Here is a 144,179-nt window from a genome sequence, read left to right on the forward strand (position 1 = left end):
TACTGTGCCACTGGGGGCTCCAATATATGAGTCTACACTGACCATATATTGGAGTTTGAGACTGCATATATGGCAGTGCAGATGGGGCCAGAGAGAATTCTTTCCTCTAGCAGTGTCTGGTGGCAGCCGATACAGTTGCATACAGGCAGGGGCGGCTCCATGCTTGCAGTTCTCCTTAATATAGAGATTTTTTTCTGAGTAGCAATCTGTCTTGTTTGTATTATGTTTTTGTAATCTAAATTAATATTTAAATGAAATAATATGTTCAATTTCTAAGGATAAAATTTCCAACATGGATGATGGATTAAACAAAGAAGCCCCTGCTTATACCATACAAAATTCTTCAGAAGTACTACTTTCCATTCAGCGATTGGATTTTAAAACAAGTTTTCTGGAGGCAATAGAAGAACTGCGTATGAGAAGGGTAAGTGAATTTTTATTTCAAAATACAGTACAATGCATTCAGCAAAATAAATAATAATATAATATAGTATATTAGAGTGGATTAAATATGTTTATAGCTTTTGAAGGCCATTTTAAAGAGGATTTAACAGAACTCTAAGAAAATATTCAGGCTCTACTGAATTAGAATAGTTTCTAGTAAAAGGGAGTTCTACAGTTACTGTTGGGTTACTGTACTTTAGGTCCCAAGATTTAGGTGACTATGGAGAAAAAAGAGGTACTGCTTCCTAACACAATGCTTTAGAGAACTAGAAAAGGACATTTAATATACAATGTTTTTGGTCATTTTTCTTCTATAGAAAACATGAATATGAAATATAATTTATGAAATAAATTATAGAAATTAACACCATTGTAACACATTCATACAGTTTATTGTATTTATTCAGGCCTCCAGAATTGATGTCTGTTTCAACCATATTCATCATTCCATATACATGAATTAATGATTCAGTCTTGTTTTCTTGGGTCTATTGATTAACATAACAATTAAAGTGAACCATATTTCAGCAATGTTGTCTGTGTCCATGTCCTCATTCAGTTCTTTGGCTCCTTGTGTTGACTTTTCTGATAGAGCTATGTCCTGTATCCTTGCATAACATGAGGTGATGTTCAATGCATTTCCTGATTTCCACTGCCATGCTATTAACTATCTATTGTGGTGGTTCTCAAGCTTTGGTCCTCCAAGTGTACCAGAAATCCCAGCCAGTTTACCAGCTGTTATGAATTGTGGGAGATGAAGTTCAAAACATCCAAGGATCAAAGGTTTAAAATGTTCAATAGTGCTAAGTCTACAATAAATTGAAACAGTTGGCTAATAATGCTATGTATTTCTTGAAAAACATCTCTCCAGAATGTTAAGACCACGCATGCACGTAGTTTCCTTTTTCACGATTTCTCAAATAACCTAGATAGGCATTTTAACACCACAACCTCTAACAGTTTAAAAAGTGTGATTGGGGAATATGTTATGACCAATTCAGATCCTATTGTCTTGTTCCAGTCTTGTTAATTTCTTTTGCAAAAATGGGTGCCAGCATTTCAGTCATCTTAGTTGTCCACCTTCCATCTCCTTTGATATTCTGGGTTATATGGCTGTGTGGAAGCCCCCAAAGAGAGATATCCCTGCAACCTCCCTTCCTGCTTATCTTCTAGTCTCCAATGTACACCCCTCTATCAATTATCCCTCCTTCTAAGGTCATTCTTCAGTCTAAGGCAGTGGTTCTCAACCTGTGGGTCCCCAGATGTTTTGGCCTTCAGCTCCCAGAAATCCTAACAGATGGTAAACCAGCTGGTATTTCTGGGAGTTGTAGGCCAAAATTCCTGTTGAGAACTGGTCTAAGGAGACCTCACTTGCAAGTAAACCAAACATGAACTATTCATGTACAAAAACTGTCATGGATGATTTTTCTCAGGTTCAGGACTGGTGAACTGGTCTTTTCTACTCTGTATCATTTCATTTTTTTCCCTTTGGATTATTAGCGACCAGATTGTGGACAGGAATTCCCTTCCCCTGTGCAAACTTTAAACTTTAGAAATATTTCCTAAGTTTGAACAAGTTTTACTTGAATGCCTGGTTTATGTAGGGCATCCTAAACGATTATGAAGCAGTCTTGAAGTCCAAGAGTCATTGATTGAACAGCATGAAGGAAATTGGTCTTGCAATTTCGTAGGAGGTGGATTATGAGTTTGAAAAAGATAGTAAAAGTACTGAGTTTTGGCTGCTTGGATGTGAGCCAGTTATACTCTGTTCCTAAATCTGTTCAGGGTCAAAAATCAGGAGGGGCTTGACCAATGCACAGCCCATCTTGTAAAACTGAAGCCTGGAGCAAGCATTTTACAAAAGGCTTGACACTTTCTAAAGGTCATAACAAGTAAATAAACCATCAAATGACTCCTCGTTTATTGTTATGGTTGCAGGTGTTTTTTTTTTGTACAAACACTTAAATCCTTGTAGTCCTAAGGCTACTAATAAAATATAAACAGTTTTAAAGGTTTTGTGTCTTTTGCTGTTTTTTAAAGATTATATACAGCTTTTATTGAACAGAAAAAAAAATCTTTTTAGGAAGATGCAGGACAGTTTGAAAAACAGAGTTTGAACAACTTCATATTTTCCATTAAAGTAACAGCATAGTGCTGTTACTTTTTTGGTTTGGTATTTATTTTTTTAAATGGCCAGCTCTTTTTTGAAATTATGTTGCATAGCTGCCACTTTTCGTCCATCAAACTTTTAGATTATAGATTACACAGTTATCAAACACTTCGGAAAAAAAAATTCAAGAACATGAACCAGCCTCAGTTTATTTCAATCAAATATTTAGTTATTGATGCAGTTGCCCCTTCCCCCCAATATCTACAGATTCTGGATCCACAGATCCAACACTGAAAATATCTCCTCAACCACACACACACAAAACTTCTTGATTTGGCCGTTTTATATTCAGGATACCATTTTATTATGCAATCTAATATAATAGAACAAGCATCCACAGATTTTGTTATCCGTGAGAAGTCCTGAAACCAAACCCCAGCAGATACAAAGGGTGTACTGTATAACCTTTTAATTTATATAGCTCTGTCTGCTCATCAATTGAATATGTGAGGTAGGATATGAACAGATATACATGACTTCCTTGTTTTCTAGCTCTCTTGTTAATGTTTATATTTTTACAATGCCAGAAATAACGCAGCATTGCAATGGTGAAAATGGTACGGTCCTCTCGATGTTGTTGGAATAGTCAGCATGAGACATGATGGCAGTGACAGTCAAACAATATGGGCAAAGCTGAGTGGTTCCCACCTCTATTATATTTAAAATTAAAACTATATACAAGGCCATTCACAATTTCTTTCCTTCACTACCAACACCCAAAACCTGTTGTGTTTACAGTTTATGCAGTTGTCTTTAATGCTCTCTTTTTTTTTTCCAAATGAAAACTGCCTCTGAAGTCATGAGTGCAAAAACAAAAGTGAAAAAGCAAAAGCTTAACCTTTTCCTATTTGCCCATTTTTCTCCACCAAATCACCCTCGGCTTCCTTTTCTTCATGTGGGAGAAAAGATATGAGAACACTTTACTGATTGTTTTCTACAGGAGTTTCATTCATAATGTATCATGTTTCTACTTTTCATTAATGTGTGTTCTGCTGGTAGCACATTTTAACGGCATTTGTAAATAAATTGTTTAAAAGTGTACTCCCCCTTCTGTGAAAAGTCATAGGGTAATCAAAATAATTGGCCTTTGTCCCTGATGGGGGAGTAATAGGAGATGTATCTAGAGTCACTGTTTATAGACAATTATAAGAAACTATTTTGTTGTAGTTACAGAATATTATTCACCTAGGGAGTGTAGAAAGATATTTATTGAGCTTTTACATTTTGCTGTTTATCTATTTTACTTTTATGTCATATAACATTTGTACTATTCTGCAAACAATACTATAATATCATAAACAATTGCTCTTGCATTTTTGTGACAATATGGAAAAGCAAAGGTTCAGGCAAGACTGTCTAGAACCTTAGAGACCCACTACTAGTGATTATAGAGGATATTGAACTCAAAGTACTCTTCCTGATAAAAATCTGAACATCAAGGACTAACTTTAAATCTATCAGATTTGGGAACAACTGTCTTGATTTTTGAGTCCAGTTTGAAAATTATGATTCTTTTCCATTCTGGATAAGAGTAGCTAGCTAAGTTGAAAGTTATGAACGACATCTCCTGGAAGCAGAGGTGCCCCTAGGTAATTTTCAACGGTAAGCAAACAGTATTTTGGCGCCCCCCCCCCCCCAACCAATCACTGATATATTTTTTCTGTTCGTCGTGGGAGTTCTGTGTGCCATATTTGGTTCAATTCCATCATTGGTGGAGTTCAGAATGCTCTTTGATTGTAGGTGAACTATACATCCCAGTAACTACAACTCGCATATGTCAAGGTCTATTTTCCCTCAAGAGCACCCCTGGGCAAAATAAACTATACTGCAAATGCTTACTTTGCGTAATGGGTTGAGCCGCCCCTGCCTGGAAGCCCCATACATTTTGGCAGCAGGAGGATCTACACTGAAGAATTAATACAGCTTGACACTACTTTAACTGTCATAGACCAATGCTATGGAATCACAGGAGTTGTAGTTTGACAAGGTCTTTAGCCTTCTCTATCAAAATATGCAGGTGTATCAACAAACTACAAATCCCAGGGCACAACATCCCTTTTTCTTGCTGTGGCCCCATGCTCCATGAAATTCTGCTCTGGAAGGATGAGTAGAGATAAGGCGACAGCGGGAAGAAGGTGCTACTGTTACTTTTATTTCAGATGTATATATTTGCTACAATAGGATTTTTTTAGTGTTTTAAATTGTTGAATAAGAGTTTTATATTCAGTAAAGAAATAGATGTTGATGACAAATTGTCATTTATGAGACAGAATAAGAATATGATGAAAGAATAAGCATGACAGAATTAAGATTTGTGTAATCTAAAAGTATAGTTATTCATTGGTGAATTGTTATTAATCAGGCAGTTTCTATTTTAGTCATCTTCTGAAATATTTTAGTAAGAAATATACTTGTTCATATACTTTATCTGTCTAACCCATTTAACAACTAAATGATGCACCTTTCTTTTATCCAATGGACGTGTTGTATGTATATTGATTTGTATTTGAAAAAAGAAAGAGTTGCCTAATCTTGTTCATTAGTTATTCTTAATTTTATAAAATAAAATAGTGAATAATTTCTGTTTATTTTTGAAATCAGGATGCAGAGATTCATTATGGGGAACAAATTAGCAAGTTTGTGGTTGAAAAACAGGAACTTGAATGGCAAAAGGTTGGTAGCTTTTTAAAAGATACTGATAATTAGGTAGTATCTTTTTGTAATTTAACTGTTTGAACTAATACTAATAGTAAAAAAATGATTTTTTACATTTCTGGTCAGATTTACATATTGAAATTCATAGAATCATAGAATCAAAGAGTTGGAAGAGACCTCATGGGCCATCCAGTCCAACCCCCTGCCAAGAAGCAGGAATATTGCATTCAAATCACCCCTGACAAATGGCCATCCAGCCTCTGCTTAAAAGCTTCCAAAGAAGGAGCCTCCACCACACTCCGGGGCAGAGAGTTCCACTGCTGAACGGCTCTCACAGTCAGGAAGTTCTTCCTAATGTTCAGATGGAATCTCCTCTCTTGTAGTTTGAAGCCATTGTTCCGCGTCCTAGTCTCCAAGGAAGCAGAAAACAAGCTTGCTCCCTCCTCCCTGTGGCTTCCTCTCACATATTTATACATGGTTATCATATCTCCTCTCAGCCTTCTCTTCTTCAGGCTAAACATGCCCAGTTCCCTAAGCCGCTCCTCATAGGGCTTGTTCTCCAGACCCTTGATCATTTTAGTCGCCCTCCTCTGGACACATTCCAGCTTGTCAATATCTCTCTTGAATTGTGGTGCCCAGAATTGGACACAATACTCCAGATGTGGTCTAACCAAAGCAGAATAGAGGGGTAGCATTACTTCCTTAGATCTAGACACTATGCTCCTATTGATGCAGGCCAAAATCCCATTGGCGTTTTTTGCCGCCACATCACATTGTTGGCTCATGTTTAACTTGTTGTCCACGAGGACTCCAAGATCTTTTTCACACGTACTGCTCTCGAGCCAGGCGTCCCCCATTCTGTATCTTTGCATTTCATTTTTTCTGCCAAAGTGGAGTATCTTGCATTTGTCACTGTTGAACTTCATTTTGTTAGTTTTGGCCCATCTCTCTAATCTGTCAAGATCGTTTTGAATTCTGCTCCTGTCCTCTGGACTATTGGCTATCCCTCCCAATTTGGTGTCGTCTGCAAACTTGATGATCATGCCTTCTAGCCCTTCATCTAAGTCATTAATAAAGATGTTGAACAGGACCGGGCCCAGGACGGAACCCTGCGGCACTCCACTTGTCACTTCTTTCCAAGATGAAGAGGAAGCATTAGTGAGCACTCTCTGTGTTCGTCCACTTAACCAATTACAGATCCACCTCACCGTAGTTTTGCCTAGCCCACATTGGACTAGTTTCCTTGCCAGAAGGTCATGGGGGACCTTGTCGAAGGCCTTACTGAAATCCAGGTACGCCACATCCACGGCATTCCCCGCATCTACCCAGCTTGTAGCTCTATCGAAGAAAGAGATCAGATTAGTCTGGCATGACTTGTTTTTGATAAATCCATGTTGACTATTAGCGATGACTGCATTTGTTTCTAAGTGTTTGCAGACCGCTTCCTTAACAATCTTTTCCAGAATCTTGCCCGGTATCGACGTGAGGCTGACCGGACGGTAGTTGTTTGGGTCGTCCTTTTTTCCCTTCTTGAAGATTGGGACCACATTGGCCCTCCTCCAATCTGCTGGAACTTCTCCCGTTCTCCAAGAACTCTCAAAGATGGTTGCCAATGGTTCCGAAATGACTTCCGCTAGTTCCTTCAATACTCTGGGGTGTAGTTGATCTGGCCCTGGGGACTTGAACTCATTAAGAGCGGCCAGGTATTCCTGGACGACTTCTTTCCCAATTTGGGGTTGGATGTCCTCCAATCCCTCATCCACTCCATCTTGCTGAGGTTGAAGACTCTCTTTTTGTGAGAAGACCGAGGCAAAGAAGGCATTAAGTAGTTCTGCCTTTTCCCTGTCCCCTGTCAGCATTGCCCCATCTTCTCCTCGAAGAGGTCCTATCGCCTCCTTGTTTTTCCTTTTTCTACTGACATAAGAATAGAAGCCCTTTTTATTGTTTTTAATGTCCCTGGCAAGTCTGAGCTCGTTTTTTGCTTTAGCTTTGCGGACCTTTTCCCTACAGGTGTTGGCAGGCCCGTAGCCAGGATTTTGTTTCGGGGGGGGGGGGGGGGGGGCTAAAAAATTTTTCAGGGGGGGTTTCGGGGGGGGGCTGAGTTTTGGGGGGGGGGCTGAATCTGAGTGAAAGAGGGTCTAGCCTAGCAAACCTTTTGTATCATTACCCCAATACCCCCATGCATATGGGATATATTGAGTATGGTGATCAGATCATGATATGAATAAACATAACAGTTTAAATAATGCACCAATAAGGCCTTTTCGCGAACCACCATGAAAATTTCGGGGGGGGGGGGGGGCTGAAGCCCCCCGAGCCCCCCCCCCTGGCTACATGCCTGGGTGTTGGCTATTTGTTTGAATTCTTCTTTGGTGATTTCTCCCTTTTTCCACTTCTTGTGCATGTCTCTTTTGTGTCTTAGCACAGTTAGAAGTTCTTTGGACATCCATTCTGGCTTCTTTGCACTTGTCCTATTTTTTCTTTTTGTTGGCACGGTTTGCAATTGCGCCTTGAGTATTTCACTCTTGAGAAATTCCCATCCATCCGTAGCTCCCTTGTCTTTTAGTATCTGTGTCCACTGAATGCTGCTCAGTGTTTCCTTCATTTTTTGGAAGTCAGCTCTCCTAAAGTCCAAAATGCGGGTTTGACGTGTCTTAGTTTCGGCCTTCCTTTGTACCTCAAATTGCAGGAGCACATGGTCACTTGCCCCTAAGGATCCTACCACTTCGACCGCATCGATCAGGTCCTCCGCATTTGTTAGGATGAGATCAAGAGTAGCCAATCCCCTTGTTGCCTCTTCTACCTTTTGGACCATGAAATTGTCTGCAAGGCAAGCGAGGAATTTGTTGGACCTTGTACTCTTGGCCGAGTTTGTTTTCCAGCAAATATCGGGATAGTTGAAATCGCCCATGACTACTACATCTCTTTTCTGTGCCTGTTTGGTCAACTGTTGGCAGAAGACTTCATCAAGATCTTCCTCCTGGCTTGGGGGTCTGTAGTAGATGCCTACAGCGACATCTTTTTGAGTCCCAGTTCCCTTGATTCTTATCCAGATGATTTCAAGCTGGTTTCCCAGATTGCTGTCTTGAATTTCTTCTGCCGCATAAGAGTTTTTGACATATAAGGCTACTCCGCCTCCTCTCCCCTTTGTTCGGTTTCTGTGAAAGAGGTTATACCCCTCGATATCTACATTCCAGCGATAGGAGTCATCCCACCAGGTTTCAGTGATGGCTATGATATCATATTTGTGGTGTAGTGCTAGAAGTTGGAGTTCATCTTGTTTATTTCCCATGCTCTGTGCATTAGTGTAAAGACATGTGAGCCCCTGGGATCTTCCCTTGAGCTGTTTAATTGGGATTATTGTGCTTTTGGTACTTGGTCCTTGTTGTGTTTGTGCAGCCCTCCGTTTAGCCTTCTGGCGATTCCCAGACATTATGGGTAAAGTAGTGTTCGCAAGGCTGTTGTCCCCCTCCCCCGGTGGACCTAGTTTAAAGTGCGTCTAATGAGGTTTGCGAGTCTGTGAGCAAAAAGGTGTTTTCCTACTTGTGTGAGATGCACCCCATCCCTTGCCAGTAGGCCATCCTCCTGGAATAGCAGGCCATGGTCGAGGAAGCCAAAGCGTTCCTCCTGACACCATTTTCTAAGCCAGTCATTGACCTGTACTATTTTTCTGGCTCTTGTGGGTCCGTGTCTTACAACAGGGAGGAGGGATGAAAAGACCACCTGTACATTACATTCTTTTAGCATTGCTCCTAGAGCTCGAAAATCATTTGTGATCTTTTGAAACGTATGCCTTGCAGTATCATTGGTTCCTACATGAATCAAATTGCTAACATGAATCAAGTTCCTAAATTGCATAGTTATGGTTTTACAGAAAACCATATACTACTCTTTGCACTAATAATCTAGTGCATATGTTCTTTTATTTCAAGATACTGCTATTATTATCTTGTCTGTAATTATTAGTTATAAATTAGGGGTTAAAGAGCTTTAAACTGAAATATTTTCTTAATGTATCAATGAAAAACTATGCTTGGCAGTGCAGTGAAAAACGTCACATGTAGGAATTAGTTTTGACATAGCTTAATGTGAATTATTGTTGACAAATAGGAAGCTCTTCAACAACAGAAAGAAGCATTAAACAAACAGCACACAGAAGCCATGACAGCTATTAAAAAACAGGTAGTATGACATTTTTATCAGCAGTATAATCAATGTGCAGGTACATTTTTGAGAAGGCAATATTCTCATTCAAACTCAGAAGCATCCCCCCCCCCCCCTCTAGCTTTAGGCTGCAATCTTGTACTAAATTACTTGACAGAAAATTACTTTGAGTTTGTTTTGGGATTTAACTCTGCAAAAATATGAATTGAATGTAATTTTCAGGTCCAGATAACCCTGCTGTAGGGACTGGCATTTTTGCTCTTTTTAAAATAAGGTGATGAATATGCCCATACTGGAGAGGAAGCGGATCCAGACGCTCACATTAAACAATAAGATATTAACATTGACACAATGTCACATCGGTTGCATTGTTGGTATGTATGTGTGTGTATGGTATACCAATGAACTACCTCTGAAGAAAATAACTTTTTAAAAAGTTCATGGACACACATATGAAAGGAGGAGTGTCATGTCTTCATTTATAGCCAACAGGTATGTGTGACTTTTGAATACCATTAATCACTTTATGCAAACAGATCTGGAGAAAAGAGGTAGAGAAGTAAGAGTTTTACGCAATGCTTCATATCTGTAAGAAAAGTTATCTAGATTTCTTAGTACAATTCTAATGTACAATTACTCTGAAGTTACTCTGATGGTTTCCCCCCAATAAATATTATTCAGATAGGTTTAACAGATTTTGTTTCCAAGTGTATTTTTACACTGTAGACATAGTGACATGTCATTTCATTTGAAATATTTATTGCCTCTATTTGACAAGATGTTTTAGATAGAAAATGGAAAAATGTGTTCTATTGAGGGCATTTCTCAAGTACTTCGCTAAATTTAAGCTGATAGAGGATTCTAGTCATTATTTATATCCCTCCTTTTTTCCAAACTAGGACATAATAAAGAATACAATTATGAAGGCATAAGTGTAAATTAATGGAAATAATAATACAAAAATATATAAATTAGAAAAAAATATTTTAAAAATGTTGCATTTAGGAGGACTATATTCAAGTTTCTTATGTGAAAATGGACAAAGCACACGTGTGCATTAAACGTGTTTGTGCTGGAGAAACTGAATCTATCCCTCTGAACAATGCCTCCCATTTCTATTCTGATTGCCTATAAGCCAAATGGAAGTTTTATTTTCCCTTCTCTTCCATAATAACAGGGAGAGGAAGGGCAAAACTAATAGTTTTAAGCCACAGTATTTCCTTTCTCCTGCAGCTGTTTTAGAAAGCAGAGGAGGAACCAGTTTCTATTTTGGAGAGGAATTTCCTTTATAGTTAGTTCAACCCAATGCATTGTGCAAGTGCCTTGACATTTGGTTTATAATAATTACATTCTGTGTTGTTTTAATTATTTGATCATGATGTTTACATTTATTTCTTTCATGTGGTATTAAAGATTCAGGTGAGAATGCTTGCTATGGAAGAAGAAAAGGTAAAGAATAAATTATGTGTGATTAATTCATTCAGTAAATGCGTACTCAACCAGTAATGGAGATATGGGGTGCTTTGTGTAGAGTCTGATGTCATTTCAAGTGTGTGTGTGGTTATTCCTTTAAGGCAGTGGTTCTCAACCTGTGGGTCCCCCAATTGTTTTGGCCCTCAACTCCCAGAAATCCTAACAGCTGGTAAACTGACTGGGATTTCTGGGAATTCTGGGCCAAATCATCTGGGGACCCACAGGTTGAGAACCATTGCTTTAAGGTAACAATTGAACAAATAATATAAAGGCCTCACCAAACTTTGAAATTTGACTGAGGCATTATAACTTCTTTGCTCATATGCAAGAGTTCTAGATTCTAGCCAGGAAAAGGATTAATACTGATTAAAACATTGATTAAAAGATGATGCAATGGGAGAAATATAAGTTGCTTATCTGAAAAGGCCAAATATGTAAAACTAAATCTCACAAAATATATATTTTGATCTTGCAACCTGTTGGCTGAGAAGCAAAGGCACAAGTTGTCTCATGTCAGGAGTACATTTCTATCTCATGTTACACTGAAGACACTCTAACAGTATTTTAATTGTGTGGGAAAAAAGGTTTATATTCGGTTTTCTGCTCTGTAGGACAGTAAGTTGAAAAACTATGAGGGTGACTCAAAATTATCTGCTTTCTTGCTGTATAATTTAATCAACTTTCAAGAAAAAACAAATACATCATTTTTGACATAATCTCCCTGCTTTTCAATACACTTCTGTCCATCTGTCGACAAGCTTTTGTATTCCCTTATTTAAAATGTTTTAGACAGAGCTGTGAGCCACGAATGCACCATTGACTTTACCTCTTCATCAAACATAAATCTTCATCCTCATAGGCTTCTTTCAGGGGACCAAAAGGTGATGGTCCAATGAGACTAGATCAGGACTGTAGGGAGGATGCTTTTAACACTTCAGAACTAGGTTTTTGGAGAGAGTCAACAGTATAGGCAGTGGTGTGCAGACATGCATTGTCATGCAACAGCACAATACCCTTGGATAGCAGTCCTCTTCATTTTGTCTGAATTTTAGGCTTCAGTTCTTCAGTGAGCATCTCATTTTAATGACCACTGTTGAATGCAGTGTTTCTCAAATGGTGCCCCTCCAGTTATTTGGGACTTCAGCTCCCAGAAATTCCAGCTAACTTACCAGCTGTTAGGAACTGTGAGTGCAAAAGTCCAAAACATCTGGGAGAGCACAGTTTGAGAAACTCTGGTTGAATGAATCACTGCACACTGCTCTTTGTGGAGAGACAACCATTTTTTCTTCACTGTAGACTCAAATAAACTGAGTTAACACTTTCAAAGCTGTATAGCAGTGACTGGGGAGGCAGCAACCTCATACAGAAGCCACTGATAAGTCAGTGCAGCCAACAGAAGTTTTAATATAACCATGATTCTAGTTTAATAACCAGTTTTAATGGGAGTTTCCCTCCTGTGGAACTCTGGGATTTGGAGTTGAACAATGGTTTTCAAAATTCTCAGACAGACAGCTCTTCAGTCTCATCAAACTACAAACTCCAGGAGAGTATAGGACATAGCCAGGGCAATTACAGTGGAATCATAACATTTTAATGGTGAGATATTTATTGTTGGGAACATAATAATCTATAGAAAAATGTGACATATTTATTTTGCTGTGAGTAAACAAACTTAGAATGCAAGGTGAAAATGCTCACATCACTTTCTAAGTTTGTATATTCACAGCAAAATAAACGTGTCACACTTTTTGGAGATTATTATATTCCTAAAGATATCAAATGAGGATGTGTTGAGAAATGTTCTATTTCTTAATAAAGGATCTTGATTTTTTGTAGGGTAAACATCTGCTTGCTGAGGAGGCCAAAGAAAAAGAAATGGAAGGACTGAAGGAAACTTTAAAAAAATTACAGGTATTCAGTTTTTAAATGCATTCATATTTGGTGCATTTAGGCCCTGATCCAATAGAATGTATTGCAGGAAATTGAATGGTGGGTGCTCACCAAAAAAATAAACAGGATTCCTGCCTAATAGCAATTAGCTAGTGAAGGCACTGCTAGTACAATCCCTACTTTTTTTCCCCAAACAAGCGAGTGACAAAGTCAGCTTTACTTATGTGACATTGTTATTGTTGTTGTTACTGCCACATTAGACTCATAATGTCTTTGTCTGGTTTTTATTCTGGTCTTCTTCCTAAAAGTTCAAGCTATTTATTTCTGCACACATATAGAAAATCTTGTGAAATGGGCAGTTAAAAGCCCATGGTCACCCAGTGCATTTTTCAAGAGTCTAATGTCACTACAACTGCTATACTGTACCACTTACTGCATTTCAGTTGTTTAGTTTATTCCTCATTTGTGCTAATTGTACAGACAGAGAGGCTTATTTCTCTTAGCTTGTGTAAACCAATTTATTTAGTTCAGTGTGCTATCCCTCACCACCAGGACATGATGATATCCTTCTTGCATATTCAGAAATTGCTGTCAATCACAATGCAGAAAGCAAAAGTAGGGAATTTTCACTTTTGTTGGTGAGAAGAGACTAGTTCACTTCTGTTCATTAAGACATTCTATTTATTCTATTTGCTCTTCATAATTAATTCCAATAGTTAATAATTATAGTTTTTGGAATTTATGTGTACTGTAATTAGTTTATCTAAAGAAAATTCCAGACATCCCTAAAACAGTAGGAGACAGCTTATCAGAACGGTGCTGGAACAAGGTGAGCAGAAATGTTTCAGTCCCCTTAAGATTAAGCAAGGACGGGGGGGGGGGGGGGGGATAAATGCTCTAGAAATGATAGTTTGCAGATCAGTCTACTGATCATTTTGGTTACACTGTTTTTCCATCTCTACAACATGCTTTCTAAGTTCAGTGACCAAAACTGTACACAGTATTTAGTTATGGTTGTGTCTCATATACAAATCCATGATGTTACTTCTGTTTCTTTTTCTACTTATGCTCATCTTGGAATGTTCCTTTTAAAAATATAGTCTTCACACACTGGGTATCAGTTTCAAAGATATATCAACCATAATCCCTAGAGAACCTTTGGGCAGTCAATGCCAGCTCTGACCCTATCTGTGTATATCATATTTGGTTTTACTGAAATTTTATTTACCATTTTAAAGTCAATTTCACAAGTTTAGAGAAAGGTTTTTGGAGTGCTTTATAATCTTTTTCTCTTCCAACCACCTTAAATAATATGTGGCCATCAGTAAATGTGATAATCTCACTATATAGCCATAACTCCTTAGCCTGTGTACCTCAAGAATAGTAGATGTACATGTTTTGTGTTTTCTTTTGAAAACATTTTGTGTGCAATCCTGTCCTTCTAACATTTCTCCACAGCTCTTGGTTTCAAAATAATCTAGTAGAGCTGTGAATGTATTAGATGTTATAGATACCTTTGCATTCACTTAACTTGTCTTACATATTTTCCCATTGCTTGTTACATTGTCTTTATTCTTTCTTACTTATTTTTGAAACATTTCGTTTATTATTTTGCTATCCCTATGTAATGGTTCAGCTAGGACTGGGGTTAAAGAGCCTGTCGTCTGGAGAGCATATGCTAAACCAAGCAGGCCAGGACAGAGAAACACACTCACCAGGTTGAAAGTAACGTCAAAGAGGTTTAATACAATTCGGCCAAAAAGGATGCAAATAGAGGCAATTTGTTTCACAAGGGACAAGCATAAACATACAGAGAAATGCAAGACATGTTATACAGTTCTGACAGCCATTCAAACCTCCTGCTCCATTCCCTGATTGGTTAAGAAAAGGGCCAGCCAGGATCTGAGTTGGGATTGACTGAGGATTCCCACCTGCAGGTGGGGATTCCCTGGGCAGGAGAAAGGGCAGCTGCAGAGATGCCCCTGGGAGGGCTCAGTCTGTGAGGAAACAATGGCACAGATAGGGGTTTCTTAAATAAGGAGTGCTCAGAGATGGTTTTGCAGGTCTCTCCCTTGGAAATATAGCTTACAATACGTAACATTTTTTGGCAGTCCCCCATCCAAAGTACAAACTTCTTAGTTTCTAAAATCAAATGAGATCTGGTGCTTTTAGGATATTTAGATCTTTCCCTTATTAGCAAGAACAAAACTTCACATAATACTTTTTTTCTTGCTAAATCATTTACTTCAACATAATTTTATTAAATTCCATAGGGCTGCTTTTGTTGAAATTATTTCCTGGAGTTGTTTATTTATTTTTAAATAGGGCTAGTTTGCTAATATGATTATTTTAGAAAGGAAACCAAATAAAATATTAGAGCAGAATAGGGAAATACAATGATGAAACAATGTTCTTAAATTATATGAAATCATACTAAAATTTGTTCCATTATTAATCACTTAAGCGTATATTTGTAAATGTGTAACCTTAACCAGAATAATGAGCATTTTCCTTATGTTGTTTAGCTGTTCCTCAGGATACCCAAATTGTTTAACTGTGTTATTTATTTTCACACAGTAACAATAGGAAATGTTATCTGTCATTAATATTGTTCTTATTACTTTGTGCTCATTAACTTTATAAATAGCTTTGTTATTTTGATGTCATTCTCTGTTTAATAATCAAGTTAATGCTGTGATTATTGTAAAAGCAAATTTCTTCACATTGCTGACCTTCTGTGCAAAGGCTGAAAGGATTTGTTATGCCTTGCTCAGTTCATGACAACGCACAAGTGATATATAGTGTACTTCAGGGTTGGCTGAACATGATACATGGATGGAAAGTAATAAATGCTCCCTTGCTTTTCTTAACTAAGATAAACTTTGAGAAGAATCATCCATTGAAGGAATTTGATTTAAACTCAGAACAACAAAGGCACTCAGAGAGACAGTTCAGATATTTTAGTTAGCTTCCTTGTACTACTGGCAGTTGCACATTCTACACATGTATCTAACAGCAGGGCAGCAGCCTAATGTTAGGGGAAAAAACATGAGATTCTGGATCTGTCTACACAGACAACAGAACTCACAATCACCTGGTAGCTGCCTTTATCCTGACACCTGACTCACAACCTCTTTAACAGTAAAAATGCTTCTCTTAGGACCTTATCATATGGCCAGGGTAAAGTGGGGGACAGCAGGAAAAATTGTGGGGTAGCGGAGGGAACCATCACGTTCTGTTCCCGACTGTCGGGCTCCGTCCTCTCCCTTCCCACGTTTCCCTTCTGTCCTCCGCTTCCTGTTCATCCCCTCTGTCTTTTCTCCATGAAGAGTCAGTTGTACACCTGACTCCTTTGCACTCCACTGCTGGCACAGAGCCCCATGGAAATCCCGCCTGTAGTAACCTTGTGTCATGTGATGGGTGGGCAGAAGATACTTCTCTCACTGCATCTGATAAGGACCTTAGGCCTTAATGTGATATACAAGGATCACTTCTTCTTCTGGAGTTTCCAGGATAATCTGGTTTGTTGCTGTGTTTTGCTATGTGTGCACAATGTATGGCTCCAAGGAAAAGAAAGGTTTCTGGGTAATAAATATTGCCCATTTTTAATATGTCCACTGGTACTTGTTGGGTTGCATGCTTGTTGACATTAAAACACTCCTTATTTTTGTGCTGGGAAATGGTGGAGCAGAGTAGGGTCTCTGATCCTTCCTTTTTATTCAGGTCTGCTTCGTCCACTGCCTATCCGAACAAACAGCTTTTCAGCTGGGGAAATTGCTTGAACTCTGGACAAGTTGTCCAGAATCTATTGGACTATCTCCTTCTCATTGATGAGGGCAGACAAGGCTGGGTGCATCATTCTGACATCCAAGCAAACAATTTCTCCAGTGGGCCTCTTCTGGGAAGCTGTTTGTCCAGGAAGGCAGCAGCTGGCAATTCATCATGGAGAAAACGGAGAAAGAGAAGGGGAAAGAGGAAAAGAAGAAGGTGATTTCTAATTTGGGGTGGGACAGCAATACAATTTCAATTCCTTATGTTACAGGTAGGTGTGGTACTAATGGGATGAAACCCTGGGCAGCTGTTGGGCTGAGTAATTGGAATTACGGCTGGGTCCTTACAAGCCCTTTCTTCTGAACAGGCAGATCATAAATTGAATGGTTCTGACTCAAAGAAGAGCTGCACTTTTCTGTGCATTAATTCTTTTGATTGTACACTACACATATGGGTACAATAGATTACTGTTTGCAAGAAAAAATATTTGTAAACTAAACTATTGTAGATTTAGCTTCCTTTCATTATAATCTTCTCCACTGATTTGGGAGTTTCTCAGTATGCTTTGATTTTGGGAGTGGACCCTAATTTTTGCAGCATTGTTCACACATGTTAACACTGTATTTCCTTTAGTAATACATAAGTGCTAAAATATATATTGTTTTCAAAGTGGATGGTGATGAAGGGGGGCACACATAGTAGTGGGAGGTAGCACATTGTGTTGCTTCCTAAGAAAAGACAGGATAATCTTGCTCTTTCATACAGAGGCTGAGGCATATTTGTACAATGGTGCTCAGTAGACAATTTGTTAAAAAGTCATAAGGAGAAAGCAGCTTGTCATGCTGTGAAAGAGAGCTTACATTTCATAACAAGTTTCTGCTTGTACAACAACAGCTAACAATCCTTAGAACTGGGTGTCAATGACAATTTATCACATTTTAGTCTTAAAGCAGGTGTCCTCTCAGAGGTAGTTGGACTACAAAAATAATTTGTTATTATACGTGATAATTGGGGCCAGTGGAATTTAGAGTTCACAGTACCTGAAGGGATACAGGTTGACCACACTTGCCTTAATATTGTGGCTATCCAGTTGACAGTACTGAAGCAAGCAGTTCTTTATTGTAACAAACAATAAGCAGTGAATAGAAAAGTCTTATTTTTGAATGCAACCTTTCTGATAGGCCCATGTATTACACAAGGGATACATTCCAGGACTCTTCTTGCAATACAATTTTTGTATAATTTGGAGATCTATTTTTCCTGAGATGAATGATGTCTTGGGCTTCTTGCCAAAGCATATCATAGAATCGTGCTGGAGGAATAGAAAATACCTGGATAAATGTTCTTTCTAGGCCTCCAGTGTGTTTCTGTAGTCTACTTCTGCTACAATTACATTAGAAGTTTTCTACTGAAACTCTGGCAGATGTTGTCCATAGGATCGCACTATATACTCCAGAGCAATTTGATGGTATTTGAAGTTCTTTGTATGTAAATGAAACCACATTCAAGTAGCTCACATAATAAGCAGACCTACTGCCTTGGCTTTTAAGTTTGGCACTGCTAGTTTTATGTGTTCTTGCAGACATGCTGGTAAAGGCACAATAGGGGATTAATGAAGGGGTAAATTAATCTCTTACAATATAATACCACTTATATTGTCTTTTGGAGAAAAGAGAACAATGACAGTGGAAGGTAATACTGCACAGAAATAGACCAGAATCCTCTTCAGGTTTGGTCTCCCTTCCTTCATTTTTGGGCTCAGTGGCATGTTTAGTAACTCCCAGGAGCTGAAAATTAGATCTGGGCTTCTTATATACAAGAAATCCCTATTGTGTATCCCTATGCATACAGAACAGAACCGCAAGGAGTTTGGAGCATATTCTTTTTTTTAATCCCTCACTACAAATAATTAATCCTAGTGTGTGCAGGCAAAGGCAGGAAGGTAACACTTAATTTGTTTTAAAGGTATCTTGTAAATACTAAATGCTATCCTCTCATGGCTGAAACATTTCTATAATAAGATTGGTCTATTCCATTATAGCAAAATCACACCAGATTGTTAACTGATTTTACATCTGTTCATTGTTCCTTATAAGTTCATATAGAATATTGATTTTCCTTGTTTCAGGTTTCAAAATATACTTTACAGAAGAGGCTTAATGAAACGGTAAGAAACTGCTTTAAAAGCAAAATAGGTTTGGAACTTTTTTCTCTGTGAATGAAAGAGGCTTCTGCTAAATGAATGGAATATGGAAGGTTACACCCACATAAGAAATCTTCCTCAAACTCATATCTTCTGTTCATGCAGCAGAGCTTGAAGTTAAGCCAAATATCTTTGCATTTGACACTGTTGTAGAAATATGAACTGCAGCTATTATAGAGTATGAATAAATTATATATTCTGATGTCTGTTTTAGTAAATACTGAAAATGGCAGGTGTTTTGCCAAAATTACCTAAATATTTGATGTCTTTATTTAAAAGCTAGATGTCTTTTATTCAGCATGGTATCATTTCCCTTTCTTTGTTAGTATAACATATTTTTGCAAATAAGCTATATGCCTTGGGAGTGTCTAATTTTCTCTGTTTACAGTTGCTATAGTTACAGCCCTAATATGTGCCTGGGCAGACCCTCAGATCCGTAGAGAAGGCCTTCTCTTGTCCCTGCCTCTTTCAAAGGTGGAATACAAGAGAGGCCTTCTCAGTGGCTGCCCCTATGCTTCAGAGGCTAGAACAGCCCATTCCTTGCTGTCCTTCAGTTGGCAAGCATAACTTTTTTTTTATTCAGACAGGCTTTTAGAATTGATAACTCTTAAACCAAGGGCTGTAAGTTCAGTACTGATTTAAATGGCATTTGTTTTCAAAATCTTTTAGTGTGTGTTTTTAATACATTTCAAAGTTTAATTTGGTTTTAATGTTGCTTTTTAAAAAATCATAATCTTTCAATTACAGTATGTTACTATTTTAAATTCCACGTTTGGGGAAAGGGTGATATATAAGTAAAATTAATAATTAGGAGGAAGAGGAGGAGGAGGAAGATAATATTTTAAATGCATTGCATAGTTTTATAGATTTGACTTTACCTGGGTATTTTAATATTTTAATGTTTTTTTGAGAAAGTAATAAAGAGGGAAACAAGCACATTCCTTTTCTTGGATAGAAAATAAGAGGGCTGGTTCGGTTTTCTCACTTTAAACAAGAGTTGGAAATTAAAGAGAGCTGTTGAAACATTGCTAAGCTTGATTGACTAAAAGCTGTGAAAATTCTGCTGCTGCTCAACTGGAAAGAATAAAGATAATATTGTCAGACCATTATAAGCAATGATTTTAATTAAGAAGCTCAAAAACTAGAGTCCGGTTTAGCCTTAAGTACCATGACATTTGTACTGAAAGTCATCTTCAACGGTACAGTGATTTTACACAAAATATGTTGAAATTGAATAATGTGTCCTTTGACCTGGGAGATAAGGCTACAAGTTAACGATCAAAGGCAGCATAAAATCTGTTTTGCCTTATTTCACTTTTAACTGCAGAGTCCTCTGCAGTCTACTCAGATGTAAAGCTTATTGAATTTAATGCTATTTACCCCCTCTCAGTTTGTCTGGGATTGCAGCCTAAATTAAATTTTTAGCTTGTAATCTATATTATATATACAAATATTGCCATGATGATTATGCGGTGTTAACAGTGCTTCCCTTTGCCCTATAAGACATCGGTTATTCATGACAAGCAAGAGGAAAAATTAACTTGGGCACCAACTGCATGTGGTGAAGGAGGCCCATTTTGCCAACAATCGGAGCATAAATGAATTATGTTTCCATCTGGTTTGACAGAGTTGGGCCAGGAGACGTTATTTAGTTAAGTACATAGTTGAATATAAGCTGATGCAGAATTCCAGCCATATTTTAAATGGAAGTATAAAGTTTAGGAATGAATACTAATGATCAAAACACAGATTGAGCTACCATAATATTTAGCAATATTATGCCTTAACGTACCATTATAATGTGAGCCATCGTACAGACAAAGTAATAGATCACACATTCCCATTCCTAAGTAGGTAATGGTACCACAATTCAAGTATGACTTATGAGTTTAAATTTACTAATATCATTGGGTTAATTATTCAGTAAAGCTGTGGTCAGCATGACCTCAAAACTATTTCCTTGTATTTATTGTCCTGTTATTCCCTTGGCTCTCTGCTATTCCTACTTATCTTTTGTTCTTGTGCTTAGAAGTTCCTGTCCTTTGAAATAACTGGGCATGACACAAACAGGCCATGACATTTCTCTTTCTTAAAATTTTATAGAAATGTAAATACATACAGTTCTTCTCTGCAGAACAGTCATAGGAATGTTTTATGGCCCCTCTTGTTGAAAATTATTGAATTTACATTTTTCAAACAACATCTGTGAGAAATAGACTCTGGTTAGAATTGTGGTTTAGATTTACATATGCATTTTTGGGATGTTGAATAAGGACCTGTCCTGTACCTCGTTGTGAAGCACTTCTTGTTCTGGGTACCTAATGGCAACCAGAGTGTTTGTGGGCTTAGCTCCAACTTTTTAGACACTGATCCATTTCAAAGTGAACCTAGGCATGCTCCAGTTACCTCCATGCAGCCAGGGAAGATGGATCAGCTTTATGCTGGGGATGGAGACTGCTTCCTTTGCTCTTGCTGCACAAAGACATTGGAACATGCCTAAGTGCATCCCTGCATCCAACGACTAGCCAAAGGGACTATTGCTTATGCAAGCCCTCAGCTTCTGTTAAATATCCAAGAAAGAAATTAGGAAAAGGCACAGTCTTCACCCCCAAGTAATGATGGAAGAATCCTGGTGGAAACTTAAACTATGTCACACCTTCTAATGTCTTCTTGTATCACACACATATTTTAGTACCTTGAGACATGCTAGTATTTGGACTGGGGTAATAAAATGTCTTCCAAACAAATTACATTTTCTTTTACTGCTTGTGGTTTGACCTAATTTGTGGGTATTTTTTGATGTAAAATAGAGGTCTTGCAACCCATTTTAAAGGTTATTGCACTAGAATGCTTCCTAAAGCAGTATGTCACCTTTTTTTGCCAAAGAAAGACTGACTTGGGGTTTTGGAGGAGTCCAGGGCTACAGAAACACGATTGTGGGGTCTGCATGAAATGCCAGAGCCCCACTTCACTCATCCCCTGTTCTAGAGCAGTGGTTCTCAACCTTCGGGTCCTCAGATGTTTTGGCCTCCCAGAAATCCTAATAGCTGGTAAACTGGCTGAGATTTCTAGGAATTGTAGGCCAAAACACCTGGAGACCCACAGCTTGGGAACCACTATTCTAGAGGCATCTGGGCATCGGCTATTGAAGCAGGATGCTGGAATGATCTAGCAGGTCTTTTGTCCAGGTTTTATAGATGAACCTACTAAGTGACCCAGTTAATGGCCTCTTCAAGACAAACAATATGTGCTAATACTGATTGTTTGCATTTTTCAGTAACTTGATCCTGTTAACAATGAAATTGTTCTAGATCAAGGGAGTGGCATGGCAACATGTGTGTTGCACTCCTCTGCAGTGCCTTTTTCCCTACATTACTGTGAGGTTTGATCAATTGTTTTTGGGAGATTATTGCTATTCTCATTGGGACAGACACACAGTCCTATGTGTATTACTCCAAAGTAAGTATGCCTATAACCTTATATACACATATAAGTGACATTTTACATATTGTACTGTGCTCCAAACCTGTCACTTTGATTTGGTTTTCTTTAGGAACAAAAGCTGCAGTTGCACATGTTAGCAAAAGAAGACCATCAGAAGAGTCTGAATGAATTTGAAAAATGCCATGCAGTTATCACAGGTCAATTTGGAATAATAAAAAGCAATCATGAGAGATTAGAACAGAATGGTAATTATCTGATAAATATAGGAAATATTGCAATTTTTATTAATGGGTGATGGGAAATACAGCAGAACTCAAAGGACTGGAGAACATTAGAAGACAAATGGTGAAATCTCATCTTTCATTGATATTCTAGATTTGGCAACAGAAAAGGAAGTAACAGAGTAAACAAAAATGCAGTAGCATACTTGAAACTTGCAGCTCTTGGAATTACATAATCTAGGAGGCTGCTTTGGTTCTCCTCAACAAGAACATAATGTATTCTGTGTATTTACTGCATTAAACATTTATTGCAGAGGAAGTTCATTTTATACAGCAGTAACACTGATAATAACTAGGTTTATCACTTGTACATTCTGAACTGCCTCTGAAAAAGTCATTTGGAAGGTGACACACTGAACAAGAAAAGGCTTCCACTTTACAAACTTCTGATTTTAATTTTGTGATTACTCATGTCTGAATATTTCTTAGAGTTTTGATCTTTCCAAACAGTTTTTGTTCAGCATGACAATATCTGTGGCTAATTTTATGCTGAATATATAGAAAATATGTGGGATGGATGCCTATGCTTTCTAAAATCTGCCTATCGTATGTGAAATGCATGAACTGTTGTTCCACATTCTGTTGTGTTATGACATGGAACTGAAATTGATTTAATTGGCATTGTTACCATTTGATGTACCCAGAATCTCAATACTGTGCCACAACTGCTTATCCCAAGGCACTCTGTGACAAGGATTGTACTGCAACTATTGTTTACCAGCATTCTGATCTCCACTGCCTTGGAAATGCTTTAATCTAGGTGTTGCCAGGCTAGATCTAGACACTGCCAGGTAAGTTTCTGGGCCCATGTTCTGACTGAGGTGAACAACTGTACATGTGAATCCCCAGCAATTACAATATTTCAAATCCAGTGTATGCTGCCATATCTGCTAAACAGGATGTTAGACTAGAGCATCTGATCTGAGAAGATGTGGTACCAGAGATGCTCACAGGTGGATTTAATCCAACTACACATAGTTTCTGAAGGCAGTGGGTCAGTAGTTCTCAACCTGTGGGTCCTCAGATGTTTTGGCCTTCAAGTCCCAGAAATCCTACAAGCTGGTAAACTGGCTGAGATTTCTGTGAGTTGAAGGCCAAAACACCTGTGGACCCACAGGTTGAGATCCACTTATTAGCTCTTACTTACATGAGTCATAAAAAGGGGGTGAGTGCTCCAGCAATCAACAAGTATCAATATACTCATCTTTGGTGTCACAAAAATGACACCTCTATGGTGTTGAGTACCTTGTGTACTGTACATCACATGGTAACAATTCCAACTGAAGTGATTTCAGATCAAGTTATAATACAACAAACTCTGGAAAGTCAAAAAGAGTGAAAACTTCCACAAGGTACGTAGATAATAACTGAGTCATGTCATACTATCATATACTCAGTTCTTTAATGCATTCATTCATTTCTGCAAGGTTGCTGCTCCAGAGAGATTGTTTAGATCTGCTCTTGGATTCAATTTCAAGAACACCACCCAAACAAAAACAAAAAATTAAAATCAGACATATAGAACTGACAAGTTAACTTAATTGATGTGAATTGACACAGTCAGTTAATATTAGTTTTTTAAAACTTTTTTTATCAACCCAGTTACGGAAGCAAGTCAGTTCAATAAGAGATTAACAGCCATAAACAAAAGACAAGAGTCTGAGATAGATGATCTGAGAGAGGTAGGTGTGAAGAGCATTCAGCAGGATTTATTTATCTCAGTTTCTATCATGTATCTTCCCAAGGGTCAAGTTGCTTAATATGGTTTGCAACCCAAGGTTTCATTGCACTATGGAAAGATCCATTGTAAAAATAACGTGTTTACTGGGTTTGCACCACATTGCTTTCCAGTTCAGTTCGTATTGTATGGTTGCACAGCAGAGCTCAAATGTTTTCAGTGTTGTTTATGCCACTGTTGGTGCAATCCAGTGCAATTGTGGACACAAAATAAAATAAATATGATATGCTCAAGTATAGATATATTACAATAAAATCCTGAAATATAAAATTATCATATAATTGCTAAGTTCTAGCTAATAAAATCTGTTCTGTGTGATTAACATGTATTTTATAGAAATGTTTTGATTTGTATCTTTTATGGGACTGCATTTTAATATGTGTGTTTGTAAAAAAAAGTTTTTATAGTATTTGTGTATTTTGACTGTGTTATGACCCTCCTTCAGCCATGGGGAGAGGAGAGTAAAAAAATAGAATTATTATTATATTATTATAAATCCAGCCAATACATAGGAAAATCTTATGAGACTTCCAAAAGCCATATAAGCTTTAAAATGAACAGGGATGGCTTCTTGATATGCAAGGGATAGTAACATAGTGCTAGCCATCAAGAACATCTTTCTCCATGTCTTTTGCTGCTTTAAGTGTACATATGAATAATATAGGCAAGAAAGCCCATCTGGATAATGTTATAATAGAAAGATGTACGAGATAGATTTGTAGGGCTCAAACTATTGAAGAATTTGTAGTTGAAGCCAACCCAGCAGCTTGAATTTTAATAATAGGAACTAATGCAGGTACTAGGGTTCATATTTATTAATTTCTTTGGCAACTTCACTTTGGCAGTAAGTGGACTACATCACTTGGTATTCCAGTGCTGTGTAAAAAGGATAACTTCATTTTATCTGTGTACTATTGTTTGCATTTTAATAGAATATACAATTTAATAGAATGATTTTTTTAAAAAAATTGTGGAATCCTGTTAGAAATCCTCCATATGTAATTGCGCAAATAAAATAAAATTCAGACTAATAAAATAAATAATTTATTAAGAGCTGAAATTGAAAACAATTGTTGGAGACCACTACTTAAGGAAATTCTGAATGTGATTTATGAATGGGATCCTTTCTCTTAATTTCAGAGAGAGATCTAAAGCATTTTGGAATTTTCTTGGAGCTTCTTCACTCTCAGAGTAGAGCTGATGGAGGGAAACTGGCATTGGGGAATATACCTATGTTTTCACTTGGAGCTTTGTTCTTACTTTTTTACCCCTTAAAGCAAGAGACAAATCTTGTTCAAATCTACTCCTCTAGAGACAGTGGAATTCTCCTAAGCTATCATAAAAATGTATTCTTTCCCCTTGGATAGGAAAAAGAAATGCCAGGTGAGTAGGTCAGCCTGTATTGTTGGATACAAAAAACCCCTTGGCATCAGCAGCAGAGGAATTATGCAAACAGAAACATGTGTCCCTGTCCAGATTCCCTTTTTTTGGATAAAGACTATTGTTTGCTCAGAAAAGACTTTTCATTCAGTTGGTAGCTGTGTTTATATAACTTGGTATACATAAAGTTCAGCAGCTCAGATAATATTCTACTTTCTACTGCTATATGATTTTGTCCAGAACATTTAAACTATTGGGCTGTGATAAGAGGAATTCCACTTTTATAGAGAAAGGTTAAACAGAGCAAATTTAGTTGCTCATAGATAAAATTACCATTCTGAATTCTTGGTTCAGTGCTATGGCATCATGAAGAATTCTTGATACTATCTAGAGCATTCATAACCTTTGCTATTTGTCAGAGTAAACGTCAGAGCACTCAAGGAGAGAGAGATATTAAACAGGCTTCCCGTACAAAAAGGGGAGGGGTAGGGAAAAGGTACAATATTTATAACTCCATGGACTATATATTGCAATTTCATAGGATCAAAGCATGTACTGCTTATTTGCTGTATTAGGTGTTTAAAAGAAATTAGACAGAAGGACAACATATACAAAATGTATAATATTTAAAATAAATGATCTTAATGCTTTGTAATTAAAAAAATAGAGGCATCAGATATATTAAATTAATGCAATTCCTTAACTTTTATGAGATTAATCAATTAGAATATTTAGAAATTAGAGCTCTTCTCTTTATTTCTGTGATGGGTTACCCTCCTCACCTTCCAACTCTTTAATGCAGTACAGGCCCGTAGCCAGGATTTCGTTTCGGGGGGGGGGGGGCTAAAAAAATTTTCAGGGGGGGTTTCGGGGGGGGGGCTGAGTTTCGGGGGGGGCTGAGTCTGAGTGAAAGAGGGTCTAGCCTAGCAAACCTCTTGTATCATTACCCCAATACCCCCATGCATATGGGATATATTGAGTATGGTGATCAGATCATGATATGAATAAACATAACAGTTTAAATAATGCACCAGTAAGGCCTTTTCGCGAACCACCATGAGAATTTCGGGGGGGGGCTGAAGCCCCCCGAGCCCCCCCCCCTGGCTACATGCCTGATGCAGTAGCTATCTATGGAGGTCTGGCATGACAATAATCAATATTTAATGCCTCTAATATTTTCATTCACATTTTTATTAAAATGTGAATTAATTGGAGGAAGGTAAATAGTATTGACTTCATTATGTGCTTTCAAATCATTTTAAACTTGTGGTGATCCTATAGAGATCTTATTACTGTGGTTTGCTTGGGGTTAGATCATCCTTGCTGAACTATTCATGTGTGTTTCTTTACTAAGGAACTAAAGAAAGTTACTGCAGACTTGATAAAGTCCAATGTCACTTGTCAGCACAGAGTGGGAGAAGAAAATCTCAGTCTTACAGCCAAAGAACAGGAGTTGCAAGAGTTGTGGAAAAGAAATTCCATGGTATTGATGCATGTCTGCTAACATTACTTGTTGGTTTTTGAAAGAGTAGTACTGATATTTAAGAAGATGTCTTTGATATGATATTATTGCAGATATAATGGTCCTTTGAAGATTGCTGAACCCTCAGTTGGCACTCCTTGTTGTGCAGGTCAGGGCCTATGGGAGTTGCAGTCAAAAAACAAAAGGATGTCTGCTATGTTAATCTTAGCTTTAAATATTATATGTAGTAAATATGCAATGTAAATGACTGCTGAGTAATTCAGTGCAATAATGATGTCCGCTGTTAATCTTTCTATGTAGGTGTACCTCAGTTAACAAAACTTCTAAAAGTGAAGCTCCTTTTAACAAAGACTTTTACTCCCAAGCATCTCCTATCTTTTTTTCCTCATCTTTCCTCAAGCTGGAAGGTGTGTGTGTTTTTAAAAAAAGATATATCAGTATCAGCATAGTGAAGGAAGACTGGAGAAACAGACTTTCTCTGTTAATAAAACTTTATTTGTATACCCCCCCCCCCCCCATCTCCCTGAAGGGACTCGGGGTGATTTCCAACATATAAGGCAAACATTCAATTGCCAAAAGTACCATGCAGACAATTACATCAAAATAAACACATTTGACAATATAACACAACCTAATTTAACTTAACAAAATAACAATATCTAAAAGCATCATAAAATACCAAAATCCTGTTAAACACACTAAAAATAAAAATATTAAAAACCCATTTCATTGTAGCTCCATCAGTAGATGTTCGACAAACCAATGGCCAGGATTACAAAATGAATGTGGCCAACTCTAAAATGTCTGGGCAAGGGATAGTGTAAACAACATATGATAGTGCCAGGGAAATGGATGAAGTGCAGGACAGAGTGCTGTCTGGATATTTAGGGACTAAATTTTTTTGTTTACTTAGTGAAACATTTATTTGACCTGGCTGTTTCATTTTACATGCATATATTGTTCCTTTAGAATGAAAGGTTAGCCAAAACATATTGAACAGCACTTTTTTCCATGTTATTTTTGTACCAGTAATCAAATCTGTGAGAGAAGTAAGACTCGGGAATAAGTTGTCTTCTTTTTTTTACAACTGAGGTCTATTTTGCTATGTAAAATTGTTAGGATACTATTGAATTGTAAGCATTATTATTTGCATACACTAATTCTTAAAAGGCACAGTTCAGTTGGCTTTTGCGTTCTCCCTATTCCCTCTTATACATTGCCTTTAGGAGTTTCCTGTTGTCTGCCCCTGCCCCACTTAGGTATTTCTTTCCCATATGGGGAGATGTGCAGATGGGAGACCATAATGTGACAACTGAATTTGGCCCATGGCCTTTCTTTCATTTATAGGAGAAAGAGTTAAATACAACATTAATTGAAGAAAATACACATCTGAAGGAAGAGAAGCAGGTAATTAGTTAATGTGTATTGTGAATGTATGACACATTAACAATGATTACTAGAAATACATGCAATTATAAAGAGACTGCCAAAGAATAACACGCAAAATGTTACATAGAGTTTCTTTTTTAGCATCTTCATGTGTTTTTATCTACTTAGTAAATGATGTGCTTAAACTTGATCATCCACAGTTGTAGCAATCAGGTGTATTTTCCTGCCATAGTCATTAAGAACTGATGGTTGAGCTATCAGATAATATTGAAAAAACAGTATTCGGGAGCCTGCAAAAAATGTCCACCCGTTCTTGATAAGGCTTTCTCTAATTACCAAAACGTACTGCCAGAGATGCTCCTGGACCCCATCATCACTTCTGAACCTTTAGATTCTGGCAGTGGTTGACAGCAGATCTTTGCTTCTCTTAATAGCCTCATTGTATATATACTTAAAATGAAACAAGCTTAACTCAGTCCCAACTTCCAAGTACGTATATGTTACATCTGGTTCTGCTCAGAGATTGGAAAAATTTTAAAACAGTAATCGGTTGCTTGTTGTTCTTTGAAAGTGAAAGTTGGAAGTATTCATTATTTAAAATTTTAATATTTGTATTATTTAAAATGCAATCTTGAACCAAAAGGAACATTTTAGGAATGAAATAACTTGTTACACTTATAAAGTACAACATTACACTTACTAAAAATTGTTAGTACATGTAACATTACTAAGAACTATTTTTTAAAAAGGACTTTGTCATGCTCTCATTATTTCACCCAAATATGCATTAAAGATATTGTTGCCATCTGTAACTTGGGTCTACTTTGTATGATATGTTAATATATTAAAAAGAAAATTAGTAAAACATTCAAGTCAGGATTCAGTTTGTTGGGATTGTGCTCAGAGAACCATCAGTGGAAACAGGAGGAAGCTGGACCTTGCCCATGTTAGAACCTTCCACACACCCAAAAGTTGCTGTAAAGTGTTAGGAAACCTCACAGAGCCAGTTTTCAGGCAGCATAGGGGACTGCAGCGAGGAAAGAAGAAAATCCAACTTGGCTAGTGCCAAGCTAAGTGATGGCCCATGTGCAATAGGAAGGGCGGACAAAGACTTCTGTGCCTAATAGTAAAGCTTTTAAAAACAAGGAGTGGTTCACATATTCCTTAAAAAAAAAAACTATTGGTAACATGGTATTGTCTCAGAATACCTCTGGATAGAGAAGTAAGATGATACAGCCAGTTTTTTTTTACAGTATCTATCTGAGTTTCATATGTTTGGTTTACAAGAAATTACAAAGTTTTCAGTCACTCTCTGTGCCTGGTAAAAGGGATCAACTCAGCACAGGTGACCTTGCTTTTGATGAGCCTGCTAGCTGAAAGGTTAAGATTCAGGCACTTCAAACTGATTAATTATGCTTATAGGCAGTTCAGTTGGCCAGCTCCAAGTGAATTAAAATATGTACAAATGCACCTGGGAGCCAGCGTAGTGTAATGACTTAAACCAGGGATCCCCAAAGTAAGGCCCAGGGGCTGGATACGGCCCTCTAGGGTCATTTACCCAGCCCTTGCTCAGGGTCAACCTAAGTCTGAAATGACTTGAAAGCACACAACAACAACAACAACAACAACAACAACAACAACCCTATCTCATCAGCTAAAAGCAGGCCCACACTTCCATTAAAATAGTAATAAGTTTATATTTGTTAAAATTGTTCTTCATTTTAATTATTGTGTTGTTTTTAAGTGGTTTTTTGCACCACAAATAAGATATGTGCAGTGTGCATAGGAATTCATTCAATTAAAACATTATAATCCGGCCCTCCAACAGTTTGACATATTGTGACCTAGCCCTCTGTTTAAAAAGTTTGAGGACCCCTGGCTTAAACATCGGACTGTGACTCTGAAGACCAGAGTTCAATTTCCTGCTTGGTCATGGAAACCCACCATTTGAAAGTCTCACACTCTCAGCCCCTGAAAACCCCATTATTTGGTCACCTTAGGGTCACTATGAGCCCCAAAAGACTTTAATGCACACAATAACCAAATAACAATAATTTTATAGTCCCCCAAGAGGTTCTAAAGGTTGTGATCATGACATAGGGGTTAGTTTTGAGACTCCTACATGTCCATTAATAATAATGGGAGACTTTAATGCAAGAACAGATTATAATAACATGATAGCAACAGAAAACTGTGCTCTAAATCCAAATAATGGGAATGCAGGCAGGTGAGATCTTTGCTCTCTAAGAAGACAGCTGTATGATGGAACCATGAATCTCTTGTTAAAGGATCTGTCATTGAAGCAGTGAAAGGATCTGATAGGGGAAAAAAAAGCAAGCCTCTCATAAGAGCTTTGGGCAAATACAAAACAAACTTAAAATATACATCATTAATAAAATATTGGCAATTGGTGACTTGTAAAACTGAACAAAGCTAAATATGGCTTAGAATTTCATCCCATGAAAGTAGGAAAGCTGGGGGATTGTAGTTTTTCAGTGGCACTTTGCCCCCCCCCCCCCAAAAAAAATCTTTTCACTTTTGGAATGCAAGCTACATTTAGGATACCTTTCCTGTGAAAAAGGGAAATGAAAGAACAGCAAATTAGCATATTTGTGAGATTGCACAGTTGAGGAAATGGAAAGAATACAATAAATTACCGATCCTTCCTCCATAGTGCCCAAATGATAATAGTGAGAGAAAGGGAGCATTGCTGGGAATCTCTGCTCCACACAATATTGTTTTGATTGCAAGTGGACAAGTAGGATTCCCATCCCACTTGATATTTGCCAATTTTGTCCATCTCTACATGGGGAAACAAAATGAAGCTGCTTGACTTTTGAATCATTGGTTTAACGAACACTTAAAAACGGGGACTGACTTGAAACCTACGGAATGATCATGCATTGTCTGGTGGGTTCTGTGGGTGGCCCGTTTCTCAAATATTTAGGAACGCTGTGAAACTACATGTGATGAAGTCATTAGAGGCGGCCATTTTGTCCAAAAAAGCAAAACCATATTTTAGCAAGGCTTTAATTTGGATGTAGGAACAGATTCAGTCAGTGTCATAATTGTTCCTGTGTGTCTTCAAGTCATTTCCAACTTCTGGTGACCCTAAATGAACCCACCCAAGGGTTTTCTTGGCAAGAGTTGTTCAGAGGGGAGTGGCCTTTGCCTACCTCTGAGACTGGGAAAATGTGGCTCCTTGAAAGTCATCCAGTGGGAATTTGAACCCTAGTCTCCAGAGTATAAACCAGTGTTCCAAAAACTACACCACTCTGTCTCTTGCTATCATTACAACTGCCTAAAAATGCAGAAACTGATACTTGGCCAGATGTGACAGCTATTTAAGTGAAACAACTAATTTCAAACCTGCTTAAGTGGAAAGTACTGGGGAAGAAAAGCTTTGCCTAGAGTTACTTTTGGACAGCCCTTGGTAGTAGCCTCATACCAGGTGAGCATTTTACTTATATTAACTTAATTGAGAATTTCCCAGTAGTTGGATTTTTTTTTTTGTTGTGTCATGAGCAACTTGAGAAACTGCAAGCCGCTTCTGGTGTGAGAGAATTGGCCATCTGCAAGAACGTTGCCTAGGGGTCACCCGGATGTTTTGACATTTTACCATCCTTGTGAGAGGCTTCTCTCATGTCCCCGCATGGGGAGCTGAAGCTGACAGAGGAGCTCATCCGTGCTCTCCCCGGATTCGAACCTGCGACCTGTCGCTCTTCAGTCCTGCTGGCACAAGGGTTTAACCCACTGTACCACTGGGGGCTCCTAGAAGTTGGAATAAAAACATTGCTGTCTCTATTTTTAAGAAGGGAGATAGATGTTATCTTATTTCATCTGACTTTAACTTTCAGTAGAAAAGAGAAAATTTGTGGTACAGTGATATCTTGATATAAGAATTTAATTAGTTCCATGACCTTGTTCTTAAGTTAAAACATTCTAATCTCAAAGCGAAGTTTCACACTGAAATACATTAACATGTTATTAATCCATTCTAACCCCCCTCCAAAACCACACCAATTTTTGTTATGTGTTTTTGAATAAGATAATGTATTTTATAAATAACAAATAATATATAAAATGTTCAGAGATAGGCAGTGCTTGGTTCCATCCAGCCACTGTTGCAAGGAAGTACATTTGAGGCAACAAAATGTGTTGGCCAGTGTACAGCAAGGCAGTTCTTAATGTTGCTTAAGCAGTTTGATCACATAGGCTTACACAACAGTTAGTGTTAAATTAGCCAAAGTCTCTTAACATACCAGTAATTGACCATCTCTATATAAACATCTATAAACTACCACCTCATTGGTATGTATGTTCCCTTTAAATGTTGAGTTCCAGTGACATCAATTTGATGAAATTAGTGACTACCAGTCCGACTTCCATATTATTCTAACCCAGATGTCAATATATGCTCCTGATGAGCTAAATATGGAGCCCAGAGGTTCTGATGAAAGCACCCTACTGCAAAAGTACTGTATGATCAAACGTTTATTTTAGTATAACATTTGCTTGTGCTATGATGCTCACCTTTACAGAATGACTTTGTTATTTGACATGTAATTTCCTTCTTTCATCAAATAAGGAAATTATTGCTTCACTACAACATATGCAGCAACTTCTCAGCAGACAAATAGAAGTAAATGCAAAGATGGAGCTGGGGATGAATAAACTGAAAGAAAAATGCCAGGTCAGGTGTTCATTATAGATTCTACAGATACCTGCAAATACATTTTAAAAGATTTTGTTTGTGTTTGTAGGGTGCACTAAATCCTGTCACTTTTGATACATTTAAAAAATATATGCAATACATTAAAAATATCCTCATACAATAAGGATGGCAATGAGTTAACCCATAGTTCTTATGCCATTTAAATCCCTTCTTAGTGGACTTTCTGCCACAAAAGTGGTACTGCAAATATATCCTAAATAATATCAGCAATTGTGTACTGGCATTATTTAACAACCCTTTTTCCAGTTTTGTTTTTAAAAACCTGGAAATAAAAAAACTAAATACCACTACTAAAATTCTTACTACAGAACTCGAAGTCTGCACTACAGATTTTAATTAATCCTGCTTCTAAATTACATGGAATATTAATAAAGTAAATTAAGCTTTGATTACTATAATAAAAGCATGTTCTAGGCTGTACTGTAGTGTTTATCTTCACAAACAAAGGTTTAGAATGCGCTACACTTCATATTTCTTAGCTCTGCACTTTATATTACTTTTTCAGCACATTAAAACTTATGCAGTGAAACTGAATAATGGCAAGTATTTTTATACCCTTTTATAGCCATTTCTTTTTCATAACCTCCCCCTGCTTCGTGTTAGCTAAACTATAAGCACCTTTCTGTTAATTTATGAAAATTATTGTTGTGATAGCACATTATCACTGATCTGTATGGCACTTTCAGCATGTTAGCAGAAAAGGTCCAAGCAACATAAAACACATCAAAATTCATTAATGTGGTATTGATTATTTTTTGGATAATTAATTTTATTGCAGACCCTTGAAAGAGATAATGAGCTGCAAAGGGAGAAGGCAAAAGAAAATGAACAAAAGTTCCTTAATCTTCAGAATGAATATGGGAAAGGAAAAGCCACTTGGAAAGATGAGGTTGGTTTTTTTTTTTTAAGTGCATTAACAAGGCTTCCAAGCTGTACTCAAAACATTCCAAATAATTCCAGAAATCCAAGGAAGTATTACATAAATAAGAATATGATCAAATATTATTTGCCTCTGAACATTTCAAATTTATCAAAGTGATTTTTTTGGCAATATCCAACAATTCCATTGATGGAGTGACAGATTATTTCAGGGTCAGTTCAGTGTCCCTTCCTGTGCTTCCCCAGAAGTGATTCTGGCAGCTTGGGAAGCCTTCTGAAACTAGCTTTTGAAGGTCCCAGAGAGCTACAGGGGGAGGAGGGATGGAAGAAAATTCCAGGTAACCACCAGTCAAGTGTTGGGATTGCTCTTTAGCTAATTTCAAACTAGGATAAGCTTTGTTCACTATCTGAAAGCTGAGTATTTTAGTTGTCTCTGTAATAAATAATTTTTCTACAGCTGTGTTGGGAATTCAGTCATAATTAGTGGAAAGATATGCTCCATAATTGCCTTTTGTATTCATTTGAAATGTTCTCCCAGGGAAAATAATCCATAGGTTAAAACTGGTTATATGCATCTCCCCATTCAACCATAAAAACAGAATATATGTGTAGGAGCATAACACTTTTGTTCAATATGTGTGATGCACATGCATTCCTTCTGCTCTCTGAAGCCCTTTAGAAGACTTAAGATTCAGATTACCATTGTTCACCCAATCTAAAATGTAACCTCTGTTGTCAAATACTAAGTTTACTTAATGCTGATTACCTGGTACTGCAATACATATGGAACAGGTTGCGATACCTACTAGGGTCATTTGTTTGGGTGACAAAGTGGGCAGATGCCCCTCTTTGGAAACGTAGTCATCTGCGAATTCTCTTTTTTGATAAAATAAGCAAGTAGCTAGCCCTTTAGGAGCTGGAATATGAGGTTAAAATATGCAGTTACTGCACATTTGTTTTGTATTCTAAAAGGCTGTTCCCACCTTTTAATGTTTTTAGTCAATAAATAAAGTCATTGCTTGAAGAAAGAAATACTTATTTTTAAAGCCATTTTGATTTCCCATATAGGAAGTGCTTTTTATCTGACCATATCTCATATTTTATAATGAATAATGGTCTATAATTTTCTAACTAACATTTTAATGCTTAGAAATTTATAATGTTAATGTAGCTATGATCAGACACAAGTGTGTTTATTCTAAAGCAAACATTAGCACAATGGTTCTCAACCTGGGGATCCCCAAGCGTTTTGGCCTACAACTCCCAAAAATCCCAGCCAGTTTACCAGCTGTTTGGATTTCTGGGAGTTGAAGGCCAAAACACCTGGGGACCCACAGGTTGAGAATCACTGCATTAGCAGAAAAGGTAGGAATAGATCATTTTTCAGCACCAACCCCCAGACTCTGACATGACTGAATTCAACACCTACGTTGCAACCTAAAACTGGTTCTCGCTATAGGGCCCACAATTCATACTAATAACAGTAGACCTGAATTTCAAGGGGAAATATTTAAATGTCAAGGTGGATTTCAAACTTCACCCCTCCATTCATTCATTTATTAAATGTCTATGCCCCCTAATAGTCAAAAGCCTCTTCATATCAGCTGAAGAGAATCAAAATCTCAGTTACATGTTACACTTGTGCACCTAAAAGAGATAGTACATTCTGTGCTGCATTGTCACAGGGTTTGAATTTCAACATAACATAAACACTGTCAAAGGCTACAGAACCAAGATGGGGAGAATCACTTTATTTTATGTTTTTTAATTCAAAACCATTTCAGGGACTGTTTCCTTTATCCACTTCCTCATTTGGTCTTCCCCATTGACAATAGTGGAGTGCAGAGGAACAGCTGCCATTCTGTGTGCATCCAAATATCGATGCATGTCACTCATCATTCTATGGGATGCAGATATGGATGCATGTCACCACTGTGTTTAAGAGGAATTCATGTTGTTTTTTTCAATAGAAATATCTTCTCTGGTCACATGATATTAGCCTGTTTATAAACATAGCCTTTTGCAAAAAAGTGTTGAAAAGACACAGTGGGTTAAAGTGTTTCTGAAACACCCCTCTCTCTAATTCATCTTAATTATAATGGAAATATATCTTATTTTTACTCCAGGCTGAAAAAGTGTGTAGAGAAAATCAAATACATACAATCCATAAAGAAAACAAATCTACCCAAACAATATTAGGTGGTTGTGATAACCTTGCAGAAGAAGAAAATGGAGTAACAAACATTCAGCCTTCTTCTTTTGGTTCTGGTGAAATGCAAACAGAACAAAACAAAGGTGATACAAACAGAGCAGATGAGAATTCAGTTTGCACAAACAGAGCAGATGAAAATTCAGTTTGCAGTGAAGGTAAGCAGTCAACAGTTACAATGAAACCTGTCTAAAATTATGAATAAAATTAATTGTTTTCTCTTTAAAAAATAATTATTTTGCTTTGCTAACCAAAATCTTAAAATTGAGTTAAATATGTAGTGTAATGTTACACGGACTTCCATTGGTATTTTTGCCAGATGTTCATTTTAAAGTTGCAGCCTAAAATGTATTACAAATGCACGTGAAAGTATGACTACCCCCTCCTTTACTACATATATTTGTGGGAGGGAAATGGGATGCACTGTTTTCTAACTCCCAATGAGATAGTATGAAGTGAAGCTGCTAAACTAGAGGAGGAACCTCCTTCCTTTCTCTGCTACTTGCTAGATGTTTATATGCAAAATGTACCATATACATAAGCTTTCGTTTTGTGTGTTAAACCAATGATATTTCAGTCAATGACGGACAAGGATTTCCACAGTATGAAATGGAAGAAGTGTATGAATAGAGTAATTTTGTTTACATTCTGCTGTTTCTATTCCTTTCCATTCTATTCCATATGCCCATTTTGTTTAATAGGAAGAAATAGTCATATAATAACTTTATTTTTGTACAGAGCCTCCTTCTCCCCAAGGAGACTCAGGGTGGCTTACATGGGGACGAACCCAAGTAAGCCCATGGTGATGAAAGAGGTTATCAAAGGAATAGATTGTTCTGTTTGCCATACTCTTTCTGATTTATGACTTTAATACTTGGGAGAGAAGCAAGTTAGAATGTTGGATCTTATCGTCCTATATCTAAGTGCAACTAACTGGCTTGTACAGCTGGCTTGCCTGTGCCAAAGTTAGCAAATAACAAAGGGAGAAAAAGACATTACACCTGCTATTAATTTCCACTTTTTTGCCACTGTGGAGATTTACTGTGTTGCTTCCAAAAGACAGAAATACTTACTATTCTGCAGCCACAGCATGATCAAATGTTTCAGGGTTTTTTCTTGATCTGAATACATTGTTGTTGTCATTTAGAAAATTATTTTGAATTGTATTTTCAAAGCATGATTAATCATATTTTCTCATTCTACTATATTTAGGTTATCTCGAGCATTGTGTAAATGAAGATAATAAAGTTTGTCCTTTGAAGCCAAAACAAAAGGAGCTTTCTGTAAGCATCACCTTGTATACTGTCAGTGTCAATACTCCAGAACCAGCAGATAGGTCATGTGTTGCTGAAGGTGAAGAAACTACAACTGAAAGAAAAGCAGATGAAAAGAAATTTGATAAAACAGAAGTCAGGAGAGACAACTCAGAAAATTACTGTTCCTCAGCAGAATTCCCAGTGGAAGATTGTAAGATGCCCTTAGAAAGTGCTGAAGATTTAGATAATTCTAATCAAGATACATATCATTCAACAAAACCAAACAAACATCTAGATGGAAGTATTGCAAATAAATTTGCATCTGAAAAGACTAATATTATCAACTGTGCAATCCATGAGGAAGCTTCCTCTGCAAGTGAAGATCATGACAAAAAGGACAGTGAGCATAATATAAATGCCCACGTGAACACTAAAAGTTATTCTGTGCCATCACAAATGATCGTGAGTCATACAAACTTCCATCCTGATAGCTTAGATGAATGCAGTGAAATTTGTAACACAAAGCAAATATCACCAAGTCACAAAAATGCTGAGTGCCGTGAGCAAATCAGTTCATTCTACCCACAAGAGGATACACCACCTTTGCATGCTTCTTTCAACAACCAATTAGGAGGAAATTCTCATATTAACAATGAAGAAAACTTCAACAACTCGCTTATAGTGAGGAACCCCAATTTAAATGCTGAAAACTCATTTAAAGACGTAAATGAAATGCCAAAAAAAGATTTTGACAAAGATGGTTCCAAACTGAAAGAAGAGAGTACAAACAAGATTTTCCTCCTAAACAGTGAAAATGTACATGAATCTCAGACTGTAGATGTGAGCACTCAGCAAGTTAACAGAGATGAAGAAAGGGAATTCCATACAATAGATGACCGATTTATGATATGTGGTGATGCAGATAATATATTATTAAAAGAAAGGCAAGAGTCATTAGAAGGTAAACTTGCAGAAGAAATTATTTCAGAAGGAAATAGCATAGACAGAACATGTTCTTTACCCATAAAAACAACTGAACATTCAGTACAGAGAAATGCAATAGCTGCCCTTGACTTTGCAATTATAAATAAAATAACCAAGAAAACAGTGTGTCAAGATGATATTGAAAGAGTATGTTCTTCAATTTCCAAACCAGCTTTCCCAATTAAAGTAAAGCCACTTTTACAAGAATTCAAAAATAGCCAGAATTCAAGGGAAATTGGTCAAATTATGAACATACATGCTTTTCTAAAAGAAGAACCGTTAGGTAAGAAATTAATGTTAATAGATATTTCAAAGCATAGAATTGCTGTGATGGCTAACAAAAATGACTTAACTCAAATATTGTCGGAGTGTCCGGCTACAATCCTAGGCTCAATTACTGAACTCATTTTACTCTTACTAGAATTTGAATCTGAGACAGTTGAAAATGTAGTTTTATTAAACTAAATCCAATTGCTTGCCTCAAGTTTGTCTCATTGAAACACTTGCTAAGTCAACACTTACGTAAATGCCATTGATCCAGTAGCTCTGCTGTCAGAGCTATTAACAATAGGTTTTAGAAATTTGTTTGATTTTCCTCTGGCTTTTTATAGTAGGGTTGTCACCTTGCACTACCTTGTGTTCAAAGACAACTGGTCTTGCTTTATCACACATAACGACAAAGTGTCTGAAAATTATGTTTACAATTTCAATTCTATACACAATTAAAATTCTAAAGATAATTTTTAAACACCCTGTACAATCTGAAGACTTTTACTAGAACAATAGGTTATCTGTACTTCTGCTCAGGACTTGCCTTGGTTTGTAAACTCTGGGCTTGTATTATGTGTTCATGCTTGCTGCTCCTTGTCTACTTGCATTCAACTGTTTCTTTCATTTAACAGCATCTGCTTTCATGTTTGTTCTATCCTTGGGTTGATTGCTTTGGGTGTATACTATTGAGCACTGTTTAGGTAGTAAAAAGAACTACCTGAAGAGTGGAAAGGAAATTCAGCATAAATATAGATTTAAGTCTTATTCTAACGAGGGCCTACATCCCCTCTGATCTTGGAAGCTGAGCAGGATCAGCCCTGATTAGTACTTGGATGGGAGACAGCCAGTGAATACCAGGTGTAGTAGGCTGTATTTCAGGGGATAGAACTGGCAAAACTACTTTAGAATACTCCTTACTTAAGAAAACCAATTGAAATTCATAAGATTGCCAAAAGTTAATAGATCACATGAAAGTGCATATGCACACACATGCAACCAAACATACTTTCTTTTACATCTTATTGCTATGAACCATTTCTCTCAACTGGGTATTCTACAAATGTATTGGAATACAGCTCCCATTATTTCAGTCTGCATGGCCAATTGAGATTTTGCCTTATGAAATTCAAGGGTTACTATAGGTTGCTATAGGCAACTTGAACAACAAACACACTTACTCTAATTCTCTTAACCAGTGATTCTATGATGTGACTAAGGTGAAATAATTCATTGAGATCGCAACTGTAATGCACTTAAGAATGACAAAGATATAGCAGCCATTATCTTGTGTTGGAGAGATGTAGCATAAATGTTTTGTGTATGGAACCATGATATGTGCCCTGTCTTAACCCTTCCATAACTAGTCTCTTAGCTGGAGAATTCCCCCTCCAACTACTCTTTAATGACCAATAGAAAACAGGGTATCTAGCCATGCCTCTATATGCAGACACAGAAGACCCCCCAATGGTCTCAGAGTATGATGTCTTTCTTGTGCATCTTGCTATTGGGACATAACTATGTGCTTCTCTGATGCGCCCTGCGCTTCACTAAAAGGCAGTAGGACTCCTGCAATTAAAATGTTTCTTTTGTGTGGGTTGGGAAATTTGCCATTGATTAAGGTTGTTAGAGGGTTCTGGCCTCTGCAAGAACAAAAAAGGGCATACATTTGACCTATTCCATTATAAATCATAAACAGGATGCCCCCCTCCCCCAATTCAGTTAACTACAATAGAGGTAAATGTTCATTACAGATAATTATAAAAAAAACCCATGAAACAAATGTTAATGACCTGCATAATTTGGGAAGTTTGTCATAGTAAGTCATCTATAGCATCAATATTTGAAATAAAGTAAAATACCTCACATTTGTCATATATGCTGCTTTAAATCTTTAGGAAAAAGTTAGGAAACAATATTATTTGATAATTTTCTTTTCAAAATGAAATGTTAAAATATAAACACAATTGTGTCCAAGTATCCAGTTTAATACAGGCAATTTACTCTGGTCAGAGATAAACCAAGACTTTGAGAAAGTACAAAATTAGAACCTGAAAAATAATACTACAGTTGTAATTTCCTCTTTGTTAGAATCTACCTACAGTAACAGAGTTGCTGACACTTTGAATACCGGAAGTATCAATCTAGGTCCCAAGAGAAATCACAGCGAAGAATGGAATGCAACAGCAAAGACTTTTTATGATCCTTCTTTTCCCAGAGAACACGTAAGTCAATTAAAAATATTGCAGAGCAGACCTTAGTGAGCTAACTCCAGAGATATGTGTAGAATTGTATGCATCTGGATGCTTTAAGACTTGCTTGATCTCCAAAATAATATTAAGAGGGCAGATGTGGCAACATTTTTCACAATTAAAGTTGATGGAAAACAGCAGGAAAAAGTCACAGTGTATAAATCAAATGGATCTTAGCCAGTCTGTTTGAATTCAAGACTAGGTCTTAACAAAAATGTACGAAGTGAACATGCAAGTGTATTTCATTACTTCTGTTTACTTTCCACCCATTGTTACACACAGAAAATGTGCAGGTCTAAACAGAATACAGTGCAATTCATAGCATTTACTTAATGACTGTGGTTTAAAGTAAATGCTGTGAGTTTCACTATAATCAAAATTGTATTGACTGTGTACATGCATGCCTGCGTTATATTTTTGTAATTGTTTTCAGTCACTAATAAAAAAGTGATATCTAATGTTATGCAAGGAAGTGTCTGCTTTTGCAGCAGAACTATTGTTTTCCCACTTCCTATATCCCCTGAATCTGGCCAGGAATAGTAGACAGATGTGAAAGGGTATATTCCCCATAGATCTGTTAGAATACATGCAGTTCTGATAGTCCATAGTTCCCATAATTCCCTGCATTTCGGCAAACAAAATGGACTAAGGACATCTCTCTTAATCACCTTTCTGGTGTAGCTGCTTCAAGTACTTGAGAAAACACCTCTCCGGCACTTCTAAGTCTTCCAGAACAACTTTATGGCCAACCTCTGGAGGAATCATATCTTCGAACAGGGCTTCTTGAACTTTTCCACTCATAAAATGTTGGGGATGATTGGCAGGGAAGCAGCTTTTTAATCCTTGCCTCGGGATTCTACTCTCCTCACATTTCCTATTGAATTCCAGAAACTTGAGGATAATGATAGATAATTAATTTATAGTGAGTAAGCCATATTCCATATTTCCACCGCAAACAAAAGACTGGATTATTTATCTACACAGTGTGAAGTGAATTGCCATGTATAAGTCAGACCTTTGTGACAAAAGAACTCACCCCCAAAACCTGCATTGATTTATACACAGGTTGATGCTACAGTAGGGATGCAGAATGAAGGCAGTGATAACAGGTTGATGGGCATTTTACTAGGATCTTACTGTAAGCCCGTTAAAAATGGCTGTCAGTCTCTCTGCAGATGTTTTGCAAAAAGCCCTTATTAAAAATTGCTGCCACCGCTCTGCTCCAAAGGGATTCCCCCATATTGCTGAAAAACATGTGGGAAGGAGTAAAAGCTGCTTTTTCATGGTTTGGGTGAGGGAGAGATTTGTAGAAGCTTCTCATCTCTGCCTCTTGTCACCATCTTTAGGCTGGGTCCCTAATAGAAGCAGGTTGCTTTCCTCACTCTTCCCCTTCCTTTTTTCAGGCTGCACTCAATCTTTTTCCTCACTTATATTCCTTTCCTTATTTGTATCTGTATCGATGTGAACAGATCCTCCTCTTTAGTAATTTCTAAGTATGTTACTTTATGCATTTTTTAAAGAAGAGGAAAATACTTCTTTGCTATATGCTCCAAAGCATATATGCTATATGCTTTGCTATATGCTCCTAGAGAAGACAATTATGATGGGGAAAGTGGAAGGCAAAAGGAAGAGGGGCCGACCAAAGACAAGATGGATGGATGGCATCCTTGAAGTGACTGGACTGACCTTGAAGGAGCTGGGGGTGGTGACGGCCGACAGGGAACTCTGGCGTGGGCTGGTCCATGAGGTCACGAAGAGTCGGAGACGACTGAACGAATGAACAACAAATATGCTCCAAAATTTAACTCAATTTATTCCTGGGTTAAAGTAAAATCCATAATTTTGGCCACAAAGTCTGCTTTTGACTTACACACAAGGACAATTTATAGTCACAGTTTTAGCATTCTATAGGATGGTGATGATCAGAAACCCTTTTATGAGTCTTTCCCCCTTTTTATGCAAGGCTAAGATGATGGGTAGTCCATTTGAAAAAGCTTTGGAGAGGAAGGCATTTCTTTAAATGACCAATAGTGCATTTTCAGAGTGTTATAGAAAAACATCTCAAAAGGGTGCATTAATAATCACATCTACATACTTTACGAACATCAATAACAAAACACATTGCACCTACCGAATTAGTGTTAAGATTTTCTTGGCAAGAATTGTTCTGAATGGAGCTACCTGCGTCTTCCTGATACTGAGACTATAATTTGGCCAAAGTCACTCAGTAGATTTCCATGGTTGAGCAGGAATTCAAACCCTGGTCTCCAGAGTTGTAGTCAAATTCTTGAACCACAACACCATGCTGGCTCTTCAGTACATTATGGAAAATTGTTTTTGTGGTGCCTCCTTTTGGCTTTTTTTTTGGAAGCCAAGCTTTTTAGATAGAATTTTAACCCAGTTGCTTGTTTTGTGCTACTCTTGAGATCCTTTAAGTCTCTTACATCTTTGCATATTACTTGTGCTTTTCTTATAGTATTTAAATATATTTTATTATTGTATTTCAAAGAGTTTAATTTTTTAAAAATCTCAGACACCTCACATTGCCAGTTATGGCAACAGCTTGAAAACGTGGTTGTTCCAGTGTGCCTTTCCAGAATAAGGAAACTCCTAGCATTATGTCCCAACGCACTTTATTAGAGATCCAGGATATCTGCATGCCCATCCCCCTCCAAACACCCCTTGTCATGCCCAGCATTTTTAATTTTAATTATTACATCTGGCCCGGCCATTATTTTAATTGCATCATTGGATGTTGTTAATGTATTGCTATTCTTTGCTATTGCTTTGTTTTTTTGAGTTATTGTGTTGTTGTTGTTGTTTTATTGTTGTATTTGGGCTCGGCCTCTTGTAAGCTGCACCGAGTCCTTCGGGAGATGGTAGCGGGGTACAAATAAAGGTTTATTATTATATTATTATTAATATTGTGTGTCTCCAGTGCCATAACCGAAAAGATTTCCAAAGTGCTGCAGATTGGGGGTCACAGCTGCAAGTCACACACACTATGACATGCAGCTGGAGTGCCATCTTTGGATTTCTGTCATTGGTGCTCTAGGGCCCCTTTCACACAGTTGTATAAAATCCACATTGAACTGGATTATCTGACAGTGTGCACTCAGATATTCCAGTTCAAAGCACATATTCTGGTTTATATGTCTGTGTGGAAGAGCCCTAAATGATCAAGAGGGTGATGGAAATGCTTTGGATGGGGTGCTGCTTGGCTTAAGAGGTAGGTGTTTGTGGTCACATTTGGTTATTAACCATAATCATTAACCTCAAAAGTTGTAAGATTGCAAGTCTGGTTTACAATCTTGTAAACACTGAGGAAAATGCCAGCCTACAGGTTTACATTTTCTTTTTTCTCTCTTGAAAATCACCTGGGAAATAAACAACAATTTTGTTTTGTAAACTATGGATAATGTTCAATGTACAATTGCTTTGAACATATTTAGAGAAGGAGCAAGCAACTGGTCCTTGCAGGGCCTCAGAGGATTGCCACTCCTGCACTACATTCCCTGAAAATGTTAATGTTACTTTTAAAAACGCAAACCCCATGCTTGCAAGAGATATTTGTCCTATCTACCTGTTTTCATCCCAGAAGAAGTCTTTTTCAAACCAGGAAGTTAAATTCCAATTTAGACTTTGGGCCTAAAAGAGCCCAAGGGATGATTTAAAATGGCAAAATAACATATGCTTGTGATGCTGGGAACTCAAAATGATATTGGTGCACATGGGCTACACTTAACTCTTGATCAGTTGAACTAAAAGTATGAGTTCCTGGACTGATGCCAATGTGTGAACTATTCATTTTCCAGGCAACCGTTGTAATCAATAATCACGGTGGTGGGTGTGTGCGCCAGTTCCTTACATAAAATAGCTGAAGAAGCACTGATCTTTAGGAATACTAATTCAGTTACTTCTTCTCAATTTTATTGAGAAGATTAAAAAAAACCCTGAAATCCTAAGAACAGTTACACATTTAATATTCCATGTGCATATTTTAGGCTTCCACTGAATGCCTATCTGGTCCAAAAGACAAGTCTTCTGAACTGCCCTCTGAAGTCAAAGGCTCTGTTTTGAGTGAAAACTCACTGGGTGCTGAAGAAAAAGGCTGGAATTTACAGAATGTCTTCATAAAAACACAAATCAACAACATTGAAAGGTTTCTAAATTCAGAAACGCTCTGCAAGCCAAAAAAGAGAAAGTATGCAGAAGATCCAGAAAAGGCAACAACAGCAGATAAAGCTGAAGTGTGATAGTTTCTAAATGTGTTCTGAAATGTATGCAACCCAGTCATGCAAACAGAAGATAGTATAAGGTGGTGTCTCTGTGGTTCTTCTGTGCACTTCATTTTTTTTAAAAAAGAGCAGCTTAGAAAATTTTGTTTGAAAGTTAACTGTTGAGGTAGAGGCCATTGAACAGTTTTACAGATTTTAGGATTAACAGCTTTTAATCCTATTTCTTCTTCTTTTTCCCAAATTAATTAGCATACAATATCCATGATTATAAAAATGGAACTAAATCAATATTTATTCCAATTTCAACTTTATTTCTTTCCCCTTTTCATTCAAATTATTAAATTTGATATTTTGAGGACATATTTTAAAAAGCTGAAAATTTTACTATAGCTGTGTTTCCATCTTCGACAAGCCAGGAAATAGATAAAAGAATCAAGTGTCTGACAAACTAAGGAGACTGTTTTTCACTTGATTCAAATTTTGCTTCCAGAAATTAAGTGTGTCATACAGCTGCTGCCATTGCTGTTTTCCAAAGGTCCGATGTGTGCTGCAACTAAAATTTAAAACAAAAAGGATGAGGATATAAATATGGCAATTCCATCAAAGGTTTGCTTTCAAAAATTATTATATTTTGTGTATTTACCTATTTAGAATTAAGAAAAACGTAGCACACAATTTACATGCAAAGAAATATCTTTACTCCACATAAAAGCTGGGCTGGTATTTTCCAGCCTTTATCAGCACTTAAAAACATCCGGCAATACTCATTAGTATTCTTGCCACTGTTTGGCCATTAAATGAAATGTGCTGGAAAATATGACTCTTTCATTAAATAAGCTAATCACATTCAGTCTGAGCTTTAATAAAATTATGATAAATAGCAACTATTTAACTACAGGCAACTGATAGGAATATCATACTTCTAGTTAAAATATTAAACAGATGTATAAGTGTTATAATTAGTGCTGCACTACATTGCTCCACAGAAAAAGATTTAAAGCTCACCTGACAACTACTTTTCTCTGTGTTTGGTCAATTTTGCAATGCACCATCTTTGTTTTTACAGCTGCAAAACAAAATAATAGTTTACAGAAAGTAAGTTAGTGCATGTATAACTTTTCTGTTATCATAAAGTTTGTTATCTAGAAAGTATAAAAGCGGTTACAAGGAAATTATTAATGTGCCTTAGGTAGTGCCATCTACTGTAAAACAGAATAAATGCTTTGTATAAGTATATGGAAATTGCAGGTTATTAAAAATATGTATACCTAACATTTCACAAAGCTGTCCAAAAAGACAATTGAGAACGTCTGTCTGATTTTCTGGATAACTGCACAATCTGTTTAAAATATAGTTACAGTAAAGTACTTGTAAATGTTTAAATCCAAAGCAATGTGGTGGTATTTTAATACAGTAAAACAATTCACAAAAACCTGCTTATAAGATCAGAAACCAAACTGTCCTACCATCAATAACAAATGCTTCCACATCATCAGCTCCAATCTGAAGCTCCTGCTGCATGGTGTCAAAGGAGATTTCCTTGCTTTCTACAGCCATTCCCATAAAGGTGAGCAGCCTCATTTTGGCCATGTTCTGTTCATGCAACAGCCCTGCATTCAGGAATACTGATATTTAAGTTCCTAATAATAATTTATTTTATAAAATGTTATTCAGTTATTCATGTTATTCAATGTTATTCAAACTTATTACAGTATAATTTTTTGAAACAGATGCTGCCACTGGGATCAAGAAACTGCACATCACTGTCTCTGCAATCTTAAATACAAGCACTACTCTAACATCAGTGTAATGCTCTTAGAACATTGAATTTCCCTAACGTTCCAGTTGCTTAAGTTGCCTAAACAGCAAAACAACAGCAAGGCTTCAAGAAATCCAATAATTTTTAAGGATCAGGAATATGAAATTTTTTAATAGGACTGTAGGTTTATTTACACTAGCCCTATACTCCAGATTCAAACAGAAGTCACTCTTGGACATCCAGGGACTTAAGAGTTAGGAATGCAGTTTGAAACCAGTTAATCATTTATTTAATTTGTTTTTATTAAATCTTTCTCCAGAAATAGGGGCTTAAAGCAGCGAAAAATAAATACAAAAATATCAATTAAACATGAATACATATAAAAATGAAACAATTAAGAACCACTGTTCTAGAAAGTATGGACAACTGGAAGAACATATGCCAATGTTCTGTTTTCCCTGTGGTCTATGACACAGGGGAAATGGTTGACATATGGGGGTTAAGCTCAATCGAAGTGCGTTACTCCTCCATGTCATCCTGAGGATATGTCTCTCCCTGTCACTCTTTTTCCAATTTATTGTAGCCATCTTGTCATAACCAGCCTATTTGCCAGGCAAATTCCCTCAGCATATGATATGCTGTTTAAAGTGAAAGGACAGCATGTTTGTGCCAAACTCAACAATATACATTGCACATAAAAAAGCAACTGACTGAACCTTAGATGGGGACAGAGCTAAAGAATAATCAAAGAGAGACACAAAAGACAGGGCTAAGAGGAGACGGTGCCAGTTTTTCAACTCTTCACAACTGCTTAAAGGACAGTTTCAAATGGGAACATTACTATGCAATAATGCTAACACTGTGTCATGGAAAGCTTTACCTGCTGATGTTTATTGTTCAAGGCTAATATTAAATTGCTCTGAAACAGGCCAGTCTGGTTTTTCCCCTTGAGCTAGTAATGTTATTGAAGAAAAAAGTGGATGATGGATGTGAGGAAGAGAGAAGGAGAGAATGGAGCTGAAGCAGCATACATGGGTTGGGTAATGAAATACTAACAATGTAAAAAAAGGATGCAGAGGTGCATATGGGATACAAGGGGGGAGTATCAGAATCCAAATTACATGAAGACTTACTGGTTGGGGCCTTAGAAAAGTGGATTAAATGTGTATGTGTGAAAGAACTGCAAGTGTGGAAGGAAAAATAAGCACCCCCCCCCATAAGAAAGCCAGGCACAGAACAGAAACAAACAACTTCAGTGCAGAGGTGGAATTACATAGTCCTATGAATTTTTTTGTATTGCAACTCCCAGCATTCTTTTATACTACTTCCTGTGCTGATGCTAATTGCAATCCAGCAACATCTGATGGGTCATGCAATTCACACCTGTGCTCTGAAGATGTACGTCATGCATCATGGAGCATGAGCATCATCATCATCATCATTATTTAATAACTTATTAATCGCCCTCCATCCGAGAATGCTCCAGGCGATTTACAGCTAAATTACAAAAGATAAAATACATACATACAAAAATTAAAAATCAACAGAGATCGAATGCTCTAGTAAAAAGCCAGGTCTTTGCGTCCTCCGATGCTGGGAGAAGGAGAGGCGGTCCCTAAGGTACGATGGACCCTGGCCGTAAAGAGTTTTAAAAGGTCAGAACTAGCATCTTATACAGGCCACGGTACTCAGTTGGAAGCCAATGTAAATGTTGCAGCACTGCTGTTATATGGCATTTCATGGGCGTTCTTGTGAGTAACCTGGCTGCCGCATTCTGAACAATACGAGCACTGTTGGAAGAAAACAAATACGCCAAAATACAACATCTAGTTCCAAACAGGTTATACTCCATGAATCAATGGTTCTCACACAAGTGCTGACTTGCCAGGTTTTTCAATGGGTATATTTAAAGTCGGACTGATAACATTTAGGCCAGGAAGGAATACTGTCAACCTTTACTTATCCTAAATTTTACATGGAAGAGGGAATTAAAAACGCCATCATATTAGATTCTACAATTTCAAGTATGTAGTGCACTTCAGTAGAGAGTTAGACAAATTTCAGTAGAGATTATGCTATGTATCAGTGCTATGCAAGTGTAGCTAGGTTCCATCCACTGTTGTGCAAGCAGACCTCTTTCATGCTGACTTTCCTTTTTTCTCTCTTCGCCCCTGAACCCCCAAATGTACACCAAGTCACATGAACGGATTTACATGGGGTGCTGCAGGGAAAGGGGGAATCTGTTACAGTTGAGTATATTCTTACATACTTTAATTTTTACATTTTGGCTTGCAAGTTCTTTGAACAAAGTCAGAATAAAACAAGACATGTATTATGGATGCTGGGAAAAGGAATGTGCATTGTATACTTTGAATGCCCAAATATTTACACATAGAATTAAAACATTGTTACATTAATAGAAGAGCAAGGAAGCACATTATTAGCAGGCATAATGTTGTGTTAATTAGCAGTAATTGTGAAGCGGGCTATTTATCTGGCACAGATTCAACAAAAATGCGATCACCATAACTCAAGCGAATAGTGAGCTCCAGAACTGTATCTAACTGGGTTTAATGGAAATCTACAAGCACCAAAAATCAATTAGTGTACATAAACTCTAATTAACAAATGCAAATGAACTGTTAATTACCCTTTTAAAGTAAAAAGGTTGCCCATACTACGCAATATAAATGTGAACATGGCAGGGCAATTCACAGTTGACAGATGATACAACAGTTGGCCTAACTTGTCAGCATTAATGAAAACCAGATTGTAACAAACTGATATCACCTGTAGAAGGCGAAGCCTTTAGAGAGAGGACTCAATAGCTTATTGGATTTTCTTATTAATTATTTAACAAAAACAAGACTAGTAGGGACATGGAAATAGATTAATTTCTCTAGAATATAAAATAACTAATTTTTTGAATTAAAAATACTCATCTATTTATTTAGCGCCATAATTGTCAACGGCAATTTATAAGTAAAGGAACCACAAAACAGTTCAATGTTCTCAGATGTACAATCTTATTGAAGAGTGATGCAAAAGGAAAAGGAGATGGCCATGTGGAAGGGGGGTCAAGCCCATCAGACATTACCTCTTCTTCTCTCTCTAAGGTCAGGATAGTGGCAACTGGGATGGAGGGAGGGCCTTTATTTAATGGTAGTATTAATCATATATCATGGGTGTCCTTACATAAAAGTTAAAAATCCTAGTCTGGCTAAAATTGGATTCAGACAGGTGATCAAACAATGTTGTGGGGAAAATGAAATAACCTTACTTGACTGCACTTAACAGGACACAATTTAATATACACAAATCAATTAGAAAACTCTTCACTACTGAGTATTTTAAAAGTACCTGGACAGTTAACAGGTGTAACAATAATGGCTATGATGTTCTAAATTTTTAAGTAAACCTTTTTCAACTAAAGAGTGATACCATAAACAGTTTTTTAAAAAAGAAACAACAACAGAGAAATTCACTTTTTTCCAGTTTATCATGCTAACACAATCATTGGATTCAGACATGCCTTTTTTCAAACAGAAACTTCCTGTTTGAAAAAGCAGTATTCTGTTTATTCCTTCAAATTGTAGCACCATCTCTCACAATTCTTGGCCACCTTATGTCTCTTTTACAAGAGAAAAAGTGGGATAAAATATAATGATGATGATGATGATGATGATGATGATGATGATGATGAGTGGAAGGCACACACCAGGTTTTCAGGTGGAATTGGGACTATGGCAAGAAAGATGAACACATGAAAATCACTGTTCTGCTTCTTTTCTTTATTACCAGTGGAACATTACTGTGGAGCCGGTCTATGCATAACCTATCATATTTACCTGAAACAGTAAATTTTAATTTTCAAGATTCTATTTCCAGCAGTTCACAAATAAGAGGTATTAGTTGAGGGTCTTAATTATTTTTGTTTAACAAACTATTGTTCTAATGTCTTAAGTCAGTCTGTATTGTTATCGCTTTGAAAGAAATCTTTTATGGAAACACTTATTCATTACCATTATATCTAAATCTTAATGTAGTAATATAAAAGCCTGCATCATTGAACAATTTTTGCATTGTCACTGACCCTTGTCCTAAAATGCTGCAATACAGAAAAAGTAATTTTCATGCATGCAATAGCTTATGAACCAGTGCTCCTTTGAAACAGTCAATTACACATCAATGGGGGAGTGCCTAAGTGTTAATTACTACTCCTTTTTTCCACAGTGTGTAAATAAAGAGGGCGCTGACATTAACATTCCATCACAAAGCTTCACCCTATGAAACATATTAACTGGGAGAGAATGTAGTCTGCTAGGTGGAAAAAAAGATTAAGCTTGCACAAAACATTTACAACCACACAGTCTTATTGCATTCATCCTTGTTAGAAAGATTCTGTTAATTTACACCCTAGTTCTACTTGAAACTTTAAGTCATGAAACAGCATCTTGTCCTCAAGTCTGTAACCAATACTAAGATCCAAGGCTATACATATATAAAAGTGGTAATAGATGCAGGTTTTTATATTACTACATTAACTACAGTACTATCCATGGATCCAGTACTATAATTTCATTAACACATATCTGAAAAAAATATGTTCCCTCTAGAGTATTTTCTAGGTATTCCAAATTGATTATATGGTATACTTCTTCCAGAAATAGTTTGTTTCAAGATGGGTTGCTATTCTTGTTGTAGGTTTTCCGAGCTGTATGGCCATGTTCCAGAAGCATTCTCTCCTGATGTTTTGCCTCCATCTACGGCAGGCATCCTCAGAGGTTGTGAGGTCCATGGTTTGTTTTTGTTTTTTTCACACTAAGTCCAGAAATGTGTCCCCCATGGATATGGGAGTTGTGCTATATTTGGAAAATAATACCACACTCATCCCACCCAACATGGATTATTTAGAGTATGTCATTTGAATTTCTTCAACATTCTTGAATTCTCACCAAAGCATTTTGAGTCTACAATTGCAGCAACATTACAGAATTTACTGTTCTGTGTATTAATACAAATTCGTCAAGGCCTTGCATCATGTGAGATCACAGTTCAAAGACATTAGGTAGGGAATTTCATAACTTGAAAGCAAAACAAAAGCGCTCACCTAATTAAAAGTAAAGAGTTGTGGGAGCAGATTAAAGTTAATTTGAGTTTGTCACAGCTTTACACATTCTGTACCAAACCCTAAATGTATCTGTTCAACTGGGGTATTGTTCGCAGCAAAATCGACTGATGCTATACCAGTCTCTCTGCATGACACTGAGGTGGGATCTGGATTCATGTGGAAAAGGAGACAACTGAATCATACAGCAACCAGTCTATCTCCTGAACTGAAGGCATCTTGATGTTAAGGGAGAGCATAAAAGGTAACTAAGGGTGAAAGAACTAGAAGACTTATAATCGACAGGGTATTTAAAAAGTGGACAAAACCACACGGGTGGGGGATATGGATAAACACTGGATTGCCTAAATGACAGGGAGTAGCTGTTACATTGGACCATAGTGCAGAACCAATGGGAGGATTTTTTAACTCTTTTTTTCCTGACACGCTTGTGTGCTAGGTTGATATCTCACTCATATCCAAAGGTTGGACATAAGCTCAATTAAAAGAAAACTTACCAAGAGAGTCAATGAAGTCTTTGTTGTTCTGATAAAACCGAACATAGGATGCTAACTTGGCACTTACAAAAATTGTCAACAGCTATATATTAAAAAGAAAAAAATTACAGGTATAATATGAGAAGGAATTAAAACTTTTTAAATTCAATAGGCATCACACATTTTCAGTTACAGCTATATTGGACTTCAACATCCATTAGCCGCAGCTAGAATGACTAATAATCAGGATTTATGGGAGCTGTACTCCAATTGTACCTAGAGTAACATAGCATGTCTACCTTGAAACAGAAGAACGAATAATAGATGAGAAATAACAAAGCTACCTATTACAGTGAAATGATCCTCAGAATCATTGGTCACAGTTGAATGCTTGTGGTTCAAAATCAGAAGTGATTTTTCCCTGGTGCACGATGAATTTCCATCTTCTGAACCAAAACCCCAATCAGCCCTGACTAGTGGCCTAGCTGGCTGGGATTATGGCAGCTGAAGTCTTACATCTGGGGGACCAGAACTCCTCAATTCCTGGTTCTGATGACCATCTGAATTGGGTTATTCAGGTGTTCTATAAGAACTGTGAACTCATACGAAGGTTTACATTCCCATGCAGACACTATGAATATATGTTAAATAAAGGAATGAGGAGGTGAAATATCATCAAAATCTAAAGAGGATTTGTCTTAGAAGGGGAAGCTCCCTTATTGAGAGGCTTTCCATGTAATCAACAATAATCCATAAACTAAAACTGAAATCAAACTGGAATTCTGATGATCAGCTGGAAAATTGTGAAATATATAAACTTAAGGAAGGAAGTGATGTTGGGGCTGATGGGGACACAACTTTGCAAATGGTCTCTTTGGTTAGTTTTTTTAAAGAGCAATTTTACGACTGCCTGTGATGGTGGCAACAAAACTGAGCTTACCTTTTAATAGTAAAAAAAAAAAAGGGGGGGGGGCTGCTCTCATTCTCCAGTGAAGTAAGCACCATTCAAATCTACTTTAAACTATGTGCTAACATTGATTTAAAAATTCTTTGCAAGTTAACACACAGGTCAAAGGCACCCTGGCATAACCCAAGTGTTTCTGACACCGGAGCGTATTTTTAAAATCTTATTGGAAAAACACTAGCTGAATTCACATGCTGTGCCAAATCACAGTTCCTATGAACATGCCTTAGATAGTACACTCCTTCCTCTGCCAATGTTGGGACAAAGAATTCACAAACTTTAGTTTTTGACTAAACACAGCTTAAATTTGACTTGGAACTGGGGCCCAATTTCAACTAAGGTAAGTTTAAAGCAAGTCAGCTTTGACAGCTATAATATGGTGTTTGCATATTTGAAGCTTTACACTTTCACATATGTAGTTAATGGTTGATCTCACTGCATGCCAACTGACAGTGAAGCAGAAATGGACATTTCCAAAATCCTACTTGTAGGCATGTGAGGTGGGCACATGGGAATGTGCAAGCACAAGATTCATTGCAGCTTATTCCTGTGAGCTCACTGCTCAAATTATGGCTTAATACAATGTTCACACATGACTGTTACAAATGACACAATCCAGAACAGATAACATATGCTCAAAACTCAGTGGTGACTAAGCAACCATATAGTAACAGTGATCCATTCCCAAGTGTTCTGTTTTAAACTTTTAATGATACTTACATCATGAATAAGTTCTCCTTCCAAAAATTTGACTGGTTTTAAGGCCAAAAGATGATCAAAAAGAAAGGTAGTTGGATCCTTTAGTGCACGGACAATACACCTAGTTAAAGATAAGTGCATTCAACATATTGATTTCTAGATTATATAAAAAGTTTCTATTTAAAAACAAAGGTTTTTCCTTGTCTGTTCTACAAATTATATTTTTAAAAGTACCAAAAAGTCCTCCTTCTGGTTGAAACCTTTTTTTTTTAAATTACATCTCTAAAGTATTATGTACCAATTGCTCTAATTCTGTATTGCCATGGTAATGCAAACAGAAATTCTTACACTGAGAAAGCAGATTAATAGTTGAAAACAAATTTAAACTGCTTTGAATAACATGTAAAAAATTAATGGTTATAACCATGCACTAAGCTGGCATTTTCAAATCACTGAAATCCATATAGAATTGTTGCCATATCCTCATGTAGGCAATCTTGTTTTGTGCAGGCTGAGTATTAGAAAGATCTTTTTGACTGGAAGAGCAGTTCAGGAGTGGACCGCTCTGCCTCAGAGTGTGGTGGAAGCTCCTTCCTTGGAGGCTTTTAAACAGAGGCTGGATGGCCTCTGTTGGGGGTACTTTCTGTTTTTCCTGAATTGCAGGGGGTCAGACTAGATGGTCCATGTGGTCTTTCCAATTCTGTGATTCCAATTATACATACATTTAAAGATTTAGGTTTCTCTGTTATTTGTTTCATTGCATTGTAATTCTGAATATGGTCCTCAGTGACATTCACTCATTTTGGATTACCTGTGGGCATCAACTCTTGCCTGGGAGGCATTGTCCTCTGTGTAACTTCCCAGTAACTCCACCATTACTTTTGCTGCATTGTCACTGTGGGGAGAAAACACAGCACAGCAGATTTTCAGTTTACTGAAATTCTCAAGTAATCAGCAAAAAAAGTGTATTTATCCGGCACCTGCCACCGGTGTTGTTTAACTATGAGTATACTTTCCTTCAGAAAGATAATTAAAGGCATCAAGAAACTGTGATTCAAGTTGCCCTTGAGAACAGGAGGATAGTTCTGGCTGACACTGGTTTCATGAAGAATATGTAATTATTTAATCCGAGTTGGTGTATTAAAATGTGGACTTCCCTAATTCTTTTACTATTTTTAAGTGGATAAATTATCTGTCAGTTACATAAAGTTCTCTCTTACATTGACACACCTTTACACAATTTACTAGAAGACATCTGGACACACTCACTGACAAGCAAAGTAATGTTGAAGTTTGTTTCTAAATGAAGAAGCCAATGAAGGAGTGCTATATAATATCTGAATGGATTTCCAGTGAGCAGTCGTGATACTGCATTTTGTAGTATTTATAGTGTCCAAGTCTTCAAGGGCAGTCTTATGCAGAGTACATTCTAATAGTCCAACCAGGAAGATAACCAATCCATGGATTACTGTTGCTGAGTTGTCACTGTACAGGAAAGTTGCTGCTCCCAAGTCATCAAATCTATCTGGGCCTGACAAGGATGGATCTAGGACTATTCCCAGACTATGCACTCATTAATTCAGGGAGAGTACAACACCATCCAGGGCAGGTAACCTACCCAATTTCTAGATTCAGGAACCACCAATCCATAGTCTCTCCACTTATCAGGATTCAGTCTCAATTTAATTAATCTAGTCCATTATAGCATCCATGAAACCTCTCCAAGACTGATTCCATCAATACCACTCTCTGGAACCAACCATGCAGACAGAAACAAATGACTTGCAAAACAGTGGCTCCGTGTGCCATCTGCCAGAATGGATCCAAGATACATGGTATCAAAGCCCATTAAAGAGGTTCAAGAGGATAAACAGGGGAGTGCTCCCCAGTATTTCCATTAGAGTAGGTAGTGAGTCAGAGCAATCAAGACTGCTTTGGTACTGTACCCTGGCTTGAAGCCAGACTGAACTGGGGCCACATAATTATTTCCTAAAACAAAAATGCCCTGACAGGGTTTTGGTTTTTTGTTTTTTTTAAAGAATTCTCTACTGAAGAGCTGTACTCCAATCTCCTAAGGTACAAATCCAAGGATTCCTTAAGATTATACCCATGATCTAAAAACAACAGAAATGGTATAACTCCTATCACCAAGAGATAAACTATACTGTTAAGACAAACATTTTAAAAATGGAGAAAATGTTCACATGTGGCTCAGAGGCCACATATTTTCAGGCTGTTTGTGCACAAAAAATGCAAATAGTGCCCCAAACAGCTGTGAAATTCAGTGGTTTTGCTCCTTCTGTCCTGCCTAAAATTTTACAATCTCTTAAAAATGGCCAAACACAAGACTGGAAGAGTTGTCATGTCACTTCCATTTTCTGCATTGTGAAGTCAAGAAGGGGTGCAGGGTAGAGTGTAAAGTGACCCATGGAATAGTTCCTTACACCAACCAAAGTGGACCCTCTGAATTAATGGGAACTTAGTAAGATAACACTCGGTAAAAGATTCAGCAAGTCTACTACAGCTGGGAAGGGCAAATTTGGGGCCCTCCATTCACTTAAAGACCAATTATTCCACAATTACTTGTGACTGGAAAACCAGCCTATGCCCACCATCTAGGAGGAACTCAAAAATACATTATCTTTCCTCAGTCACTTCGATAATATGGGCAAGAGAACAGGCCAAGGGGAAATACTTTCCCTTTTTTCCTGCCTAATGTGAAGAATGTAGTTCTAAAGGGAATGTTATTTAGAAGTTCTGATTTGCCTTTCTGAAAACTCAGCAGCCTACTTTTTAACATTTATAAGGTATTTCATGGTTCTCTCCCACACTTACACCTAACCCAAACAAGTCAGACTGGGAGAGAGTGACTACTTAAACATTATTCAATGTGTTTCTCGGCTTAGTGGGAACTAGAATGTGGATTACTTAAGACCCAATCCAAGCTCTAACTAGTACATCACATTAGGAATTTTGCCATTAAATTGTTACTTCAACAATGTATTTTGATGGATATTTATGCCACTATCAGCAGACTAATGAATTAATAAGTAGGCTAAGTACATTGGACTCTTTTAATTTGGACCAAAGAATTATGAGTTTGTTAGTATACAAATCACACAATTCTGTAAGCTACAAAATTTATAAACCCACACAATTTTGTTGTCAACCTTCAAGTGATTACATAAGACTAAAAATACATGGAACTGATCAATAAATTCTTGATTATTATATCATGAAAATGCTTCCTTTTATCTTAAAAACAAAAAGGAAAAAAGTAGTCCAGTCAATCTGAAATTAATCATTTTAAATCTGAAAACATGGCAGAAAGATAAACATTATGCTGTCGTGTATACTATCTGAAAGATGAGATATAACTGTTAAAATAAAAATCATATTTTTTCATCGTATATTGCCCCATTTACCTTTTCTTGCAGTCCACTAACACATCATACAGAAGTCTAAGAAGAGTATGCTTTTTTTCAGTGGTAAGATTCCAATCTGAAATCCATTTTCGAACCTATACAAACAATGGAAACAAAGAGGTACATTTTAGCAATCAAGAGAGTTATCTTGCAAACATTTTAAAAACAGGTCACAACAATGTATGACTAGAAAACTGTTCTGTTAGGCTTTTGGCCAACAGTCTTTTTACAACTCTTTCACAATATTAAAGGAAAAATCCCATACACAAAGAAAAAAAAGCACAAAACAATAGAAGTTGACAATTAATTAACAATTCACTAAACAGTATAGGATTTTGGTAGTGTGTGTGTATCTGCCTTAAAGTCATATATTAACTATGATGACCCCATGGATTTTGTAGTTTTTTTAGACAAGGAATACTCAGTGGTGTTTCTGAAAGTTCCTTCCTCTGTAATTTCATTGATAGCACTTGGCATTCATTTGCAGTCTTCCATCCAAGTACTAACCAGAGCATACCCTGTTTAGCTTTCAAGATCAAACAGCATCTGTGTCTTTAAGGCAGTGGTTCTCAACCTGTGGATCATCAGGTGTTTTAGCCTTCAATTTCCAGAAATCCTAACAGCTGGTAAACTGGCTGGGATTTCTGGGAGTTGTAGTCCAAAACAACTGCAGAACCACAGGTTGAGAACCACTGCTTTAGGGTATTTCGGCACCAGATTTGTTCACATCAATGTTCAAAATACAAAATTTCTATTACATTGCACATGAAGTTAACTGAATATAATACTGCAGAGACTGGAATAAGGAAGGGAAGGTGAATACAACACCCTAATTAATGGATAGAAAATCTTAGTGGAGTTTTCTGTATCTACTTTAAGTTAAGAGAATACAAAAAGCTTACAATCCAGCATCCGAATTGTGGTGGAGGTGGGCTTGCTGACTGCTCTCAAGTCACAACAGGTTCATAAATCATTGACCTTCAGTCTGTGGTTTGTCTACCATGATATTTGAACTACGTAGGAATTGGTGCTATGACTTGCTTCTCTTCCAAAACATCAGAGAAACAACCTTTAGTTTCTTCTTGGGGGCTGTTTCTTTACTTGCTATGATCAACAACCATTCTTGCTGGATTCAAACATCAAACCAATTAAACTCACAGTGCATTTCTTCTAGCAGTTGGAGCCATTGCTAGTACACACCAGTTCTCTGGCTTTTTCATAGTAAAAATCGAAGGGAAATCTGTCTTAATGTGACACTCAGATATGCCCTGTGTTTTGGAATGCTGGTGAGCAAACCAAACAGATTTACATCCAATAGCAAAAGAATAGAGTGTGCCTTCTCTGAACAAGTAGTCTCCCTGGGATCCATCAGTATCATTTCACTGGAAGGATGGGGTGGGAGGGAGCTTTGCTGATTGCTTCTACTAGTAATCTCTAGCACATTACTCAAACTGTGCTGAATGTATCTCCTAGAAACCGTCTTCAGAGGATACAAGGGGCTTCAGGATTAACAGGCAAAACTAATTTCCTCACTTCCCTTCTGCAGAGCAGAAACGGATAATTTCCTGCTGGTTGAAGTAAAGTCTGAATGCCAGACATGTATTTTTTTTAAAAAAAGTTATAATTTGTGGGCCCTTTATACTGAACGGGGATTGTTGTTATCTTGCAAACTATCCAGCTGCTTACCTGCTCCAGTTCAGTTGGAATGTACTGTATCGCTCCGCAACTGGAGGCTACTTTGAGGAGGCTGCAGTACACTGTGTACCTTGCAGGGGTGTTCTTATCCATGCCATGGAAAAGATTGCTTAGCCTAAGCAGTAATGAAATCCATTAATTTTCATATCAGAGATATAGAAAGAACCATAAAGCAAAGTCCAACAAAATAAGTATAAGCATTTGAAAATGAAAATAGCACAGATTATGGCAGTATTAGAATCAAATCTGTATCGCTGAAACCTACTCTCAGACTTTTAATTGAGTTCCACAGTATTGATTTTATTATCACTTTACATATAACATACCACAAATGCTTGTGTTTAAATCGACCTCATGTATAAGTAATTAGCAGGTTTGTTATGTACCATATATAAGCTAAGGGTCAATCTGCAAAAAGGGGAAAGCACCAGCGGAGTCTCAGGGGACCAGCCACCCCTAACGCCGTTGCCGCCATTTTCCTGCCCAGGCATTCACAAAGACCAGAAGTGGCATCACAGCACAAATATTAAAATGAGGGGAAGAGGAGAGTGCCATTGTTTCTTTCATGTTCTACCAGAATGGAATAAGCTCTCACTTTTCATTATTCTACCCAGAGAGGACGGTTTTTAATAAGAGTTAAACTACAATACTACATTGGACCGTGAATAAGTTGATCCAGGTTTTTCAGGGTTGATTTCTTTTTTTTCCCTATGAGTTCAAGACTTATACATGAGTATATACAGGACACAGAAATACGAGTCAGTTGCACTATCAGATCTGAGCAGTTGCCAGGATCAGAATACCATACCAAATCACAGATCATCTTTCTCCAAGATAAAAATGACTGATACGAGACATTTATCTCACCCACGCAAGACACTTACAGCTGGAGCCTGAGAGATGGACGTTCACCTTCCCGAAATTTGACCAGTTTCTCACATAGACTTTCAATCAAAGCCTCTTGCTTGTCAGGTTCCAGAATAAGAAGCAAAGACACAACGCTGTTCATCACGCTTTCAACATCTATGTTGAAAAACAATGTTTTTTATTACCAAAATGAGTAATTTTATTTATTTATTTATTTACCATATTTATATTTCACTCTTCCGATCCCAAAGGGGACTCCAAGTAGTTCACATAAAGGCACAATTCAAAGCCATTCTGAATTGTTGTTGGCTAAGAGCACACTCAACACTATTTTACATCCTTATTCCAAAATATTTTATATCTTTACGCATCCTTATTCCATATTAGTCTTTTGCAACATAAAGAAAGAATAAGAAAATCTTTGAGAATTAGAAAAGGCATTTCTAGCACAACTTTCAAGGATTCCAATCCACTTCATCAAAAGCATTTGGTGAAGAGGATTGGAGTTCACAAAAATGTCTGTGAGAAATAACTTTTTTTCACCTTAAAGAGATACAGGATTCCTTTATAAGAACTTTATAATACTTAGTAAGGTGTGGGGAAAACAATTTCTAGACTCATGTACCTACCACTAAAAACCAACAATAAAATTAAAAAGTCTCAAAATTCTGATTCCACTACGATGAGAAGAAAGCTAAAGTAAGTGCCCCCACCCTTAATTCTAACACAGGTTTGAAATCAGTCATCTCTAAAATAGGTTTTAAATGTAAAATCTATGAATCTGTTAAATATAATAATCACAATCCCAGTACCAAGTGGGCACCAGTTAGCACAACGCAGAGATCCTCTCAGTCAGAGAAATAAAGAGATCCTGGTTCCTGGTACAGAAGACTAATTGTTGCATGAAAAATGAACCTGTACTCCATTCTCTAATGAGAAGATATGAGGGAGGAATATTTTAGTGTCCTTTCTGTGTACAGGCAATTGGCTACCATCCAAAAAGAGTGCATGCTAGATATCCAAAATGCCAGGATAGACAGTTCCAAATAACACTGCTCCTTCTGTCATGCTAGAAGGGTCAGTGCCCTCAAAATTCCTGTCTGCTGTCGGAGCAAAGACTTTTCCTGCTAACTATCATTGTCAGGATGCAATTTGGGCTTACTGACTTGACTGGACAAGAGGAAACGGCTTGGCAATTACCTCTTGAATAAAATGCACAACATCTTCTCAATATGTGTAGGACTCTTAGGCCCCTTCCACACAACTGAATAAAATCCCACATTTTCTGCTTTGAACTGGGATATATGACAGTGTGGACTCAGATAACCCAGTTCGAAGCAGATATTGTGGGATTTTCTGCCTTGATATTCTGGGTTATATGGCTGTGTGGAAGGTCCCTTAGTTACATGAATAATTAAGAAGAATATTCCTGGATAAGACCAAAGACTCATCTGGTCTACTCCAGTCTTTCTTAAAAGATTTAGCCTGGAAATCCACGAGGAGGAACAGCTCTCCATATTATTTCCCCACCAGTTACCTGTATGCACATGATATGCCTTTGGACTAGATTTCACATATTGGGGCAACCTATTCCATTACCTAACAAAAAGATTTCCTTCAGTCTGTTTTGAATCAACTATCATTTAAATGCACTGTGTTACTTTACAGTTCTATTCGTTCTCCTAAAATTTGAAAATAGTAGAAGATTCTTTTGTGTCCCATGCTAGCATTCTTTTTTCCCCTTAATAAGCTAAAACACTTCATCTTTCAAGGTTTTCTCAGGCCCCTTCCATACAGCTGAATAAAATCCCACATTTTCTGGTTTGAACTGGGATATATAGCAGTGTGGACACAGATAACCCAGTTCAAAGTAGATATTGTAGATTATCTGCCTTGATATTCTGGGTTATATGGCTGTTTGGAAAGGCCCTTAATTGGGTTGTAGGTTTTTCTGGGCTATATGGCCATGTTCTGGAGGCAATTTTTCTCCTGACGTTTCGCCTGCATCTATGGCAAGCATCCTCAGAGGTAGTGAGGTCTGTTGGAAGTAGGAAAATGGGTTTATATATCTGTGGAATGACCAGGGTAATGTTTCAGCTGATCACCTTGATTTGCAGCTGAAACATTACCCTGGTCATTCCACAGATATATAAACCCATTTTTCCTACTTCCAACAGACCTCACTACCTCTGAGGATGCTTGCCATAGATGCAGGCGAAACGTCAGGAGAAAAATTGCCTCCAGAACATGGCCATATAGCCCGGAAAAACCTGAAACAACCCAGTGATCCCGGCCATGAAAGCCTTCTACAAGGCCCTTAATTATTCTCCTTTTTTGCGCTTTCTCCACAATACGCTTCCCAATACAGCTTTACCAAAGCTGTAGAAGAGCCCTTTCACACAGCCACAATATCAGAGACAGAAAATCCCACAATATTTGTTTTGAACTGGGTTATCATATATTATATGATATCACACTACCATATATTTCAGTTCAAAGTAGAAAATGTGGGGCTTTATTCAGCTGTAAGGAAGGATCCTTAGAGGCAGTCAGAAGCAATCACAATATTGCCAAAATGAGGAAGTATCTAAGGCCCCTTCCACACAGCTGAATAAAATCCCACATTTTCTGCTTTGAACTGGAATATATGGCAGTGTGGACTCAGGTATCCCAGTTCAAAGCAGATATTATGGGATTTTCTGCGTTGATATTCTGGGTTATTTGGATGTGCAAGGGCCCTGTGACGCTTTTTCTTGAGGAGGTGACTTTTTTGCAAATCATATTGGTCTAGTGAAATACTTTCATCAATAGAGCCATATGGAAGGCAATTCCAGCTTCCCTTGCAGCCCAATGAGCATTAAAAATGACTCCAGAGCCCTTCAAAATGCTAGTGGGGATTCATACAGTTACACTAGGAGATGGACGATTTTTTTGTAATTTTATTAACATTACATATAAATATGTATTGTTTCATTAATTTAAAAGAATTTCAAACTCTCATTTAGAATCCCATGTCAAATTTAAATATCTAATTTCTACATTATTACTATTTTTAAAAGCCTAGCTTTTCCTCTCCCTGGCTGAATATGATTTAAGTGGTATAAAAATAATGTTGTGTTTCTTCAAGTCTGACTTAATGGCAATCCTATCAAAGGTTTTCCTTGGCAAGATTTATCCAGAAGGGGTTGCCTCTGAATCTTCCCAAGGCTGAGAGAGTGGAACTAACCCAAGATCATTTAATAATAACAACTTTATTCTTATATCCCGCCACCATCTCCCCGAAGGTCAGCTTACATGGGACCAAATGTCCATAAACAAACAATCTAACAAACAAAAACACAATTAAAATAGGAACATAATCAAATGGAGCATCTATATAAATAAAAATGTAAAGTTTGTTTGTTTGTAGGATTAAAATAACTCAAAAATCACAGGACGAAATGACACAAAATTTGGCCAGAAGACACCTAATGGACCAACAAATGACCACCACTAATAAAAATACTGACAAACACAGTGGAAAGCACTTAAAATCCAAAAAGAACTCTAAATGACGATACATTGCATCCGTGGAAACAACTCCCCTGACCCCGCCCCCTCCTGTGCAAGGGAAAGAGCTGGCCATACCAGCTCTGAGAGGAAAGAAAGAGGTAGAGAAGTAAGAAAGGAGAGAAAAAAATGAAAGGAAAGAAAAAATGGGGAAGGAAGGAAAAAGGGAAAGAAGGAAGGAGAAAAGGAATGAAAAAAGTGGGAAGGAATGAAAGCAAGAGGGAAGGAAGGAAGGAGAGAAGGAAGGAAGGAAGGAAGGAAGCAAGGAAAGAGAGAAAGGAAGAAAATGGACATAGGAAAGGATGGAGAGAAGGGGGGAGGGAAAGAGGGAAGGAAGGAATGGAAGAGGTAGAGAAGGAAGAAAGAAGATAAAGTGGATGGGACAGAAAAAGGGGGGATAAGGAAGGAAAGAGGCAGGGAAGGAAGGAACCAGACTGAGGCCACAGCAAAGTGTGCCTGGGGACAGCTAGTATATCCATAAAAATGAAGCATATAGATATAGAAGTATAAAACGTTAGCATTAAGACTCCATCCAATCAATACTCAAATCCAAATCCAGGAACCAGGGCTATTAAAATGAGCATGACCAGGCTATCAAAAGGGCTGGGATGGGAAAGTGCACACAGCAAATTATAGGGCCGTAGAATTGGGTGGGGTAAAGAGAGCAAGGTCCTATCTGGTTACCTAAGGACCAGGCATTTATAAGTGGGGCTAATCATTCTCAAAATGCTTTCTGAAACATCCAAGTTTTCAACTCCCTGCAAAAAGTGGGCAGTGTGGAGGCTTGCTTAATCTCCTTGGGCAAGGAGTTCCAAAGTCAGAGGGCCACTACTGAGAAGGCCCTCTCCCTCGTCCCCACCAACTGTGCTTGTGACGGTGGTGGGAACAAGAGAATGGCATCCCTAGCGGATCTTAAAGCCTGCACCAGTTCATAGGGGGAGATGCAGTCACAAAGACAGGCAGGGCACACACCAATTAGGGCTTTGTAGGTGATAACTTGTACTTTGAACTGGGACCAGAAGCTGATCAGCAGCCAGTGGAGTTGCTTTAATAGAGGTGTCCTACACTCGCTATAATTAGTTCCAGTTAGAAGCCTGGCTGACAATCTTTGCACAAGTGTCATCTTCAAAGGCAGTCCCATGCAGAGTGCATTGCAATAATCTAATCTGGATGTAACTAAGGCATGGACCACCGTGGCCCAGTCAGGCTTCTTGAGGTACGGTTGCAGCTGGCACACAAGCTTTAACTGTGTGAAAGCCCTCCTGCTAATACCTGAGCATCAAGCATCAGTGCTGAGTCCAGGAGGGCCCCCAGACTGTGGACATGTGTTATCAGGGGGAGTGTAATCCCCCTGATCATTTGCTGGGATTTTACTTGGGAGAAGGAGTTAAACCCTGGTCTTCAGGGTCATACTCCAACCACTATTCTTATTGACTCTCTAATAACTACTAATAAAAAATACAGAGCATCTAAGTTAGAATTCAAATCCTTCAAGAGGTATTGTGTATCAAAAGCCACAATTCAAACCAAGACTTGTTTAACTTTCAATGAATACTTTGGAAAACAAAGTGTTTCCTTTTATCACTGCTGAGAATTCAGAACTTTCCTGATTTATCATTAATTTCCCCAGTTTAACCCCAGGAACTGCCAACATGTAACAGGTATAACCTATGGAGCTTGGGATATATCCTAGAGTAAACACTGGTATTAATGGGTTCCCTCTGGAATCTGTTTCCATTGATACTGTTTCCCTCTTCACACACAGGGAACATAATGTTCCTGAAGGCACTAATGATTTTTCAGATTCTTGTAAACAGAGCTTGACTTTCAACCAGTCTTCATAAAGCAGCTTACATAAAAATATATTACAGGCAGTCCCTGAGTTACAAACATCCAACTTACAAATGACTCATAGTTAAGAACAGGGGTGAGACAACTGGAAGTAAGATAAATCTACCCCTTAGAAGGGACTTTCACTCTAAGAGTTATCATGGAGTAAATGTGTATCAACTGAAGCTTTACTACCAATCCTTGTTTCCACAAGAAGCCAAATTTTTCACAATTCAATTATTACAGGCACAGAAAACAAGGTGAAATCTTCTGAACAGGAGCACAGACAGCAAAACACACACCACAGGGATGTTAACCCTTCCCTATGCTGTCCAAAGAACACATATATATGCATATGTACACTCTCTCACACACACTGTACATTACATTTTAAAAATGTTCCTGTTCCAAATTACAAACAAATACAACTTCAGAACAAACCTACAGAACCTATCTAGCTCATAATTTGTGTGCTGCCTGTGTTCAGAATCACAAAACTGACATCAAAATTACCATAAAATAACCTTTAAAAACAGCAGCAGCATAACACCATGTCGGGGAAGTGATACAAAAAAAAGCAGTGCTGCAATACCTTGATTTGAAATAAATAATTTTCAAACCTTATTTGCAGCAGATGTGAAAAATTGCAAGATTCTACAAAAAAACAAGGTACCAGCAAAAGGGCTCAATCCTTTTTTGTCCATCAACCACCATGATCATGCAGGTAGGTCAACAGACAGATTTATATAGGTATAGGCAATTCCTTTCAATCCTCTGATTGTCTGCAACTACCAACCTGCTCATCCGGCACTGTTAATGGTTGAACCTAATGTGGTCCAAAAACATCTGGAGAACGAAGGGCAGGTTGGTTGATGGCTTTTAAACATCAGCATCAGAATATGCTTCGGCTACAAAAATATCACAACCAATGCAAGCAGATATAGTATTATGTAACATTATCTTCACTGTCATTACAGCTAGCATGGTCACATTTTGTTCAAGTTGAAGTTTCTGAACTATTTTTAAAGGCAGCCCCACTGAGTGTGCATTACAACTGTTTACTCAGAAGACTGCCAGTGTACAAGCCTCTTTGATCAAAATTTGGTATGCCAGTTGCATCCAACCTAAAACTGGTCAAAGCAACTCTTAGCCACTGATATTACTTGCATTTTGACCAACAGTGATGTGTCCACAGGAAGCTCAAGCTGCAGTTATTAGCTGAACAGTTCCATCCTGATCAGCTGGTTTCCTACATGTTTTATCTAATTTAAGTGGTACATTATTTGCTCTCATTTGCATCTAAATTGCCTCCAGAAATCTGCTGCAAATTCAGCGATGTTCCTGGCACTAGCAGGTAAAAAAAAGAGAGAGAGAAGTAGAACTGTGAACCGCTCCATATGCTGGTAACACTATGATGAACCTCCAGACATTTTTCCCCTATGATTTCATGTTTGACAATAGGAGGAACAAGAGCCATCTACAGGTCTGAGCAAAAATCCCTCAACAACACATTATGGGACTGATCCTCCAGGAAGGCCTAGCACTACCATTAACATACCTCGTAAGTCAGAATTAGCTAGATAGTCCAAAAGGATACTGTGGACAGCAGTAAAAAAAAGGTACAAGAGAGACAACAGAGGTAAATCTTTTCCTTTCACTCCCAGATGTAAATCATCTACCAGGCAAACCAGTACCATTTCCATTCCAAATGGATTTGGAGAGGATTCCAACTACATGGTAACTCTTGTGGTGGCGAATCTATGCCACCCACCCTCACTGACCATCCACCCCTGGTTTGGGCACTCAGTTTGGGCAGTTGGCCATCACTGTTATAACCCCATATCCTTATCAATCCAAGCACCTCATCAATAATTACCTAAAAATATGATACAAACCTTTATCGTCATCTCTCAAGCACACATCACATGCTTCTATGATCTGGGCTAAGTCAATATGAAGTCCACCTTCAGAATTCTCTTCAGAAATTTCTGCTCCCTTGGATTTCAGGTAAGCCCTAAGTTCTGCAGCCTTACAAAAATCAAGCAAACAAAAAAACACCCCTAAAAGTTATTTATGAATGTTGCAAGGAGTTTACATCTAACAACTTAGCAGTGATGGTCACAATGTGTTATTTATGACAGCATACATAATTTCAATATAATTGGAATTTAGACACTATTTTAATGCAAAGGAGCATGTAATCTAACCAAATATTTCTAAACCCCATTTGTGACAGTATTCTTATTAAGGTCCTCACCATGAACCTGACAACCCCAAAGGATATGTGTGCACACAGATCCTACAGAAAAGCCCTAATCAATCTGTTCATAATTATATGGCAAAGCTATAATTAAGACTTTGCTGATTCTTCTACTTTACAGTGCAAGGAACTGCTGATAACTACAAGTAGGGAGAAAGGTTTCCTGATGGGTCAGACTAATCTACAGTGCAGACTGAGCATCCCTTATTCAGGATCTAGAATTATTCAGAAGCCCCCAAATTGTCCATATGCCTTGCTATGATAGTGACACCTTTGTCATACTATAAGCATATGGCTGTGGTTCTCAACCTGTGGTTCCCCATGTTTTGGCCTTCAACTCCTAGAAATCCTAACAGCTGGTTAACTGCCTGGGATTTCTGGGAGCTGTAAGCCAAAACACCTGGAGACCCACAGGTTGAGAACCACTGGCATAAGGTGTATGTCAACATAAAGGAATCTCACGTTTTGACATCTTATTACCGTATATATATATGAAAATATTCCATGACCTAGAGAAAAAATGAAATGCAGACTAAGTAATAGTATGATAGCTGGGTCCAGAAGATCCAAGCGTTACAGAGATGCTGCATCGCTCCTTCGGGAGCGCTGTTTGCACAAGAGAGACTTAACTAATGTAAGCCAGGCCGGAGACAGATATAGAAGGAATGTAAGAGTTCTTTAATGGTGAAACCCTAACCCTAACCCAGAACCGTACCATAAGCCTAACCCTAACCCCTTACCCTTACCCAAACCCTTGCCCTAACCCTTACCCTAAGCATCCCCTCCTTTCTATCCTTCCTTCGCTCTTCCTGCTCTCACTCAGCTCCCTCTCTTCCCTTATTCACAGCCGCCTTTGTGGCATCTCCGTAACGCTCGGAGCTTCTGGACCCAGCTATCATACTATCACCGCAGACTACATCTGGCCCAGGCATTTTGGGCAAGGGACACTCAGCCTGTAACAGCCTTCTATTAAACTCTATTGCTTCTCCTTGGGACGCCCGTATATCACCCCAACAAGAACTTTTTCATAGATTACTGTCCATCTTCCGTACAGATCAGCTGTTCCCAAACTTTGTTCCTCCAGGTGTTTTGAGCTACATCTCCTGGAAGCTCCACACATTTTGCAACAGGTGGATCTACACTTTAGGATTAATGCAGCTTGACACTCCTTTAACTGCCATGGCCCAATGCTATAGAATCACAGGAGTTAAAAGTTTTATGGGGTCCTTAGCCTTTTCTGCCAAAGGGTGCTGGGGCCTCAACAAACTACAATACCCAGGACTCCACAGCAATGAGCCAGGGCAGGTCAAGGGATGTCCAATTGCATTACTTCAACATTGAGGACGCACACCTTGTCATGACTTCTGGGAGGCTAAGTCCAAACATCTGGAGGGCCAAAGGGTTGGGAAACTCTGTTGCAGGTGATGGCATTGCACTGGGATTGGGCCAAGAATGGGCCAACTTGGGCCCTCCAGGTGTTTTGACTTCAACCCCCACAATTCCTAGCAGCCTGTTCGGAATTGTGGGAGTTGAAGTTCAAAGCACCTGAAGGGCCGAAGTTAGCCCATACCTGGGTGAGGTGGGGCTGGGAAGGGAAGGGCCTATGCCAGCCGCCGCAGGGAAAGGGACTCGCGAGGGCCCCGCTGGGAGGGAAGGCAGGCAGGCAGGCAGGCGGGGCTGCTGAGGGGCCTGCCGCGGCCCATGGGCCTCCCCTGGAAGGTCAGCCTGAGCGGGAACACCACCGCCTCGCCTCCCCACCTGGTCTTCCTCCGTGATGTCGATAAAAGCTGGGACACTCATCTCGGCAGCGGCTTCGCTCCCTGCCCAGAGCACGCCGCCCGACCGGAAAGGAACGCGTTCCTTGCTGCTGCGTCATTTCCACGTCCGGGTCACAGGAATCGTATCTCCCTCCCGCTCCGGAGGTCTTAATGCGCACGCGCTCCCTCACGCGACGTTTCCCTCGTTCAGTGAGGAGGCTGTTTGGTCACGAGGTGCGTGGGTAGCCAATCAGGGCGCAGTATTTCCCAAACTCGTCCTCTGAGTGTTTTGGACTTCAACTCCCATGATCCCTAAATACTTGACCGACGCAGCTGAGGCTTCTGGGAGTAGAAGTCCAAAGCTGGAGTTTGGGTATTTAGGCTCCTATAGTCTACAATTCAACCTACAAAACATGGATGACAGATTCATGAAAGAACAAAACATTGGAAGATGAGCCTCTAATTTTAGAAGGAGAAGTGGAAACTGCAGCCAGAGCACTTGGGAGAAAGATATCGCCAAGAACAGATTGCATGCCAATAGAACTGTTTCTAACTAAAACCTGTAAATATGGAAAAACTAAACAATGGCCCATGGATTGGAAACATTCAATATACATTCTGTCTCCCAAGAAAGGAGATATTAGGGATTGCAGTAACCACAGGACTACAGGGAGCGGTCAACCCTCCTGTCTAAGCAGCTCCATTGGCTGCCGTTCATTTTCCGGTCCCAATTCAAGGTGCAGGTTATCACCTATAAAGCCCTAAATGGTTTGGGACCTGCCTACCTTCGTGACCGCATCTCCTTCCACAAACCTGCACGTTCCCTCCGATCCTTGGGGGGGGGGGGGGCTCCTTTCGCCTCTTCCTCCATCACAGGCACGACTTGTGGGAGCCAGGGAGAGAGCCTTCTCCGCTGTGGCCTCCAGGCTATGGAATTCACTACCTGGTGAGATTAGGCAAACTCCCACCCTACCAGCCTTTAAGAAAGATCTAAAGACCTGGCTTTTCTGATGTGCCTTTGGAGAGTGACCATATATTCCAGACCTGTTGTTTCACCTACACTGTTTCCCTCATATTGCACTTTCCCACACCTTATTGAAAGTCTAATTCTACTGTATGAGCTCTGCCCTCACAAATGTACCTTTTCATTGCTATCTCATCCAGTGTTTCATCATTTTATGCTGTGCATTTGGCCCGCTTTTCCAGTTGTTTCTCTTCAATCCTGCTGTCACCTGGGATTGCAACATCGACAATCCATACTTTGTTTTTTAACACGATTGTGAGGTCAGGAGAATCGTGCTCCAAAACTCTGTCTGAATTCAGAAGTCCCAGAGTAGCTTGATGTGTTCATTCTCTGTAACTTTTTCCGGCTTGTGATCCCACCAGTTCTTTGTCACAGGCAGATGGTATTTGTGGCACAAGTTCCAATGAATCATCTGCGCAATGGTGTTATGCCTCTCCTCGTAGTCTTGTCTGCGCGATCTTCTTGCAGCAGCTGAGGATGTGATCTATTGTTTCATCTGCTTCCTTGCAGAGTCTGCATTTGGGATCTGTCATTGACTTTTCAATTCTGGCTTTGATGGCATTGGTTCTAATAGCTTGTTATTTGGCTGCCAGAATCAGGCCCTCTGTCTCCTTTTTAGAGTTCCATTTGTGAGCCACAGCCATGTTTGTTTGTTTTTTGTCAATTTGGCTCTCAATTTTTCCCAGGAACTGTCCATGGAGAGCCTTCTTTCACCGGTTTTCTCTCCTGCTCTGTGTCATCATCATCATCATCATCATCATCATTATTGCATTCATTTACCATGTAACTAATGTGATGTATAAAGCTCTACAAAAATAAATGACAGGTATTATAGCAAAGGAAAGGAAGAGGCACTAAAGAATCACATTATAATCATCTGCATGATAATAGAACTAACACACACAAAATAGAACTAACACACAGGAAATCACTACAAATCTAGCAAAACCTTTGATTGATCATGAAACTATTAATCATTTTTAAAACAATGGAGATGTCATAACATTGGATTGTCTTAATGTGTAACCTGTACTTAGGACAACAGGACAGAATATGGTAAAATGAAATGGTTTCAGAGTGGCAAGTGCGTCAAGCAAGACTGAATTTTATTACCTTATCAGTTTAACATACATACTGAACTGATGATATGGAAAGTAGGATTAGACTTGGAGGAAGGAATGTGCAAAATTGGAGAAAGAAACTTCAGTAATTTAAGATATGCAGGTGAAAATAGTAAATATTTTGAAGTCAAGGGAAGAAAGGGGAGGTTTAATATTAAACTTTAAGAAAACAAAAATTGTTACAGTAAGTCGTAACAGGATCAAGTGTGTGTTAAAGAAAACATTATGATGTTAATTATTATGTGCAGCTAGTAATGTAGGTCAGCCAGCATGTTTGGGCCACACCTGGTGGAGTTTAACTGTATGGATTTTAGAATTCAGTTTGAAGAAGCAATATGCAACTCTGAGGAAGAGAAGCAATATGCTGTAATGCTGCTATGCTAAACAGCGATGCTCTTTGCTATGGTGGAATAGCTATTTACTCAAGGTTTATGGTTTGCTCTCTCATTTGAATGAAGATGAAGCCTTATTCTGTGTTACTTACAAGGACTATGTAGGTTTGTTGCACTGTTTGATTTTGTATGCAACACTGCAAGTTTATGCCTCTGCTGATAAGAGTACAGTTTTCCTTTTTCCGCTTGCTTGTGTGTCGTTTGCATGGGACTTGGCTAAAATCTGCTTCTGCGCAACAAAAATGACTGCCAATAATTTGCATATATTTAACATAGAAATAGTTCAAGATTTTACTTACCTTGCTTCAGTCATAAATTGAAATGGGGACTGAAGTCAAGAAATCAGAAGAAGACTGGGACTTAGAGTACTAAAGCCATTGTATTTCCTGTTTCTGATTCTGAAAGCTGGACAGTGAGGAAGCTAATAGGAAGAAAATCAACTAATTTGAAATGTGGCGCTGGAGAACCGTTCTGCAGATACTGTGGATGTCTAAAGACAAATTAATGGGTCCTAGAACAAATTAAGCCCGAACTCTCTCCCTAGAAGCCAAGATGGCTAAATTGAGACTGTTGTAATTTTGACATATCTTGAAAAGGCATTCCCAGGGGATTGCTTCTTGGCCTCCTTTAGAGAACTGGAACTCTCAAGGATCAAGACACTATAGATAACTCGAAATAGGCTTTATTGTTCACAATGAGTTATCCTTCAGGCATTAAACTTGATGTTTCAAAGGGGGTAAAGAAAATATACATTACAGTCTTTGTAGTCTTGGGTCTAAGGAGTTTTCCAGCTGAGAAGCTTTCCAAGTTCCCTCTTTCTCAATGGCTGTGAAAGTCGGAACATTCACAATCCCAGTCCAATGACCTATATTGAAGGCACAAAGTCTTCCTCTTGATGCCAAAGGACTGGTTTGAAGGCGCTTAAGATTCCTCAACGTCATCCAGGGTGAACTGGGCATGAAGCATGAATCTTAAGAGTACAAACTTAAGAATTGGTGATAAGAGATTACTTGACTAGGGCTTAGAGCCAAGCCTTTCTCGCGTCCATCTGTTGAGCTGTTGATGGTGGAATGAAAAAGAAAGCACGGCCCTCTTCCCCAGGAAGGGACGGAGCCAAACAATTGGGCTGGGGGGGGGGGGCAATTTAACCGGTGCAAAACAACATTGATTGACAGCTATAGATAACCAAACAATTCAACTGTACATTCACATACAAGTGGGGCCAGACGCGCCGTCACAGACAGTAATGCTTAGTAAGGTAGAAGGTAGTAGGAAAAGAAGATACACTGATGGATAGACTCAATCAAGGAAGCCATGATCTTGAGTCTGCAAGACCTAAACAGGGCTGTTTATAATAGGATGACTTGGAGGTATTTTGTTCATGGAGTTGCTATAAGTCAATGTTAACTTAAAGACAGTTAACAAGAACAAGGGCTGTGCATTAGGCAATATTTATGAGGAAGGAACTAACAAAACTATCTCTTGAGTACTCCTTACCTATGAAATTAATAGGTAAATTATACCCCCCATGAACAGTGGGTATAATTTATGACGGAACCCTTCCCACAACGCAGGGGAATTGTCTGCCAGTGTCTGTCATACTTTGTTAAGGAAAAGTCTGAAACAGTTCAGAAAGGAGGAGAGGGAAAGATCATCTTTTGGACTCAGGAACTGGGATGTAACTGGAGAAAATACCCCAAACTATGTAGGATAGGAGCTGTCAAATTTATCCAGGTTGAATCGCTTCAGTAACGAGTAAGGGCCATTCCTGTTGGCAGTATGCTACCAAGCATTGACACTTCTCTCCAAAAATCCTGCTTCATGAGCCTGGCATGATAAAAGCAGCAAGAAAAGACAATGTGTGAAGAGGAATGAGAAATAGAAGGATGTCCTTTATAATGCTATCGGACATAACACCACAGTTATATGACGCTTCCCCCCTCCCCCAGACAACATCATCTCTCACTTGTAACTCTTGATTTCCCACTTTTTTGTTTCTCCAAAAACAAAACTGTTCAGGAGAAAAAGGTGACATGGCTGCAGAATGCCTTTGGATACACAGCACGATGAGCCTTTTGTCTGAAGTAAGGCTAGGGATTGAAAAAGAGTGCTATGGATAAAGGCAACATATGTAATGAATGATCTCACAATAGCCCTGGTTACGACAATGTTAAACCCCTTCTCCAATTTGCCAGGCAGCCTTACTGTGGAATGCAAAATCTGACAAGTCATCAGAGGCCACTAATGCTTATAAGAATGGATGATGGTTCAGGAGGATTTTGCAGTGGAATATGGTTGCTGAAAATGACCCTTCTCCAGCTTTTAGGAAATAATAAAATGAAACTGGAAAACTGCATTTAAATATCCCTAACTGAATCATTTTTTTAAAAATTGGGCTAACTCGTTCATTGTCCAGTTTCTCCCAGTTCAAGGCTGCTTTCACTTTTCTTGATGTTTGGCTGGCTAGACTTACAGGCAGGATAACAGATATATCCCAACTTTCTTGAGAGCAAGATCCAAGGCAGCTAATGCCAAATTAAAGAGCTTGTGAAAACAGAACTATTGGTTATATTTCAGGAAGTTCTCAGTGAATCAGCTGATTATAAATAAGGATTCTTCAAGAAAATATTCAAGATCGTTATTCACTGTGCTATCTATATACATAATTATTTTATATATGTATGCCTTGTCTTTGGAATAATTAACTTAAAAAATTAAAGCAACAAAGACAATATATTCTCACTAGGATGCAATAAAATAAAGCAGCAAAGCAAATTTGGAAAAGTCAGAGGGCAGTGAATACTTTTGTATGGCACTGTATATATTGCAGCCTCGTAGAATCGTAGTACAGTATTGCTATTTCACTTAAAATTGCAGAAGATTGGGCAGAATTCAACATGTCTGCAATATAGTTGTTTTTGGAGCAAACAACCCCTTTTGAATATGCAAGCTTCAATATATGTAGGAGTCCCTTAAGTATTTACAAATGGCCCAGAGATGTTTGACCATTGCAGAAGATGATCCATCTAATGCTGCGCTGAAGCATAACCTTACTACTTGGTCTGCAAAATGACTTTTATTGATGATAATAATTCTCTATTTGGTTGCACATGTAGGCTCAAACATTGGATGGAGATAAAGGTTTACCTTTGTGGCCAGTGTCCCTTAGAACGCTTGCAAGAAAAAATGTGTGAAGAGAAATCTATTTCCAGTTGCAGCAGTCCAATGAGTCCTCTGAAGCATACAGAAATCCTTGCCCATCCCAGTAAGAGGTAAGTCCTGCCTATGAAATTGCTTTATGCTGGATCTCATGATAGATTGCTTCAGTTCCATCTGTGTTGACTGGCATCAGCCTCCATATTTTCAGTTACTTATCTTTCCTGTCAGTGCTTACCAGGGAGTGAATGTAGGTCTTTTGGTAGCAAGCTGCCTGCCCTATAACTGCTACAGCCCTTCTTCTCCAGGAGCAGAATCTTGTCTGGAATGTCTGATGTCACGTTGCAACCAACTTGTGAATCTCCTGAATTTATAATAAAAAAAACTTTGGCAGCAAGGGGCTTCCATTAAAACATAGTTGGGCCCCATTTATACCTTTCAGTTATAAACAGAGGTCCTAATGATCAGATCTCCATCAACATTTTACCTGCAAAGAGACAGACCGAATGGTCATTGTTGGGCCATGTCTCCCATGAGCACAGTTTCGCAATTTGGAATCATTCTGATTGCAAAAGATTGTAGAATGCCTTTACATTTACATATATTTATGCATGAAAATGTGTCAAATCCTAACGTGTCATATCTATTAACATGTTAAGTAAGCAGGCACATGTAACCACCTCTTACTAGGACTGCATAAAATAAGTAGGTCAGCTTCTGCCATTAAATTTGAGTAATAATGATTATCCCAGTATGAGCAAGAATCCCCAGAGCTTTGTGTCTTCCAATTTTTTTCTGAATGCATTTTGTTTGGACTATGGATAAACTTATTTTTGTGGGTTGATGCAGCAGGTGTTTTTCTTAACTTTTTCTGTGTGGAAGAAATCCCAAGTCAGAGGAAATGAGCCCTCTTTTATTTAAATTTCCTGAGATTAGAGGAAGAACACTTGCCAAACAATGCCTCTTCACTTCAAAACCTCTCCTCATAAATTATGTTGGGAGATCTTATTAAAAGTCTGTAAAAATTTCCTATTAAAAATAGTTGATTGCAGCCCAGATCATTGTAGCTTTTGTGTTTGCACTGAAATACCACAGCTGTCTCGAAGAAATATATTGAGAGACAAAAGGTTTTGTTTCCTTAGTAATAAATTATTTTTGTGATATCCCGAGTAAGATAAAACTTTCACTTATGTTTGACTGAAAGATTCTAGTGATAGCTTTAAATAATCTATTAAAAGAATATGAGAATGTAGATGTAGATAGCAAATTGAAATCAGACTTCCTTTTTGTTTAGCAAAGCAATTACTTTTGAAGCCTGTGAAGATTATAAGGATGGATAATGGAACAGCTTACAAAAACATACAACTCTATACAACTTTACTTCATATAACTTAAAAGTTGATATTTTCAACAATCTTTTAAACTATATGAAATAAGACATTCAACAAAGCCACATCTTATACGTTACCACTTCCGTGCAGGAAATTGCACGTATCCTTTCTGTATATGACAGAATGTGATAGTGCTAAAGAAGAATAAATTGATGAATGCACCTGGAATTTCACATGTCTTGCAATAAAATAGACATAGAACCTTTATGTATATTCAGTTAAATCAGTATTTTCCTTCTGAAATGTCGATATGTGTTTTAAAAATAGAGTATAAACAAATGTGTTATTAATGTAATGTTTTAATGAATTGTTTTAAATGTATTCTATTTATGACTGTGGTCTGCATTTGAATGAATGCCTGTTGTGAAGCCGCCCTGAGTCCCTCGTCCCCCCCAATATGCAAAGTAAATAAATAAATAAATAAGAATCCAGGAGCGCTTGCATGGTACGAGTATACTGATTGGACTAGGACACTGGGAGATCAGGGTTTGAACCCCTGCTCAGCTATGGAAACCCCTTGGTGACCTCAAGCAAGTAATATTCTCACAGCCTCAGAGGAAGGAAAGGCCAAATCCCCTCTGAACAAATTTTGCTGATAAATCCCCATGATAAGTTTGCCTTAGCGTTGCCATAAGGCAGAAATAACGTGAAATCACACATCAAGAATCCCTTTGTTTTTGTATGTTTCCAATAAGAATGCATCTTAAAATCATAGAGTTGGAAGAATCCTCGTGGCCCATTCAGTCCAACCCCCTGCAATCTTTTTTGTTTGATATGGTGTTGTATTGTAGACTGCAATACCATAGACTGTTACCTAAAAGTAAGTTCCATTGAAATTAAAGGAGTTAACATTTGAGTAGTTGTATATAGGATTGCACTGAAGTTGTGACCTGCTGAGAAGTTGTCCAATCAAATCTTGCCACTGTTGCGAATTTATTAGTGGTCTCAGCAAGTGACTGCGGTAGTTCTTGACTTGCATCAATGGGAAGAACCATTTTGCTGGGATTACTGAGATAATGGTTTGGGTACAGACTTTTGAAGCTTCCTGTGGAAGGTATAGGGAGGCCATTTTGCTTGTTTCACCTTCCACTTCACTCCAGCCTCCCCCCCCCCCCCATTCTGGAAGTCTGGGACATTGTTGAACAAATGGGAGGTGTGAGAATAGAAAAAAAAAATCTGTTCTTTCTATGTGTGGCAGCTTTTGTCAGGTCTTCAGCCACTCTGTTTTTTGAGGAGTTCCTCCTACTCCCTTAAGTATTTACAAATGGCCCAGAGATGTTTGACCATTGCAGAAGATGATCCATCTAATGCTGCGCTGAAGCATAACCTTACTACTTGGTCTGCAAAATGACTTTTATTGATGATAATAATTCACAAAGGGCTTCTCTGGATCCAAGCAAATACATAGAAATTATGTATTTGCTAAAGATATAGCCCAGTAATGTGTATGACATTAGGATGGAGTCTGCTACACATAACCCTTTCTTATTATTCGTATACATTCTAACACATATGCAGCATAAGGACAGCATTTGTCAAATAACTTGTGATATTTGGGACCTAACTTAATAATATTGATGTTGAAAGACAGAACTTGCACGATATAAGTAAAGTAGTATTAAATGTGGCAGGCATTTTTGTTTGTTTATTTTTAAGGAACCTGCGTAGGTTGGTCAAGAGCTTAGGAATCCCATGCCCACAGAACTTTGGCTTAATTCCAGCCATCCAAGGTAGGAACTACTATTATTCTGATAATGCCCATTCAGCCTGGGTCAGGAAAGCAGACACAGGATCCAGCTACACTGTAGAATGAAAACAGTTTTACATTACTTTAACTGCCTTGGCTCAATGCTGCAGAATTATGGGAATTGTACTTTGTGGAGCACCAGAATTCTTTGGCAGAAAATTACACCTCCTGTGGAAAAGTTACAACTCTCAGGATAAAGAGCAAACGCTTATAGTAAAGATCTGAGAAAGTAGGCAAGAGGCAAAGACAATTTTATACTCATAGCCCTTAGCAATTACCATGCCTCCAGCTGATAAGTTAGAGGGATAATATCTCAAAACTCTCCAGCAAATTGAAAGTTTCCCATACATATGAGAACGAATTCTTATAGGCCTGTCTATAGCCTTGACCAAACCAAAACAAGTCATTGCAGGTGCAAGCAATAATCCTCACGTCACGGACTGCCAGAAATGATCAAAAAACCAGTTTTGTGACAAACATAACAATCTAACATGAAAATCAAGGGGGGGGGGCAATAAGATTTCTGTGCTTCTATATTTATCCAAGATGCAGTCTTGTCACATTTTTTTCCTCTTGCATTCTATGTTCTATTTAATTTGCTGTGTCAAATTATTATTTTGCAGTATTTTATTATGCATATAATACCTTTTCTCTTTCTTTGGGCTTAAAATTTGAATTGTTGAATGCACGTGTTAGAGGTTCCTGTACAGTGGAAGATTTGATAGCAGAAGCTTTTGCTGCTAACCTGAACTAAAAGTAAGAAAAATATTTCCACACTAAATGTTTTGCTTGAAAAACAGCTTGCTGTATTAAGAAGGTTTAATTCCTACACTTTGGCATGCCAAAAATGAGGGTTCTTTGCTTGTGCCAAAGCATTAAAAAACAAAGAACACGGAAAATGTTTACTTAGCCTTATTTAACTACCTTCTACTCTGAAAACATTTCTGTTAGGTGGAGTGCCTTACTTGGATTTGGCTCAAGCTGTCCACATAAACTAGTCTTATTTATTAGTGATAAGGTGCCAGAAATGTGCCTGGCCACTCACAAATAAAGGACCTTTAAGAAAAGAAGAATTGCACACTGAGAGACAAGGCAAAATATATATCCACATCCAAATAGATGATCTTACCAAAGTTCCAGTAAGTAACAAATTAAAACAATGAAAAGAATATGCTATGGTCAAGTTAGAAGGAAGGGAGGTTTCCGATGGAATTAAGTCAAAATTGAGGAAGAGAGCAAAAAAGGACGAAAGCCAGTGAGGTAGCAAACCATTTATATGTTGAAAAGGAACTGATACTGCAATTTTTGTAAAAATGGCATAGCAAAAAATAAAAGAAATGGAAATTGATGTAGATCCATAAAGAAACTTAAAGGTACAGTATTGTTACATCAAGAATGTAAAGTGGAATAAGAAGTCAGCTAACGGAACTGAATAGTTGGATGCAGTCTTTTGGTTGCCCTTTTCTTCAGTAGGATGTGGACTACATCCCCAAAACTACTTTCAACATAATTTATTCTGGCAGCCCATTCTGAAGAGAAATAAAAGAGCCATGAAAAAGTTTACTTAAAAAAGAACAAAGACGTCCATTAGAACTTTTTATAAGCAATTGAAATGGCAGATCATATTATTACCTCCATGTTGTAGATATAAGACTGAGCCAGAGAATAGTTACAGCTATCTGCATGGGCTAATCACAGGAAAAATACATAAATTAATCAAGCAATGTAAATAACACTACTTTTACATATCAACCAAACTACAGTAGACTCTCAGGTAACCAAAACTCTCAAGCAATCAGCAAAAAATGGAAGAAGAAAATACTTTAAATTAAAATTAAAATCCAATCCCATTTTAGCCGAAATTTTAAATTAAGTTTGTCTTCATCTTTAGATTAGAAAATATCTGTGTGGAACTGGATACACATCTGAGAGAAGGGGCAATTTAATGGATTCATTTTCATAGGTGTTTTGAAAATCAATATGCAAATATAATTTCTTAGAATCCACACTTTTCCAAATTTTTAGATGTAGTTCTCCTATCCAGTAACATATGGAAGAACTTGGGGCAATTGCAAGCAATGATGCATATGTTACTGAAAGTATGTATTATGTTAGAGGATAGTGCATGCCAAAACAAAGAATATGAGGAGCTATTTAAAAATGTGTATGAAAATCCTCAAACTGACATGGAATGAATTTCTGGGAGATCCAGAAATTTAGGACTTGAAAAATGATCATTAGAGAAAAGCCAAAATTAGAATATAGTAATTTATCTTTCATAAGTAGAGAATAGAGAATCTCTCCGTAATACACATGTTTGAGGTGTTGGCTCACACCTGCTGTGTGATCAAGGTGACAGTCATACAACTGTTTTTAGAAATTTCTTCCTTTTCTTTTTTTTAAGGAGTATATTCTTTTGTATGTTCTTAAGGAGTGAATCTGTAAGAAGACTGAGACCTGTCGTGCCTATCATGCTTATCATTCTTTTTTTTTTTTTTACAAAACCGATTTCCCAAATCAAACCCTGTTCAAAAAATGACACCAATCCAAGGACAATAACTCTCTATATTAGCATTTTTGACACAAACTGCTCAGTTTAAATATTATTAGAATTAAAGCTTTGTGTAACGTATTCTACCTCCAGCAAACTTTAGTCCTTAAAGATAAATAAATCACTTAAACAGGGTCAAAAGAAATAAAGGCCAATCTGGGTTCAGAGTTTGCAGGTCTCTGCATTTATCAGGTAGAAATATGCTAGGTTTCACTATTTCATAAAATATCCTTTTATGAAAAAAGCATTAATCTTTGTGTGTCCTTTTGAAGCCCATAATTTTTCAAACGAAAGAAATGAATGATGACACTGAATCAAGAAATTGTTTGAGGGTGTGTTTTTTTCTTTTCTTTTCAGGACCACCAGGACTTTCACATACGTTTTCAATTTCTGTTAAGGATGTGATTATCTTGTGGGCATGTTTTACTCCTACTGCCTATACTGGAGATCAGTCAGTATAGTGTACCCTTCAGCTTGGAAAGATCAAGATAAGTTCAGCTTTTCACTGAAGCTGATAGGTTATCCACTGCTCTGCTCATGACTGTCTACTTAGCTTTAAAACTTCAGATTGAGCAGAATCTCCATGGTCCAAATCCTCTGAAAAATTGTCTTGATGCAACATCCTTTGTTTCACTGGATTAAAGTGCAAACAATAACACATTCTTATTAAAATATTTTTGAATGATTGCCATGTTTCCTTGGATAGAGGAGTATTCTATGGCTTGGGTCCAGATTATCTGAAAGATCTGCCACTATACATGAGTTTTAAGCAGGCTCATGCATAGGGTGGAACTGATAGGAAGGTTTTTTGACAGTCCCACCTTCATCACAATAGAATATCTAGAAGGAAAAAAAATAACTTGTTTACTTAGTGCTGTTTGCAAATAGTATGCTTACTTTTATTTATATTAAAGTGATGTTTTCATATTCCTAAAAGAGTTGGTTTTGAAAGAAACAAATCAAATAAAATATGTTAACAGCAGCATCTTTTAAATTCACCCCTTAATTTCGTTGAATCCAGATGGGTTGAAAAGGCCTAATCAAATTAGGAAATCAAGACTACAATACTATTTTTCTGGATTTGTTTTCCAATTGGGAGAAATAGCCTCAATCCTACAGCATCTCAGCACAGCACAAATATTTACCAACAGAGTTGTGCTACACAAACATTATACAATTTCTATACTGAATACTACTAAAGTGCAACATAGAAGAAGCAGTGAGTGTGCATAGCCATCACCTCATTGCATAATGTGCAGTGGCAGTGTGTGCATTGACATACTGTTCTAGGCACATTATTGTGCCTTTGCAATGGACTCTGCATGCAGAATTCCGATCCCACCACTACCAGATAGATACATCTAGCTTTCATTGACCAGAAAGGTCACCCTGCATGCATATCACATCTTACACTTGCATATGTCACCACAAGGATTCTAGTAATTGAGTTAAATCCAGTTGTTAAAATGCAACCATTGATTCAATTGGAATTGTTAAATCAACACTTTCTATTCAATGAGTCCAGTGTAATTGGATTAACAGTTAGATTTATGCTGTTGTTTGGTCAAAATAATTTGAAACATGCCGTTCTTAGACTATATATTCCCATTATTTTATTTTTGCCTGAGTCAAGCATTAGTGATCAGAACATGAAGATAGTGCTCACTATTTCCAAAACATTTGTGTTAAATATTCATTTTTCTGCATATAAGTGTAATTAAACAACCATTCTTCATTCTTTTGCTTGGTATCTTAGAAGTCAGAACCAACAAGAAGCATTTAAAGAATATTTCGTAGTGTCAGGACTGTCTGGTGAAAGCAGGTGACATTTCCATATTGTGATAGATTGGGGTGGTGAGGAGGATGTAAAACAGCTCTTTTAAAAAAAACTCTTTAAGGCCAAGTTAATGCTTTTTACAGTTGGAGCAGTACTGCAGGTCATGAACAGCAAAGTCTCAAGACAAAAGAAGAATTAAGTTTGAGGCATTTGTACCTTAGTACAAACAAGCAGAATAAGGTTAAAGATAGGGATCAGGGCTCTGGAACCTGGACATACACTAGAAGGATTTTAAAATCTCTGGCTACTCAAGAGATTTCCTCTACATGAGCGAGCATAATAGTTCACGTGTTACACTTTGAAATGCATTATCTGTGGCAAGTCAGTAGTTAAAATAAGATTTATATGATGTTGCTCCAATAGAGCTGAGAAGCATGGTTTTGTACTTTTTCAGTATAGGAGCAAGAAACCACATTGCCACAGTAAAGTCATTTTCATCCTGCTTGGGCTAGTGTTTCACAAAACACCCCCAGCAGCTGAGAGCCAAAAAAAAAAAAAAAAAAAAAGGGGGGGGAGGGGGAGGGGGAGGGGGAGGGGGTGTTCAGTAAACTTGATAATAATAGAGTTCAGGAAATATATGCTTATTTTGGTTTTAATATTTATCATCAAAGATAAGTTATGTTATATATTTACACAGGTTATTTAAACTAATTACTGAGAGAAATTTAAATTCCAACTAAAGACCCACAGAATCAAGGGTAACTTGGTATGTCAAGACTTTAAGTTCCAGTGGTAAATGAGTTTGACCTTAGGTGATCCCTCGAATTTCGAGAATGATGGTCCTCCAAGTCTAGTGTTTTGGCAGTGGGTTTGTAGGTGGCTGTGGCACCACCTTGAATGAGTTTACTGTAGTCAGGACTCAGATTCAGATCATATTCCAATCTACTGGAAATCTGTTTATTTGTTTTTCATTCAGTCTAGTTTGAAGCCTTTATTTATCTTCACCCTTTCTGTTAGCATAAGATAAAGGCAGTTTACAAAGTTAAATGAAGCATAGATAAAATTCCACATTATTCAAACATAAAAAGTTAAAATACAATACAATCAAACTTCAAAATGAACTAAAAACAATTTAATAACCTATATTTAGGAAGCTGCAGTGGCACAATGGGTTAAACCCTTGTATTGGCTGAACTGCTGGCCTGATGGTCAGCAGTTTGAATCCAAAAGACGGGGTAAGCTCCCGTCTGTCAGCTCTAGCTTCCCATGTGGGGGTATGAGAGAAGCCTCCCACAGGGTGTTAAAACATCCGGGTGTCCCTGCAGATGGCTAATTCCCTCACACCAGAAGTGAATTGCAGTTGCTCAAGTTGCTCCTGGCACAGAAAAAAACCCTATATTTGACAACAACAACAAATACAGACAACATAACACTTTATTGAAAGCTCTTTTCAATAGTTACTTCAAAGATCTGTTGAAACAAAAAAAAAAAGCCTTAGACACATATGGTGGTTCTCATCTTCCTAAGAATCCTGTCCCCTCCGTTAGTCCATTATAAAATGAAAAGTAGCCCTTTCACTGGGTAGGCAGGAATTGGATTTATTTTTAATATTGCTTCCCAAGTTGGAGCTGCTTGCATTATCACTTCAGACAGCCTTTAGCTCATGTTTGATCAGATTTGCTCTTACTTTTCTGCCATTGTTACTGTAGTTGCCGTCTACTTGTTTCATTAACACTACTTCCTTAGAATATTAAGGGGTTGCTTTGGCTCTACTGCATAAAAAAGGATGTTCAGAGAAAGCCATCATTACCTTTCTTTCAATTCGTTTGAAATATCAATTTTCACAGTACAGATTGAGTATTCCTTGTACAAAATGCTAGATTTTGAATTTTGAGATACCTGTATTTCCATATATCTACATAATGAGATAGCATGAAGATAGGACTTAAGTTTAAACATGAAGTTTATTTATGTTTCATGGAGAGGACCTGAATGCAATTTTATCCACTATATATGTATGTACACCGCCATGAGTCGCCCTGAAGGGCTGAGAATGGCGGTTAATAAATGCATCAAATAAATAAATAAATAAATAAATAAATATTTGTAATAACTGTTTACATGAAACAAAGTTTATATACATTGAACTACCAGAGAGCAAAGACGTCACTATCTCAGTCACCCAAATGGACATTTTGGATTTTGGAGGATTTCAGACTTCCGGAAAATAAATGCTCAACCTGTGGTGTCTTTGGCTCATCTTTTTTTGAAAAATCACTTTGCATCCTTAAAATTAAGACCAGCTGATGTGAAAACACAAACTATTTTAAACTTTTTAGAATTTCTTTTTGACTCTGTGTTTTCTCATTTGAAATGTAACAGCTTTGGAAACAAGAACTCAGCAGCAACACTGTAGAGAATCAAACCAAATACAATGCACCAGAATTTAATATGGAAGCGCAAGCCTTGCTGCGTGATAGCAATATACAATGTTCTTGTAGTGTTTTGTAGTTGCAAAGACTAGGACAGTAATTTAAACAGTTTGCTTGTCCATGAGGATGCTGTGAAATATATGCTGTGACACCACCGAAGTCTCTGGAAAACCTTACATACAGAAATAGACATAAACAGTTTTCTAATGGTGCTATATGTTACAAACTAAACATCTTCACAAAACAAAAGTCTGTCTTGTCCATGTAGACTGAAAGGCAAATAAAACTTTTTTTTTTGCTGGCAGTGGCCTTGCCTTAAATTTTTCCTGTGTGAAAAGATCTAAGAAATTCTGGATGCTTTCTCCCAGCTGTCAGTTCTGAATTATTTCAAATCTTGGTAAAATGTACATGTTGGTTTTTTTCATATTTTTACAATTCCATTAAAAAAAATCATGTTCTGCAAAATTCCTACTCCAGCAAGTGACCACAGTTCATCCAGCAAACCAAACACTGGTTTGTGGGTAGTGGACATTTCAGACCACCAAATAATAATCATCTATATAAATAAAAAAATTATGTTCATTTGTGGGATTAATATAATTCAAAAACCACTGGACAAATGGACATCAAATTTGGACACAATACACCCATCAGGCCAACAAGTGTCCATCACTCATAAAAACACTGGAAAGCACAGCAGAAGGGACTTAAGAAGCCAAAAAAAGCAAAAAGACACTACAGTGCAAGCACAAAAATGATTTCCCCACAAACAAAACACATAATAGCATATCCACACTCTTTTCCGGACTACAGCTCCCAGCATCCCCTAGACCAGGCCCTTTAGGAGAGGAGGATGATCCAAATGCACTGCTTCCAAGCTGCAAGCTTTCTTCTCCTCGGATTTCTTTGAGAGCGTCCCAGTCCTTGCGTATTTCCCATTTCCTATTCCTGGACTGCAACTCCCAGCAATTATCCAGATAGATAGATTAGATAGAGGTAGGTAGGTAGGTAGATCAGGAGAACTGCTGGGAGTCCAAGAATAGGTAGAGAAGGGGAAAAGGGGGGAAAGCAAAAGGGAAAGAAAAGAGGGGAAGGAAGGGAAGAGGAAGAGAAGGAAGGAAGGAGAAAAGAAAAGGAAAAAGGGGGGAAGAAAGGAGAAAAAGAAAGGAGAGAAAGAGGGAGGGTAGGTTGGCCACAGCAATGCGTGGTGGGTGCAGCTAGTAAATAATAAAATCACCCAGAATACTTTTCTTTTAGTAATGCAGTTGTGCAGACTGTAGAATAGGCAAAGGCCTCTTGTACTGGCATGACACACTTCCACCTGTAAATGTCAGAAATCAGCAGGTAAAAGTATTTACTGGCACAATTGCTTTGTAAACCAAGATTGACCACAAGAACCTGAGGATAGATGGGAGGAAAGAGCTAGTTTCTCCACAAATCTTATCTAAATATTTCTCAACCTAGGGACAAGGCCACTTTGCCAACACAAGGTTAGGATAGGGCTAGGTTAGTCCTGAATAATTTCCAAAATTCCTACACTAGACTTTTGGTCAGTATTAGCTCAGTAGGACTATCGCTGTGAATTAGAACTGTGCTCTCAATTACCAAAAGAAGGCTAGTTTGTAGCTTTACAAGATGTCAAGTAGAAATCCTTATTGAAGATGTTTTAAACAGATGGATGACATCATGCTATAGTCCTCAACCTGACACTTAAAGAAAAAGACTTGTCAAACCGAACCAAATTAGTATTCAGTCTCATATCTGCCGTGTTGCCTCTAGTGGCTAATACCACCCGAGTCAGAGAATAATAACTTATGGAATACATTGCCTATCTCAACCTTGCGATTTTATGTTCATTTTACTGGGCCACGTCATCTGGGGATTTATGTTCTTTCTAAATAATGTACCTTCTTGGCTAAAGCAGTATGTGTTCTTAATGTTCATGTCATAGTTGTAATCCTTCCTGCACTGTTAAAACTGTGAATTCACAGATTAATTATGTGTTGTGTAAAAGCAGTATTCCTTTTTCAAAGAAGCTATTATATTGTGTCTGATATTATACTAGAGCATTTGCAGTGTTTCCCAATACCACCACCACCACCACCACCACCACCATCCTTTTCACCATCACCAACTGATTCTGTTAATCATTTATCAACAGTATTGTATTCAACATCTTTCCTCCACCCAGTCATTCAGTATCCATTGCACTTGTGATCAAACTAACTCTGTATGATATCACAGGAAGATAGTGCTTAAGAGTTGTATAGTGGTGGTCATGGTTCTATTATTATTGTTTCAATAGTATTTATATTTCACTGATCACTTTTGTTCAGTTCCATTTAATGCTGGTTTATTTTAATTACTGCTGCTCCTTGGGACATAAATAAGTTCTATGGTTTGTATAGCAGCACTTGTATAGGATCGTGCTCTCTTTAAAAGTTACTATTTTATATATATTACAAGTTTAACAGTGGCTCCATTCCTTCCTGGAGAGGCAAACCCCTGATCACACCATGGTCTTTGACTTACCTCATGCAATGAATCTGGGCATTTCTGTGACACCATCCCCTGCTCTCCCCTTTCTGGAACTTTTTAAAAAACTCAAAGTGCCTTTAAAAACCCAGAGAGGGGAGCATTACAGCAGAAGGCAGAATTACGCTACTCACCTGAACGTGCGGCTTTGCACTGCAGTGGTTATGCAAATGGAGTTGGTATAATCCCAGTAATTTGACAGTATTTCATATTGTGGCAACACCACGAACTACTGGCTTGCATGTGAAAATGTCCTCTGTTATAAAGCATTTGGATTACTCTATGCATTCCATGTGGGCACTCGGGGAGGACCTTCTTGGTGGCTGCTCCCAGGCTCTAGAACTTCCTTCTTAGAAGGATTATTCTGGTACCCTCCAAGCTATCTTTCGGGTGATGTATTTTTTTTGGTTTTTGTTTCTGCAGGCTTTTGTTCAAGGCAAAAGGACATTTAATGTGCTAGGATGTTTATATGTGTTGTTCCTTTTCATGGCTTGCTTTTAATTGCTTTTGATGTTTTAATTATAACTTTTGCATAATGATTTACCTGCATGTGTTTTAACATTTTTCAGCTACCTTGACTAACCTTGACTTTTGTTGACCACTGAATCTATCTGAATGTGATTTTCCTGCTTCTTGGCAGGGAGTTGGACTGGATGGCCCACAAAGTCTCTTCCAGCTCTATGATTCTGTGATTCTATCTAATATTTGTGAGTATTATTATGCTTTCTGCATAACTTTGGACCAGATTTAGATGACATGATGAAGTAATTTAACTTAAAACGCAGTTGTTGATTGGAAAACAGAATGACTAGATTTACAACACTAGGGAGGATAGCTTACCAAATAAAATGTCCTAGACTTTAAAGAGGGTTCAAATGGAAGTAGCCATTTTTATTGTCTCCAGTCCACTGAACTTCGAACTAGATTTTTGTTATGGTGATCTCAGTGGTATAGTTGAAATTTTATGTCTGCTGCTCCCACCTTTCCATATTACAGGGAAAGGACACTGATTAAAAAGTAATTAAATAGATATGCATGCTCAGTGAACTGATGATAATTCTTGAAGAAAAGCATCCAATTGCCTGGAACTGAAATCTAGCCTGAAAGTGTCAAACAAGTCTCATGCTACTTGGTGAAGTCAGAATAACCTCCTTAACAAACATGGTAAAACCACAGTCAAATAATGTAATTATTTTCTTCAAGTTTCCTTTTTGATGACAAATGAGATACATTTCAAAAGTAGTCAATAAGTGCAATGGCATTATCTATTTTGGTGTCAAGAGTAAAGTGTTATATGGACTATATAGGCATTTCACTATTAGGACGTTATCCCGGGGTGGGGTGGGGACATAATATATCCATGGCATTATGTCCTGTTGTATTCGAAAGCAAATCACATTGTTTCTCAGATCCCATCACACATTGTTCTTGCTTGAATTTTCTCCCAAAACCATCCATTTTCAGATTGATCAAACAAGCAAGTGCAGTTCCCACTCACTCAATTTAAAAAAACCCTCATGGGGGAAAAAAAACTTTGGGGGCACTTTCCTTTCCAATCCTTCTACTCCTGAGGAGACAGGAGGCATTAATCTGGGAAGACAGACACCACTTAGGGGATTTAGCCTTTCCCTTCCAATCCTTCTACTCCTGAAGAGACAGGAGGCATTGATCTACATCCCTCCCTTGTTTAGGCTCTTCTTCTTCCTCCCATCTCACAAGCTAGCAGTAGCACAATTTTGAAAGCCAAGATTACTATGAAGGAGAAATGACAGGAAAAACAAAGTGGCGCTATTTTGAAATTCTGATATTTCTAATGATTAATGTTTGGTAGGAGACTGCCCAAAGAATGCCCTTTACTCCATGTTATCAATTCGATTCAATGCGAGGAGCTTTTCACCATTTTCAGAAAATGATCTCTGCATGCCTTTCCGCCCATTTGCAGACACTTCATAAACAATGTATTAATGATACATGATGGATGCAGGGAGGAAGTCTCCCTCCGTCATGTGATGGGCTCTGTTGTACATTGTTAAATTATTGCATTACAAGTGTTATGAATCCGGGGGGGGGGGGGGGGGTTTGCATGGGATCATATCCTAGGTGTGTAAAGTCTAGCAATTTTCTTTAGGATATCCAAACAATGTACACCTTGGCCTTTTTGAAACATGGTGCCTGTAAATGTTTCAGGAAGTTGCAGCCTTTCCTACTATACTTCCCTTTAAAAATTAAAATAATGTTTCTGCTGTTCTGGACTGTTTTCTGGCACCAGTTACAATATTTTTTACTCCAACCCTTTCAGTGGATTTCTTCTCTTGGAACAAAAAGTATCTCCCCCCCCCCCCATTTATTTCTAGAGAGTTATGGTAAACAGAACAAAACTTCTAAATTACTCAGCCTCAAGACAAGTCACCATCCTTGATACTGAGTGATAGAATAGTTGGTCTTTAGCAAGAAGCGAGTATTGCACAACCATGAAACATGATATATAAAATGGATTCTTTTGTAACAAAATGTGACTACATCTTCAGGATTCCAGTCAGTCGATTTCACCCAGATTCTCCAGTTTTCTGTCCCACCAACCAACACTGTATCAAGCCTTAAATTCCAATTAAAGGATCAATTGATTCAATGGGAACTTGGTAGATCAACACTGATATCAATGTTGTTAATTCAGTAGTTTACTATATTTTTGAGGAATTAATCCTCTGGTCAATTTTCGAGGCATGTGCAATTCTCACACACTCAGAGGAAGGTAGTTCTTAATCCTTCCCATGCTCATTCTCTTGCACATACCGCCCAGGATGCTCCCTCTCCTCACAAACAGGTTTTTAATAGGAAGCCCACCGGAGAAAAACATGGGGCACAGTGTGCTAAAGAGACTACATTTGTAGGCACAATTCTAGGATGAGAAGAATTGAGCACCCCCCTTTGACAAGTAGTTTACCTTGAAAACTCCTCCCTTTGCAAAGTTTACCTTGAAAACTCCTCTACCGCTACTGGCATTAATATTAGAAGACAAATACTCCAGATGCATAGGTATGTATGTGGGCAGATGTACACTAATAGCTTTGGTTCATACCACTTTTTTGTTTCCCATTCTTGTTACCTCTATTGCAAAATGATTATGGAAAAATAAATTAAGCAATTTTTTTCAACACTGAATTCTTGCTTAATTCTACTCTTCGTCTCCGATTTTTTTTGGTGGAGTAATATTCTCAACAGTAAATTAGTGACATATTGGGGGGGGGGTGTTATCATTCTACAACTCTAAGGAAAAAACAAGAATTAAAATGTTCAGAACTTTACATGAAATGCTCTTCAAATGATATGACCATAACCCAACTTCAGCAAATCACATGCACCCCCCCCCCATGAAATGCACGAGTGAAGATCCAAGTAATTGCTGTGATCAATCTTCTCAAAAAGTAAGGAAACAGAACCAGTGGACATGGAAGATACAACAGCTGCCAAAACCCAAGGAATTAGCTGTGCAAAATCACACTTTTTTGGATCTATCTTTTGTCTTACAGCATGTTTTTCTACTTTTAATAATTTATCCATATGCTGTACTTATAAGGAACAGAGACGTAGCAAAGGATGAAGACTTGTCAGAAGCACCTCAGATTTCAGGCTAAGACAGAAATGATTAAATGAAAAACTCACCTGCTTTTTAATATCAAACTTTAACTTGAAGCTATATATTTTTTGCTCTAATATACATGATCTAAAACACAATCCAAGACTCTACTGCTTGTAAGCATGAATTAATTGGCTTGTGCTGTGGGTTAACATTTCAGTTTCCTGACTTGGCCTGCCTAGGATATATCACTGATGCCATTGTAATTTAAAATTAATTTTCTTCATATTGTATTTGGGACAGACTTTAAAAAATTGTGCAACAGATGGCACAGCTATTTTTTTTACTTATGATTAATGCTCTGATGTAACCATTTTTCTTTTCCATTAAAATTGATGAGCATGTGTTCTCAAGTCAATAGTGAGAAAAGTAAAATAAAATAATATAAATCAATAAAATAAAATATTTTATTTGTTAAGCTACAATGGGCTTTCTTACCCATGCTTCGAGAACAGTTCCTGAATGGAGCCTGCTGGATCTCATCAAACGATGCACAGCAGTATTGATCCAGCTTCTGTGATTTCTTACCACCAGATCTGAGACACATAGCAGAGACAGGATTATTCCCATTACGAGAATGGTCTCAGGGTTTTGTTTTGTTTTCCATTTCAAGAGCGACTTGAGAAACGGCAAGCCACTTCTGGTGTATTGCCGGATGGCTTCTCTCATGATGCTGGAAGACTGCTGTCTCATGCAATCCCATCTTGGGCCCTTTCACACTATACAGTCATAGTGCTGTGATTCCATTTTAACTGTCATGGCAACATCTTGTGGAAGCTCAGAATTTGTATGCTAATTTTGTGAATACTTAGATTTATGTTGTAAGCCACCCCGAGTCCCCATGGGGAGGTGGGGCGGGATATAAATAAAGTTTGATTGATAAAGTTTGATTATCTGCCAGAGAACTACAAGCCCCTGCATTCTATAGGATGCAGCCATTGCAGTTCACACAGAATCTGTTTTGCCACAAGTTCATTGATATCTTAAAACTAAAACAAACAAACAACGAGAGAGCTGATCCAGAGTTTTGAGCTGAAGTTTGGACCTTCTTCCTTGGACCAGGGAGTCAGTGGAGTCTTGAACTGGTTTTGTTGTTATATTCCTTCAAGTTGACTCTGACTAATGGTGGCCTTTTTTCCTGGAAAGATTTATTCAGAGAAGAGTTTCCATTGCTTTCCTCTAAAGGTCAGAGCGTGACTTACCCAAGGTCACCCAGCTGTTTTCTGTGATTGAGAAGAGATCCGAACTCTGATCTCTTACATTGTACTGGCTCTCTCATTAACTGGCACTTGAAATCAATTCAGAAGTGATTGGGAGTGACCAAACTAAAATTTAGTATAGAGAAAATGGAAAAGTTCTGGTAGTCCTTGGGAAGACATTTTCTGCATGAGTCTTCATTCCCTCTCATGTGACAGGTCAACTACTTGCAAGGACAGTGGCAATAGCAAGGAATACTACTCACTAACTCTAGCTCTCCAGGAGGAAGTAAACCTGGCAAAGGCATCATCCCTCTTAATCAGAAGCTGTGGATCTGAAATTAGAGGAGTGGTTGAGATTTATATGCAGAAGCAAGGACACACATAATGATAAAACACTGTGTACAGTATGACTCCCTTATGTGCGGATTCAATATTCATGGTTTCACTTACCCACACTCCAAAATACATCCCACTCCCCAGAAGTGTTTATGGGCCTCTAGGTCCTCCAATGTGATTCTATAGTATGCTTCCAGCCTATATATAGTTAATGTAGTAGATATGAGGATCATATTGTACTATTCATTTGGATAAAACTAGTTAGTTGAAGGCACATTTGCATTTAACTGGTCCTCAAGTGGGAGTATTTCCATAATATTAATAACCGTGTGACTGAATATGTCCCAACAGGCATGTAGCCGGGGGGGGGGGGGGGGCTTGAGGGGCTTCAGCCCCCCCCCCCGAAATTCTCATGGTGGTTCGCGAAAAGGCCTTACTGGTGCATTATTTAAACTGTTATGTTTATTCATATCATGATCTGATCACCATAATCAATATATCCCATATGCATGGGGGTATTGGGGTAATGATACAAAAGGTTTGCTAGGCTAGACCCTCTTTCACTCAGACTCAGCCCCCCCCCCGAAACTCAGCCCCCCCGAAACTCCCCCTGAAATTTTTTTACCCCCCCCCCCCCGAAACGAAATCCTGGCTACGGGCCTGTGTCCCAAGTACTTATATGTATTGATCTATCTGTTATCCATTCCTTATTGAGACATAGCTGTTTTTGAACGTCAGCTTCCAGAATCCTCCTGTCAGTTTGGCCACTAGTTGGGGAATTCTGGAAGTTGTAGTCCAGAAAAGTAACTTTTCCAAAATCTGGGTTAAGGATCTTGTTTTGTATCAGCTGGATTTCGGCTGTGTGTACTTTTCTTTTCTTTGCATAACATGCATAGGCCTTTTGTTTTCTTTGGCTGTTAGGGAATGTTTTCTCAGGGGTGGGTAGTAATAAATAAACTTTTAGTGACTATTTCACTGGCCTCGTTCCAGATGTGCAGATGCTTGTTGTCCTTCTGGGTGCTAGGCAGGACCCAAAGGTTTATGGTCGGTGTCAGAGCCATCCAATTGTGATACATTGCTTCCCTGTGCCATTATCCTGTCCTGTTAAGCTGATCCACTTTATCGAGGTTTTTATGTTGGGGCCGATCATGCATTGATAGCAAGTTGTAGAGGGCATCAATAAGTCATTATACTCACATTTGTATCTGACATATGGACAGGTTCCTCCTAACCTTAGGCCTTCATGTCAAGCAGCCTAATTATGAGTTTTGCTAAAGTGAAAGAAGAGGAGTTGATGAAAGGGGTTTCAAGAAACATTGGAATGTGCACATGCGGCCATAAATTTTCAGAAACGTACAGATTTTTGACCTACAAATGCCCACTACTCTCGTCCAAAGGTTGACTATTACCCTTCTTTATTGTCAAGGGAAGGACAGTGTTCACCTCAACCAGATTGAGAGATAACAGTTTGCTTGGGATTTCTCCATGAACTGGGCTTGGGAGTGAACTCTGCAAGACCACACTGTTCGATGCATTTCACACAATTAGAGTTACCAAACGGAGCTGTTAAACATCCTAGGCCTAATGGCACAATTCCATTCAGAGCTGGAGATAACAAAGGGGTGTTTCAGGCAGCATTATCCCAACCTCGGTCCTGTGGGCAAACTGAATTGAGTCTTAATCAAACTAGGCAACCATGCAAAATGTATCTTCCACTCTTGATACCTTAGCACAGTGAGGTCTTTTGCAGACAGAACATGTATTGTATTGACAGAATGTGAGCATAACAGAATGAATTACTGACAAAGGGAAATATATTGCCTTTAATAAATTGTCTATTATTAAGTCAGATCAGTGGTCCATTTATCTCAGCAATGGTTATCACACTGCCAGGTTTCAGGCAGAATTCTTTTCAAGTCCTCCCTGATTGTTATTGTTTGGTGCCTTCAAGTTATTTCTGACTTATCACAACTTTAAGGCAAACATATCACAGGACTGAGAGCGTGACTTGCCCAAGGTCAGGCAGTGGGTTTCCATGGCCATGCCTTGCCTGGAGATCCATGATATTTTACAAGGGTCTTTTCAGTGGTTGCTCCCAGTCTTCAGAACTCCCTCCCCAGGAAAGTTAGAATGATGCCCTCCTTGTTGTCTGTCCATCTGCAAGTGAAGGCCTTTCTGTTTCAACAAGCTTGTGGCAACTGACTGAAAGGAGTTTAAATAATTTGTGTCCAATATATTTTTACCCCTTGCATTTTAGTGGTTTTGATTCTAAAAGTACTGTAGTTGCATTGTGTTTTAACAATGACTTTTGGTGTGTGTGTGTATACACACACACCCTAGCTGTACCTGCCACACATTGCTGTGGCCAACCTATCCCCTCCTTTTCCCTCCTTCTATCTTTCTCTCCTTCCTTCCCTTTTTTCTTTCCTTCTCTCTTCCTTTCCTTCCTTCTCTTCCTCTTCACTTCCTTCCCCCCTTTCTTTCCCTTCCTCTTTCTCCCCTTTCTTCCTTCTCTACCTATTCATAGAATCAAAGAGTTGGAAGAGACCTCATGGGCCATCCAGTCCAACCCCCTGCCAAGAAGCAGGAATATTGCATTCAAATCACCCCTGACAGATGGCCATCCAGCCTCTGTTTAAAAGATTCCAAAGAAGGAGCCTCCACCACACTCCGGGGCAGAGAGTTCCACTGCTGAACGGCTCTCACAGTCAGGAAGTTCTTCCTCATGTTCAGATGGAATCTCCTCTCCTGTAGTTTGAAGCCATTGTTCCGCGTCCTAGTCTCCAAGGAAGCAGAAAACAAGCTTGCTCCCTCCTCCCTGTGGCTTCCTCTCACATATTTATACATGGCTATCATATCTCCTCTCAGCCTTCTCTTCTTCAGGCTAAACATGCCCAGTTCCCTAAGCCGCTCCTCATAGGGCTTGTTCTCCAGACCCTTGATCATTTTAGTCGCCCTCCTCTGGACACATTCCAGCTTGTCAATATCTCTCTTGAATTGTGGCGCCCAGAATTGGACACAATATTCCAGGTGTGGTCTAACCAAAGCAGAATAGAGGGGTAGCATTACTTCCTTAGATCTAGACACTAGGCTCCTCTTGATGCAGGCCAAAATCCCATTGGCTTTTTTTGCTGCCACATCACATTGTTGGCTCATGTTTAACTTGTTGTCCACGAGGACTCCAAGATCTTTTTCACACGTACTGCTCTCGAGCCAGGCGTCACCCATTCTTGGACTGCAACTCCCAGCACTCCTCCTGATTGATTTATCAACCTACCTACCTGCCTACCTCTATCTAATCTATCTATTTGGAGGATTGCTGGGAGTTGCAGTCCAGGAATAGGAAATTGGAAATATGCAAGGATTGGGATGCTCTCAAAGAAATCCAAGGAGAAGAAAGCTTGCAGCTTGGAAGCAGTGCATTTGGGTAATCCTCCTTCCCTAAAGGGCCTGGTCTAGGAGATGCTGGGAGCTATAATCCAGAAGAGAGTGTGGATATGCTATTGTGTGTTTTGTTTGCAAGGCAGAATCTAAGCATAGATTAGAAGTTAAGGATTTCCCCATTAGTTACAGTTAAGAAGATAGTGCCTGTTCCCTGTGGACAAGATTGAAAGAGCCAATAGACAGTTAAGAAAGCCTTAAAGTACCTGTTTGTTTTCATTAATAAAGAACTTTGTTGAACCTTTAAGTATTCTAGAAACTGTGTTTTAAGGAAATTCAAAGGCCTTTAATCTGAGGCAGCCCCGGCGTCCCGTTGGACACACAGAATTTATGTCCTGTCTACAGTCTGATGCACAGGCCCAGCGTGCGACAGCACAGTGTCAGTTTGTCCAGTGGTTTTTGAGTTATGTTAATCCCACAAATGAATGTTACATTTTTATTTATATAGATATAACAATTTTTGTAAGTAGCCTTAAGTGCTGAAAACATAAGATAGTTTATGTGGGAAAACCCATGTACGAAAACTCACTGTTACACACACTCGCTCTCTCAGCCTGACCTACCTCCTGAGATTGTTAAAGAAAAGACCTCACTGGAAGAAAAACAGAGTATAAATTTAAAACTTGCATATTAACTTCAGGATATTGAACTACTAGTACATTTTGTTTGATGATTAAATTGAGGCTGAAATTTTAAATTATTTCTGTGAAAGATTAACATATATCAGAAATAGTTCTCACAGCTTTGGGTAGGGCAGCTATGGAACTTGAGTGGATCTAGTTCTGTGAACATATAATCACATTCTGTATCTCACTGTTTGGTATAGCAACATTGGGGAATATCTAGCAATTTGACTAGAACTTGTATACAAAGTTCTAAAATAAATAGCAGCTGGGAACCATGTTTTTAGAGTGCTAAAACCCTTGCTTCCCTTTCAATCGGTATGGAAATTTGTTACCCAGGATTTGAAAAGTGACAGAAAGTTGTTTCATAGGGGTATCAGGAATTTAAATGAGCAGAAAATGTCCTGATCTGTCTTGTAGCTCCCTTTCAGGCAAAAAGGTCCATTAACAACACTAGGATTTTTGCCTGTAGGAAGACTCGAGTCCTGGGCTTTTAACGGTCTGGTGAAATTAAGCAGTAGGTGAGTCTGCTCTTCATCAGCTCTGACATCCCATAGATGTCACTACAGTAGACTGGTATTATCCATCAAAGAATTTAGGGAAAGATTTGTCCAAGTGGGGGTGGATGAGAGGAAGCCCAAGTTGAAATACATTGTTTTAAAGGAAGAAATCTGTGAATACTGTTATCATGAAGGTATATCCAAATAACAAAGCAGACATGAGATGTTCGTATTTGGGTTTAGGAAAGCCAAGAAGAATATTCGTGACAAGGTCACCTTTAAAATCTTTTCAGTAAAACAGAAAGGGGAACCAGAAAATCTGGATCTACAAAAGATTAGTAAGCATATTAATAATAAATACATGGATTAATGAGATATAAACCTCTGGCTATGACTGTGGCTTGAAAACATACATATATGCTAACACACATATGTACTAACATCCGAAAACAAACAATACCCTTTTCAAATAACCCGGGCAACACCGGGTACCCAAGCTAGTATATAATAAAAGCATGTGATCTTGGTTGCATCTTGATTATATCATCTAGTATTGTACATAATGACAACTTCAGTGAAAGATATAGTCATAAAAGTCTGTATACAATGAGATCTTATAGCATCTTTGAGACTGAGACCAAGAGGTTTACTGTGTCTAGAAAACCTTATGCAATATACTTTTTCTCTTAGTTAGTCTTAAAGGTGCTACAAGAGCTCTTGGTATATCCATTCAGTTTTAGTTTAGATGATGGCTACTTTGGTATGAGGTCTTTCATCATGTTTGGATTCTTTCATCATTTCTCACTTGCAGAAGGTTACCTGCCATCTTTTTATTGTTTTTTATCACCCTGATTGTGAGGAGTGAGGATGATTAACTCAGCATAATGGGTGGCTAGTCTATGCTGAAAGTGTACGGGTAAGCTATGGTATACATTCTATTAATTTTGTACTTTCATTTTTAATCAGCCCTTTTCCAAATTGAACCAATCTGTGTCTGATTACTTACTTTCTAATGGAGCAGCAACCTAACTAAGTAGGGCTTTGCTGTGTGAAATATGGGGTAGATGGCCCTAATCCTACTGAAACCATGTACGTTCTATGACTTTCACATGCCTTTTCCATCATTCCTATCTGAATGATTGTAAGAATTGGTATTCTGAGAAAGCTTTTCACTTTCTAAAAGAAGACTCAGTTTAATGTATGGACTGGGAATCTTGAATGTGTTGCCTGTTCGGGCCAGTTCTCTGCCTATAATGATCAATAGTGTTTCTCCTAAAACTTAAAACACTGGTTGGATAACTCTAATCCTGCCTTTTAACTAAGATAACTAAGTAAGCCCAGGAGATAAACATGCCGGAGGATCTCCTTCTAAATGGCAAAGATTATTTGTGAGATTAAATTGACCTTGTGACCCCTTCTTACACCCTTGGCTTAAAGAATTAAGGTTTTCCTATAGAAGATGAGAGGAATTGGTAGCAGATCTGCCCTAACCCATGATTCTTAAAAGAGAAATAATAACAGATACAGCAAAACGTCAGTCAGAAACAACCAAAGTAATCAAAAATTCCCATGCAACAAGATGCTTTCCATCAAACAAATTGGCCATCATAGGCATCACAATTATATGTATATATTTGATTAAAATATTTATATTCTGCCCTTTGTTGATACATTTAAAGTTGGCTTACGAATAAAAGAATACATTTTAAAAAATAATTCCAGATTTAAATTTTAAAAATAAACAGCACAATAAACAAATAAACATATTAAAATAGATTTAAATTCCTTAGGCTCCAAAGACTTTAATAAAGAGCCTTGGTTTGCCTTGGCACCAGAAAGAAAATTGTGTTGGAGTTAAGTGAACCTCCAAGGGAAGGCATTCTGTAAATAGGACACTACAACAGAGAAGATTTATTCCAATGTTCTTCCATAGTTTTTTGGTAGGACAGAGAGGATGGTCTTGCCAACAGATTTTAATCCTTGGATTTATATAAAAGAATAGGCCCTTCCTCATGTATTGTGACACCAAACCTTTTAATACTTTGAATGTGATCATCAGCACTTTTAATCTAAGGGCCCATCTAGACAGGCCCAAAAAGCGGGACCTATCTCCCCAAATGACGCCTCCGGTAAAACCAAATTAATTCAGAGCAAACCAGGACTTCCCTGGTTTGTTACAAATTAATTAAACACCTGGTAAGATCAGTGTCTTAAGAATCTGGGTTTTTAAAACCTGCTTTGGCACAGATTTGTGGGCTGTCTAGAAGTGCCCCAGATCAGGGGTTCTCAAACTTTTAAAGCTGTGGAGCCCTTTTTGAAGGAAAAGTCTCTCATAGAGCCCCAGGAACCTTTTGGACACAGGTGCCGCATTGCATTTTAAAATTTGACAGATGGTGGATGACTGGATAATGTTTGTGTGAACGAATAAAAAAATGAACTGATTCCTATGCACACTGTTTGTGGTGCAAAAAGAAAGAAAGAAAGAAAGAAAAAGAACAATGCAATATTTAAAATGATCAACAGTTTTAACATACACTTAAAAGTATTTCAGTGGAAGACCCCAAGGGTCATCTAGTCCTACACCATTCTGCCTTGCAGGAAAAGCACAATCGAAGCACTCTCAACAGATTGGCCATCCAGCCTCTGCTTAATTATAATTAGTAGTAGTAGTAGTAGTAGTAGTAGTAGTAGTAACAAGTGCAAACCCAGGGGTCATCCGATCCTACCCCATTCTGTCACGCAGAAAAAGAACAATCAAATCACTCCCGCGTCCCAGCAGATGGCCACCCAGTGGTTTAATAATAATAACAACAATAGTAAGAGCAACGCCAGAGGTGATTCTGTCCAATCTCTCCTTAGGCCAGTATATGCAGCGGTGCGCTCCCCAGGCCATGAGTTTCATTGAGACCCCATAGGCCACGCTGGGGGCCTCTGGGCTCCTTGGGCCATGAGATTCATGTACAGGGGAGAGTGGGGAGGGGGGTGCAGGCCCCCATGGAGCCCCTGACTGTGCTTTGCTGAGTTTCTAAGGGCTCTGTGGAGCACAGTTTGAGAACCACTAATCTAGATGAAAGCAAATTAGCAGTCAGTGCAACTTCTTCAAGACCAGTATTACGTGCTATCTATATGGCTAGCAATTTTGCTGCTGCATATTATATTAGCCATAGTCATGTCCTCTCCCCCCACCCCACCAATTTTGGAGAACATAGAATCACTGAGTTGGAAGAAACCACAAGGGCCATCCTGTCCAACCCCCTGCCATACTGAGATGAGGACAACCATGTTGATAAGAACTTTCCTGTTGCCATTCTATGATTAACACTCTTGGACACCAGATCATCCAGTCCTGGGGTGGTTGACCAATTTCCAACAAATATCAGGGTGATTGAAATATTCATTACAATATCTTTTCTTTATCAGTGTTTGTTCCAGTAAAAATCAAAGCTGCTTTAAAAGTAGTCATTGTCATTTCAGCACTCATGAGTACTTGTAAGATCTCATCTAACTCTTAGTGCATTACCATGGTGACCGTGCCTTATTTGAGACAAGCCAAAATATGTTTGAATCCCTGAATGAATTTCCAGATACAGGGATAATTTATGTTTTCCTGTGCTGCATGTATTTAAAGCAGAGGAAAAATGCTCATTGGAATCAACTGTTTTTGGTCCGTAATGATAAGATAAGACAAACTGTAACATGCACAGAAAGTCAGTAAAATGCCTAATAATAGTGGTTACTTTAATCTTATTCAGTAAGAGTTCAAATATAGTAATGTATTATGTTATGTTGTAGGTTATAATTCAGAGGAAGAAATGGGCAAAACCAGGTGTAGGTATTCCTTCCCTAAGTCAAGAGATGACTAGAAGGCACAAATACATGTAGACTTCCTTGAGACTAAGCTATCCTGTAAGTACATCAACTGTGGTAGGTGACTTGAAGACCCATACACAGATTCTTAATAAACCATATAGGGAATGCACCATAACATTCTGGTACCAGAGAGTAGTATTGGGGGGAGGGGGGTCCTGTTTAGTCACAAGGCCTTTACATTATGGGGTGCTACAGGGTTCCGGTGTGTTCCCCATGCAGTTCAATGTCTGAATGAAGCAGTTGTTAGATGCTTCTCCTTGTTATTGAGGACAAATGGGTATGCACAACACTTGGACCATTGTTTGGATGATATCATGGGCTGGAAGAGGGTCAATACAATTAAGATGGATATGACCAGAATATCATTTTGTGTGTGTGTGTCAAGAGCAACTTGAGAAACTGCAAATCACTTCTGGTGTGAGATAATTGGTTGTCTGCAAGGATGTTGCCCAGAGGACACCCAGATGTTTTGATGTTTTACCATCCTTGTGGGAGGCTTCTCTCATGTCCCCACATGGGGAGCTGGAGCTGACAGAGGGAGCCCATCTGTGCTCTCCCTGGATTCGAACTTCTGATCTGTTGGTCTTCAGTCCTGCCGACACAAGGGTTTAACCCACTGCACCACCAGGGGCTCCTAGAATATAATATAAGACAACACATAACACTAGTCTTAAATGAGTTGCGCTGGCTGCTAATTCACCTCAATTCAAGGTGCTGCTGATGTCATTAAATCCTAAACAGTTTGGGAAATTCAATTCTTGAAAGCATGTTTCCCCCAAAGTATGACAGCCTGAGAATTGAGTTCTGCTGACGATGCCCTGATCCATGTCCCATGAGTTTGAACGATACACCTGCCAGTGAAAATTGAGTTAGACCACTATAACAGTTCAGGTGCTTTAACCTGTGGATATGCTCTATATGTTCAAATTATGATCCTTTGCTTAACAGAAAAATAACTCTAATAAACGTCACCACGGATTTGTTATAAAATTGTTTTTAACGCTACCTTGTTTGAAACCGTACTATTTAATTGGGGTTTTTTTCAAATTATTCACCTTGTTTTAAATTGATCCAAGTGTGTGGTTATTAGCCACCTTGAGTCCCCTTGGAGAGAAAGGTAGGGTATTAATAATAATAATCATTATCATCATCATCTGTCTTGGATCCTGTGCAAGAAGACTGATGTGACAGCCTGAGAATTGATAAAATAACAAAAGAGAGAGAAAGGGTGGGATACAAATGAGAGAAATAATCACATTGTATTTTCATTATGACCAAAAATCATCAAAATAAGCAAATACTTGGGCATACACTTCAAGGCTCCCTGTGGATGGACAATGGCAAACTATAGATTTTGACAATACTAGGACTAGAACCATCTCAGAGAAACTGGTGGACCTAGAGAGGCCCTCAAAGACTTCAAGAGTCGAATTTTTCTTTCAGAATTGTGGATATCAAACCCATGGATAAAGGGGTAGTATTGTACATGTAATTGTATCTTGGCATGTAATAGTAGCCTAAGAAGAGCAGTGTAGCAATGTTTAGCCCTTCCTCTTCCTGGTTTTTCCCACTCCAGGTTTCTCTGCCAAGAGCTCTGTGTGCAATTCCAAGCTTTTAGCAACATACGTTTGAGACCTCACAGTAGAAAAGCCATAATAAGACTTGTGGGTTTGGAACTTAGGAACAGAACAAGAACAGTACTGAGTGTATCCCACATTTCTGTTCTCACTTGACTCTCCTGGAATGTCTTTTCCTAGTTTAAAACAATTCTTAAGATGGGATTCATCTGACAGTACTCAGGGATCTAACACAATGCTATGTCTTTGCTTTTGAGATTGTGATCCGTAGACCAAACACTTTGTTGTATAACAAATAGACAGCAGGTGTTGATCATTAAAGAAAAAAAGACTATCAAACAAGAAACTATATTTTTCCAGTATGCATTTGATTTGACCTTGATCATGTTCAATGCTAGTAGCAGAAGACAAAGAATTGGAATCCCATGTCTTTTACCTCAGCTGCTATCCTCTGCATTTAGTAGTCTAGCTTAGCTTTCTTTAACCTACAATGTCCACATGGCACTGTATGTTGTCCATCTGAAAGAAGAAAGGCTGCTTGTATTGCCAACATTTTAAATTTTTTTGATTGGGATAAAAATAATATTTCTCTAGTTAATGGAAACATAAATATAAATAATATCCTTTTGTCTGCAAGCAAGTTAGGACCATGATATCAATAACTGAAAGTAGGAATGCCTACCCTGGCCTTGGAGGGAGAGAAGCGGCAGTCAGAACTCTCTCACAACTCGATTATGCCTAGATCCAGAAGCATATGAAAGGTCCTCCCTTTATCCCAGCCAACACTGCCTTGGCTTCAGAGGGAGAGAAGAAGAGGCAGTTATCCGCTGGACTTAATCAAGCCATTGTTTGATATATAAGCGAGAGTCAAACTATGGTCTGTACTATATTTGGGTCCAATGAGAAATTATAATACTGAGGTTCTCTAGATGTTCAGCTCCATCTCCTAGCATTGTGCACAATTAGCCATGGAAGGACACATAGCTATCACTCTGACTTATATAGAGAAAGATTGCTCAGGCTGGATCTACACTGCCCTATATTCTAGGATCTGATCCCAGATTATCTGTTTTGAACTGGATTATATGAGTCTGCACTGTCACATAATTTGGGATAAGCAGATAATCTGGGACAGGCATGTAGCCGGGGGGGGGGGGGGGGCTCAGGGGGCTTCAGCCCCCCCCCCCGAAATTTTCATGGTGGTTCGCGAAAAGGCCTTATTGGTGCATTATTTAAACTGTTATGTTTATTCATATCATGATCTGATCACCATACTCAATATATCCCATATGCATGGGGGTATTGGGGTAATGATACAAAAGGTTTGCTAGGCTAGACCCTCTTTCACTCAGACTCAGCCCCCCCCCCCCGAAACTCAGCCCCCCCCCCGAAACCCCCCCTGAAAAAAAATTCAGCCCCCCCCCCCCCCCGAAACGAAATCCTGGCTACGGGCCTGATCTGGGATCAGATCCTGGGATATAAAAGAGTCTAGATCTAGCCTCAGGCAGCTTTTGAATATATGCAGTGAAATTGTGGCATTTCACTAGAGTTCAAGACAAATGTGAGGAGTATGTTTGAGGGGTGAGAAAGACTATTTTAATTTTTTTAAATGTTATTTTTGTATTCATATTTACCAGTGAGCTTAGATATTCAGTATAGTATACTAAAAATACACGGCGGGAGTGAAGAAAACACACAATCAACTTTCATCATTCCTTTACTCCCACTTGGGTCACCAAGGGGTTTCACAATTAGATTGAGTGGGAGCAATGTAGAAAACACTAGTTTTCCCTCTTTGAATGTTGTTTTTATCCATCCTTGTCGCAACACATCTGGACATGTCAATAATTCTAATGGAAATAGCTATGATATTTTGGGAAGATCTTGACTCGAAGGACTTTTCAAAACTGTTAGATGAATAAGTCTGATTTATTATGGATGTTGTTTAATGTTAGTTACTCAATAGCATAAGCAAGCTAGAAGAAAGAAATTGATAGTCTCTCTTTTCAAAATGTTTGTATTGGTTTTATTTTATTTTTTTGTAAAGGAAGTTTGGCTAAAGTTGAATGAACTTGAAAACCTGAATAAAGTTTTCTTTTAATTAAAAACATGGTCAACAGTAAAGAAATTCTCAAAACAAATTCTTGGCTAGAAGCTTAAAAGGATAGGTTTTGGAATTTTATCTAAAAGTACATTATAATCTTTGGGTTTGTAATCTACCCTCAGATAAAGCACTTTGTTTACATATCAGCCATAGCCATGTAAAATGGCTTGCCTAATAGATGTGCTAGCAATATTTATCTTGAGTTTTGAAGACTGATATATTAGTTTAATTAGTTGGTTGCTTTTCGTCATCCACTCTAATACACAACACTTCCTAGATTAAATATATCTCTATGCTTTCACCTGTGGAATTTGCACACAAGCATAATTTTCTCTGTCCAAATCCAGAGTTATCCTATGAACTTTATTTGGTCAAACACTTAAATTTGGAAATATGAGCATTTAAAGCTCCCTGGGAACCTTTCACACTATACAATCAGTGTTATCATTCCACTTCAGATTTCATGGTAACAGTTTATGGAATCCTGAGATTGGTAGTGTATGAATAAGCATTTGCAATTCTTAGCCAGAGATTTCCAATGCTTCACCAAACCACAACAAACAGGATTCAGGAGGATGTAGCCATGGCAGTTAAAGTGAAATTATAGTGCTATAATTATATAGTCCGAAAGAGTGCTTGACTGAAGTACTGGGAAACATAGGAGGAAAGATTACTGTGAGTTTCTGTCTGCTAAGAATCCTACATAATATTTTCTGCAATCTAATGTTGGTAGATCTGTATGATAGTTTACATATAGTGGTAGGCACATGAGGAAAGATGTTGTATATGCTGGAATCCTCCCTGAGTCCTCTCGGGAGATAGCATGGAATACAAATAAAGAGTTGTTGTTGTTTTTATTGTTGTTATTCTAATCCACATCTTATGTGAAATTGTTAGTGTTCCCTCCTGGTAGGACAACTTTTTCAGCTACATGAACTGAAGGTAGATGTTCACCAGAACTGTTTTCCTTCTCTGCTTCTTCCTTCTTATTTCACCATTTCATAAGGGATTTTGGATAAGGGATTTTGATTGAAAAGGAGGACTACAATGTTATTGCATGAATTACAATGGTGGGGACAGTCTGGCCTGGCAACATTGTGGGCCAAATAATTACAGATAAAGAATGTAAACAATATTCAGAATATTTTGGAAATGTGGTTGAAACACATACCTTTTGAGTGTCAGGGAACCATAACATGGAGAATTTTAGACTAACCAGAGTCTTTGCAATTCAGGACTTAAGACACACAACATTTGCACACAGTTTTTTAAAATTCCCACTCACAGCCTGTTCCGTGCAGAAAATAATGTATTATGTCCCTTACAAAATGCTGTTTTCAGTGCAAAAGAGTCATGCATGAATTCTGTGCAGAATAAGTGATGAATTGCTAATCGTCTTTGAAAACTGCAGTTTTCAAAGACTTCCTTGCAATGGTAAGAAAATTGCTAAAATTACTCATTGCTTCTTTCAAGAACAAAATTAGTAAAGAATTACATCAGTAATCTGGAATTAACTATGACCCAGAGATGTAACTAATACCATTTTAGCAGATAGGTCAGTGTCCATAATACCTGCTCCTTCTTGGCTGTTTTCCTCTTTCTGGCCATTATATCACAGGATTTTATCCCTGCAGCACAAACCTAGAACACAACCCATAATGCTTGGATATGACTTTGTTGTTAGGGCAGGATTTTTTCCCCTTTGGAAATTTATTGCAAGGACCAACTATTCTTCATAGAGTTGGATAATAATTTTCAATCGCAGCTGTTCACCTAGAGTAAAAAAAAGGCTCTGATACAAATGAGAGTCAGGTTCTGAATTTGAAATGAGGGGAGAATTCAGAAGAACTCATCTCTCTAAATACTATAAAATCAGATTGAAATTTCGGCAATGCTTCATTTTTGCCATTGAGTTGACTAAATATCAGAACAGAAAAGTGGAAGGACTATGGAAGGAGCATTCTAGTTCATAATACTTTTTACAGGAACTCCATTTCACTCGGTTCACATTGTTATTAGCAAAGAAAAAGACTTGTGCTGACAGTGGGAGTGAATGCTGCACACAAAATGAAGCTGAAGCTCACTATTATTAGTCTCATTCCACTCCTAAAAATAAGCAAATTCTGGGAGACTGGCATGGAGAGGCAAATAAACTTTTCCAATTTGTCCAGTAAAAATGTTTTATATGCTTTTCTGGTATTAAAATGTGTGGAAGACAGATGTGCAACTACTCAAAGGTAACAAGAAGAGGGCAGTATTGGAAGCCATACAACCTCGTTTTATAGTCTGGCCTTTTCTTGTTATCCCCAAATAGCAGGGCAGGAGATCCTCCGTGAGTTTAGAGGAGCCTTTGGACAGGAGGAATCTGCCAAAATATTATTTAGGGGTGGCATTGGGGTGCGGGGGAGTAGGGCATGTTAAAGTGGCACTGAAAGGCTATTATATATGGAATATTACAAAAGAAAAGAAGTGAACAGATGTGCCCAAACACACACACACATTTTGAAGGATTGCTTTAAGGAACATTTAGATGAGAATATTCATGAATTACAGAGGTGGAAACCATGTATCCCTCCAAATTTTTTTGGACTGCAACTTTTATCAGCCCTAGCCAGCATAGAAATGACGAAACCATTTGGATGGGAATTCTAGTCCTACAACAACTAGAGAATTTCATGGTTCTCGCCTGCATATACATGTTTTATTGTTTTCCTTCCACAACACTATTACACCCCTCATACTTTTAAAATCCTCACAAGTTCCTCTTTGATGTTGCAAGGAGATCTCTTTTTTTAAAAAAAAAAGGCAAAGAATTTTTTCCAATCTTTTTATACCTGAACTCCATTACCTCCTTGTCCTCTGCCTATCTAAACATTGGTAGACACCATCTGCATTGGGAGGAAGGTGAAAGAATGCTAGAGACAGATTTTTGGTGTTGGGTTGTAAAAGCATGTGGAAAAACTATACAATAAGTTTTTGTCTGACTTTAGCACAGCAGGTTAATCACCAGCTACAGCTGCAATAAATCTTGTCAACTGAAAGGTTGATAGTTCAAAGCCAGGTCAGGGTGAGCGCTTGACCTTCGGCCCAGCTCCCCTGCCAACCTAGCGGATTGAAAACAGCAACTTGAGTAGATGAATAGGAGCCACATTAAATGGTGAGGTATTTTAGGCATGGCGTTTTGGAGGAAAGTTTACGAATAAAGAAAGCTCTTTCACAAGGAGATGGAGCGACAGCACTACTTGTGGCCGGAACCGAGCACAGCCTCCAAAAGAAGCCGAATGATGAGAAAAAGCTGAAATATGCCTCTATCTGTTGTCTGTCTTGTTATTGTATAATTGGCATCGAATGTTTGACATATATGTGTTCTGTGATCCATCCTGATTCCCTTTCAAGAACAGTAAATAAAATAAAGTAAATAAATAAAGTAAATAAATAAAGCTACAACTGTGAAAGGCCAAGATGCCCCTCTGGCTGATATTGCTGCAACTCTGTATTCCTGCCTAAAACAGGAAGGATAAAGAGGAGCTTTTTATGCAGAATATCTTGCTGAGCATGAGTGATGAGTAATGCAGAGAGTAAATGGAAAAGCAGATAAACCTGCCTCACCAGCTACCTCCATCATATTAAGGAAGCATTAGTCTCTATGTCTGGTCACCAAAACTGAAATCATAAGAAAAGGGGAGACTGGTAAAAGAAAAGAAAAAAAGAATCATCATTAGATACATTTTTGTATAAAGGTTCAAATTTTACACTAAAAAAGTAACTTTTCCAAGCCCCAATCGGTGCTATCAGCCAAAATAATGGATTATGTTTCTTTGATGGTCAATCAGTTCATTTTTGTCTGATAGGCTCAAAAGTTCAGCATAAGACTGAGAGACAATGGGCAGATGGAAAGTAGATAAATATGTGGGTTTGGACGTAATCCACTATCATGTTTAAATAATAATTTCAGCCTAAGCCCCAACCCCTAAGTATGAAACAATTATGCATAGCTCAGTAACCTTGTTGCGCAGGGTTGCTCCTTTATGAATTGTATGAACAAGAGTTGTTCTTCTCCATCGCCACATTCCTGAGACAGTCATCACCACCACTTGCTGGCTAGAGCAATTTGTTTTATTTATTACATTCATTCTACAAGCATCTTTAGCATGATGAACAATTGAAGCATGGCTGTTTATACTATCTGTTTTTAATAATACTTCCATCTGGGTTTGGAGATTATTTGCATGTGAAAGGTCCCTTCCCAGTCAGACAGATGAAGCAAAAAATAAATAAAATCATGTGCCTTTGAAGTTTCTCATTTTATGTCTGCTACAGTGATAGTCATCAAGGAATCATCCTACAGTTGAAGGTGGTTATGAATCCTGATAATTGTGAATGAATTGTGCTTTGGGTGGAAAACCGGTTTAGGGCCTTAAAAAGCATCCTTTCATTGGAAGTATTTGCCAGTTGTTCTAACAATAAACTCAGCTTATGAACGCCAACAGAAACATAGTCCAAACAGGGCTTTAATATTTTTTTAAACATCCTAAAGGCATAAATTGATATCTCTGGATTTCCTTTTGAAAAGAAGTTGCATGGACAAGGAACTCCTTGTTCTGCGGTAGAATCATTCGCCTGGAAACCTCCTTCAAAATGTGTGGCTTTGCTTTAAAAGAAGTTACCCTCCCCAAACATTATGATTTAAGGGTTCATTCTGTGTAAACAATGACTATGGTAGCATTGCTGGAATTTGGTTACATACCAGTGGCAAAATATAGTTCAATGTCTCCCAGAATTTGTTGGCCCATCCTTATGTGAGTAAGCCTAATTTTTTTTTAAAAGACCAATGAAAATTGTATGGGTTCAGTAACCACCGAATATTGAGTGTTACAGCTGGCCTCCACATTTGCAGATTTCACTTAACGTTTGAGGATTTTCTTATTTGCACACTTGAAAACCTAGAGCAGCATTTCCCAACCTGGGGTTCAAGACCCCTGAGGGGGTGGGGGGGTCGCAAGGAGGTTACATATTTCAGATGGTCTTAGGGAGAGAAGGCTGAAGATCTCTCCGCCTGTCCTTCTCTTCCTTTCTGGAAACAGTTGGCGAATCCTCCCACCAAAAGCTCTTTTCTACTGTGATTGGCCGGCCTCTCAGCCAAGGGGAGGGCTGTTTCTGAGACACCAAGTGGGGAGGGGAGTGTAGGTGTGCTTGGTGCATGGCTGCATTGTGTGTACATGTGGGTGAGGGAGAGCAAGCATGGCTTGAGGGAGTCTCATGCCAGTGAGTCCCTTCAACGCATAGGAGTTCTGTGTGGGAAGTTTGGCCCAATTTTATCATTGGTGGGGTTCAGAATACTCTTTGATTGTAGGTGAACTCTAAATCCCAGAAATGACAACTCCCAAACGTCAAGGTCTATTTTCCCCAAACTCCACCAGCGTTCACATTTGGACATATTGAGTATTCATGCAAGTTTGGTCTAGATCCATCATTGTTTGAGTCCACAGTGCTCTCTGGATGTAGTTGAACTACAACTCAAGGTCAATGCCCACCAAACTCTTCCAGTATTTTCTGTTGGTCATGGGAGTTCTGTGTGCCAAGTTTGGTTCAATTTCATTGCTGGTGGAGTTCAGAGTGCTCTTTGATTGTAGACAAACTATAAATCCCAGAAACTACAACTCCCAAATGACAAGATCAATTCCCCCACCAGTATTCAAATTTGGGCGTATTGGTAATTTGTGCCAAATTTAGTCCAGTAAATGAAAATAATCCTGCATATCAGATATTTACATTACAATTCATAACAGTAGCCAAATTACAGTTTTGACTCTGCAACAAAAATAATTTTAACATGAAGAACTGTATTAAAGGGTCACGGCCTTAGGAAAGTTAAGAAACACTGACCTAGAAATTCCTAGAGAGCAGTTCTCCACTTTTGTGGGAGTCCTGCGCCCTTAACTTGAGTAAATGTGTAAGGCTGGTTGCAACTGGAAAAAAAATACTGTAAAATTCGGAGGGGCTTGAGGAAGTTCTGGAACTTTAAAGGGGACTCTTGCTATCCGCATGTTAGAAAAGTAGCATTTTATAAACAAACTTTATTGTTGCTATACATGGGACAGGTAGAATAGCTTCAGGTTATAGTAAATACTGCTCCAAATTGAATTAATTTGGTATGACATGTGATTGCTTCAGAGAACTTAAGAGTAAACCTAAGATAAAAGTAATGGGAGCTGGTAGCAGTTTGAAGAAGACACAACTGATGTCTGTTGCTGTTTTTCTTAATAGAAAGAGAAAGGAATTTGGCTTTGTATCTACTGTGAAGTATTGGTTTTTACTCACTGTTTTAATATGAAGTCAGGGCTAAGACAGATTTCCTGTGTTGTGCTCTGTGCACGTATTTTCCTTTTCAAAGAGATAATGGCAATGCTCATTATGTCTCCATTTGGAGAGGCAAGATGCTAGCAGAGTCAAAAATATGTAATGTAATGTATACAGTGCAGTGTGCTGCCAGCCACGGTTCTTTAGTGTTTGGTTATCCTGTTTAAGTTGCACTGCAACATACATTTATCTGGAGTTGAGTAATTTTATAGATCCATAAAACCTACATTTTCTCTTGGGCTCCTTCTCCCCCCCCCCCCCGCCCTTCCTTTTAAAGTCAGACACTCAAAGCAAATCTAAAACCCTAAAATAAATCTTCAAATACATGGCTTTTATTACATATCTCTGCAATTAGAACTAATTTACTGCCTTGAGATTTGGGGTGGGGGGTGGGCACTGGGCAACCAATTTCCTGGATAAATATACCTGTGTAGGACAAGCAGGGCCTCTCTTCTTTGCAAATGTTATCTCCTTGTATTCAACAAGTACCAAGGTCATTCTTTCTGCTACATACCACAGAACATTAATTAATGGTCCTGCAGCTGGCCGTACCACCTTGGCTCCTTCATCGAAACTCTTATTCTATGTTTTTCTGGTTCCTGTGTGAACAGACTTGGATGACTTCCCATCGCTTGCTTCCCCCACAGCCGTCACTCGCACTCTCTCCCCCTCCCCTTCCTTGCTTTTATCCTGCCTTGAAAGTACAAAACATACTTTCGTAGTCTCTGTTGGAAAAATGCCACATGTTCACAGAAATTAGAGGAAAAGTTATGTCTATTTCTATTTATATCCATTTATAAAAAGCAACCTGCTGCATTGTCATACAGTGTAAATTAGGCTAGTTTTGTTTTCATAGGCAAAAGAGAAGGACAATGGGCAACTTTGGCCTCTTGATGCTTTTGGACTGCAACTCCTACAGCCTCTTGTTATTGGCTATGCTGGCTGTTGAAAATTGTAAGCCAAAAATATCTCAATCGACACAGTTGTCATGTTTATAACTATATGTTTAAATTAATGTGCTAATTATTTAAACCGATATGTCATGTTTACTATTATATGTATAATGTGGCATTGTATGCCATAGTCTGTAAGCTGCCCTGAGTCCCCCATTGGGGTGAGAAGGGCAGGGTATAAATGTAGAATAATAATAATAATAATAATAATAATAATAATAATAATAATTTATTTATACCTCGGGTTGGATTACAAAATAGCACACAAAGATAGGTAAAGTTAAAGGTTTTCCCTTGACATTAAGCCCAGTTATGTCCAACTCTGAGGGTTGGTGTTCATCTCCATTTCTAAGCTGAAGAGCCAGAGTTGTCTGTGGACACCTCCAAGGTCATGTGGCCAGCATGACTGCGTGGAGCACCATTACCTTCCCTCTGGAGTGGTACCTATTGTTCTACTCACAATTGCATATTTTTGAACTGCTAGGTTGGCAGAAGCTGGAGCTAACAGCGGGAGTTCACACTGCTCCCCAGATTCAAACCTGTGACCTTTTGGTCTGCAAGTTCAGCAGCTCAGTGGTTTAACCCACTGTACCATACATAATACATAAAATAAAATACATCAACATGAAAACAATAATTTATTATATAAATCAGATATATACATTGGATAAAACCACCTCTATTAAAGTAGAATCAATTAAAAGAGCCATGTAATCAATATAGCAGCCCAGCTGAATGCACAGAATGTAGATATAAAGTGCTAAGTGATTGGCAATTAGTTCTGGTTACTGTCTAAATATTAACAATTGCCTGCTGGAGAAGCCAAGTTTTAACCTTTTCCTAAAGTGTTGCAGTGTAGGAGTTTGTCTAAGTTTATTGAGGAGGGTGTTCCAGAGCCGGGGGGGGGGGGGGGACACCACCAACCACACTAGAGATGGGGTAGGACTAAGAGGAGAGCCTCCCTGGCAGATCTTAAAGCCTGCACTGGTTCATAGGGGGAGATGCAGTCACGAAGATAGGCTGGACCTGAACTGTGTAGGGCTTTATGGGTGATAATTTTCACTTTGAATTGGGACTGGAAACTTATCGGCATCCCATTATAGAGAAGGGGTTCAAGATACTGAATTACCCTATACAGAAGTTAGATCTGCTGTATTCACTGCAACTGACTCTGATGTAAGCACTTAGGATTGCAGACTCAGCCACTTATTTCTGATCATAGAGCTTTTCAGATGCAGGCACACATCAGTTAGCAAAGTCTCTGACAGGTAAACTCCTTTTTACATCCACTCAGCCTGCTTGTTTGTCTTTGTCCTCTCTCCAGGTTTTTTAAATTCATCTTTGGGAGTTGTATAAGAGGGCTGCAGCAACATGAACTTTAAGTGTTTGGTTCCAGCAACATTTTTTATAGGAAACAGTACAATAAAACTTGAACTGCGAAAGAATGGGATTCTGCTCTAGCTGATCTTACTGTAACTGTTTCTACATGCCTACAATGGGCAGCCTAAACATCAGTTTCCTCCAGAATCCCATTATTGAACATGTGGAATTGCCAACCTGCCTCATGAGCTACATCTAGTATGTTAATAAAAAGACATTGCTGCATAAGTTTGGCTGCTGAAATTGAAATCATAAGTAAATTGGTGAAATAAAAAGTCATCCCTGTGATATCGACCTGGAGGCATTTTGAAAGAAGTTTTCAAATGATCTCCTGATAATATGATTTTTATATTTATGCAAGGCTTACACTATCAAAAGGGAAAAGGTGGTATTATACAGACAATCCTCAAGTTACAAACATCCAACTTACAGACAGCTCACAGTTAAGAGTGGGGTTGAGATGATAGGAAGAGAGAGAAATCTCCCCCTTGGAGGGGAAATTCACTCCTGAAAGAGTTATCATGTTGAAAAGGCGTATCTACTGAAGCTTTATCACCAATCCTTGCTTCCACAACAATGACCTTGTCACGTGGCTGCTGCCAGCTGGAGGCAGCGTTCCTCTTAAGGGACATGGAGCTGTCGCCTTGCTTCGCATTGCCTTCTTTTGGCTTGCCGGCCGGCAGGTCAATCACAAATTTCAATGGATTGCCTGACATTGTTCCCATTTGATGTAAACAAACTAATGACCCTGTAAAGATGCAAAAGAATATTTATTCTTGCACAAAAATAAACAAAAACGCCTTCAATACGATTTCACCAGTTATAGATCTATACACAGTATAACATGGCATGAATAATTCATGCCATTAATCAATCATAGTCAAATCAAAATCTAAAGAAAACATTGCCATTGGTCCCTAACTACAACTTAAATTCAGTCATATGATCACAGAACTGTATGGTATTGGAATTGTATCAGTTTTGGTGGGATGCAACCCAATTTTGGGGGGAGTTACAACAGCAGGACGTTGTTGTTGTTGCTGCTGCTGCTGTTGTTGTTGTTGATTGAATCAAGTTAACACTGACTGTTGGGTATCCTAGGAATGTGAATCCTCCAAGATAGCCTGTTATTAACAATTCTGTTTAGATCACACAAAGTTATTTTTTTTCTAATCAGACATGTTGTATCGTCATACGTCCAAAGTACTATAGCCTTAATGTAACCATTTTAGCTTCAAAGGAGAACTCGGGGCTGATATAATTTAGGACCCATTTATTTTTAATGTTCTTTGTCCATAGTATCTGTAGAACTCTTGTCTAGCACCACAGCACAAGAGACCCTATGTATACATATTTTTGTAGGACAGTTTCACTATTCAGTGTAAAAGTATTTTCAATATTGCCACAGGTTCTTGTGAAAAAACATAATATCTTTTTTCTTTCCTTTTTTTTAAAAAAATAATATTTTATTAAGTTTCCAGTACAGCAATACATAAGTACGTATATAAAGGTAAGGATAGGGATAGGGGGAGGGTAAGAGTGTGAAAGTAGGAACCTGGGAGGGGAAAAAGAAAAATGTATAGAAAGAAAGATAAGGAAAAAAGAGGGGGAAAAAACTCTCCAAAAAGTTTTTGTGACTTCCTATCCATTCCTTAGTGTCTATTTTCTTATCTTTCTTAATAATGTTCAGCTTGAACTAATAGATTCAGTTCTTCAAAAACAAAATTAAATAATGTCCATTTTGTCCCGTTAGCTTTACTCAACTCTTCTATTTCTACCTTCTGTACTTCTAGCTTTAATTCTTCTTTATCTTTTCTTCATATTCTTCTACAAGAGACCAGTTTGTATGTCTGATCGGGTTTCCTGATTTTTTTCTTTAGTAAGAAAGTTAATTTATCAATTTCTTTAAACCCCCCCCCCTCATTTTATTTGTCCATTGTTCTATATCTGGAGTTCTGTTTCCAAAGTTTAGAAATCCTGGCTGCAGTCGTCAGGTATGTTAGTAGAATATCATCATTAGGGTCTAATAGTAACTCTAAATCTAATATGCCTAATAAGTAGTATTCCGGCTTCCTTGGGATTTTTTTCTTTAAAATTAGGTTTGATGTATAAGAATACAGGTAAGAATGGTTGGAAATGCCATAATCATAAAGGTAGTTTCTTCCATATGTGGTGGTCCTGTAGATATGCCACAAAATATTGGAAATTAATTCACAAGGAATGCCAAAAAACATAATTTCTATATGGGTCTGTGGGAGTAGTTTAAGGTTTTATTTTTTTGCACCCAAATCACATTCACCATTCTTGTTGTTTCCTAAGCTTAAGGTTACTTGGAGTGCTTTCATCTGAGAGACTTTTCAAGCAAAGCCAAAGCAACAGATTAGACTTTTTTTTTGTAGACAAAAATACATTAAAACAACCAAGGGAGCTATTATTCTTCTACATAATTATTTTTAATGTCTCCTCGGACATGTACAAAATGCCTTTTCATTCCTTGGGGAGCAAAAGTAAAACAGGGAGAAGTGCTTTTTTGTTTTTACATTTTGCAGTGTAGCCTTTGTTAAATTTGGATTTGTTTTTTCATTGTGCAATGTTCACCCCCCTAAAGACTTTAAAAACACTTTGGGGTTCTCATGTGTGGTGAAATGAGCCATTTTCTTTAGGAACTCATCACTTCTGCAAACTTTGAGGCTCATGCCTTGCTCTTTGGATTCCAAGACATGTGGCATATAAATCAGATTTCTAAGAACCATGAAATGAAATAGCCCTAAATAACCAGCCTGGGAATACTATGTCTCTAACCAGCAGGTACGAGAGAGAGAGAGAGAGAGAGAGAGAGAGAGAGAGAGCTTTCCAGTCCTAACAGATTGAGAGCTAGAAGATGATGCAACCAAGAGTTGAAGTATACATATGTAAGTTTGAAACATGGAACATCTTAGACGATGCTACCGGAAAGTGAGATCAACAGGAAGGAATTGGTTATTATATGTTTTTAATGGTTTTTGTATTATATCGGTTTTATAATGCTGTTTTAAATGTTTTAATTTTGTATTGTGGATTGTTATGGCATCAAATCGCTGCCAATTTGTAAACTGCCTTGAGTCACCTTTGGGCTTGAGAAAGGTGGGATAGAAGTATTGTAAATAAATAAATAAATAAATAAATAAATAATCTGAATTACAACATGCAGGTGGCTTTAAAAGCCCTCTGATATGCATGCATATCACTACGAAGCAGAACACTGGACTGTGGTGATGGAAAAAGAAGTGACTGAAGAATGGAAAAAATTCAAAACACAGTGGCACATAACATAAGCCATCTAAGGCCATAGTTAAAAAAGAATAACAGTGCAATGAATTTTAATACTATACACTATCAACTATTGAAGAGGGTAGTAATTTGGAAGACTGAACTGTCCGAAAACACCTATTCCTGCTCCAATCAAATCTTCTCTTCAGACTCCCTAATTTGCTATTAGAACAATGGGGGCTTTAGACATTATAAGGTTTTCTGTTCTGTTCTACGGTCCCTTAACCTTTTCTAATTTGCTCAACTATAAATTGTATTGCATGATGTATGCAGACAACCAAATCATGCAACCTTAGAATCATAGAGTTGGAAGAGACCTCATGGGCCATCCAGTCCAACCCCCTGCTAAGAAGTAGGAAAATCACATTCAAAGTACCTCCAACAGATGGCCATCCAGCCTCTGTTTAAAAGCCTACAAGGAAGGAGCCTCCACCACACTCCGGGGCAGAGAGTTCCACTGCAGAACAGTTCTCACAGTTAGGAAGTTCTTCCTAATGTTTAGGTGGAATATCCTTTTCTGTAGTTTGAAGCCATTGTTCTGCATCCTAGGCTCCAGCCAACCTTAAAAACTCTGGCATAGACACTGAGAATTGGGAAGCCCTGGCCCTTAAGTGCTCCAGCTGGAGGTCAGCTGTGACCAGCAATGCTATAGAATTTGAAGAGGCATGAATGGAGGGTGAAAGAGAAATGTGTCAAGAGGAAGGTGCATCAAACCAACCCCGACCGGGACCGCCTTCCACCTGGAAACCGATGCCCTCATTGCAGAACATGCAGATCAAGAATAGGGCTCCACAGTCACCTACGTACCTACCGCCAGTACACATATCTTGGAAGACAATCCTACTTGGACAACGAGGGATCACCTAAGTAAGTAAGTCTCCAGGGCAGCATAAAATAAGCTTGCGCCGTCCTCCCTATGACTTCCCCTCACATACGAGTACATGACCATCATGTCTCATCTCAGCCTTCTCTTCTGCAGGGTAATCATGCCCAGCTCTTTAAGCCGCTGCTCACAGGGTTTGTTCTCCAGACCCTTGATAATTTTAATCGCCCTCCTCTGCACATACTCCAGTTTGTCAACATCTCCCTTCAATTGTACACAGTATTCCAGGTATGGTCTGACCAAGACGGAATAGAGGGATAGCTTGACTTCCCCGGATCTAGACACTATACTCCTTTTGATACAGGGCAAAATCCCATTGACTTTTTTTGCCGCCACATGACATTGTTGGCTCATGTTTAACTTGCTGTCCACGAGGACACCAAGATCCTTTTCACACATACTGCTTTCAAGCCAGTCGTCCCCCATTTGCATTTCATTTTTTCTGCCTAAGTGGAGGATCATGCATTTGTCCCTGTTGAACTTCATTTTGTTAGTTTTGGCCCATCTCTCTAATCTGTTCAGATTGTTTTGAATTCTGCTCCTGCCTTCTGGGGTATTGGCTATCCCTCCCAATTTGATGTTGTCTGCAAACTTAATGATCATGCCTTCTAACGCTTCATCTAAGTCGTTAATAATGAGCAGGACCGGGCCCAGGACAGAACCCTGCGGCACTCCGCTCGTCACTTCTGTCCAGGATGAAGAGGAAGCATTGGTGAGCACCCTCTGGGTTCATTCACTTAACCAATTACAGATCCACCCAAGGTTTGTGTAGCCCACATTTGACTAGTTTGTTTCCCAGAAGGTCACTCAGATAGCTATGATCACAAGATTCCTCCCTTCCTTTTATCTCTTCTTACCTCCCTGATTTTTTCTAGATAGTTAGTCCTGACAATGCTGAGCTCTTCCTCTATCTAAAACTTCAATTTAGTTAGTTATGTACTAAGCAATTTCTCTCTATATATAGATATCATTAAAATGGTTCAATGTAATGATATTTCAGTTACATACCAATCTTCATCTTTCTCAAAGAGGAGCTAATATACTGGGGTACTATGTTATTTCTGTGTTGCTTCAAATAATTTCTGACATGGAGACCTATTATTATTATTATTATTATTATTATTTGAAAAATAACAAGATTAGTACACAACAAACAAGGTCACTCTGCTCACATGTTGGACACTTCCCAAATGTCTAGGACTGTGTGATGTATTGGCAAATAATGCATGCAGATGCCAGTAGAGCAGCCTTTTGCAGCTGACAGATGGTAATTTTGTCAGTGGCTTGTGCCAGAGTCTTTGCAGTTCAGGCTTTGAATCCTTGTATTGTATCAGCTTTTCCAGTTGTTTCTCTTCAATCCTACTGTTGTCTGGGATTGCAACGTCGATGATCCATACTTGGTTTTTTAACACGATCGTGAGGCCAGGAGTTGTTGTTGTTGTTGTTGTTGTTATTTTCTCGTGGCTCAAGATGGGTTACAACATAGCTAAAAGCACATAATCATCATAAACATATAAAATATAAAATATTAAAATGTATTTCTACAAAATACCTTTCATTGAGTTTTCTTGGCAACTTTTATGTTAGGGGGGTTGCCTATGCATTCCTCTGAGGCTGAGAAAATGTGACTTGTCCAAGGCAAGCAGGTTTCCATGACTGAGCAGAAGTTTGAACCCTGGTCTCTTAGGTCCTTTCTACACTGCCATATAAAATCCAAATTATCTGCTTTGAACTGGATTATATGGCAGTGAAGACTAATATAATCCAGTTCAAAGACGATGTGGATTATCTGCTTTGATAATATGGATTATATGGCAGTGTAGAAGGGACCTCAGTGTCCTAATCCAACACGTGAACCACAGTGCCACACTGGCTGTCATGCACCGAGAAACTACCCTTAATCCAACAGGAACCATGCTGGCTTTTCTGTAGTTTATGTCTTCCTCATCCTGACTCTTAAATGCCAAGGCCATTGTAACATGTTGGTACATAATGGAGCATTTTAAAAAAACTGTTTTCAGTCTTTTCATGAAGGCAAAATGAATAATGGATGTAATTAAGGAAGGGAAAGGAGAGGAAGGAGCCTTAGCAAGGTGAAGATCTGTTAGATTGTGAACTCATTTCTTCTTGAACTTGATAGAAGCCCCACAGTGTGGGAAACACAACATTAGGCTTGACAAAGAGTTGAAATGTGTGCCATGGGGAACAATCCTGCATTGTCATGTGGGACTTGACCTACATGGCCTAGCTGCTCTTTTCTACCTCTTTAATTATTGTGAATTTGGGATCAGGGAGCTTTATCCGACTTGATGTAGGAGTCTGGAGTATAGGCCCCTTGACCACATTTCCATGACTGATGTTTTCTCAGTGACAGATATAAATAGACACATATTTCCAAATACATTTTGGTGCAGCTATTTGCTTTTTGAAGGGTGCGTTAATTGCTGAGTTAATTTGCACAAGCAGATACTTATACTATTTTCATATGGCAATTAAGAGTGTGTTTGTGTGTGTGTGTACTGTTTAGAAGTAATGATGAAGATGCAGGTTATATTTGTTACATTATGTATGTATGTATTTGATACACTATCTTTCCTCATAAAGAACCTAGGCAAACTAACAATATTCAGAAACACAGTAACACTCATATCCAGGGATAGCTGTGTTGGGCATACAGAAAAATATAATACCCAACCCTACAAAACAGCAATACCTTTATTGGGCCAACTAAAAAATGTGCAAAATATATCATACAAGCTTTTGAAGGGCCACTGGCTTATTCATCCAGCAATGAAGTTAAAGATCTTACAGGAGAAAAAGAAAAAAATATGACAAAGAGAGTTACAGACCAATATTTTGTCAAGATGTCATTGCCTTGATTATATAACTCTGAGAGCCCAGACAGCCAAAGAAAGGCATGACTGGGTTGTTGTAGGTTTTTTCGGGTTATATGGCCATGTTCTAGAGGCATTCTCTCCTGACGTTTCGCCTGCATCTATGGCAAGCATCCTCAGAGGTAGTGAGGTCTGTAGGAACTAGGAAAATGAGTTTATATATCTGTGGAATGATCAGGGTGGGACAAAAACCCTTGTCTGTGTGAATGTTTCAACTGACTACCTTGATTAGCATTTGATGGCCTGGCAGTGCCTGAGGCAATGTTTTGTTGAGAGGTGACTCCATGTCCTTGATTGTTTCCTCTCTGTTGTTCTGCTGTTGTAATTTTAGAGTTTTTTTTATACTGGTAGCCAGATTTTGTTCATTTTCATGGTTCCCTCCTTTCTGTTGAAATTGTCCACATGCTTATGGATTTCAGTGGCTTCTCTGTGTAGTCTGACATGGTGATTGTTCGAGTGGTCCAGCATTTCTGTGTTCTCAAATAATATGCTGTGTCCAGGTTGGTTCATCGGGTGCTCTGCTATGGCTGACTTCTCTGGCTGAAGTAGTCTGCAGTGCCTTTCATGTTCCTTGATTCGTGTTTGGGCATGTAGGCATGACTTCTGCCTACATGAATATCCCATCCTGACAACAACAAATACATCTTGATAAATTGTCAGCTTAAATCAAGAAATAGTTTTCTAAGATCTACAGAGACACTCGCTGGAACACCTCAGCAAGCGAGAGTTCAAAAGTGGCAGGCTCAAACCCAGAACCTCAATCAATGGCTGATACCAAATGAGAGACTCCCCCCTGGGCACACAGAAAACTGGGCAACTTGGAAGGCGCTGATCAGACTGCGCTCTGGTACCATGAGATGCAGAGCCAACCTTAAGAAATGGGGCTACAAAGTGGAATCAACGACATGCAAGTGTGGAGAAGAGCAAACTACAGACCATCTGCTGCGATGCAACCTGAGCCCTGCTACATGCACAATGGAGGACTTTCTTATAGCAACACCAGAGGCACTCCAAGTGGCCAGCTACTGGTCAAAGGACATTTAATCAACTACCAAGCTTGCAAACTTTGTGGTTTGTTTGTTTGTTAAAAATGCAATACAACTGTTTGGCTTGCTCCTGACACGATAAATAAATAAAATTGTTGGCTTGTGGCACTACATCATCATTTTTTCTTCCCCTGTGAGATTTCTTACACCTTTGCCTGATGAAGAAGCCAATGGAGCATCAAAGTTTGCATAATGTATTTTGTGCATTTTGTTTTAATCAATAAAGGTATTGTTGTGTGGATTTTGAATGTCATTGTCTAACTCTCGGTTCATTTCTGAGATGATAAATAAAATAAATAAATAGGTACCACTTTGGTGTCTATGGACAATGCTGTATCTTTGGCTTAATAATGGAGATGAGCACCACCCCCAGAAATGGACACAGACTTGATGTCAAGGGAAACTTCTACCGTTTATTCTTCACTTGTGGGTTCTGATATTCTTCTCATTCCATACCAAGCGGTGTGATATTCTGTTACATTGCTTTGAATCTGTTCCTTTGTTCATATAAGAGGATATTATCCCTGCCAGATTCTTCCCCCACCTGTATTGCCTGCATGATATCCCATGCTTTTAAATGGTTTCCTTACACTCAAGAATATTTTAATGCACATGTTAAATGATGGAAGAAGTGGAAAGCCCTGTTCCATGATTGTGAACTGTGTTCCACTTTGAGAATGATAGCCAGAATTGAAGCCAATATAAATATGGGTATAGATTGCTCAATTCAGTTATGCTGAATGCGTTGTATTGGTAACGTTACTTTATGGGACCATTATTTTTGACTTTGCCACAAATATTATCTGAGTGCAAAAAAAGTACTATGGGGAGATATGTGCTGAGCAAGAAGATAACACTGAGGCTATTTGCAACATGGTGCAATTATTTTAAGCTCTTGGAACTAATAAGCAAGGATGAGATAACAATGTGGTTTCCAAAGTGCTGCAGTTATAAACATGGTTTTGGGTTGTTTCCTTATTACTAGCAGAATAATAAGAGATGATGCCTGAGGTGATTGCAAGATGTCACATCACTGTGGAAACTGCTGCACAGCAAACAAGATCACTATGCTGACTTTTGTATTTGATCACACGTCGGACACTTCCCAAGTGTCTAGGAATGTGTGATGTATCGGCGAATAATGTGTGCAGATCCGAGTAGGGTAGCCTTTTGCAGCTGACAGATGATAATTTTGTCATTGCTGATTGTTTTTAGGTGCAGGTCAAAGTCTTTAGGCACTGCACCCAGTGTACCTATCACCACTGGAACCACCTTTACTGGCTTGTACCAGAGTCTTTGCAGTTCTATCTTTAAATCCTCATACCGTGTCAGCTTTTCCAGTTGCTTCTCGTCAATTCTTCTGTTACCTGGGATTCTAAGGACAGGAGTATATTGCTCCAAAACTCTGTCATTCTGAATTCGGAAGTCCCAGAGTAGTTTGATGTGTTCATTTTCGGTAACTTTTTCAGGCTTGTGATTCCACCAGTTCTTTTTCACAGGCTGAGGGTATTTGTGGCTTATTATTATTATTATTATTATTATTATTATTATTATGCATGGGTCAATATGAATACTGTACATTAACCCCCATTTTAAAAAATCTATTTCCTTCTCTGAATGAACTGGCAAAAGGCGAGAGCTTAATTTTTCTTGGGAAAACCGAAAAGAAGCACTGACTCACTCTACTCTTTTTGGCCTTTTTGAATACCTGGGTGGGGAAATGGCAGCAGGGACCTGGGGCTATTAGCTCCATGAGGCAGTATTGGTGATTTCTCCTCTCCATAGAATGACCTTTGAGTTATTCACAGGTCATATTAAAATCCATTATTTTGGCTCCAGAACCTGCTCTTCTTGCACATGAAGTTGACTTATGCATGAGTATATATGGTATGTGATGTAATAGTTAAAGCATGAAATGTGCATGACTTTCATTCATATGTAAACTTTCTCCCACTAACCTCAGACTCATAGCCTTATCACATGAGGCAAAAAAAGCATTCTAGGATGCTTCTGCCCCAGTCCACCTATGGCACCCCACATCACCCATCAGATGATGTAGGGTGACTTCTGGTAGGCCTCTGTGGGTGAGCTGGGGCAGTGGCATAGAAGGATGCTGCCACCACCAACACAAAAGCCTCCCAGTGTTCTGTAAGGAATAATGGGTCTTCTGTGGGTGTCAGCTGCATGACAATGTTTCCCCATGTGTGATGGAGAGGCGTTAGATGCTGGCTGGGACACCGGGATTGCCCTGCTGCTGCCCTGATGATGTCCAGATTTGCCACGGAGGCTGGCGAATCACTAACGCTGGATCTCATCCATGTGATGAGGTCCATGAAGACTGATTGTTGATATCATTGCTGGGAGGAAGGCATGCAATCCAAGCCAATTTAGAATGTAGTTTTTCCCAGCTACAGGCCTTCAGATGTTGTTTGATTACAAATCCCTTCATTTCCATCCATGGTGATCAGGAATGGCAAGATCCTTAGTCCAACCTCAACAATGACATTGTGAAGTGATTTTTTTCATCCTTTACTGCAGAGCCATTGGATGGATGGGTATATTTGGGGCCAGTTCCTTGTCAGCCCTAAGATCATGAGTCTAAGGAAGCAACCCCAAAGAATAAAGCCTAGAGGCAAAGCTGCAAAGAACCAAAAACCACAGAAACTCACATCTGCTCCGTTAGCAAGAGTTCCGGACATTGGAAAAAGAGCTCTTCTGACTTTTTGAAACCCATTAAACAGAAATACGAGTGGCTTCATATGAGCTAATTCATGAATAAATCAAACTGTCCACGTGATGGAAGTACTCAGACTTTCAATTATCTTCTTATTGGAATTTAATATTTTTGTATCTCGTGGGGTAGGTGATTAACTTGACATCAGTAGACACAGTCTTAGACTTCCTTCTAGGAGTCCAGCTTTTTGTCTGGATTAAAAAAAATCCAGTGAGGGAATCATTTTATTCTGAAAACAGGTTTACAATGGAAGGTTCTGTTGGGAAGAATTTATGGAAACCTAAAGCCAGCATTACACTGAATAAAAGCTGTATTGACCAGGATCACATTTCTGTTGGTTTTATCTCACTTTTTCCCCTAAGTGATTTTTCAGAGGCTTTGTGTACAATGATCAGCTAATTTATAGTGTCCTTTAAAATGTGTTTCCAGAGCTCTCAATACTATTGTATTGCAGTGAGGAGTAACAAAAAAGAAGAAGGAAGTTCTCCAGTGGGTTGAAGAAGAACAAGCCCATTGTGGAAAAAAGCTGGGGTATAAATCCAATAAATACATTAAATAAAAACAACCAACCAAAGGAGCATTAGCTCCTTTTTTCCAATGCTTAAAACCAGAACTGAGAAGAGGAAATATTTTAAATGCATGCTTAAGTTGACATTGTTTTTTTTGAACACTGTTTTCAGCTCAGGACAAAGAAGCAAATCATTCTGAAAAGTGCATTGCTGTTTTTGTGAAACATTTGTGTTTAACTACAGTATTTATTTATTTGTTTGTTTTTTTATCTAAAAGGTTTTATGTCCTTTCTTATTCCTCCAAAAAGTAAAAAATGCAGCTAACAAAAAACATACCGTGCTTAAATACTGAAGAGGGTTCTTACTAGAACTCTTATATTTACTGTTTTCATATTCTTTTACTACATTTTCCTGCTACTTTCCTTCAGAAACTTAAACAGGAGTTCCAAATGCTCAGCTGAAGTTTTAACTACATTGCATGGCTAGAAATTTGGAACTGCAGGAAAATTTCATGGGGCACCAGAATACTTATTTGGGGTGGCAGTGCCCACATTTCATATCTTCTGATCAGATACCTTTCACTTTAAGGACCCAACTCTCCTAGGATTATAAAAAAAAAAATACTTTTCATTATCAAATGTCAATGCTAGAGATCTTTAAGAAATGTTCACAGATTATACTCAACAGAGGTATAATCTGGATGCATATGTACACAGATTTTTAGCCCATATTGGTTTTCAACAACTCTCAGAATATAAGAACTTTTAAGTGTTGCCTGGTAACTGTAGAAAATTATGTGCTGGTACTTTCTGCCATTGCCACTTCCTTCCCTTCCCTTGCCTTGTTCCCCTTGTTGTTCACCTCATTGCAATTTGTGTATAAATATCCATTAGCTAATGCTAACTGAAGCTGTGCTCCATGCATCTGATAAAGTGGATGGCATCCACAAAAGTTTGTTCCAAATAAAACTTGTTCATTTTAAGGTATCACAAGAGCGCTTGTGGAGTTGTTGTTGTTGTATTTTCTCAAACATTACCACCCCCACCCCCCACCCCCATTTAGGAGCTGTATTTCCGTCTTTCTTGCCTGGAGCTTGGTTGCAAGCTGCAGGTCACTTCTGGAGAGAGAGAATCAGCCATCTACCAAGACGTTGCCATGGGGACACCTGGATGTGTTGTAATCCTGTGGAGAGGCTTCTATCATGTCCCCCCATTGCAGCACACCCAAATACATGGGAGTTACCCTGGAGCGTTTTCTAACCTACAAGAAGCACTGCTTGAATATCAAGCAAAAAGTGGGTGCTAAAACAATATCATAAGAAAGCTGACTGGCACAACCTGGGGTCACAACCAGATACAGTGAAGACATCTGCCCTTAAGCTGTGCTACTCTGCTGCTGAGTACACATGCCCAGTGTGGAATACATTTATTTATTATTATTTTATTATTTTATTTCATCTACTTATACCCTGCCCTTCTCACCCCGAGGGGGACTCAGGGCGGCTTACAGGAAAGGCACAATTAGATGCCCAAAACACATAACAAACAATACAAAATATAACAATTCAACAATTAAAATAAAACATCAATACCTAATAAAATCATAAAAACTATCTCATGTCAGAGTCCATATATCAGAGTCCATATATCCGTTCCATTCCATTGTCCTTGTCTATCGACAAGTCCTTTAGTTAGTTGTCAGAATGGCCAAAAGCTTGGTCCCACATCCAGGTCTTTAGTTTTTTCCTAAACGCTAGAAGGGAAGTCGTCGATCTGATCTCCCCGGGGAGTGAGTTCCACAGGTGAGGGGCCACCACTGAGAAGGCCCTGCTCCTCGTCCCCGCCAGCCTCACTTGTGCCACTGGCGGGGTCGAGAGCAGGGCCTCCCCAGAAGATCTTAAACTTCGAGGTGGGATGTAGAGGGAGATCCGTTCGGACAAATACACATTTCACCGTGCTAAAACAGTTGACGTGGCTCTTAATGAGACATGCTGCATTATCACAGGATGTCTGTGCCCTACATCACTGGAGAAATTACACTGTCTAGCCAGTATTGCACCACCTGACATCCCCTGGGAAGTAGCAGCCAATAAAGAAAGGACCAAGGCAGTGACATCCCCAGCCCATCCCCTGTTCAGATATCAGCTAGCATGCCAATGCCTTAAATTAAGAAACAGTTTTCTAAGATCTACAGAGATACTCGCAAGTACACCTCAGCAAGCATGAGTCCAAAAGTGGCAGGCTAAAACCCAGACCCCAATCCATGGCTTATACCAAATGAGACACTCCCTCCTGGGCACAAAGAAGACTGGGCGACTTGGAAGGCACTGAACAGACTGCACTCTGGCACCACAAGTTGCAGAGCCAACCTTAAGAAACAGGGCCACAAAGTGGAGTCCAGGACATATGAGTGTGGAGAAGAGCAAACCACAGACCACCTATTACAATGCCGTCTGAGCCCTGCCACATGCACAATGGAGGGCCTTCTTATAGCAACAACAGAGACACTCCAAGTGGCCAGCTACTTGTCAAAGGACATTTAATATAATGCCAAGTTTTTAAACTTTGTGTTTTCTCAAATACATCACAACTGTACCCTTGATTCACTCCTGGGATATGGGGCAGTGTAGCTCCACCCTCAGAGGAAGGCAAAGGCAAACCCTCTCTGAAAAAATCTTGCCAATCCTTTCGTGAATTCACCTTAGGGTCACCACCATTTTTTAAAAATGACTGTAAGGTGCATAATTGCACAATGTTGTGTTAGTTGTTGTTGTTCCCTACATCAATGGACAAAGACAGATGGGTAGAAATAAATCATCGTCAAGGCTTTGTTTATTTATCTTTTGTTCACTTACTTCACTTTTCATTCTGCACCACAATAAAAACATTTTGAATCTTTATTATGTTGAGTATTTTGTATATAGCAAGTGGCAACAATGCTACTAAAATTCATTTCAGTTTCTGGTAGTAATACAATGGAAAATGGAAAAAGATGAAAAAGTCAAAGGCGGGTGCATATTTCTGCAAGGCACTGTATATCATTACCAGGCTGGGTTCACAGAGATCATGTACTGCACTAATAAATTTGAGAAGAGTTGGAGAAAAACACCAAATAAATGTCATCTTTTGAGAAAATATTAAGTATTTTTGATACTGAATCAGCCCTACTTTGGAAAGAAAAAGATTCTTTTCCTGACAGATCTGTGTCCAAGGATACTTAAAAAACACCATTCCTGTTGTTGCCATTGTCCCCGTTCCATCCAAGCAGAGGAATCCTTCTCCTCTTACCAGTTTTGTCCTCCTCTCTAACAGACATTTAGCATTCTGAACAAAATAAGCATTTTTGTGTGTTCCAGTCTACAATCTCCCAGCACTTTGAGTTTTTCCACTCTAAAGATTTGTAGGGTTTCAGTTCCCCCAGGCATTCTGATAAGTACAGTTTGTTTGTCTGTGGTCTTGTAACTGGCAACATGGCCATTGGCATTCATCATGTGCCATCCTGTGAGAAGGAAAGTGGTGATGGTCATGATGATTTGGATTTGCAGAACAGCTCATTCCATTTGTGGAAGGGTTGGCAGTCTAGCAGAGCCTCTCATGCAGCATAAGAACATAAGTAAACAGTTTAAATACTCTTGCAGAAGCATACAAAACACTTGGCCTCTCACTGAACATTGAGAAAACCAAAGTGCCCTACCAGCAGGCACCAAGCAACCCCTCTGCAATGAACAGAAATACAGCTTAATGGTGCAACATTGGAAAATGTTGACAATTTCCGCTATCTTGGCATCCACCTCCCCACAAAAGTCAACATCAACACTGAAATACCACACTGCCTGAGCTCTGCGAGTGCAGAATTTTTTCAAATGAAGCATAGAGTGTTTGAGGGTTGGGACATTCATAGGGATATCAAGATGCTTGATTATAAAGCTATTTTCCTTCAAACTCTGTTATACGCCTGTGAAACATAGACCATCTACAGACATCACACTCAACTTCTGGTAAATTTCATCAGCCTCTGAAAAATCCTGCAAATCTCTTAAGAAGACAGGCGGACAAATGTCAGCATTCTGGATGAAGCAAAGACCATCAGCACTGAAGTGATGATTCTCCGCCATCAACCCACTGGACTGGCCACATTGTCCGAATGCCTGATCATAGTCTCCCAAAACAGTTACTCCACTCTCCAAGAATGGAAAACAGTATGCTGATGGACAGCAAAAGAGATTCAAATACGGCCTAAAGGCAACCTTAAAGACTGTGGCAGGCCCCTTCCACACAACTGAATAAAATCCCATATTCTCTACTTTGAACTGAAATATATGGCATTGTGGACTCAGATAACCCAGTTCAAAGCAGATGTTGTGGGATTTTCTGCCTTGATATTCTGGGTTATATGCCTGTGTGGAAGGGCCCATAGAAACAGAGAACTGGAAAGCCTCAAGTGTTCTAGCTGGAAGTCAGCTGTGACCAACAGTGCTGTGAAATGCGAAGAGGCATGAGTGGAGAGAGAAAGGGAGAAATGTGTCAAGAAGATGGTACATCAAGCCAACCCTTGTTGGCACCACCTTTCATCTGGAAACCAATGTCCTCACTGAGAAAGAACATGCAGATCCAAAATAGGTCTCTTCAGTCACCAATGGACCCACAACCAAGACCCTAAACTTGGAAGGCAATCATACATAGCTGTGAGTCATAGCCTATGACGATGAGAATTAGCTGGTGGTAAACCATCCTTCATCACTTTGTTCTATGTTTTCACTGTTTTGTAGAAACCTACATGCAAGTATATAAAATTCCTGATACCAGTCTTAAGCCCTCCCATTCCCTATTTAAAGCAGTTTTGGGTACCTACTCTGGTAGCTGAAGCTTCTTTGCTAAGGAGGGTCTCAGAGGTTGAAAAAAGTGGTGGGATAAGATGCATCAGTGCAGAATGGGATTTTTTTTCCCTGGAAAGGACAGTTTAAGAAGCTTAAGTTTTGATAGAGATATGTGTAGATGAGATACTACATTTGTTAAAGCTTTTGCAGTTTAAAAGTACAGTAGAGTCTCACTCATCCATTGTTATGTATTATCCAATGCAGTCTGCCTCCCGCCCGGATCCACAACTGTTTCAATACATTGCAACGTTTTGGTGCTAAATTCATAAATACAGTAATTACTAAATAACGTTACCGTGTATTGAACTGCCTTTTCTGTTGATTTGTCATAAAACATGATGTTTTGGTGCTTAATTTGTAAATTCATAACGTAATTTGATGTTTAACAGGCTTTTCCTTAATCCCTCCTTATTAACCAACATTTTTGCTTATCCAATGTTCTGCCGGCCTGTTTATGTTGGATAAGTGAAATTCCACTGTAACCTGTGACCCTTTGGAGCACTTGTCCTAAAGAGGGAAAAAACACAAGTCCAAATAAGGACTAGCCAGTCTAGAATTTTACTCAGGACATACTCCCCCTTACACCCCTTTTCTTAATATTATTATGAAGGAGCTACAGTTACAGGAATTAAGTTGTAAAATATCAAGGCATGTCAAATGGTCTTCTAGGACAACCCGGAGAACAAAGAATCTCACTGTTTTCCAGACTGTTGGATACATTTTAGAGTGATCTTTAATCTATGCTTTATTTGTGGCACAGACCTTTCCTGCCATAAAACTGAGTGTGGGGGAAGAGAATTATGGTCTATCCTATATGACAGAAGATGACTTTTATTATAGTGGGTCCAGAAAATGAGGAGTAATTTGGGGTTTTGCTCCATTTTTGGATAATGTTGCTCTTGCTCTTCTACAATCTTTTGGAAGAAGTGCTTATGAGAGGCTCACGCACACCACTGTATAGTATTAATAGCCAAACACAATCCTAAAAATATTTACTGGAAATAAAATTCTGCTAGTTAATCTACATTAAAGTTCAATGGGACTTTTTGGTGCAGACTTGAAATGCAGCCATTTCTTTTCAGGCAGCGTCCACTTCTCAGCCACTAGCCCTTTAATTAATTGTTTCCTGTTCTTTGAAGCAGGACCATTTAATTGCTCATTTCTCAGCTGCTGCTAAAACAATTGCTCATGTACACATGTACTTTCAAAGTTCATTTGAAAAAGCACTGCTTGGGCTCATGAAATTAATTTTTGTCCTGCTCTTTATCTCTTCCTCGCCTGCCCCATTCATTTTATCCTGCCCATTCTTATATTTTATTATTCATTATTTCATTGGACTCTGTTTGGCTTTGGAGTTTGTCCTGGGTCTGGTAAATTTCACTCTTGCATTGTAGTCACTTCGGTACTATTAGAGTTGCTCATGGTAATAGGAGCAGTAAATATGCTAATAGCACACATAAGAGATTAATGTGAAATCTACTAACAAAAGGAAATCCAGGGAGATCAACCCAGTCAATGCGAGCTGAACCACAAAGATTAGAAAGCCTGCAGTGAGAACAAAAGGATTAGCTTTTACATCATACAAAACTGGTGTAAAACCCATACCCTAACACCCATGAAGAAGGGATTTGGGATTTCAGTTCTCCTAAGACAGCGTTTCTCAACCTGGGGGTTCACAAGGGGAGTGTCAGAGGGGTCACCAAAAACCATCAGAAAACACAGTATTTTCTGTTGCTCGTGTGGGTTCTGTGTGGGAAGTTTGGCCCAATTCTATCATTGGTGGGGTTTAGAATGCTCTTTGATTGTAGGTGAACTATAAATCCCAGCAAATACAACTCCCAAATGTCAAGGTCTATTTCCCCCAAACTCCACCAGTGTTCACATTTAGGCATTTGTTCCAAGTATTTGTTCCAAGTTTGGTCCAGATCCAGTGCTCTCTGGATGTAGGTGAACTACAACTCCAAAATTCGAGGACAATGCCCACCAAACCCTTCCAGTATTTTCTGTTGGTCATGAGAGTTCCGTGTAGCAAGTTTATTTCAATTTAATTGTTGGTGAAGTTCAGAATGGTCTTTGATTGTAGGTGAACTATAAATCCCAGCAACTTCAACTTCCAAATGACAAAATAAATCCCCCCCCCCCCAACCCTACCAGTCTTCAAATTTGGGCGTATCAGATATTTGTGCCAAATTTGGTCCAGTGAATGAAAATATATCCTGCATATCAGATATTTACATTACAATTCATAACAATAGCAAAATTGCAGATATAAGTAGCAATGAAAATAATTTAATTGTTGGGATCACTACAACACGAGGAACTGTATTAAGGGGTCGCGGCATTAGGATGGTTGAGAAACACTGCCCTAAGGAAAAATCACAGTTGATATGAAAGAAATATTTTAATGTTTTTATTTCTAAAACGATGCCTTCTTAGCTATTAATAGTCAAGGATACAAGTTAAGTGATTTTAGACTCTGGATTTAATGCTTTTTGGTTCTTCCCTCTCTCACTCTGCTGCCACCCAAAAAGTAAGATGTTTATTTCACTTATTCCAAAATAGGGTTACCCCTGCTGCCATGAGGTTACCCCTGCTCTTTCTGCTCAGAGGGCCCCTGGACCTCTGCCCCATGCCTCGCTGTTTACACATCCCGGTGCAGCCTGCTGCCCTCCTGACAAGATCAGAAATACGAGTTTGCTGTTTGTTGGAATTAGCTTTGGGACAAGAAGCTACAAAAGCCAACCTGATCTTCAACTGCAGAAAAATTACTGGGTGCTTCTCTGATGAAGACAATGCAGGCGGCCCATCTCGTGGGACACTCAAGGATAGTAAATTGATAAGAGGCTTGGCCTTGACTTGCTACAACAAATGTTTCTTTTTTGAGGAAATAAAAGAGAAAGACTAAGCCTCATATGAACAGGTGTTGGTCCTTAATCTGGGAATGTGTGCAGACAAGGAACATTTCCTCCTTTTCAGTGCATATTTGCTACAATGAAGCAGGCCTTGGCTTTTCTTCTATCTCACCCACTGTTTCAAATGGATTAAAATGACTCAGCACAATTCTCTCTCAAACTCTGGTCTTGCTCATAGCGGACACTGACTCATCAAGTCTCTTGGGGTGCATTGACACTGTAGACTGAATGCAGTTTGACCCCACTTTAATTGTCATGCCTCAATGTTATTGAATCTTTCAAATTGTAGTTTTACAAGATCATTAGTCTTCTCCACCAAGGACCACACTAAAAATCCCATAACTCCAAAGCACTGACTCATGGCAGTGAAAGTGTTGTCACACTGTATTAATTCTACAATACAGGCATACCCTAAGGGAACTAGAGAAACATTCCTTTCTATCACTGGAACCTTTAGGAATGCAATGTGATGTACTCACTTCCCTGGAAGTAAAACCCCTTAAATCAAAAATTGTCTTTTCAGATTGCTCCTCCCATAAACCCTCAGTCAGAGCATTCCAGGACCTCTAGTGTGAAAAGGTTACTTTGCTGAGATCTGGAGAAAATATGTTTAGAGGCCCTGACAACAAAGCACCATTTTACTGCACTGTGGTTGCATTTTAACTGCCATGGCAACATCCTATGGAATCCTGGGATCTGAAGTTTAGGGAGGGGTATTTGGAAAGTCAGAGAGCTCTAGTGCCACCACAAACTACAGATCACAGGGTTCTATAGGGTGCAGCCAAGGCAGTTAAAATACAGTCATTGTGCCATAACTCTATGGTGTGAAGGGGCCCTAGAATTGCACTGACATAGATTTAAATTATCATATTATTAAATTTGACTTTAAGTGTTTGGACATTGTAAATGAATTAAATCAGGGGAATAGGGAGAAACCACAACTGAATGGCAGAAGAGTGTTGCTACTTATTATTTATTTATCTCATACATTATATTCTGTCCTCAGGGCGGCCTCACAACCTGCAACCATTAGATGCCAAACAAAGACAATTATAATAACAGTTTACATTTAAACAAATAGTTAAAATATCAAATATAAAAACATCCAATTAAAATTACGCAAGTTCAAGTCATAATCCAGGTCTGTCCATTGTCAGTCAAGTTAATCATTCTCATTATTATTGCTGCATCTGCTGCTTGGATGCTTGGTCTCACAACTATGTTTTAAGTTTTTCCTAAAGGATAGGAGGGAGGACAATCTGATTTCATTAGAGAGGATGGTCCACAGCTGGGAGACCACCACTGAGAAGGCCCTGTCTCTCATCCCCACCAGCCACGTTTATAAGGGTGGTGGGATTGAGAGCAGGGCTTCCCCCAATGATCTTAATTTCTGAGGTGAATCATAGAGGGAGATACATTTGGACAAGTAAACTGGACTGGACCCATTTAAGGCTTTATAGGCCAAAGTCAGCACTTTGAATTGTGTTTGGTAGCAGATTGGCAGTCAGTAGAGCTGACGTAACGGGGTGTGGGGGTGTGTGTGGTATGCTTAGTAGCCAAATGCTACTGAAAAGACATTAAAGGACTTTCCTATAAAATAATACATTGCAGATTGATATATTCTGCTTCAAAATTCTCAAGGAACACCTTTTCTCTGTTCATTTCAAACCTCTTAGTAGTGTAAAGGCTGAAATTAAACTGTGACTGGCTTAGGCTTCATCTACACTGTCACATTGGTGTAGTTTGGAATGTTGGGATTTATAGTTTGGTGACGCACCAGGCCTCTGGCAGAGATGGCTAAAGACCTTGTAAAACAACCACCCCTGCGATTCTATAGCATTGAACCACGGCATTTAAAGTGGTATCAAACTGCATTAATTCTACACTGGATATAAGCAACCATGGGCCCATGCTTGTCTTGTTCTAATGGAGAAGGCCAAACTATTACCACCAATCTCAGTCACCTAGATCTGAAAGATGTTACCATTACCTCCTGTCTATGAACTCTCGTTCCCCAGAATCTTAGCTGGGGCGAACTGCAGAAGGGTATTTTATAGCCTCATGCAGCTGGGTGATTTACGTGCCCTTTTGCCTTAGCAATATGCTAATAAATTTAACAAGATCCCTGTAGTACCCTTGTGCTTCCCTGAAAATGAAGCCCTGGTGCAAGGTGAAAAGTTGCTGTGTGTATGTGTGTGGGGGGATAGAAGAGAGGAAGCTGCTGGAAAAAACTGAAATTCAACTGAGCCAGCTCTATAGTGTGATCCACAAATACATTGGGTCACATTTTGTACTACTTTGGTGTACACATTGATGGAGTGGAGCTTCCTTGCTTGGGCTGGATGTACACTGTTAAATAATGCCATTTGAGCTTCATTATATGATCATTATATAATGCAGTTTGAACTGCATTGAACTGTATTATATCGGTCTAGACTGACCATATAATGCAGTTCAGACTGCACTATCTGGCAGTGTATTATTATTATTGTTCTTCTTGTTGTTGTTCTTGTTGTTGTTGCTGTTGTTGTTGTTATATCCGGAAACTTTTGGGGCATCTGAGCTGTTTGGCTCCAAAATAACCCTCAGTTAGGGTAATTCCACCAAAATATAGCAGTGTACCAGGAGTAAACTCCGTAACCAGCAGAAATGTATGTGTGGTGAGTAGGAATAGCCTTCTAATTTTTAGAAAGGTTCAGGATTTAGGTTCAAAAATATTTATTAAAGTAAAGAAAATACATTCTTGATAGAAAAGTCTAGGAGCTACCTTATTAAATCTAATCTTCTAAAGAAGGTAAAAGGTAAAAAAAAAAGTCCATGCAGCTACATTTTGCCTAGAAAGAGGCAAAATACATCCTCACCGGGAGAAAGAAAAGCAGGAGTAGCATGGTGGAGACCGCACGGCCTTGCCAAGGTAATTTTTAAACTTAAAAAGGAAATTCCCTCATGTAATTCCATTACTACGTCATCAAAGGGGGAGGAGACAATGGCTAGCAGTAAAGACAAAAGACAAAGTCCTTTAGGAAACATGCATAGGAATGTGGGGGAAAGGAATCCCTTAGCTTAGCCCTGCTTAGTCTAGCTACTCATTGAGGACTGGAAACTTGATGACACAAAGGCTTGTGTAGTCCAGGGATGAAACCTAACAGAAACAGCCAAGGATACCATTCTAGGAAAATCTTTTACCATGGATCAATGCTAACGAATCATTGTAATTGTAGTTTTAGAAGGTATTTAGTTATCTGTCCGAATGCAACTTACCTGTCTGAATGCATCTCCCTCTATGAGCCTATAAGAGCTTTAAGATTGGCTTGGGATGCCCTGCTCTCTGTCCCAATATCTTCACAAGCACAATTGGTTGGGACAAGAGACGGGGCCTTCTCAGTGGCAGCCCCTTGGCTGTAGAACTCACTCCCCAATGACATCAGGCAGGCCCCATCCCTCCTGGTTTTTAGAAAAAATCTTAAGACCTGGCTCTTCTCACAGGCGTTCGGTGAACAGGAAACTACAAACAAATCTTTAAAAGTTTGAATAATGGAATATGGATTTTGCAAACAATTTGGACATGAGATTATGACTTGGCATTTTATATGGTTTTGATCTGTTTAATTGATTGATATGTGTTTTAATTGATTATATATTTAGATTGATTATATGTTGATGCGATGTGTTTATTGTTTACCTGTGTGGCATTGAATTTTGCTTTGAGTCCCCTCTGGGGCAGAGAAAGGCAGGGTAGAAATGAAGTAAATAAATAAATAAATAAATTTGTGCTTCTGTCAAAGATTGCCAAACTATAAATGCCAAGATTCCATAGTACTGAGCCAGGACAGTTAAACTGTTATCAAACTGCATTGATTCCACAGTATAGGTGCACCCTTAGAGCAGTGGTTCTCAACCTGTAACTCCCCAGGTGTTTTGGCCTACCAGTCCCAGAAATCCCAGCCAATTTACGAGCTGTTAGGATTTCTGGGAGTTGAAGGCCAAAACAGGTTGGGAAGCACTGCCTTAAAGGGAAGCAGAAAAGTTTGCCAAGAAAACATCATGACAGCTTGCCTTAGGATGTATCCACATTGTAGAATTAGAGTATTTTTGAAAAAAAAATATTTTAAACTTTCAACTCCATATTATGGAATTCTCAAAACTGCAGTTGTACAAGATCTTCTTCAGCTTTCTCTGTCAAAGAGTACAGATGCCTCACCAAACTACAAACCCCAAAATCCATACTTAGGCAATCCCTCGTTGTCTGAGTAAGATAGTCTTCCAAGATCAGTGTACTGGCAGTGGGTCCATAGGTGACTGCAGAGCCCTATTCTTGATCTGCATCTTCTCTGGCAGTGAGGGCATTGGTTTCCAGGTGGAAGGTGGTCCCGGTCGGGGTTGGCTTGATGCGCCTTCCTCTTAGCACATTTCTCTCTTTCGCCCTCCATTCGTGCCTCTTCAAATTCTATAGCACTGCTGGTCACAGCTGACCTCCAGCTGGAACGCTCAAGGGCCAGGGCTTCCCAGTTCTCAGTGTCTATGGCAGAGTTTTTAAGGTTGGCTTTGAGCCCATCTTCAATTCTCTTTTCCTGTCCTCCAACATTCTGTTTTCTGTTCTTGAATTCGGAGTAGAGCAACTGCTTTGGGAGATGGTGGTCGGGCATCCGGACAACGTGGCCAGTCCAGTGGAGTTGATGGCAAAGGACCATCACTTCAATGCTGGTGGTCTTTGCTTCTTCCAGCACACTGGCATTAGGCAATCCCTCGTTGTCTGAGTAAGATAGTCTTCCAAGATCAGTGTACTGGCAGTGGGTCCATAGGTGACTGCAGAGCCCTATTCTTGATCTGCATCTTCTCTGGCAGTGAGGGCATTGGTTTCCAGGTGGAAGGTGGTCCCGGTCGGGGTTGGCTTGATGCGCCTTCCTCTTAGCACATTTCTCTCTTTCGCCCTCCATTCGTGCCTCTTCAAATTCTATAGCACTGCTGGTCACAGCTGACCTCCAGCTGGAACGCTCAAGGGCCAGGGCTTCCCAGTTCTCAGTGTCTATGGCAGAGTTTTTAAGGTTGGCTTTGAGCCCATCTTCAATTCTCTTTTCCTGTCCTCCAACATTCTGTTTTCTGTTCTTGAATTCGGAGTAGAGCAACTGCTTTGGGAGATGGTGGTCGGGCATCCGGACAACGTGGCCAGTCCAGTGGAGTTGATGGCAAAGGACCATCACTTCAATGCTGGTGGTCTTTGCTTCTTCCAGCACACTGGCATTTGTCTGCTTGTCTTCCCAAGAGATTTGCAGGATTTTCTGGAAGCAGTGCTGATGGAATTGTTCCAGGAGTTGCATGTGACATATGTAGACAGTCAGGCATGTAGCCGGGGCATGTAGCCGAAATTCTCATGGTGGTTCGCGAAAAGGCCTTACTGGTGCATTATTTAAACTGTTATGTTTATTCATATCATGATCTGATCACCATACTCAATATATCCCATATGCATGGGGGTATTGGGGTAATGATACAAAAAGTTAGCTAGGCTAGACCCTCTTTCACTCAGACTCAGCCCCCCCCCCCAAAAAAAACTCACCCCTCCCGAAACCTCCCCTGAGAAAAAAAATCACCACCACCCCCCCAAATGAAATCCTGGCTACGAGCCTGTAGACAGTCCACGTCTCGCAGGCGTATAGCAAGGTTGGGAGGACAACAGCTTTATAAACAAGCACCTTGGTATCCCTACGGATGTCCTGGTCCTCAAACTCTCTCTGCTTCATTCGGAAAAAAGCTGCACTCGCAGATCTCAGGCAGTGTTGTATTTCAGTGTCAATGTTGAGTTTTGTGGAGAGGTGGCTGTCAAGGTAGTGGAAATGGTCAACATTTTCTAGTGTTACACCATTGTATCTCTGGCATTGGAGAAGGGTTGGCTGGTGACTGCTGGAAGGGCACTTTGGTTTTCTGGATGTTCAATGACAGGCCGAGCTTCTCCTATGCTTCTGTGAAGGCCTTTAGAGTGGCTCTAAACACCACTCCAAAAATTCCATACTACTGGGCCGTTGCAATCAAAGTGCATGGATTGCACAGTGCAGATGTACCCTAGGATGGCATCCCCGGTTGCCTCAGATAAACAACGACGGAGCAAGGCAGTGTCCTTGCCCTTCAGTTTGTTGTGGCCCTTCCTGAAGGCCGTCTTTTCCCTACAGGTGCAAGGGCCCACTTCTTTCCCTCTCTGGCGGGAACCTCCCTCCCCTCTTTGTCCTCCCTCCTCTCTCTCTTGCTCCCCTCGCTCCTCCCCGCCTCTTCCCCAAAGTTGAATCCGGGGTCAGGAGTGCTGCTGCTGCTGCGGGTGCGGGGCCCTCAGACTGGAATTCCAGATGGGCCGCGCGCCTCCGTCTCGGGGCGCGAAGTCTCAGTCCATCAATTTCATGGGCTCCGGCGGCGGCCCCGGCTCCAGGCCCAACCCGGCGTTAAGGCCCAACAAATTGAGACATATCCTCTCCGTAATGAGTTCCAGGGCTTGGCCAAGATTTATTCATGGGGCGAAGAAGAAGAAGAAGAAGAAGAAGAAGAAGAAGAAGAAGAAGAAGAAGAAGAAGAAGAAGAAGAAGAAGAAGAAGAAGAAGAAGAAGAAGAAGAAGAAGAAGAAGAAGAAGAAGAAGAAGAAGAAGAAGAAGAAGAAAGAAGAGAAGAAGAAGAAGAAGAAGAAGAAGAAGAAGAAGAAAGAAGAAGAAGAAGAAGAAGAAGAAGAAGAAGAAGAAGAAGAAGAAGAAGAAGAAGAAGAAGAAGAAGAAGAAGAAGAAGAAGAAGAAGAAGAAGAAGAAGAAGAAGAAGAAGAAGAAGAAGAAGAAGAAGAAGAAGAAGAAGAAGAAGAAGAAGAAGAAGAAGAAGAAGAAGAAGAAGAAGAAGAAGAAGAAGAAGAAGAAGAAGAAGAAGAAGAAGAAGAAGAAGACCAGCCGCAGCAGCAGCACCTCAAGACTGGCGGGGGGGGGGGGGGTTGGCTCTGGACCGCTTTCCACCAAACAAAGCCAAGGGAGAAATTGTAATTCACCTACATCCAGAGACCACTATGGATTCAAACAATGATGGATCTTGTCACGAATACTCGATATGCCCAAGTGTGAACACTGGTGTAGTTTGGAGAAAATAGACCTTGACGTTTGTGAGTTGTAGTTGCTGGGATTTATAGTTCACCTACAATCAAAGAGCATTCTGAACCCCACCAAAGATAGAATTGGGCCAAACTTTCCACACAAGAACCCTCAAGACTATCAGAAAATACTGTTTTCTGATGGTCTTTGGCAACCTCTGTGACACCCTCTCGCGACCCCCCCCCCCCAGGGGTCCCAACACCTAGGTTGAGAAACACTGTCTCAAGGTAGAATTAATATAGTCGGACCCCACCAGGACCGTAGCCAGGAGTTTGATTCGGTGGGTGCTGAGTTTGATTGGGGGGGGCGGGGGGCGGGCGGGTTGAGTTTGATTCAAAAGGGGGTGTGTGTGTGTGAGGATCTGCCCCTAGCAAACCTTTTGTATCGTTATCCCAATACCCCCATGCATATGGGATATATTGAGCATGGTGATCAGATCATTATATGAATAAACATATCACGCGGACCACCCTGAGAATTTCAAGCCCCTCCACCCCCCCCCCCTCCGCTACATGCCTGGACCCCCCACTTTTAACTGTCATGACTCAATGTTATGGAATCGTGGGAGTTATAGTTCTGGTGAGGCAAACTACAACTCCCATGATAGGCAGAGAAGGCTAAAGGTGCTGTAAAGCGACAACTGCAATGGTCCCATAGCTTTGAGCCATGGCAATCCAAGGGATGTATGTAACTCTGTAGAATTCAGGTAGTTGTAGTCTTACAAGGTCTTTAGCCTTCTCTGGCAAAGAGCTCTGGTGCCTTCTTCCCAAACTACAACCCCCAGAATCCCATATATATTTGGAGCCATGGGGGGTCATGCTGCATTTATACTAATAGTGTAGAGCTGTATTCTAAATGCAAGTACTTTCTATGGGATTTACCTTTATTAGGGATAGGGATTCTGTTTCCTATCTAACTCAAGAACAGAATGTTGGTGGAAAGGAAAAGAGATTTGAAGATGAGCTTAAGGCCAACTTCAAAAACGGTGGCATAGATACCATAGACACCAGGGAGGCCCTGACCCTTCACTGCTCTAACGTGAAGTCAGCTGTGACCTGCAGTGCTGCAGAATTTGAAGAGGCAGGAATGGAGGGAGAAATGTGCCAAAACAGATGTTCTCGTTTCGAGAGAAGATGCGGATCAAGAATAGGGCTCCACAGCCACCTACAGACCCCCCCCCCCAGCCAAGACACCACATCTGGAAGACAATCATCTTCGAGCTATGAGAGGTTGCCTAAGCAAGCAAAGAAAAGTCCTATCTAAGTGTTGCTTGACACCACTTTTACCTTCCATGGCTTAATGCAACGGAGTCCTCGGATTTGGTAATTTGATGAGGAACTAGCACTCTTTGGCAGAAAGGGTGAAAGACCTTATAGAACTACGACTCTCAGGGCCTCGTCGCGTTGAGCCATGGCCGTTAAAGTGGTGTCAAGCTGTCCTCTCTCCCACCTCGCAGGTCTGGACTCTCCCGGAAGAGGGAGGCGCGTTCACGCACGAGTCCCGCCTCTCAGCTCCGGCTGGCCTTCGCCATTGGTTGCCCAGGCTTGAGGGGTTGCCCGGGGCTCCCTTTCGCGCGCGCCCCCTCCTCCTCCTCCTCCTCCTCCGCGTCCTCCTTGCCTGGGGCCACAGCCAGGTCAGCGGCACTATTTATTACTTGGTTAAGTTTCCTCCGCCGAGGAGGCCCTGAATCTTGACGGATCGCCTTCGCCTCTTGTCTGTTTTTACAGTTGGACGCGGCTGGTTGAAGTTAAGAGAGGAAGTGGGGAGAAGGAGGAGGAGGAGGAGGAGGAGGAGGAGGAGAGCATTTCCAAACGCTGGCAATCCCCTAATGGGGATGAGCTCACCGCAAGGCCGCCTTCGGTTCCCCGCCCCCTTCCCCTTCCGAGGTCGGGACAAGATGCCAACAACCGAGGGAAGGAGCTCGAGGGGATCCCCCCCCCCCCATCCGTTTGATCCCCAGACGCAGAGACCGAAGAGATGAGCCTGAACAGGGATTTCTAACGGGCGCTTCGGTCTCCTGGCCTCGCGAACTCAAGGTTCAGCTACGCCAGGGATTCACAAATCTTGGTCCTCCAGCTGCTTGGAACCAACTCCCAGAAAGCTCACTTAGTTTCCCCAAGAGTCGGGAATGCTGGGAGCTGGAGTCCAAAGCAAATGGAGGACCAAAGTTTGGGGAAAAAAAGATTTACATCTAGAACTAGTGCAGTCGGAACCCACAACTGAAGAAAGTGCTGGTTTACTTTTTAATGTTTCAAATCTGATATAAGATTTCTCTAGGGATTTTTAAGTCTTCTAACATTGTGTGGTGCCTTGGACCGCGAGAAGATCCGACTAGTCCATACTTCAAGAAATAAAGCCTGACTGCTCATTGGAGGGAAAGAATAGTAGAGGCCAAGATGAAGTACTTTGGCCACATCAGGAGAAGAAAGGAAAGCTTAGAGAAGACAATGATGCTGGGGAAAAAGGAAAGAAAAAGGAAGAGGGGCCAACCAAGGGCAAGATGGATGGATGGGATCCTTGAAGTGACTGGATTGACCTTGAAGGAGCTGGGGATGGCGACGGCTGACAGGGAGCTCTGGCGTGGACTGGTCCATGAAGTCACGAAGAGTCGGAAACAACTGAAGGAATGAACAACAACAACAACAAACATTGTGTTGTCCAAGGATTTCATGGCCGAAATCACTGGGTTGCTGTAAGTTTATCGGGCTGCCTGGCCATGTTCCCGAAGCATTCTCTCCTGACGTTTCGCCTGCATCTAATGCAGGTATCCTCAGAGGTTGTGAGGTTTTCTAGCATTCTATGGTCAACTTCTGCAAGTTTAGCATAGAATCATATTGGAGGACCTAGAGATTCCTAATAGTGTTAGAGAAGGATTTTTTTAAAAACAGCAGCCATTTATTTATTTATTTATTTATTATATTGATTATCTTTATACCTACCCTTCTCACTGCGAAGGGGACTCCGAGCGGTTTACAAGTTGGCAACAATTCAATGCCGCATGAACAAACATGCAAATAAAAACATCTACATTAAAATAAAAAATTAATAAAACTAAATATTAAAACCAATAATTAAAACCACACAATCCAAAATCATAGTCCAGGAGCCTTAAATTAACTTTCTTAACAGGCAATCCCTTGTCGGAGTAAGATTGTCCTCCAATTTCGGTGTCCAGGCCTAGGTGACAGTTCCTGGCGTAGGTGACAGTGAGGGCATCGGTTTCCAGGTGGAAGACAGGCTCTCTTTCGCCCTCCATTCGTGCCTCTTCAAATTCTACAGCACTGCTAGTCACAGCTGACCTCCATCCCGAGCGCTCAAGGGCCAAGGCTTCCCAGTTCTCAGTGTATGTCACAGTTTTTAAGGTTGGCTTTGAGCCCAGCTTTAAATCTCTTTTCCTGTCCTCCAACATTCTGTTTTCCATTCTTGCATGCTTCTGCGAAGATGTTTAGAGTGGCTTGTAGGTCTTCTTCTGAATGTGCACAGACCATGTTGTCATCAGCATATTGGAGTTCTATAACAGATATTGTTGCAACCTTGTCAGGAAACACGACAATTGCATTCAAAGCAACCCGACAGATGGCCATCCATCTCTGTTTAAAAGCCTCCAAAAAAGGAGCCTTCACCACAGTCCGGGGCAGAGAGTTCCACTGCTGAACAGCTCTCACAGTCAGGAGGTTCTTCCTCATGTTCATGTGAAATCTCCTTTCCTGTAGCTTGAAGCCATTGCTCTACTTCCTAGTCTCCAGGGAAGCAGAAACAAGCCTGTTCCTTCCTCCCTGTGACTTCCCCTCACCTCTTGATGCATGTCTTCTCTCAGCCTTCTCTTCTGCAAGCTAAACATGCACAGCTCTTTAAGCCGCTCTTCAGAGGGGTTGTTCACCGGGTCCTTGGAAATACTATGTTTTTATTTATGCCCCACTTTCTCTCTCCACAAGGAGACTCAAAGCTGCGTATAGTCTCTCTCATTTCTTTCAAGATTAAACTCTTAATTGTGGAATTTTTCTCAGACTCCAAACTTGATTTCCTCGAATCGTTTGAAAAAACTAGAATAATAATTCTTGAGTCAAGATAGTAAAGGTAAAGG

At 39.0% G+C, this 144,179-nt stretch overlaps 2 protein-coding genes across 3 annotated transcripts; one reads left to right on the forward strand and one right to left on the reverse strand.

Moving 5' to 3' along the window:
- Positions 1-292: 292 nt before the first annotated feature.
- Positions 293-45,541, forward strand: CCDC73 (coiled-coil domain containing 73). The gene is made up of 11 exons (XM_067466864.1): positions 293-424; positions 22,324-22,459; positions 24,098-24,177; positions 26,968-27,096; positions 28,444-28,503; positions 33,074-33,178; positions 33,999-34,109; positions 36,226-36,466; positions 37,521-38,831; positions 40,907-41,040; positions 45,072-45,541. The coding sequence occupies exons 1-11, from the start codon at positions 293-295 to the stop codon at positions 45,321-45,323; spliced, it is 2,691 nt and encodes an 896-aa protein (XP_067322965.1). The 3' UTR covers positions 45,324-45,541.
- A 54-nt stretch (positions 45,542-45,595) lies between these two features.
- Positions 45,596-69,848, reverse strand: EIF3M (eukaryotic translation initiation factor 3 subunit M). 2 transcript variants are annotated; one of them, XM_060766493.2, is made up of 11 exons: positions 69,716-69,834; positions 67,593-67,725; positions 60,336-60,474; positions 59,443-59,566; positions 57,757-57,851; positions 55,143-55,226; positions 54,353-54,452; positions 52,690-52,771; positions 46,772-46,915; positions 46,311-46,371; positions 45,596-45,858 (listed from the first exon to the last, which is right to left on the reverse strand). In XM_060766493.2, exons 1-11 carry the CDS (start codon positions 69,755-69,757, stop codon positions 45,738-45,740), a joined length of 1,125 nt encoding a protein of 374 aa, XP_060622476.1. In that variant the 5' UTR covers positions 69,758-69,834; the 3' UTR covers positions 45,596-45,737. The 2 variants fall into 2 exon arrangements, with proteins under 2 accessions (XP_060622476.1, XP_060622486.2); XM_060766503.2 differs by lacking the exon at positions 67,593-67,725 and having other exon boundaries at positions 69,716-69,848.
- Between the last annotated feature and the right edge of the window lie 74,331 nt (positions 69,849-144,179).

This window comes from Anolis sagrei, chromosome 1 (assembly GCF_037176765.1).
Source record: "Anolis sagrei isolate rAnoSag1 chromosome 1, rAnoSag1.mat, whole genome shotgun sequence".
In the NCBI taxonomy this organism is placed as follows: Eukaryota; Metazoa; Chordata; class Lepidosauria; order Squamata; family Dactyloidae; genus Anolis; species Anolis sagrei.

Coding starts and splice junctions, on each gene's coding strand:
- CCDC73 (XM_067466864.1), top strand. CDS start 293: ATGGATGATGGATTAAACAAAGAAGCCCCTGCTTATACCATACAAAAT. Junction 24,178..26,967: donor AGATAGATGATCTGAGAGAG/GTAGGTGTGAAG, acceptor TTCTTTACTAAG/GAACTAAAGAAAGTTACTGC. Junction 28,504..33,073: donor ATCTGAAGGAAGAGAAGCAG/GTAATTAGTTAA, acceptor TCATCAAATAAG/GAAATTATTGCTTCACTACA.
- EIF3M (XM_060766493.2), bottom strand. CDS start 69,757: ATGAGTGTCCCAGCTTTTATCGACATCACGGAGGAAGACCAG. Junction 57,852..59,442: donor TTCCAACTGAACTGGAGCAG/GTAAGCAGCTGG, acceptor TTGTTTGTATAG/GTTCGAAAATGGATTTCAGA. Junction 46,916..52,689: donor AGACTTCATTGACTCTCTTG/GTAAGTTTTCTT, acceptor TCCTGAATGCAG/GGCTGTTGCATGAACAGAAC.